Here is a 144,179-nt window from a genome sequence, read left to right on the forward strand (position 1 = left end):
AAGTTGTAGATGAAGTCACTGAGTGCATTATCTTATTGCCTGTACATGCAGTGGTCTGTTTGGCAGCAAAATTCTCTTCTTTATTACGTCCATGGTCAGAGGGCAGAATTTATTCCAGAAAGTGACCTTCAGATAATAATGTGGCTGCAGTGTCCAAAAGTTACTTCAACAAATAAGAAATGTCCAACACACCAAGCCGTGACTTTTATTTATAACTCCTAACACAAAAGAGACACATGAGTTTCTCCCACAGCAGCCCCATCATCTCCCTGTGTCGCCCCTCCTCACACAGGCGGCGAGGAGGAATGTCCTCCTCACACACAGAAGGAGGCAGGCTCCCAGCAGCAGCATCACCTCAGCAGCACTGCTATACAGAATAGTGTCAGGTCTGAGAGGATTATGTCATTCCACATAGAGCTGATTTTTTTCTAACTCCTTGAAAGTGCTTCCTTATGGGGATGATTGACAGCATGCAATGCAGGACAGGCTATATAAATGACTGAACGCTCCTCTCTAACCATTGTAGACAAGGCTCCCCATAAGACAAGCTAGCGCTCTTAGGAAACTTTAGATTTGCACTTTTTAAGAATTTTTTATGGTCTCTTTATTTCTATTTTCTTACGGATATTTGGATTGGACACAAAACAATAGGACTCTAAAGCACATTTCTTTCAATAGCAGGTAAGATATTTGCTTTATATATATATATTTTTTTTGCTTTTTGATCATCTTATATATTCTTTTCATTGAATACCACGTACTTAAAACTAGAAATGTATTTAGGGAATGAATGGGTGTGCTGTGCAGTTCAATTATACTACAGAGTAAATTCAATTATTGTGCAGATTTTGATATTTTAAGACTATACGTTAACTTTGAAGCTAACTGTTTGGGCTGCCATCCTCATATTAAGAGAGTTTTACATATGTAAACCAGCCACCAATAAGAACTAATCAACAATATATTTATATTATAACACTTATCAATTCCTTTGACTATTAGAGGAGTGATTTAGGAAGCATTTACTAGAATGATTAGTGCAGGATGTGTGCGTGTGACCTGCTACACACTGGGGCTAAATGGAGCTGGACAGTTACAGTACTTTGGTATTGGTCTGTTAAATCCTTAACTGGCCCTAAAGGGAGGAAGGGGGAAACTCCTGATACTCAGAGTAATGGTTAGCTATAGTGTTGTCACCACTTATAGAAAACAAAGATAATATAATATAATGTGGTTGTGTGAATGTTGCATATATATATATATATATATATATATATGTGTGTGTGTGTGTATATATATATGTATATATATATATATATATATATATATATATATATATATACTTGGTATTCTCCGTAACCAGCTGACTACAGGAGGTTTACCTGTAATATATATATATATAAAAAGGGATTTCACTATTCCTGATTAGTTAGTTATCAAAATTATGGAAAGGAATAGTACTATGTTTTTTATTTATAGAAAATATTGCTTGCAGAGTTGCAGCTGCCAGTATATGTATTATCACTTTACATTGCTCACTAAAATTTGCCATTCAAGCCTTATGACTCTATTGCTCTACTAACAGATATCTGATTGTGGTGAGTAGATAATTTTAAGTGCCAGGTTATTGTACTATAGTAATCCCCAGCTCACTTTGGTTTAAAGGCTACCTGAATAGAATGTGAGTTAACATTGTTATAAGATTTTATATCTGAAACTGTTACATTTCTTCGTTTAGCAAATAATTTTTTTCTGCTTGGTTGCTATTTTTGATATTCATCACGCTTTCATTATAGAAATATAACACTTATATGTTGTTTGAACACAAATTTGAATATGTTATAATTTAGATGATAATAAAATATTAGCTATCTATCTGAAGTGCACTTCCTCATGTATGTGCTTCTTTTAATAGTCTGTATGACATGAATAAATGTGCACTATTGTGCTAGACTTTGCTACAGCCAGTGTTGTCTTTCTGCTTAAACAGTTTTGGCTTACTGTAAAGAATTTCTGGTGACTAATGAGTAGTTTTAGGTAAAGAATTAGTAATGAATGGCATCCCTTACTGAGCGGTACATTCAGCCAGTCGTCATTCAAGTACTTTGTATTTTATTGAAATAGTGGTATCCCCATCAAGTTGATTTTACAACCTATATTTCTAATACACCTTTAGATTACATGCTCTGTAATTATAAAAACTCATCAGAAATATAAGATTTTCAATGAAAACTTTTTATGTGAGTGATAATAGATAGTCTAAATATTCTTATGGAATAAACCAGCTGAGTGTTGGGTGAGCCCCACATTGTAGAAAAAAATAGTTTACTCTGTGTTACCTATTTCCCCATACTCCCATGGGCTTCAGGAGAGCAAGTATTTTCCTGTTCCAAGAGCAACAAACAATAGAGAGCCATATAATTTATTAAGGATGGTCTCATTGCTGTCGTAGTGATTAGTAGTGGTCTATTAACCAAATAATATTTCTATAATCATGATTTGATCTACTTACACTTAAATAAAACTTGTGGTTTATATACATCAATGGATTACCTCTGCAGGCCTCTGCAAAGGCAGAGAATGATATTTTAGATCTGAAGTTGGCGCTGACTTGGCTGATGTGCTGTGTTAAGTGGTTTCCTTTGTTATAATTTAACACGTGTACTATATGCTCATGTGCCAAACTGTTTGTATCAAGATGTAATCTGTTTGGCTGAAACAAGTGTGTACTCATATTACAGAAACATACTCTAATTTATTTGTAATACTCATTACCTAAAGGAATTCAAAAGAACAGGACTTGGAAGCCACATTCCAGAGGATCAAACTAAATGAAGTTGTCTCTGTGATTAAATACCCACTAATTTTATGTCTTTGTTTTAATTCACCTGTATGTCATTTGTTTATCTTTTTGCACATGTGTGATGTAGCTGCACATCTATGACATGTCAACTAGCCACAAAAATGCAAACTGTTTGTCAGCATAATACTAAAACAATTCAATTAGGGGAATTAAGTATGCCATGTTATTTGTTTGATAAAATGATCAAAGACAGAACATTGGTCATGCACTAATGCATTAGGAATGTCCAATGATTATGAATTAGTTTATATACATTATATGTAATTATGTACATTATATGTAATTATGTACATTTCTATAGTTATGATAATTTGTGCTAGAAAAGAAGAGGAGTAGTAGTTTAATATCAAGGTGTCACTGACCTATTCTTAAGGGAAGCAGTCAGGGAGCCGACGGTCGAAATGCCGACCCCCGACTTCCCGACAGACAAATCCCGGCAAGGTACTAATGACTGGCGTCCGACGAAGGTGAAGGTAAGCTGGGCGCGGACAGCCGCGGGAGGAGCCGCAGGGGGAGGGGGGGGTTAGGTTTTAGGGTTCCTGGGGGGGACTTATGGTTAAAGCTAGGGGAAGGGGGGCTAGGGTTAGGCACCCAGGGGGGGAGGTTAGGCACCCCCACGGGAGACTTAGGTTTAGGCTGCGGGGATGGGGGGTTAGGTTTAGGCACTTAGAGGGGGATTAGGGTTAGGCACAGGGGGGGAGGTTAAGGTTAGGCACCCCTAAAGGAGGGTTAGGGTTAAGGGGGAGAATAGGGTTAGTTATACTTACCTTTTTAGCTGTCGGGATCTTCACCCCGGCTGGCGGTATTACATACTACACCCATTCTTAACACATAAAGAGACTCACAGGGCACAATAATGAAATAATCACTGGGCGGTGCCAGTGTCATACTGGCATTTAAATGCTAGCTGTGTCTAATCAGCAATAATTGAATACCTGCAAGAATTAACCAATTGTGCCTTTTGGGTCTGGATCACAGCAGGAAAATGCTGATCAGTAATTGGTGGAGAGTGGAAACAGGAACTCACAAAAGTGCACTGGATGGCTCAGTTGGCATATTTTGCTAAGGTGATTTATAAATTATGGATATAACAAGAGTGATACAGGGAATATGTCATAACAAGACGACAGTCAGACAGACCAGAGTCAATTGTCTGGAGCCGGTGGTAATACATCTGCACGTCAAGCCAAAATGGGTATTCACTCAGGCAAGGTCAATTGCAGGAGTCAAACGAAAACAGAAAAAGGACACTAACACAACAAATCAGACCAGGCTGAAACAAGAACAACATAAAAATGTGAATGGAACTATTGCCCAAAACACTACCGGAGAACAGAGTTCCCATTCTCTGTTTACTCTTGGGCCTATAGCAGCTGCCTTTCACCTCAGGACTTCCCTTGAGTACTCAGATGACCCCAAGACTTAATGTAGCACAAAGAACATTTGGACCACAGTAGGGAAATTGTGGTTGACAGAACCAGGGCAGAGAAACAATGAAATTAAGTGATATAATCAGAAGAATATAGAAACAAAATAAACAACTGAACAAGGAAAACACATACAAAATGTAAGGTACAAGCCAAAAGGTTTAGTCAAGAAAAGAAACTGAGGCAAGGAAGCAGAAACTTTGCAAGGATAAGAAAACACTGCTGTACACAGGGACATGGCACCAACTGCACCATCAGTGTTTTAAAACACCGAGGTGGGATCCGAGTCTGGCTCGGGTTTTCACACCTGACTCGGATCAGAAAACGAGACAAAATGCTTCATCCTCCCGCTGTCGGATGCTTGTGGGTTTTGGGTTATATAAAGGTCCCCGCGATCGGCGCCATTTTCACTCTGGCTGTGGAGAGAGAAGCTAGCAGACGTGTAGTCAGTCACTGTTAGTCACTCAGTGTGTGTGTCCAGTCGGGGTCTTGGCCTAAATACTGCTGCTGTGTTGTCCATAAAGGGGCTTAGGCTGCAGTATATAAAGGGGGGCTTCCTTCAGTGGGTGCTGCAGTTGCTTTGTCACTTGTCCTGTCAATTAACTGTGGCTGCTGCTGTGTTTTTTCCTATCCATCAGGCTAGGGTTGCAGTCCATAAATGGGTGCGGTGTTGTCCAGGGGGGGGGGGGTGCTCTGTCAATTAGGGGTGCTCTTCCCCAGTGTAAAAAAAAATAAAAGTACTTTTTGTTCTTTTTTATTTTTGTGTGTATGCGTTAGCAACTTAGCTGCACTATTATTGTTCGATGAGAATGCCGCAGTTTATTGTCCACGTATTTGTGACTCTGCAGGTGGTCTGTCCGCACTCGGCAGAGGTGCTTTGTTGTGCATAAAAAAGGGGTGCTGTCTGTGTTGTTCATCAAGGGGCTGCTGCTTCATTCTGGGGTTCTCTTCCCCAGTGTAAATAAAATAAAAATGCTTTTTTTGTGTGTGTGTGTGTGTGCATTAGCAACTTAGCTGCGCTATTATTGATTGGTGATCCTGCCGTCCATACCGCAGTTTATTGTCCATGTATTGTGACACTATGAGTCATAGCGCAGTGTGTTATTCTTATTCATAAATAATCTTGTGACACTAAGTGGCAGCACAGTGTGTTATTCTTTTCTTATTCATAAAAACATCTTGTGACACTATAAGTCGTAGCACAGTGTGTTATTCTTATTCATGAAAAATATTATGACACTGTAAGTGGTAGCAAAGTGTTTTACTCATAAAAAAACTTGTGACACTGTAAGTGGTAGTGTAGTCTAATTTTCAACTTTTCCCTTCTTTCCTCAATCATGAATAAATGATTAGTCTACACGCTGACCACAACAAAGTTCTGAATAATATGCGTTATATATAAAACATAATGACATCACTGTAAGTGGTTGCGCAGTATGTTATTCTTATTCATAAATAATCTTGTGACACTAAGTGGTAGCACAGTGTGTTATACTTTTCTTATTCATAAAATATCTTGTGACACTGTAGGTCATTGATACCGCAATGTAATATTTAAAATTGGTACAAACTGATGTGTGTGCTGTACCTCACTTAATTCGGATTTGTTGATATGGAGAACGATCAGTTGAGAGGAGAGCAGGAACCACATACTAGTGCTGGAGCTGCTGCCAGTGCCACTAGTCATGACGAGACTAATCCAGCTACATCATCTACTAAAGCTGATGCCCAAGGGCATACAGGGCTTAAGTCAGGGCATCTAAAATCAAGAACCAAACTTTTACAGTGGTAAAGAAAAGCATTAAAGGGAAAGTTAGCTGCAGAAAGATATAAAATTGTCAATATGCCTTTCACCGCATGAAGTGGCAAGGAAAGGCTAAGGCCTTGGTCTTTATTTATGACTGGTGATTCTGCCTCTTATGATGATGTAAGCACAAGTGAACATGATGACATAGAAATCGATAATGCTTCTGTGGAAGTGCACCAGGATGAGGAGGATATTTGTGTAGCTGACACTAATAAGGATGTTTTTGATGAGGATGTTGTTTGTGTAAATCAGGCACCAGTGGAAGTAACAGTTATTGCCATGTCATGCCTGGGCACAAGACAAAAAAAACACTTCTTATGTGTGGAATTATTTCTACTCAAATTCGGACAATTGTCAAGTCATCTGTACCCTTTTTAAAGCCAGAGTAAGTAGAGGTAGGAACCTTAAACATTTAGGAATCTCCTCCCTGTTACATCATCTGCAGCGCATCCATCCAAAAAGTTTTTGTGTTTTGTGTTGACTCATCTGCATCACCAGTGGGTATTTAGGATAGTTTAGTTTTTTCTCGGCAGATGCACTCACTGGGGAAACTTAAAGAGAAGCCATCACTGCATCACGTGCCACTTCAGCTAACACTTTTCTTACAAACAGCTCTTTGCATCTCTTCAGATCTGTGTCCTTTGGGAAGAACACAACATATGACTTAAACCTTATACTGTATCTTTAATCTTGCATTTGCTCTGTTCAGCTTGTCCACATATCTGTGGTTTAGTGGACAGTGGCTACAATGGCATTTTGGATGGCACTAATTAAGTTTTCTTTAATGCACCTGTACAGGTTGGGAATTGCTTTTCTAGTGAAGTGGAATCTTGATGGGATTTGGTAGTGGGCACACAGGACCTCAATTTACTGTCTAAAACCCACTGAATTATTGGCGGATATTGGATACACATTTAATACCAGCATATATGTTATGGCGTCAGTGATCTGCTACGCAACTGGGTGACTGCTGTCATACTTGCTCCCCATTGCAAAGGATTGTTTAACAGTCAATTGTTTTTTTAAGCACTACAAGTAGTCTTCCTGGTCCCCTTCAGGGATAAAAATCCACTCCCAGCAGCAGCAGGCAGTGTGCTGAAGGATTCTTCTGGGGCAAGGACTGATGTGAATGAGTAAAATATTTTTTGTAAATGCCTCCCCTCCTCTCTCATAAATTTGCTTTGGAATAACAAAATTCAATTAAATTTACTACTAATTAAATCTTCCTTTCCCTGCATTCAACTACATACATACTCCAACTCCTTCAGGCCTCTTGAATAATAAAAACATTTGTTTCCTGTTGTGCCATGTTGGAAGTTGAACTGCCACTGCTGCTGCAATTTTTTACAGGCAGTTGCCAAATGCCAAAAATCTCCAGAAATGTTCATGGCCACAGACAGCATCTCCTGCATGCCCCTTTAATTTAAAAAAAAAATCAAAAAATTGAATTAAATTTACTACCAATCAACCCTTCCTGTCCCTGCCTTCAACTACATACATACTCCGGCCTCTTGATTAATGAAACCATATGTTTCCTTATGTGCCATTTTGGAAGTTGAACTGCCACGTGTTTGTGCCAACCACTGCTGCTGCTTAGCTTAGTCAGCCCACTAGCTTGGTGCAAATTTTGGGCCTAAACCAGATGAAAACAATATTGTGAGCTGTGAGGTGGTCAAAATTGACTGAAAACAAGTGGAAATTAATGTAATTGAACAAAAAAATAACAAATTATATGATTTTAGCTGTTTTTATAAATTTTTTAAAAAAAGATCCAAAAACAAAACACGCAAGGGGTGATTTTGGCAAAACCAAATCCAGATCCAAAACACAAGGAGATACAGATCCAAAACCAAAACACGGGGGTCAGCGCACATCCCTTATACTGTGTATATATTGTGATAGAAGTACTGGAGAAGTCTGGGATGGCATTTATGTGTGTCCCAGATTCCTATCATATGTGTTTTGAAACCCCCAGGAAAAGTCTGTTATGCCAAACAGACCAGAAGTGTCGGCTTTTGGTAAAAGCCGGATAATGGGTCCTGGGGGTGTGGATGTGAGAAGAGAGGGAGGGCTCCATCCACAGGCAAATCCAGGTGTTGGGCCTTTCAGTCTGAGAGCAGGCTGATTAGTAGTTGCACCTGGAAGTGGCTCATATAAGCTGTGTTAGGTTTTGGTTCAGTGTCTCACATACCCTGGGGAGAACAGACACTGAGGTTTGTTCAGAGACTCTGTGATATTTGAATGTGCTGTGTTTGTGGTAAGGCAGTAGGCCCTGCCACTTGTAGAGAGGGAGTAACCTGTCTAGTTAGTGCCTAGACGGGCTAGGCTTTATGTTTATGTTTTGGTTTATGTTTATCCATTTGGCACAATAAAAACTGGTTCCGACCAGCTTGCATGAGATCCCAGACTGGCGTACTGTTTCCTGGCTGCTGTGTGTGTGGGGAGGTGTCCATCTGCCCCAGGAGAGGGACCCCCTATCCCGGTCATATTACAACTGGTGGAGAATGCGGGCAACACACACGGAAAATTGCAGCAAGAAGAAAAGTTTTGCATTGGAAATTTAAAGAGACAGACACCAATTTGTCATTTGGATGTCAACCTGTGTTTTATGGAATCCATGAAGGTGGCATTGGTCGATGCTTAGAGAAGCCAGATTCCACTTCCAGCCTACACCTAAAGACAACATGGAGGACATTGTTAAGGCCTTGCTACGGCAGCCAAGCAGGAAGCTAAAAAATTCAGCAAGAAGCTACCAGAACTCAGCAAGAATCCATCAGGGCTCATCAGGAATCCACCAATGTGCAACTATGCAACTATTGGCCTTGGAGACAGCTCAAAGGCAACAACAAGTCGCCATAGAGGAAACCCACCAGGCCTTAAGAGACGTGGTACAACAGCTAGTAGTCCAGTCTGATGATGCTTCCACTGGTCTTCCAACCAACACTCACTTCATGCAGGCCAGGCACTTTCTGCAAAAGATGACCCAGAGTGATGATGTGGAAGCGTATCTTATGGCCTAAAAAACAGAAAATTGGACTAAAGAGCAGTGGGCAAGTCTTCTGGCACCCTTCCTGTCTGGAGAACCTCAAAAAGTATACTATGACTTGTACCTGGCTGATGCGAAAGACTATAATAAATTGAAACAGGAAATCTTAACTCAATTGGGAGACAACGTATTTGTTCATGCCCAACGAGTCCACCGCTGGGAGTTACAAACAGAAAAGCCTCCACGCTCTCAAATGCATGGCCTCGTCCATCTTACCACAAAATGGCTGCAGCCAGAGACTCTAACAGGACCACAGATCGTGGAAAGGGTTGTTATGAATTGATATCTGCGATCTCTACCTGCAACTCTGCGCAAGTGAGTGAGCCATGCAGACCCTAAAACAGCAGACCAATTGTTTGAACTGGTGGAGACGTATGTGGCGGCTGAGGAACTGTTGAGTGTGCCCCACCGAGCCCCATTTCCACAATGGCAATCTCCCGTGATCACTGGTAAGACTGTTCTAGGGAAAAAGGGTGCTTGGCAGTGGAATGTACTTAAGACTGTGGGTTTGGAACCTGGAGATTAGGCCAGCCAGGCCAGGAAGGTTCCTACCCAATAATAGACTTGATAATAGTTCAATGTTTCTGATGTGGTGGTTTGCGCAAATTGCTGCTAATTGTTCACTTACCTCTGAACCTATGCATTGTGATACTGCTTATGTCAATTGCAGAGTGTCTTTCTTTGCACAGCCAGCCTGTACTGCTGACCGACAGGCTGAGACAGATATGCAAATGTGTATAGTTACTGTAGAAGGCAACTGAGTAGAGGCTCTGTTAGATTCTGGTAGCCTGGTTACACTTATGAAATCTGAACTGGTGAACTCCTTGAAGCGTAAGGGAAAACTGTTGGTGTGACCTGCAAACATGGGGATACTCGCTATTATGTTACTGCAGAGGTGAACATAGAAATACAATGTGGTTCTGCGATAGTCTCTGTGGGTTTGGTGCATGGTTTGATGTATGATGCAATATTGGGGAGAGACTTTGCTCACTTCTGGAAGTCCGTTGTCATATCCTCACATGGTAGTATGCCAGGATTTTTTGTATCAGGTGTCTAAGAAAGGGGAAGATATTGTGGAACAATTAATAGTTCCCAAGGTATACAGAAGAACAGTGTTAGATCTTGCTCATGGTAATATAACTGCAGGTCACCTAGGGGTAGAAAAAAACCACTGAGCGAATTTTACAGTAGTTTTTCTGGACCAGGGTCCATAAAGAGGTTTCTGACTATTGTGCATCCTGCCCTGAATGTCAGTATCATGCTCCAAGACCACATTTTAAAAGTCCACTTGTCCCATTACCCATTATTGAGGTTCCATTTGAAAGAATAGCTATGGATTTGGTTGGACTGTTAATGAAGTCTGCCCGGGGCCATAAATATATTTTGGTGATAATGGATTACGCTACCAGTTACCCAGAAGCGATACCATTGCAAAATATGTCAACAAAGACCATTGTTAGAGAATTAGTCCATGTCTTTAGCAGGTTGGGAATACCTAAGGAAATCCTGACTGACCAAGGTACCCCATTTATGTCAAAAAATCATGAAAGAGTTATTCCGCCTGTTTAAAATTGATCAGTTAAGAACTTCTGTGTATCACCCCCCAGACCGATGGGTTAGTGGAGAGGTTTAACAAAACTTTGAAACACATGCTAAGAAAAGTAGTGGACAAAGATGGTAGAGATTGGGATTACTTATTGCCTTTTTTGTTGTTGGTCATAAGAGAGGTTCCCCAATCCTCCACCGGGTTTTCACCTTTCGATTTGTTGTACGGGAGACACCCAAGAGGCTTACTAGACATTGCCAGAGACATGGGAGGGGCAGTCCAGTCCGTATAAAACTGTTATTGAGCATGTTTCCCAAATGCAGGCAGGAATTGCTGCTGTGGTGCCGATAGTGAGAGAGCACTTGGAACATGCCCAACAGGCACAGCAGAGGGTGTACAAATGCAATGCTCAGTTATGCATCTTTGCTCCAGGGGACAGAGTGTTGGTGTTGGTTCCCACAGTAGAAAATAAACTTTTGGCTAAGTGGCAAGGACCATTTGAAATTCTAGAAAAAGTGGGGGAGGTTAATTATAAAGTTTACCAGCCGGGGAAAAGAAAGCCAGAACAGATATACCATGTAAATCTTATAAAACCTTGGAAGGATAGAGCAGCACTGTCAGCCATCCCAGCCCCTCCAGTAAACCCAGGGCCTTTGGTACCCGAGGTGACAGAAGCTAAAACCCTGTCGGCAGTTCAACAGCAGGAAGTTAAGGAATTTCTTATCAGAAATAGGGTTTTGTTTTCGGATATACCGGGCAAAACCACAGTCATTAAACATGACATAATCACTGACCCAGGGGTTAAGATTAACCTAAAGCCCTATAGGTTACCAGAAGCCCAAAGAGAATCAGTTTCTAAAAAAATTAAAAATGTTGGAATTGGGTGTAATTGAAGAATCGAATAGTGAGTGGTCAAGTCCCATTGTGCCGGGAGTGTGCGTTTCTGCAATGATTTCTGAAAATTGAACAGTGTGTCAAAGTTCAATGCCTACCCAATGCCTAGGGTGGATGAACTAATTGAAAGACTAGGAACAGCCAGGTATTTAACCACTCTAGACTTAACCAAAGGGTATTGGCAAGTGCCGTTATCTGAGAATGCCAAAGAAAATACAGCTTTTTCTGCACCAGAAGGGTTGTTCCAATACAAGATGTTGCCCTTTGGGTTACAAGGGGCACCGGCTACCTTTCAAGGGATGATGGATAGAATTCTAAGGCCCTATAGACAGTAAGCTGCTGCTTATCTAGATGATGTAGTCATTCATAGTCCTGATTGTCAGTCTCACTTGCCCAGAGTACAAGCAATTTTGGACTCCATCTAAAAGGCAGGATTGACAGCCAACACAAAAAAATGTTGCCTAGGGATGGAAGAAGTAAAGTATCTTGGATACATCATTGGCAGAGGCTTGATAAAGCCACAGCTTAATAAGATTGAGGCAATACAAAACTGGCCACAACCCCTGAATAAGAAGCAGTTGAGAGCCTTCTTAGGGATTACTGGGTATTATAGGAGATTTATACCCAAATATGCCACCATTGCAGTCCCTCTGACTTACCTTACCAAAGGCAAACAGAAAGTCATGGTTAAATGGAATCCTGAAGTAGAGAAGGCTTTTCAGGAGTTAAAAATAGCATTGTGTACCCAACCAGTTCTGATGACCCTTGATTTTGACAGCGAGTTTGTTGTGCAAACTGATGCATCAGATGTAGGCATAGGAGCGATCCTGTCCCAGAGCAAAGAAGGTGCAGAACACCCTATTTTTTACTTAAGCAGGAAATTGAATGTACATGAGAGAAACTATGCTACGGTCGAGAAAGAAGCGTTGGCCATAAAGTGGGCATTAGAAACTCTCAGGTACTACTTGATGGGAAGGAAATTCAGATTGATCACTGACCATGCCCCTTTGAAATGGATGTCAGAGAACAAAGAGAGCAATGGGAGAATTACAAGGTGGTTCTTGGCATTGCAAAACTTTAAGTTTACAGTCGAACACAGGCCAGGAACCCAGCTGGCCAATGCAGACGCTTTGTCGCGTGTTCATTGTTTGGGGGTTGCAGTTGTTCCGCCCCACAGGTCGAAACAAATGGGGGGGATATGTGATAGAAGCACTGGAGAAGTCTGGGATGGCATTTATGTGTGTCCCAGATTCCTATCATATGTGTTTTAAAACCCTCAGGAAAAGTCTGTTATGGCAAACAGACCAGAAGTGTCAGCATTTGGTAAAAGCCAGATAATAGGTCCTTGGGGGTGTGGATGTGAGAAGAGAGGGAGGGCTTCATCCACAGGCCATTCCAGGTGTTGGGCCTATCAGTCTGAGAGCAGGCTGATAAGCAGTAGTTTTAATTCTTTAACCCTCACTTTAAATCTCACACTAGTGTGATGACATGGGGAGGTTCTGCTGGGTTGGCCTGTATTTTTTCCATAGGAGTGTTAGGGACCTGTCTGATAGAGGTCACCTGGACACGGTGGGCAGGCCCATAATCATGGCCATTATTATGCTAAGAACCTCTTGGATGCAATTTAGCAGTATTATTATTAGGTTCAGCATAGTTAGAGTGTGCACTTGCATCTGTCTTTTTTTTGCTTGCAGCACTACAAGTCTCAGCAAGTAGCACCTCACATTGTGATTAGGGTGTGCAATCTAGGGCCCCTTCCCCTATGTATTCTGATTAGTAGTTGCACCTGGAAGTGGCTCACATAAGCTGTGTTAGGTTTTGGTTCAGTGTCTCACATACCCTGGGGAGAACAGACACTGAGGTTTGTTCAGAGACACTGTGATATTTGAATGTGCTGTGTTTGTGGTAAGGCAGTAGGCCCTGCCACTTGTAGAGAGGGAGTAACCTGTCTAGTTAGTGCCCAGATTGGCTAGGTTTAATGTTTATGTTTTGATTTATATTTATCCATTTGGCACAATAAAAACTGGTTCCGACCAGCTCACACGAGACCCCAGACTGGCGTACTGTTTCCTGGCTGCTGTCTGAGTGGGGAGGTGTCCATCATCCCCAGGAGAGGGACCCCCTAACCTGGTCATATCACTATATATATATATATATATATATATATATATTGTGATAGTAGCACTGGAAAAGTGGTAGATGACATATATGTGTGTCCCAGATTCTTGACATATGTCTTTTAAAACCCACAGGAAATGTCTGTGCTTGTTGTTGGAGTTTGGGGCTTTTAGTAAAAGCTGGATAAAGGGTCCTGGCGGTGTGGATTTGAGAAGAGAAGTGAAGGATCCATCCACAGGGCCATTTCAGGTGTTTGAGCAAGCAGGCAGGCTTGTTCAGAGACACTGTGTTACACTTATTGTAAGTACTGTGCATATGCCTATGTTTGTGGTGAGGGCACTAGGCCCTCCCATTTTGGAGAGAGGGAATATGCTGTTTAGTTAGTGCCCAGATGGGCTAGGATTTATTTATATTATTTCTGTTTTTATACTGCACAATGAAAAATAGCTACAGCTAGCTTGCACGACAACCTAGACTGGTGTGCTGATTCCTGGCTGCTGTGTGTTTGGAGGTGTTCATCTACCCCAGGAGAGGGACCTCCTACCCTGATCCTATTCCAATATATAAATGTATATATATATATATATATATATATATACTGTAGAAATGAAAAAACAGCGGCACTTTGTGAATTTAATATAACAAACAGACTATATTTAAAGTTAAAAAAAAGCAGGGCGTTGTTGCCTTGAAAACGTCACCTTTTTTTACTCTAAATAAAGTCTGTTATATTAAATCCTGGAGTGCCACTGTGTTTTCATTTCTAAGCAACATACCTGTGGAGGGATCCCGGGTCCTGTATTTTGGTTTGGAGGAGTGCCGGGCTATACTATTACTGTATGTATATTTGTATGTATGTATGTCTATATATATATATATATATATATATATATGTCTGCTTGTTATTCGGCACCCCGGATGATTTGGGCGAACCAGGGTTCCCTCCTAAGTATTCATATATATAGGGATCTTGTAGCATGACACGGCAGCCATGCCAAATTAAGGAAATAAGGCGGCACTCCTGGGTTTGTTATAAAAAAGCATGTATTCAAATGATCAAAAGCATTGTTATCAGCAGTCGATGTTTCGAGGTCCTAAGACCTGTTCATCAGGACTATACCATGATTACCATGTTATAGTCCTGATGAAAAGGTTTTAGGACATTGAAATGTCCTTTCTTTGGCATGGCCGCTGTGTCATGCTATAGAACTATATATATATTTATTTATATATATATATATATATATATACACTGTATACAATCCTGGAGATTGGAGAAGGGTAGACACAGAATGAGGAGACAATACACACTCCAAGGGAATGTGGAGAGAGAGAGACCACATTACCTGCTCCAATAGCTTGAAGATTATCGCATCGGCACTGTAGTGCAAAGGTGCTCAGTTCTAAACCTTGCAATAATTTAAGTGAAAACCAGAGAGTAAATTAAATACAGTAGAGGTTCAAATATGTAAACTAATTAGGGTTGAGGGAAGCTCGGCTAATCGGCCATGTCTTAAACTATGTTTGTGTGTACAGTATGTTATTCAGTAATTTTACTATACAATTTTGTTTTTATGGGCTTGTGTACCATCAGATACATTATTTCATCAGTGGATCAAACAGAAAATAAAGAAAAAAAACATTGAACAAATAAAATATTTTAGTATAAGTAAAAATTATTTTTTGGTTTCCATAGATCATGTTTCAATAACTAAAGTATCTCATAATTGGAGTTGGATAATCAGAGTTCTATTGTTTACAGTAGCATTATCTTTCATTTCAGCCAACCAGAGAGCAAATTAAATATACCATTATCTTTAATTGTAGACAATTTCTTATGTTAACTCCAGTTTACTGTAACTCAACCAGATGTCTGATCAATTGATCAATTAGGTCACCCATGTAGACAGCAAAATTTGAGGGATCAGGTCACTCAGGTTACCTAGGAGTGTAAGTGGATCATGAAGCTTGGAAATTTGAGTAATCAGCAAACGACCCCATACATACTAGACTTTCTGCCGGTATATATGGACATACGGTCTGTTTGGTCCCAGTAAATGTTGGTCAGGATAACCAGCCTTTTGGGTCCAAGCAGTCAATTTGTTCTAAAACTACCAAATTTGCAATTCAAAACTCCATTAACAACAGTAATTTCTTTATCTTTAAAATACCAGTAATTACTAATGATACATTTATAAAAAGCATTTTTAAGCAGTGCCATGAATGGAATGATCCTTGTGGTTTCCCAATCAGCGATTTCATATGAGCCATTGGTGGCTGCTTAGATAGGCTTCCTTTCAAAACTACTATCTACTTCATATTTGTATCATATTTCTGTATATTTTGGCATAAGTTTATGGGTAATAGTGTTACTTTACTGCTTGTATCACTCTTCACTTTATGCTTTGCATGTCAAACAGGTATACAATCGGGAAGCCTGCTGCCTTAATACCAGTAGCCGGCTTCCCGACTGTCATATCCCGGCAGGGTGAAATGCTGGGTGTCTAGATGTCCTGATCGAAGGGATGCCAGACACCACGAGCGGACAGCCGCAGGGGGGAGGGTTATGTTTAGGGCACCCGGGGGGATTTAGGGTTAGGCACCCCCCGGGAGGGTTAGGGTTAGGCTAGGGGGAGGGAGGGTTAGGGTTAGGCACCCCCGGGGGGCACTTAGGGTTAGGCACCCCCCCGGGGGACTTAGGTTTAGGCAGCGGGGAAGGGGGGGTTAGGAAAATAATGGGGGGATTAGGGTTAGGCACTTGGGGGGGAGGTTAGGGTTAGGTACCCCTAAGAAGGGTTAGGGCTAGGGGGTTATTTTAAGTTAGTCAATACTTACCTATCGACGATCGGGATTTCCAGCGCTGTCGGGCTTCCGCTGCCGGGAACTCTGCTTTGGTCGGCCAGGCGCTGCCGGGAATCGAACCGCGGTATTTCATACCGATTCCGTCAAACATGGTGGTTGTACTTCCTAATGTGTTTAAATATGATTGTGCCTGATTTTTTATGTAACAGAATGAAATTATCCATACAGGAGTATGGGAGCTATACCAAAAGGATTTGTTTAATAGTTTATTGTGTAAAAGTACATTTAAAATGTTTATTGTACAGATGTCCCTGTTATATGGCAAGGTCCACTAGTATTTTAGCATTATTTGGTACAGTACACTGATACAGTACACTGATAAATCACATGAATCTGGCTCCTACTGTGTTTTTTATATGGTCTGCCATAGAAAGTTGTTGCACTATTGTAAATTGCAGAATTTAAGAATGTAAAATGTATTGTAAAAGAAAAGTGATGTTATGCATATACATATATTGTATGTTATGCAAAAATGTCAGTATCACTATGAAATTTTAGATCATTAGGTGCACTGTAGTATTGATTCATGCTCATCTCAAATATGCCGACCAACGTTAGTTGCTTGTAGATATCCCTGTCTTTACGTATCCATCAATATGGGAGTGAGTTCTGGTAGGCCTAACCAATTTTGTTTGGAAATTTATTCAATTATGGTTTTACCCGTTTAAGTGAAGTTGTAGTTTTAGAATAAGAGAGAGTTGCTGAATGGACTGGAAGAACATGCACTGCACCAATCTACCCTATGAAGGGAGTATTTTATTATAACCTTGTGTAAAAAGTCAAGGATATTCCACCATGCCTTACAAATTAGGACAGCATGACATGGGCTCACCCAGACTGCTTCCTTAGTTCAACATTGTGCCACAAAGTAGTAAGATTTTCAGGGTGGAAAATTGACAGTACTCTGTGTAATGGGAATTTTGGTATGTGCTTTGTTTTGTGATTGCTCTTTACCATACTAAAGCCCCCATTTGCTAACGAGTTTTATCACCAAAACGAGTAATACATTTCACTGTGTATGATAAATGGTGCTCCAGCCAATCAGCTCCCAACTGTCAATTTTCTAACAGCTGATAGTTGAGAGCTGATTGGCACGAGCACCATTTATCATACACAGTGAAATTTATCACTTGTTTTGGTGATAAAACTCATTAGTAAATGAGGCCCTAAGTTAGTGATCTTTTAATGAAGACATGACTTTAATAAAGGGAGTTGTGCATGTTCAACACAGAAAGGACAATATCATCCTGGCACTTCTATACAAAAGATGTGTCACACACTGCACCATGACTTGTCCGGTCCGGCGGTGCATGTTTGCATGTTAGGCCGTCTGACCTGTCTTTCCTCCGCTGCACCTGACCACATGACCTGTCTTTGTTTTGCGGCCTCCAGTAGATGCTGGGTCTGGCATTTCCCTTGTGGCTCCCACTAATTCCATGGGTGCTGCCATATTGCCTATAATGTCACACTACCAATGGCCAATCCACTTCTACAGCTCCTGACCACATTACATGACTTGTCCTATCACAATGCTCAGCAGCAATTTAAACCACCAGAGGTTGACAACACATTGCCAGATCTTCTCTCCAAATTGAGCAGTTGACTTTGGCTCCAGGTTCCTGCTACCTCATGTAGCAGTGTCAGCTCAGCAGTGTCTTTTCACCTCACTGTTCCTGTAGCACCTTAGCAGTGCTTCTCTCCTTGCTGCTCCTGCAGCACCTCAGCAGTGCCTCTCACTACACTGCTCCTGCAGCCCCTCACTGCCCCTGCAGCATCTCAGCAGTGCCTCTCATTTCACTACTCCTGCAGAACCTCAACAGTGTCTTTCACCTCACCGCAACATCTGTTCACTGCTCTTCTATGCAGAGAACGGACCATACTTTGCAATTATTTGTTTGGAGTTGGTTTGAGTGTGTTTCCACTTCCCTCACACACCCTTTTTGATGGTACCTGATTATTTGGAAACCCCCCTTTCAAAATCCTGCATTTGCCACTGGAATTGATGGTAGGGATTCAAAAGAAAAAAGATGCTGGGTCTCTCAGAACATTCTCTGACCACCAGCGCTGTCCTGTGCTGCCAATCAGTTTCATGCAGTGGAAGGGAATGAGACTATACACAGGTGGGCACTGAAGGACTGTGACTATGGAGAAAGCAGTATTCATGAAGCATGCCCGCGAAAGATGCCAGCAGTAGGTGGACGGACAGGAAGTGATTGAGGGCATACAGGATGATGCTGCCATAGGCAGGAAGAGGACACAAGCAGGATATGGGTCAGGTATAGGAGACGGACACAGTTTCTGTTTGCACACATGAATAAGTACATTACTCAGTGTGAGTAGTGAGTGAGCGGGCACAGTGTAATGTCTGTACACACAATGGGACAAGAAGAGACATGAAATGCACATGGCTGTGTAATATCAGCGGAGAGGAGGCAGAGCTAGGGCATAATATATGTACAATGTCACAGGGGGAGACTTGTGTGTGTTGTTAGTGGGCGTAGAGTAAGGAAGTATATTTCAGTGGAGGTAGAGTCGGAATAATGTAATGCATGTTGTTGCATGTGGGCAGCTCAGCAGGCGATTACCTGCTTTGTGAAGTGAAGGGCAGAGCCATGATGGAGCGATTTAGTGCAAATCATGTCATCGATTGGTCAGACCTTCCACTTCACACGTGAAGTTGGCGGTCTCTGGGAGACTTGTTCATTCTTCTGGATGGCCGGGAGTGCCACCTGAAATTCAGGAGCCTCCCGGCTGTTCCGGAAGGGTAGGCAAGTATGCCACTGACATTACAAACACGTATAGGGCTACATTTTGAGTTTTTAGAAGTGAGTTTTAGAAGAGATGTCGCCCATAGCAACCAATCAGATTCTACTTAACCTTTAACTAGCACCTTCTAGAAGATAATAGCTAGAATCTGATTGGTTGCTATGTGCAACAACTCTTCTAAAACTCACTTCTAAAAACTCTCACTTTAGTAAATTTACCCCCTAATGTCAGTGGTCATAGAACAAAGAAGAATATATATATGTGTGTGTAATGTCAGTGCTCATAGAGCCAGGGTAGTACATCATACTTGCCCACTTTTGAAAAAGTAGCCCAAAAGCTGTTAACAAGATCTATTTGTTGATGAAAACACACTGATACTTTTCAGAAACTGCATGTAGCCATAGGGATCATTGGACCTTATTCAGACACGCTCGCAAGCGCTGAGCGCTCATAAGCGGGTCGATGTCTAGGCCGTGTGCATGCGCAGCGGCCGCACTGCGCATGCGCAAGCCCCGGAGCGAGAAAGAAATTCTCTCGCTCCGGGGCTCGCTACCAACGGGGCAGCTGTCGATGTTGATCGACAGCTCGCCCCGTTTAGTAGGCGGGGAGGGGGGGTGGTTTCACAAACGGAGGCATTCCTTAAGGAACGCATGCCGTTTTGTGGGCGGCCGCACTGACATCTGCAGTGAAGCTCCCTGGGGCTTGCAGATGCCGAGACCCAACCTTAGGGTCTCGTTGTAAGCCCCAATGGTCGCGATGGTCTTGACCATCGTGACCATCAACCTGGTCGGTCGCTAAAGCTGTGGGTGGTAACTCACAGCTTAGCTAGTGACCAGGAGGCCGCACTTCAAAACACAAGCGGCAGAGCGACCACTCGCATTTTGCGAGCGCCTCTGAATGAGGTCCATTGTGCCTTTCAAACAATGCAGAGAAATGATACTAATGATCCCACTTGAATGTATATATCTGTTTTTTTTTTATATAACAGCCTCACAATGGGGGTAAGGCACAATCAGGGAAATTGCTAATATTTCAGGGAGTCTCCCTGACAATGAGGGATAGTTGGCAACAGTGACGGTTCTAGGTGCGGGCTAACAGGGCCGTCGCCCGGAGCGCCGACACCTAGAGGGAGCCACTGAGTCCCCCCCCCCCCCGAAAAAAAAACCTAGAAGGAAAAAAAAATAAAAAAAAAATACGCCGGTCCCAACCCCCCGCCCAGCCGCCGCCAGGAGGCTGCAGTTGCTGGGCGCCCGCTGATATTTGTTATCAGCAGGCACCCGGCTCCCTCCCTTCAGCGGCAGCCGAAAGCCGGAGCTCACTCCTGAGCTCCGGCTTCCGGCAGAGAGAGTACTATGGGAGGGGCATCATGATGCGCGGCCCGTACTTACCTGATTCGGGCACGCATTCTCCTGGATTCTGGCGTCGGGATTATGATAGGCGTCGGTATTTCAACAATTTATTTTGATAAAATAAAAGGAAGCTACAAGTGAGAATGATAATAAACACAAAATTGACAAACCTGAACAGCGCACCCTGCCCTGCGGTGAGCTGTGCCATGGCACAGGTCCCACCACCCTAGTTACGGTCCTGTGCCCCGCCATCAGACTCGTAGGATGCAATCTCCAATGTGAGGGGGAGTGAGTTTGGGAGAAGCTATCCGACTTTCACTGCTACTCTGCATAGCAGCCGAATAGCTTGTGAATAGATGCCATAGTGTGTGGTCCTGGGCACTCCCCCAGTGATGAAACAGGGAAGTGATACAAGGTCATGCCCCTTCAGCAAAGCCACACCCCGAATACAAGCTTCAGAATGTTGGGAGGTATGATAATCCCCCTCTCAGCACCCATTAACCTCTCCCCACCCAACATCAATTAATCCATTCACTTGCAGCATCCATTAACCCCCCCTCAGCACCCATTAGTCCATTCACCCTCAGCAACCATAAACTTCCTTACCCTGCATCAATTAATACTTAACCCTCCTTTCATCACCCATTGACCACCCCTACCCAGTTCCTATTAATCCATTCACTCAAAAGCCATTAACCTCATCACAGCATCAATTATTGTCCACCCACCCACCACCTATTAATCCATTCACTCCAGCATCCATTAACCTCCTGCCTACCAGCACCTATTAATCCATTCACGCTCAGCAGCCATTAATCTCCCCCACAGTACCCATTAATGTCCACTCACCCACCACCTTAATACATTCACTCCAGCACCCATTAACCTCCCAGCGATAAAAAATATGTTCTATTACAGCAGTAATCAATTATACTGCAACTGCAAATTACTTATAAAATGTCTCCGGGCAGCTCCCTGGTGATAGTGGCTGGGAATGGTAAGAGGAGTTTTACCACTGCACCAGCCATATAATATCCAACAAAATAATAACATGGGATGTCCTGGGAACATCATGTATTACTGAATGTTAAATATGTGTTAACCAAAATGTATTAAATTAATTTAATGTTCTAGTAAGTCATGTACTATTTATGATGTTACAGTACATTTCGTATCATAAATTCATTAAAATATAATTGAGCTTGGCACACTTACTGTATAAATACTTGCCCCTTAGTGAGCTGTTAGTAATTGCATGTGTGGTCCTGTATATGATTAGCTGTAGAGAGGCAAAGCTAGTCATAAAAAACAATATGTAGTTATACTGTATACCCTTCTGGAAATATATAATTTTGCGTACTGGTTTTAGAGCCTCTTCTATTCTCTTGATAATAAGCTTATAAGGTCGGTTCTGTAGCCACAGGGTAATAATGCAAACAGACATATGTGTCAACACCTTTGCAACCACTAATTTAAAGATTTCAAGATGCAGCAGTCATGGCCTATATACACGTATACTCTCTGCAAAGTTATCGGGGCCAAACATCAGCAATCGGTAAAGAAATGATTCAATGATTCTGCATTTTTTCCCATGATTTCACGATTCTCCAATCCATCAATATGCACCCAAACATTACAGATAGTTTTTATTTTCAGTGATTTACACATCATTTTCAGCAAATAATCTTTTTTGCCAATCGTGAAAGGATCATCATTTTACTGGTAATGGTCGGGAATTCGGCAAACTGGTAACAGTCGGCAAATCGGCTGATCGTTACCATACACTAGCAATCTATAGCCCCCATTAGTTGCTGAAATCCAATATGTTGGACATCCTGATTTACCGATTCACTGATTCCGATCATTATAGGTTTGATTTAATAAACCCCATACATTGCAGATATTTTTACACAATCAGTTCCTGGCAAAACAGGGAATTACCCCAACTTATTGCTGATGTATGGGCGCCATAAGACTACTTGGTTGGTTCCAGCTCAAGTACCATGGCATCTAAAATAAAGGGTCAGGTAAAGGTTGAGAAAGTGAATAGTACCGTGTTTCCCCGATAATAAGACACTGTCTCGTTTTTTTTTTGGTTCCAAAAAACACCATAGGGCTTATTTTCGGGGTAGGTCTTATTTTAACTAACATTGACAGCAGTGCCCCTTATGCAGGCCCCCCTGTAGCAGTGCCCCTTATGCAGGCCCCCCATGTAGCAGTGCTCCTTATGCAGGCCCCCCCCTGTAGCAGTGCCCCTTATGCAGCCTCCCTTGTGTAGCAGTGCCCCTTATGCAGGCCCCCCCCTGTAGCAGTGTCCTTTATGCAGGCCCCCTTATTGCAGTGCAAGTACGGTACTTACCTGAGTCGCCGCCGTCCGGGATGTCCCTCTCACTTGCGCGCTGACTAGATCTAATATGATCCAGCGGGCGCGGCCGCACAGGATCCTAAGCGCGCGGGTGACGTCATGACGTCACCCGCGCACTGCATGACTGGGAACGCTGGTCTCTGCAGCGTTCCCAGCTCAAAAAGAGAATAAGGTAGGTCTTATTTTCGGGGTAGGGCTTATTTTAGACCGGGCTACAAAAGTAAGGGTAGGGCTTATTTTCAGGGTAGGTCTTATTATCGGGGAAACACGGTATATGGTATTGATCTTCTAGAGCTAGACAGTTCCTTTTAAGGTTTAAATCTAAACATATCACTAAAACTATTCCACTAGTGATGCAGTGTCACCCAAGTGTGATAACTAAATTATAATCAATATCAAACATTAGGTTCAGCTCCGCGCATTGGCTTATTAAAACTACAACAACCTAAATCAAACGGTGGAATTAATTTCCCAAATGTACAGTGGTACTCTCAAGTGGCTCTTCTGCGTTACCTTAAAGATTGGCTGCACGACAAAGAAGTTTACGCTAATACTTCTTTGAAGAGAGAATTTCTAGAGGGGGGTGATTTGATATCATTTACACACCTCCATGATCAGGAGGTCCCAACCCATCTGAGAGAGAACCCGTTGCATTGGCCCCCAGGAAGCTGTGGCATCATTTGCGACATAAACATAATTTAAATGCACATAAATCCCTTTATCTTCCCTTTATGTATAATCCCGATATCCAGGAGGGCATGGCTAGACATCCCTTTAACATATGGAGGGTGGGGGGGGGTGATTAACATTGGGTGTTTAGTGGATATGTTGGCAACAGAGAAATTTCCTGTAATTCACAGGGCCCCAAACATGGATCTCCCAGCTTCCCAATGTGCAAATGGTGGATTTATTAAAAGCTCATCACAGGTCATGTTTTAAGTGTGGCCAGTCTCAGACTGATTTATTTCATTGTTTATGGTCATGTCTGCTAATTCGCAGATTCCGGTTGCAAGTACTAAAGTACTCTAAAGACCACTTGGTTAATCACATGACTATGACCCCTGAATGGGCCTTGTTTGGCATTCTTCCAAGTGGAAATAGGATTACAAGAGGTGGTAGTCGTCTATTATTAGCGGTCAGCGCTGCCGCTCGTAAGTCTATTCTGCAGGTGTGGATACACCCAGAGGCTCCTACCCTACCCCTCTTCAAAACAAAATTATTTTATTTGTTTCGTATGGCCTGGGTAGAAGTGGTGCAAGAAAAAGAGATTAAAACTGAAACATTTTTTGAGATGTGGGAAGTTTTATTGCAACTCTTTCTACGAGTATTCAAAACCAAATTCGAGACTCCATACGGTATACATCCTAGTATCTTTTGCGAGATATTGAGGGTGTTCCACCGACTTCTAACCTGAGGTGAGCGTGGGGGGGGAGGGAGGAGCGAGCAAATGTTCTTTTCTTTTCTTTTAATTTGCTTACATTTTTATTAATACGTGTTGTTGTTTATTTTGTTAAGTTGAGAAATCAACAATTTATTATGTATGTACTTTAATATTTCAGCAAACCTATTTGTTGTAAAATGTATTTTCAAAATGATGGCATATTGTTTCATTGTCCCCATTATCGACTCTAGTATTAAGCCTTATGCAATAACTGTTTCACTGGGTCCAACTGTTTCTGATCTCATACATGTAATTTTGCATTGCAAGTTATGTTCATGATTTTTGTGCATTGCTTCAATAAAAATATATATATAAAAAAAAAAACATTAAGTTCAGCTGAAAACTATTTTCAAATACCTGAATTTTAAACTATTCCAATGGCAAGTTATCAGTTTTAGTAAATCAATTCAGCTTGGAAATAAACATTGTAGTGCACCTCATCCTATGCATGCTGCTACTCCTTTACCAGGCAGTGGAATGTGAATTTGGTGGTGTACTGTAATGCTGGGTACACACTGAACAGATATATCTGCAGATCACTATCTGCAGATGATGGTTGTTCGTTCACATTGAACAACCATCATCTGTGTTCAGTGTGTAAGAGAAGGCGTGTCCCGCTGGCCGGGGAGCGGGTTGGGGGCGTTTCTCGCCCCCCTCCACGCGGGTGCCACTGTATGTGTATGTGTCTCTTTGCGACAGAGACGGGGTTGTAGGCCCTTCCATACACATTGAACTCCATAGCCCAAGGGGTGGAATAAAAAGGCACTTCTACTTCAAGAAAGGGCTTCACACCAATGTGCACTTTTTATTATGAGCTTTTTGCACAAGAAGATTACAGTAAGTGCAAACAATTTATATGCTACACAATTTTCCTATTTGCCTTGTGTATCTTTTAATTGAAAGAATCTGGTCTGATTTAATTAATTAAAGAAGGAAAAAAATAGCATTCAGTAATTAATTCAATACAAATGACTGTTATCGCTTTCAATGTGATGCTTTCTGCACCCGCTGCAATAGCTCAGTTTTTACAATTTTCTAACTGTATGTTATTGACTATTTACTTGCCTGTTTAGTTATTGACAGTATTACATAAAGCCTTCCTTCAAGTTTTATGTGTATGTAAATATCACAAACATATTACAGATCATGTGACCGCTGTCTCCCAACAGGATATGAAGCCCTGGAAAAGATAAAAGCATATGCTTCTAAAGCTGACCAGTAGTACTGTATGGTCTCACACTCAATCAAAACACAATTTTATTGAGTCAGATGGAACCATGACCTTGAGTGTAAGGTCATCATTTAACCTGGAAGTGTATGACCATAAACATTAGGCTTGGCCATCAGTGGACTGCCCATAGATGGTCACCCAATTGCACAAAACCATCAATGGTTTGCACCCCTAGATGGCCACCGCTGCCGAGGGGCAGGGCAAGTTGCGGGCCAATCAGCACCGGGGCGGGGCTTAGTGGACTGCCAGGGCACGGGAGTAAGCCCCATGATGTCCAGACCCAGAAAAAAAACATTGGTTCCCAGTCTGCCATCTATGGCAGAGAATCATTGGATCTCTGCCATCGATGGCAAAATCATCGGCCACTGGTAATTAACTATTGATGGTTCTTAACTATCATTATGGTCGATGGCCATCCCTAATACATATATAATATTGCAAAATTGCTTACTGATAGATGCTATGAGGGGCTCCTATAAAACCAGATTACTGTGTGGGGAGATATCAGCTCACCTTCATCCTGGCCACATAGACTGATAATCAATATTTCACTATGTATAGATAAAAGGAATGTACATAATTAACAAATATGTCACTTTAGATACATTATCATTAAGTTATTAAAATAATGGTAATTGTTATAGTGTCATTGTTTTGGGATGGAGTAGATTTTAATGTACTTTAGCTTAGAATTGAGCTAGATGAGCCAGGGACTCCTTTAAAACTATTTAATTCAGCCCATTTTCTCTTAAGTTGTGTCTGTGCATGTCCAACTTAAGGCCCCCATACATCAGCGATGTATTGGGCCAATTCGCTGATCCCCAGACGCCAGGGTCGGAGCATCGGTGGAATCCAACATGATGGATTTCACTGATTTGCTGATCACAAACAATATATGATTGTGATCAGCAAATCAGGGATTTTTAACATGAAGAATTTCACTGATTCCCTGATGGATTGGCATTTCCGACCGTCAGCGGTTCCAATTTCGCGGGAATTGTTGAATCGGCTGGTAGATGTATGGGGCCCATTAGATATAGGGGCTAATTCTGAGTTGAGTGCAAAGTAAAAATGCAGGTACTGTAACTTTCTATCTGGAACAAACTCTATTGCACTGCAAGGGGTGAAAATACATTTATTATTTTTCCATGCAGGATGAATACTAACTGTTTTTGCATGTAGCCCACAAATGCTGTACAGCTTTATGTATACACTGCTATTTAAATGGGCTACACATTAGGCGATATATTGGACGATTTGTCATTTTGAGGCAAATTGGAACGACATATTGTTCACATCGCATAGTGTGCATGTTCTATCACGTGTACACGTGTGTCGTTCAACGCATCTTCACACTGATGTGCTGCACATTGTGCAGTGTGTATGCTCAACTGGAAAGGCCACATAGAATAGTAAATCTGGGCTATACTACGCTGTCTTCTTTATTTATTTTTATTTTTTTCAAACTCATATGAGGACCAATCCGAGGATTATAAAAGCAAAATAACAAACACGCCCTCAACATAAACGGATAAGTATTTTTTATTTATTCCTCCCACCCTATTAAGCCAATGAGCAGCGCCAATTCTCCTCAACTTCTTATATATATATATATATATATATATATCTGTATACTAGTTTCAGAATACCTCGGGATAGATCGTCACAAGGTGTTGGAGGCAGCCTGTTGAAGTGAAGCGCCAACCCGAATTCCCTCATTCTCCTCTTTTGCACACAGAATATAGGCGTGCTGCATTTCATTTTAATCAGCAGAAGCAGCGTGTGTCTTATTTGCATCGCTTTGCTAATAAAATGTGTATGAAGGTAAAAAGTTGCACGAAAAAGACACTCAGCGCTACTAAGTTGCATGGCGCTCACATGTTATGTTTAGCGCGACTTATAGCGTATAGAGGTAAGATGTATGTGGACACATCTGTATGAAGGTAGATATTGTAGTTTGACTAATTGGAGTGTGCAGTGCTCAGCTGCTTTCTCTCACCCATACAAACTGTTTGGACTTTGTATTTAACAACAAGCAGTGTCTGTGATTTACAGCTTGTTGTGAACATTCAAATGTGCCAAGTAATCCTGGCGTCCAGCTGTGCCAGCGAGTGGTAATGTCCCGGCAGGTATCGGCATCCGGGACCAGGGCCGTAACTAAGGTAGTGCGACTAGTGCCATGACACAGGGCACCGCAGGGCAGGGGGCGCTGTTTGGGCCTGTCATATTTCCTGTTTATTATCATTCTCACTTGTAGCTTCCTCTTCTTTTATCCCCAGCACCTCCTGACTGCCCCAGGAGTGTTCCTATCTCTTCCCTGGCCCTTCCCCATGATGCCATGGCCCTTTTTCAGGGGCACTATCTTATGTCCCTATTTAAAAAATGAAAGGTGGTGGGGGTGTGGGGGCGCCAATGCTCTCTCTAGCACAGGCCACCAAAAAGTCTAGTTATGGCTCTGTCCGGGACATTGCCCACAATGCAGTGCTGCAGCTCCGTCTCCTGCCCACGCTCTCCACTCCCACCCTCCTGCTTTCTGACACATCTCTCAGACTCTCCACCCCTTCTCCCCTACTCTCCGCCCCCTTCCTCCTGCTCTCTGTGCTGAAGTCCTCACAATCATTCTGTGCATTCGTCAGCTGCTGGGACCTCCCATGGATCCTCTACATTTGTCAGCGGCCGGGAAAGAGAAAACAACCACTGCCTGGTAAAATAACACTACCGCTCGCAGCACGGTAGTGTTAAATACAAGCAGCAGTTAGGTAAATAGCGCTGTGAGTGGCAGCGCTATATTGCGCCCATTTTTCTAAGGGCCTATTTAACAATGAGACATAACCCCTTAACACTCGCTAAAGGGTAATTGTCCTCCTGTCAATATTTAACAAACATCTGTAAACTATGATTACTGCTGTTTGTCACTGTATCGTTTAAGCCATCTATAAATGACAAGAGCGATACGGTCCCTGTACAGCCTTTTCGGTTTCAGTGAAGCCTACCAGGCCTTGCTGTGTCCCTGCCATGTGAAAGTGTCATGCACATGAGCAGGCAGGCTGCCACTGAGTAGGGGGTTGTCACTGGTCTTTGCCGATGAGTTAATTAATGTTGAATACCAGTGGCACAATCATTTGTATCACTGCGATACTAAAAGAAATGTGTCGTTGGTAATAAAATTTGTTGTTAAATGGGGCCCTAACTCTTGTACAATTCTGATAACACCAATATTTCCTGAGATAATTAATCTGAGTGGAATGCTGACCTCTGTATGTCCATATAACAATGAATTAATGCATTATTTACAACAATTCAAAATGTCTAACTTGTGTTCTTTCTCCTGTAGGAGTTATGCTGCAAAGACAACTGGTCTGGTTGCCTTTCTTTCTTTCTTTCTGCGCTTCCCTGCATGCTCAAGGTAAGCACTTAATATTATTGGTGTATATGAATGATTCATTTCCATTAAATCTATATAGTAGCACTGTAAATGTACTTAGCATAAACTGAAAAAGTTACAAATCATTTTTAGCACCCACAACAGAAGTGAAGCAAAACAAGTGTACCTGTATGCAGAAGACCTGGATGCCAGGTCGTTGTAGGTTTGATATTCAGTACATTTCTGCTGCCATAATCCAGTACATTTATATTACCATAATTCACATTTAAACTACTGGCCGAAAATGAAAGTTAAAAACAGATAAGATTTTCATTACGCTGATGTGCCGTGTAGATTATATCCTGCTCTGCAGGATGCCAGTGCTCAGAATGCCGGCAACGGAAAACCGACACCAGTCAGAATCCCGACACCGCCATCCCGGCCACTGGCATCATGTCAGTAAGTAGGGGTTAAGGGGAGGGTTAGGGTTGAGCACTAGGGGGGAGGGTTTGGGTTAGGCACTAAGGGGGGAGGGTTAGGTTTAGGCACCAGGGGGGGGAAGTTAGGTTTAGGCACTAGGAGGTAAGGTTTAGGGTGTGAGGAGGGAGAGTTAGGTTTAGGGGAAGGGTTAAGAAACTTACCAACAGCTGTCAGCATCTTTACCCTTTCGGAATGGGATTCTGACCGCCGGTATACCAAGCGCCGGCATCGCGTACCCAACCTGATGTGTCCAGCATCATAATAAAAGGAACATTACACATTGTAAACATGGAACCTTTTTATGCACTACTACCATATATAAGATTTTACTAAGGCACCACTCTTCCAAGCCAAAACCCAGGACTTCTCCATTCCTCTTATATTCACTACTGAAAACTACCGTGGCTGTTTGAGTGTTTGGACCAATCCCAAATTGTAATATCTTGATTGCAGTTTGGGATTAGTTTTTCAAATTACAGTTTCCTCAGCTGCCTTTCCAAGATGGTTAACTAAATTAGTTTTCTAGTTTTGTAATACAGGTCACTCTCAATGTATTATCCTGCAAACAGCCCAAACTATGTAGAATACAGCAAAATGGCTAATATCTACAATATTCAAGGTGGGTAGTGCTTCTCTTAGATGATATGTAAAAATATAACATATTACTAACAAGATATAGGTATACAAACTGTTTCAATTACTAGAGGTCTGTATAGACATATACCGTATATACTCGAGTATAAGTCGACCCGAATATAAGCCGAGGCACCTAATTTTACCACAAAAAACTGGGAAAACGTATTGACTCGAGTATAAACCTAGAGTGGGAAATGCAGCAGCTACTGGTAAATTTCAAAAATAAAAATAGATACCAATAAAATTACATTAATTGAGGCATCAGTAGGTTAAATATTTTTGAATATTTATTTCAAAGAATAAACAGTAAACTAGCTCTGTAAGTGGAAAAGAGAGTCAACAAAACCAATGTGGCATCAACAACAACTTTAAAAGTACAAAAACCTTTGCTCAATCAGCAACCAAGCTAAAACACAAGAGTTAAAATCCTTCGAAACTGGATTCCTCCTCATCATCTGTATGTCCAAACATGTATGTCGCTCGCTCTGAATCAGGGCCGTCCCTCATCCTTTTTGGAGCCTCCTGGCCGCCCCTCCTGGCTGCTCGCATAGCTGTGGGTGACCACCCACAGCTATAGCGAGCAGCCAAAATGATGGTTGCGATGGTCAAGACCATCGCAACCATCGGGCTTGCAATGAGACCCTTGTGGTAGGGTCTCGCTGCCGCAAGCCCTGGAGTGCTTTTGGCTCTATCAGAGCCAAAAGCACTCCCACTGACATCACTAGTGATGTCAGTGGGGCCGGCCCCAGACGATAGGCGTTCCCATGGGAACGCCTCCGTCTGGGCAGCCACGCCCCCGGCACGCCCACCAAAGGGGGCGTGCTGTCAATCACCATCGACAGCACGCCCCCTTTGGTGCGAGACCCATAACGATGGCTTGGCCGTCGTTATTCGGGACTCGCGCATGCACACAACGGAGCCGCCTCTGTTGCGCGCATGCGCACTTGGGCAACATCAACCCGCTTGCGAGTGCTCAGCGCTCGCGAGCGGGTCTGAATTAGGCCCACTGTCTGGTTTGGGGTATCTGTAAAATCAGAAGCCTCTTTTATTTTATTTACATGCATCGGACCTCCTGCCGGGAAAATTAAACCCTTCCATCTACATATCATCCTCGCAAGTATCATTCACCAGCAATCAGTATTGTATACCTTTAACATTCCTTGATACAATAAAATTTTTTGATCAATTAGTATCACTTTGGGAACATTGAAGTTGGAAATTCATCCTACTCAGTAACATTGCCATAGTGTACTGCGGACTGCTACGTGTTTAATAGTGCAGCTAATTACTGACTTTTATCTTTAATTACGTCACAGGAACCAAGTGTTCTGATATTTATTGCGGATTGCTACATGTCAAATAGTGTGGCTAATTAGTGACTTTTATCCTAAATAACTTTATTGCTCTGATATAACCAAAACGTTCAATGCGTTTTATATATATGTCTATACAGACCTCTAGTAAATGAAACAGTTTGTATACCTATATCTTGTTAGTAATACTTTTTAGGCCTTATTGACTGCTCTTTTTTAGTCTTTGGCTGAGAACATCATTATGCCTTTATAGGAACAAAATGTATTAAATGATTTAATAAATTATTTTACTGAATTCTACACGGTGCTTCACTATTCTTTCCTTCTATTTGCTGTTTATTTGTGGGATGCAGAGCACACTGTGATAGCTGCCGAATTGAATTTAGGGTATTAATAGGTAGGACATTAGCGCACCTTTCCCCTATACCTTTTATATAAAAATATATATGGTTGACTAAAGGTAGGAATAGTCAGTTTTCCTAGATGCAGATTATAGCAACCACAGCACATATATTCATTGTTATTAACATAATTAGTAAAATAACTAATTTGACAATTCTTTGTAACTTTAGATGAAGAGAAGGAAGATGAGACCACTTTTGATCTATTTAAATGCAGTAACATAAACAAGAAGACATTTGGAGTCAAAGTGTTTCGTGGACATGACTCCGGCTCTCCAGCATATCGATTCCTACGTTTTACTCACATACCACCTGTACAATCTGAAAAGATGAGACACATTATTGATCTAATGCAGCTAAATGAAGGTTTTATCCTCACTGCCACCATAAAACAAGACAAACAAAACCGTGGAACAATTTTTGCCATAGAAGGTCCTGGCATTTCCAACAGATTATTTGAGCTAGTTTCAAATGGACGAGCCAATACACTGGACCTAATTTACTGGGTAGATGGGTCTCAGAATGTGATATCCTTGGAGGACGTTGAACTGGCAGACTCTCACTGGAAAAATATTACAGTTCAACTTACGGGTGAAAACTTCAACCTCTATGTTGGTTGTGACCTTATCGACAGCTTCCGTCTGGAGGAAACCTTCTATGAGCATCTGAAAGCTGATAACAATAAGATGTATTTGGCTAAGGGCTCCATACAAGAAAACCACTTTAGGGTAAGCAAAACCATTATTCTCATAGAAGTAGTATGACATTGTGTTGTGTTCTGTAAGAATGTACTTTAATTTGGAGAGTTCTCTATCCTAGTAAATGCAAGGATGTATATTTATTCTCACATTTATTGAAATTTTTCCTTAGTACAGTAAGTGGACCGTTAGTACTGGGGAAATGTGCATGCTATGGGCCTGATGTAAAGCTAAACATAAAAATGTGACTTGCGCATATAGCATACCCAATGTTGTCTCTATATACAGAAGTTTGCTGTATTTTGTGTTACATGTATATATATATATATATGTATATATATATACACGTATATAAATATAAATATATATATATATATATATATACATGCATACACTTACTTAAAGATTTATGTCAATCAGAACTGGACACATCTATAAAGTGAGTGATTGAGTTGCGTTTCTTTGCCACCACTGTACAGATATTAAACGTTTACTCCCCACATTACTACTAAGCGCATACTGTATGTGTCATAAGTTAGCTTTTATTTATCTAGTGCAAGTTAAACAATGGTTGCAAACTTTTTGCGCAGAGGGTTACTACACATGCACAATTATGTAGCACTGTTATTTTTAAGAACTTTACATATATATTGTATATAATGTCATTTGCTTCAGACTCAGTTGCTTTGATACATGAAGCCATTGTTTAATGCAAGCTCTCTGAGTTAATCTGTTTTTAATTACATCTGTAGGGACTGCTTCAAAATGTTCGCTTAATATTTGACACTTCACTTGAAGATGTTTTGAGGAACAAAGGTTGTCAGCTAAGCCACAGAGGTACAGCTATTTATGTGCATGCCAGGTGTCTTCCTTTATACAATACTAGTAATTTACCTGTCTCCTGATCCTAAATTCTGACTGTTCTATGAACTTAACATTAACCATGTTACAAGGTTCACCTTGAAATTGACAAGCATAATACATTATTATGAAATCAACTTCTTTTGCTTGGATCACCAAATATATCATATAAACAGTTCTATATATAGCATTTAGGGAGGCAGGGGTGAAGCTAGCCTTTCTGTCACCTGGGACAAAGACTCATTACAGCCTCCCCCAACACTCTCCCCCCTTCAATATTCCAGTGGATAGTAGTCACCCTTTACCTCTATGATGTACATATTCTACAGACAGCATTAGTGATCTCCATATACTACACACAGCATAGTGACATACATATACTGCACACAGAATTAGTGACCACCATTTGCTACAGACAGCATTAGTGACTGCCACATACTACACACAGCATTAGTGACCGCCATATCCAACACACAGCATAGTGACCATCATATATATTACAGACAGCATTAGTGACTGCCATATAATACAAACATTAGTGACCACCATTTAATACAGACAGCATTAGTGACCACCATATAATACAGACTGCATTAAACTCATAATTACATCCCTCAGTCTAAATAAAGCCCTTAATCCTAATTAACCTTATTGAATCTTGAACCCCTTTAACTCCTTTATTCTTAGTATTACTTACCATAAACTATACCAAACAACTCCTCACCCCATACCTTAACTTACTGTTGGAGATCTCTTTAATTGAATCTGCTCCTCTCTTGTTGCTTCCAAACAGCACAGCAGTACACAGGAAGCAGCTCCTCTCAAGCAGGTACCACTGAGGCTGCTGCTGTCAGTGAGGAGTTGGGGTCATACACAGACAGACAGGGGAGACAGGGGTGTGCAGTCTATTTCTGCAGAGCATGGCCCCTGGGAGGTGATAACTGTGTGCTGTCCCTGTTCCCTCCCTGCCACTACAAGTCTGCATCCTCTGTGAGCACCACCCTTCTTCTGTCATCTGGTGTGCATGCCCTGCCTTCCTCACCTAGCTGCACCCATGTAGGGAGGTATTATTACAATGTTATGTTACTAGATATTGTATTTTTGTGTCAGTGATAGGAATATTCATAAGGAATGTGGTTGAACATGTTGGCACGATTGCAGCATATAATGCCTCTACACAGTCTTGTTCTGCCATCATCCTTAGACTTCAAACTCCCACCCCTCAAGAAGGTCCTTCTAACATGGAGAACTGAACCTATCAGTGTTTGGTCAAAGCTGAGAAACAATTAAAACTGTCCTGGATGGTTTTGGTTATAGATTTTATATAGTAAATATCAGTGTTTTTTTTCTATGAATAAAAGGTGCTGGTACTATGACAAATACGGCAGCAGTACTGCTAATAGTCATGTAGCCAGGACAGTGCCTTCCTGGTCTATAAAGTAGCTGGAATGAACGAGTTTGGTAATGCCAGTTCTAGCAATGACAGAAGAACTTCTTGTTTCCAGTACCAATTAGTATTAGTACCACCACAAAGAAAGCCCTGCAAAATAATTCTCATCATAAAAATACATTAGGCGTCACCATATTCATCATCCAGCAGTCTATTAATTACATTGATGAAGAAGTACTAAATAGGCTGTTGCATTGCTATTTGTTTTCTTCTTCAGAGAGCAAGTAAAGCAGGAAATGGTTGAATACTCTAGATAATAGCATATCGTTTCTTTAACATGTTTCCTTACTCTTTTCCATGCTTTCAAACATGGTCAGATTTTTTTCCTATTGAAGATAAAGTTATACAAAACCCAGCATGCAAGTGACGTGAACTAGTTACCAATAGTGTGCAGGATTAAAACTTGCATATTATATATACCAAACTTAATTTGGACTGATTGTTTGCTGTGTGGTCTACTGGTTTACTGTATGTGAAAAGCGATTTATAGAAGTCCAGTTACTGGAGAAAACATTACTCAATAAAAACCCTTTATTATTCTAAAGGAGCATTTCCAAATACATAGCATTCCAGTGCTCAGCAGGGGTAGGTGGTGGATGTAATGCTAATTTACAGAACTTCACAACGTTCCCTGAAGGGATAGACATTTTTCATAGGACCTTGTTTGTAGGTCAAGGAGCAACTTGTTTCTGCTGCTTTCATTGTCTGATAACCACATAATGTGAAGACTGTGATTTTAAGAGGCCCATAATCAGTTTCAAAATCATTAGGTAATTGACAGATTAGAGGCAAAGAGATACTAATGGTTTTGTCTCCACAAGCTAGAGATTTATATTGACTGTAACTTCATCCATCCTTTGAAGGCAGGTAATTACTATTAAAACAACAGGACTGTTGTATTTCACTAGCACGATAAATGGAACATAACCAAAATCACAGACATTTAGTTCGATGCTGTTTGGGGTGCCACTTTTTATAGGAAAATCTGGCGACCTTCTGCGGAAATGAGTCTAGAGTTTTTTTGTATTGTAACCATGATAAATTCTACTATTAAATAGCTCACTACAGTAGTAGAGCCTAGTGCTCTGACAATCTTGTGGACCTTTGTGCACCTAGTGCAGATTTCAGCGCAATGTACAATAAGAATGTGGGTGTAAATTGCATTTAAAAAATGAAAATTTGCTAAATATACACAGCCACGTGCTGCCATTGTGCATATTACTTAAAATTCCTATTTTACGTAAATTAGACAAATTAATATACATAACTTGATCAAGATACGCTAATAGTGTAAGATGTCAACGTCACTGTTTAGATAGCAGTGCTTTGTTACTTTTTAGTAATTCGTGTTGGGATCAGTTAAGTTTTTTTTATTTTGCCAAGTTGAGAATGCCTACAAGGACTGAAGAGTAACCCACCAGATCCCAAGACTACCTGGATAAAGAGGATTATGTGGCGGTGTTTTTAGTTTTAAAAAAAACATATTGAAAAAATATTTTTTTGTTGTTTTTATTTGTGAAATCTAATTTGTCCTTGGAGCCCTAACGATCCTAGTATTCCTCAATATGAAAGAGCATCCTGGCAGCCATGGCTATGCTAATACTGCAAAGTGCCAGCATGCTCAATCATACACATCTGGGCTGGGTATGCTGGGACCTGTGCCATGTCTTTGCCATGACAATGAGCTTAATCCCAAAAATATTTCCCCTGCATTTCAGCCCCGCTACAAAAGGACCAGCTGACATCATGTCAGTGATCTTTCATTAACACAGGTGAGAGTGTTGACGAGAACAAGGCTGGAGAACAGTTTGTCATGGTGATTGAGTTAGAATAACAGACTGGAAGCATTAAAAGGAGGGTGGAGCTTGAAATCATTGTTCTTCCTCTGTTAACCATGGTTTCCTGCAAGGAAACACGTGCAGTCATCATTGCTTTGCACAAAAAGGGCTTCATAGGCAAGGATATTGCTGCTAGTAAGATTGCACCTAAATCAACCATTTATCGGATCTTCAAGAACTTCAAGGTGATAGGTTCAATAGTTGTGAAGAAGGCTTCTGGGTGCCCAAGAACATCCAGCAAGTGCCAGGACTGTCTCCTAAAGTTGATTCAGCTGCGAGATCGGGGCACCACCAGTACAGAGCTTGCTCAGGAATGGCAGCAGGCAGGTGTGGGTGCATCTTCATGCACAGTGAGGCGAAGACTTTTGGAGGATGGACTGGTGTCAAGAAGGGCAGCAAAGAAGCCATTTCTCTCCAGGAAAAATTTAGGGACAGACTGATATTCTGCAAAAGGTACAGGGATTGGACTGCTGAGGACTGAGGTAAAGTTATTTTCTCTGATTAATCCCTTTCAGATTGTTTGGGGCATCTGGAAAAATGCTTGTCTGGAGAAGGAAAGGTGAGCGCTACCATCAGTCCTGTGTCATGCCAACAGTAAAGCATCCTGAGATCATTCATGTGTGGGATTGCTTCTCAGCCAAGGGAGTGGGCTCACTCACAATTTTTCCTAAGAATGGTACCAAAACATCCTCCAAGAGCAACTTCTCCCAATCATCCAAGCACAGTTTGGTGATGAACAATGCCTTTTGCAGCATGATGGAGCACCTTGCCATAAGGCAAAAGTGATAACTAAGTGGCTCGACATTCGAAACAGGAAACTCCCCAGACCTTAATCCCATTGAGAACTTGTGGTCAATCCTCTAGAGGCGGGTGGACAAACAAAAACCAACAAATTCTGACAAACTCCAAGCATTGATTAGGCAAGAATGGGTGGCCATCGGTCAGTATGTGGCCCAGAAGTTGATTGACAGCATGCCAGGGCGAATTGCAGAGGTCTTGAATAAGAAGGGTCAACACTGCATATATTGACTCTTTGCATAAACTTAATGAAATTGTCAATAAAAGCCATTGACACTTAGGAAATGCTTATAATTTTACTTCAGTATACCATAGTAACATCTGACAAAAAGGTCTAAAAACACTGAAGCAGCAGACTTTGTGAAAAACAATACTTGTGTCATTCTCAAAACTTTTGGCCATGTGCACTGTTTTTCTTGGTGTGTGTGTGGGGGGGAGGGAGGAAGGGGGGGCACACCTATTTTTTTTGTTATTATTATTTCTTGTTACAGGTACAACAAGGTAATCACCATCAGCAGGAATCTTGCACCAGAAGGGATGTAGCAGTAAAAGATATGCTTCCTAAAGCGGGGTACACACTTGTCTAATTCTCACCCAATCCAACTTCAGACCAACTGGTTTGTCAGACATTGGTAAAGTGTGTAAGCTCACAGTACCACTGGTTTCATACAATCTTGGTCTTTTGAACTGCTGAAGAATCTGGAGACTAGATCGCCAATCATCAGACCAATTTAGAAGTGTGTACGCTGCTAAGAGTGGTTTGTCCAATTATTCTCCCAATTCATCCCAGTGAGTGGCAGCCGGTCTGCCAAAGACTGGAGGAGTGTGAATGGTGATTCAATCCATTCAGCAGATTGTTTCAGCAGATGCAGATTGAATGTCTGCTGAATATTGGACAAGTTTGTATGCATAGATTGTATGTAGAATCTGCGACCAGGTCTGCAGAAGGATTGCATAAACAGTCTGATCTGGGGTCTGTTCTCCTGAGCATTGGACAAGTGTGTACCCAGCTTTAGATACACATGTGTGGTTTATTTTCCTCTACCTAGTAATAGTACTATAGGTGGATGAACATGCCCTTATTGCAGTCGGGCTACGCCAGCCCACCTTTTCTCTCTCTCGTTATGGGTGCAGACTGAGATGTACTCTTTTTTTTCTGCGCATGCAGTGGTGTAACCAGGGGTGGATTATTTTTGGAGAGGTAGTCTATCCTGGAGCTTCCATTTTCCATTTTCCATTCTCAGAATGTTGACATGTTCACAATGTTGACATCTGAAATATCATTATCAGAATGCCAACAGTTAGGTTTAGGCGCTGCTGGGAGTGTTAAGGTTAGTCACTAGGAAGAGGTTATGGTTAGGCTGCGAGGACCAGGTGGCTTTTAGGGTTTGGGACTAGGGTAAGGGGTAGGATTTAGGGATAGGGGGAAAATTCTCACCGGAATGCCACTGAGTCACACATCTGTGCTGGAACCGCTGGTCGATGTCAACATGCTGCATAAAGATGTTTCAACCATGCCGACATTATTATGTCGACCTTATGCATAGCGGCATCAGAACTGTCGAACTAACATTCCACACCCCAAGAGATATCTGTCCATCTTAGGTCCCTCTGTATCTGACCTGTGCCTGCCAGAGTTTTACACTGAAAGGATGGAAGATATGGATGAAGAGTTTAAGAGACTTCAGCATTCTTGGAAGCAGGGGACTGGATGGGAGCAGCAGCACACCTGGCTGGGGGTAAGTAATTTATGGTCAACTATACTTGATGATTGCTTGAAGATCTGAAAGTTAGCAGATCATCCAACTGATCATCCAGTTATCAGATCCTAATTTCCTTTCTGTACCATTGTATTCTCCTCAGTGTTACTTTATATTATGGGATCTGTTTATGAAGCGGCAATGGGCCTAATCCTAAGGTTCTGTCATCACCAAGTGCTTAACCCCAGGAAAATCATTTCTCCTATGGTACCCTATTTTACTCTGTTCCTATATATCTCTATAGTTAATTCAACAATTTATAAAAATATTAGCAATAGGAAGAGAAAAAAAAGTAATCTATAATGGAGAACACTCTATTATCAATCTATGATCTATATTAACATATAACTTTTATTCAAATATTTTTTTTAATTATTGTTATTTGAATAAAAGTTATGTTTTAATGTAGATCATTGCTTGCTAAGCGTGTGTCCTGTTACATAATTATTTTACTCCTCTTCCTATAGCAAATTACTACTATTCTAAGGAGCACGTCGTATACAGATTCAGAAACTCAGTCGCACACAGATATACAAGTGTCACGTATTTAATTAATCAGTACAGTCTCCTGGAGTGTCCTCGTCACATCTCATTGTGATCAAGATGCAAAATAGACACTCGATGCTAGTAGAGTTGCACAGGACCTGGTACCTCACTCGCACTAGGCATCTTGCATCATGTGGCATATTGAGGCTAGATGTGTGAAAACACATCTGTAGGATGCATTCTAAACATTAATATAGTAAACTGGGCTATATGGGCAGCACAGATGGTGTAGTAGATTGCATGCTGCCTCACAGCACTTATGCAATCGTCTCAACTTTCCTCTAACTGGATTCGTAACATTGTGCGCCAAAGGAGCGATGTTGTCCAGTGTGTGCATGGGTTTCCTCCAGGTGTTCCCAAAAATATTAGCTGTAATGTGTATGTATTTCCATGTGATAGGGAACATATATTATCTGGGTTTCACTGGGACTGGATGTTAATGAGTGTAATATTCTTTGTAAAGCACTGTGAAATATGTGTGTGCTATTTAAATAAAAATTCAAGATGTCTTGTGCAATTTACTATTAAGTTAAGAGAGGGTAACACTGCAAAAATATAAAATGGGCTAATGATAGATTGGGTTTTAGGTGGGAGTTGAATGGAATAAGACTGAAAGACTCCCTTCAACATTTTACTGTGGGACTAAATAGTTCTATTAAGAAACACCCATGACATTAATACAAATTATTAATCATACATGGTATTTATTCTATGTATTTATATTAGTTATAGATACTTCTATTTATTTATTATTTAATTGCTTATTTAGTAAAAATTAAAACAAAATGGTGACATGAAGAGGAAAGACATTATTTGTTCTAAACTGAGTAATCGATTGCAAAGCTTATTCACTCACATAATGTGGGTCTTGGAAGTGAAAGGATTAGAACTCCTGTTCTAGATAGTTAAACTATAAATCTATTTTTCATGCTGGATAACTTTTTGCATTTGCAGTCATTTATATCTCAAGGGTTCCATTAGGTAAGGTAAAAGGACAAATCCATATGTTATGGCAGACACTGTAGGGGTCTATAATCTGTTTTTAATATTACAGCATATGCGTAAATGATTATTTGTACACATGTACACAATTACATGTGCTCTGTAGGGATAGTGTGTTCCTAAGAAACAGTTGAGCAGAGGCTTGGATAATACCATATAATATATTTTTAAAAAGTGAGTTCTTAGAAAAACATTGAATATTTTCTACAAACATTATATGGAATAAGTGCAAAAAAGAACCATTGTGTTCAGTAGATCTCATTCCCACTCAATAGTTTCCGCCTTTATTTTTGTCCAACGTGTTATCCTTATGTACTGTATGGAGGGCTACAATTTTTGTCATCCCTGGTGGAAAGCTGGAAAGCACAATATAGCACGGTAATTTGTAAATAACAATTTTAGTTAGAGATAGGAGAATCCTTCCCAAAGAGCAGACCAAGGGGGGAATTCAATTAGCCAATGTAATTTACCGCAGGCTCATTGAAGCAGTGAGGTTATTCCATTAGAGCCAAAGGCAGCCCACAGGCTGCAGTTAGCAAAGATTTTTTTTAGCCTGGTGCTGTTAAATAGCCTGTTTGAGGGTGCCACAACCATGTTAAGCCATAGATCCGGGAACTTATCCCAAATTCTATGGGTTAACGCGCGGTAACACTGTAATTTACCAGGCACGAAAAAGGAGCTCTAGCTGGAATACCCAACAGGTATTGCAAAGGTTTTATGTGATACTTCCACTCTTACCAAATTTGGATGATTCTTTTGGTTCTTCTTGACATAGCAGAGAGGTAATGAGGATCATACAGGTATAGTACTAGCTCAAATACAGAAAGATACGGTGTATCCTTAATTATATTTTTCTTTATTCAAATTCAACAGAACTCAGAAAGAAAAGGATATATTCAAGATCAATCACTTTCTTTTCAATAACAATGGTTTCTAATGATACACACTTTGCACAGAATAAATGTTTATTAAACAGGAATGTTTCTTTGCTTGTACTGTAAGGTTAAAGGTTAGTAACAATATACAAGCTCAACAAGATATCAATCTCCAACAAAATACTGTTACTATGTTAAGCATCAGCAACACATAAATTATAATACAGTTTTAAATTATATGAATATAACCTGGACAGGCCTCTTTTTGTTGGTGCACATTTGAAGAAACCAATGTTATCCTAAAGTGTGAGTAGAGTTACTGTGTCTATAATAAGCTACTATGACATAATATTGTGCCTGTGACAACTTGGAGTAATCATACTGTAATTTGGACGGTGAAGGCCCGGACCTGGAAATTTACTTGTTCTCTTGAAGATGATGTAGCATTAATTGAAGGGTTTATTTATTCTCTGTAACTGCTGGAGTACTAGCACTTTTTTTTACATATATGATGCTCTCTCCCTCTCATGCAGTTCAATTACCTCTTAATTAACTATAGTTGATAGGCTGTTTTAGGTCTTGTTTTTCCTGAAGAAGCTATTTATTGAGGGAAAAGTATCTGCTGGTTTACCGAGTCCTTTCCTGAAGTTGAAGCTAACTTGCATGCTGTTTAACCTATCACCAGTTACGTGTGCTGGCTGTCAGATGGAGTGTAGTGAGGAGGTGTCAGGCCATGTTTGCTGAATATGACACTAAATTCCTCACCAGCTAGTCGCTCTCCTGGGCAGATCCTACCTGTGTGCCTGTCACCCACTGCCTGTGAGGTAGGGACAAGAGTCCACCTTTCCATCAGCTTCAAGGGAAGACATCTGCTACACTACGCCTCCGGACTGCCTGCTCTCACCGGGTATTATGGAATGGACGCAGGTCCCCACTCTTAGCGCGCTCCCTAAGGACTCACTAACTGTCCTTTACCTCAGGAGATGCCCTCTGTAACTGTAATAAGTGTCCCCCTCAGCCTCCTGCAGTTCCTTCCAGCAGCTTCCAAGTCATGTGACCTGCTGCTGACTCACGTCATATTACCTGCACCAGTACATATATTTCGTTTTTATAGGGGTTTTAAATACATTAGTGATACCCACCACAGGCTTAAACACAATGTTTTGATGGGGTATCACATAGCTGAATAGCTCCAGGGCTTAAAGCCAGCGGCTACAACCCTTGTTTACCCATGGTAAATTATTGCTGATAATTGAATCCCCCCTAACTAATGTACAGAAAATCATGGAAGCAGGGCCATTCCTAGGGTGGTGTGACATGTGCCATGGCACAGGGGAGCTATTCGGGCCTGTGAATTCAGTGATCTAGACTGCCGGCTCCATGCTTGTGCACGGCTGTTCTGATGGACCAGTCCTGCTGCAAGTGCAGCTTTACCAGCGCATCTAGAGCTGGTGAGTTATACTGCATAATTATTAAGTATTAACACTGCAACCATTGGATTCACACTGTATTTGGCAGTGACACCTGGATAACAGTGGTACAATGAGATTGGGTACTCCTACATCATCATACAGGACAAATCAGATTTGTCATGCTCTTTCCCTATGAGGCCTTGCCCCTTTTTCAGCCGCTTGTCTTATGTACCTATTTGAAAAATGGAGGGGGGGGGTGTGTGTGAATATGCTTTAACTAGCCCAGGACACCAAAAGGTCTGGTTACGCTCTGCTTGGCAGCATACCTAAATTACTCTATAAAAGGTTTTCTTGTGAATGTTCCTGTGTACCGTGTAACAATTGCTCAGTCTTGCCAGTGGTATTGTAACCAAAAAGTTCTGACAGTGTTCTTCCAAAAATGTGAAAATTCATCAAAAGTGTGTAAACACATTAGCTTGACATGAAAAAAAAAACATTGCAACAGATAAGAAAAAAACAAACACATTGGCCCCCACAGGACTTAAAAAATCAAACACATAGGCTTCACATGAAAAAAAATAGACACACATACAGGCAGCAATACATAGAAAGACATACACACACACATACAGGCAGAGTTACATACAGAAACATGCACACACATACAGACAGTGTTACGTATAGACATACACACATACAGACAAGGTTATATAGAGATACACGCAGAAGGGTTGCAAATAGAGACATATATACACATACAGACAGGGTTACATATGAAGACATAAACACACATATGGAGGCAAGTTTACATATGAGTCATACACACATACATACAGGGTTAAATATAGACACACATACAAGACAAGGTTAGATATAGAGAGATACAGAAGGGTTACATATAGAGACACATACAGACAGGGTTAGATATAGAGAGACACAGAAGGGTTACATATAAAGATATACATACACATACAGGCAAGATTACATATAGACACATACACAGGCAAGGTTACATATAGACATACTATTTCTACCCATAACTACCACCAAAATGTTGCCACAGCTGCTCTCTACAGTACCTCTGGAATTTTCTACCTCTCCCTGTCAGACTTTCCACCTCTCTGTAATACTTCTTCCTCAAAGTCTTCCGTCTCTCATTCTAACACTCTGTCCCATGCTCACTATCTACCCCATCTATGTCACCCTTGTCTGTCTCCCCCTACCCTAGAATGTAAGCTCTCACTAGCAGGGCCCTTGTCCCCATGTACTTTTCCTTCCCTTATTATTACCTTCAGCACATACCCCTTTACTTCTGCCACCGTACTTACAGTATTTGAGGGTTTAGACAGCTGTTGCAGAAATGTTTATATTCCATGTACTTGTCCTGCATTGTCTTGTACTGTAAGTTACTGTTATCTTGTTATGCAGAATTGTTTTTGTACTTTGTAAGGCACTGTGGAACCCCTGTGGCACCATAGAAATAAAGGATAATAATGATAATAATACTACACACACATACAGAAGGGTTACACATAGAGATAATATACACACATACAGGCAGAGTTACATATAGAGACACACAGAAGGGTTACATATAGAGCTAGGGTTACATATAGAGCTATTCAAACACACACTTAGAATGTGTTCCCTTGTAGTCTCATCCCCTCTCACCTTGTGGAGCTTCAAGCAGTTGCCTCATTCTCCATGCTGTCTGAACTGAACAGTTAATAAGCCTGTGTAGCCCCACCCCCTGCTCGGATCAGAGGAGCATATGTGCTGGGCTCCTCCAATCAGGGCTCAACTAGCGCTTCTCTGAACCTCAGGCGTTTCATTAATGAGAAGCAGCAGGAAAGATCTGCAGTGAGTATGCCCTGTCATTGCCCATTGCCGGATGCGGCAGGTGGCGCCCTCCTCAGTGTGGCCCTCTACGTGGTCACGTACCCAGAGTAATTGTCTGGTCAGGCCTGATAAGTGAGTTTAATGTAGCTTAGATAATACAAAAGTGTGTAACACCACATACTGTATCTTACTTTGATGAGGTTGGATATCTTATCCGAAATTCAGAAATCCAAAATGATCTAAAATGTAAAATTATTAAGAGCACAGACTGACCTTTGCTTTCTGATGGTTTAATGTACACATTTTTTTTATCTTGCACAAAATTATTAAATAATTGTATAAAATTTCCTTCAGACTATGGGCCTGATTCAGCAAGGATCGCAGTAGCAAAGACGCACGCAATTGGTCGATTAATTCACATAGCGCATGTGTATGCATCGCAGTGCGCGTGTGCAAAATAGCAATTTGTGATGGGAACTGCATTTACAGAGACTACGCAGACCCAGAGTACATTAACTGACAGGAGGTGCCGTTTGTAGATGGTGATGGGGGGTGGTCAGACGAACGCAGACGTGCATAAATTAGCCACTGCAATACCATACGCAGCCTGAGGCCTCATAGTGTGTACAGAAATTAGCAATTCCTTAGTGAGGTCTGACCTGCCTTAACTGTGCGTGTGGGTCCAATGTTACTCGATGTTATCGATTATTTCATTATATTGCCCAAGTATATGGAGATGTGTTTTTCACAGCTGATATTAGCAACTGATTTGCGTGTGTTCTAGCATAATAGCAATCCTTGCTGAATCAGGCCCTATGTGTATAAGGTTTATTTGAAACTTAAATGAATGTCGTGTATGTACACAAATTTTGTTACATGCACAAAAAAAAAAATGGTATATTACCCTCAGGCTATGTGTATAAGGTGTAATGGAACATAAATGCATTTCGTGTTTAGACTTGGGTCCCATCCCCAAGATATCTAATTATAGTATGAAATATTCCAAAATATGGAAAAGTCAAAAATACATTTCAGATATGGGAGACTCAACTTGTAATTACATAGTTACTCTCTCAAAATGTCAAGGAGATGCCCAGATGGTTGGAAGGCCTTCTTGGTTCCCCTCTGGGAGTACATAATTGTACAATATGTAAGTCACTTTTCTGACCCAATTCAGATTTGCTATATATACAGATGTGTCCTGCTACTTCTTTGCTGCATACACGAGCAGATCTGCGCACTGTGTTCGCACCCGTGCCGCCATAGGAATGCATGGTGTGATTGCAGTGTGCGCCATAGCGTAGCGTATGCTGCTGCGGGTAATCGAATGGCGTGATGCGTGCACACATTTGTAGCGCAATCGACAAAGATGTAGCAGGACACATCTGTAGATCTTACGTAGGCTCCATCATCACATTATCTCCCACCACGCTTGACTACTTTCAACCAGCCACATAACAGGGCACCAGTGCATCTTGTGACGCACCCGCCCCCATTATAAAGTACGCCACTGGGGGTGGGTGGATGTTGACACCATCACCTGGTAACTAGGATGCTGCTCGGAGTGCCCTAAGGAAGCTCCGATGGCAGTACAGATCCCACAGCACTGTGGAAGATGTCATGACCTCTCTCCCAATACAGTACGGGAGAAGGAGCAGGGTGTCGGTTGCAGCGGTGGGTGAACATGACCGATTCTGCCCTCCTTACGGCCCTGCATTCAACCATGCAAAAAGCTTTCTCTGATTGGTCATATGCTTGCTACACTGTTTTACATCCTTTCAGCTGTTCTCCGTCGCCTCTACACAGAATGCACTAGATAGTCCCGTCTGCACTGAAGTCCTGTGCTCCTTTTCCTCTGTCCTGTGCTGCCACTGAACACAAACTGCATAAGGACATGGCATGCTGTATTCTTTTGCCACATTGCCTGGTCTTTCATGGGGAGTTGTTAGAAATATGTCTGCTTTTGCTTGGTTGGTGCCGAATTATTGGTCGAGAATGAAAATGCCACTTGGCCTGTCTCTTCATCAGCCTGCTCAAGGGGGAATTCAGCATTGTTCATATTATTTTGGCAAGCCTACCCGTAACTCATCATGGCATGCTCCTGCTAGCTTCAGCGAGTTGCCCTATCCTGTCATCTGTCCTACCCAGTCTGTGGTGTTGTTTCAATGGTTGGTACTTATACTAATAAGCTGACATATCTTTTGGAGAGGTCTTCGAATATACAGTATGTCCATAGATTTTCAAATATTAATCTGTTTTATACCAGAAACTTTGTATATGGTATAATTAATCTATTTTAAATATTTTTCTATAAATATATGTTAATGATGTGTATATTAAAGATTTAGCATTTTCTACATAAACCGCATTAAACAAAAAGACTTTTGTCTCAAAATGCACATGTAAGGTGTCAGAGGGTTTAGCAGGGTCAGACCCTGTCACATTACATTTCTTTCCTTGCTGTAGTATTGACCTTTTAATGAGAAACAGGTGATTCTTTTCTTGCAAGCAAATATATACAATGTTATTGCTATTTGTTAGGACAGTTAGCGTGGTAATTGCATTTCCGTATAAAACTCAGAGCAAATTTCCATCTTCCTAGGTGATAATGCAATCAGTGAGAGAACGGAAATGATCCATCTCTCCCCCATCTCGGAATATGTTGGGAAAAAGGAAGATAGGCAGGTGGACTTTTGTGACCGGTCTTGTGAAGAGTTAGGGAAGATGTTCACAGAGTTGTCCAGCATTCGCCATGTTGTCAACAATCTGCTTGATAATCTCCAAAAAGTGGTAAGTTTCATTTATCAACAGGTTATTTGATACAGACAATTACTCAGTATAACAAGTAACAACTGATTATGCCTGAACAATACCAATTAATTTTAAAAAACATAGAACCTCATTTAGTTAGGAACAAATACAGCATAGGGGTGTGATTTTGTAGCTGGATAAATCATGTTAAGATGCAAATGGCGCAAAAATAATTTTCCTTATTTTGCTAGCATATAAGGAAAACTCTGCCTACAATTCCATGTACAGTAGCACGGAAATATTGGTCAACTTTATTTTTACACTGCACTGTAGAGTTTCGCTAGAACACATCCAGCTCCCAAATGTAAATCGGTCCACTGGGGTTGAGCCGCCATAGCAAACTTTATGTTGAGCTCTGCAATGCCGCTCTATAATCCAGGGCACCTACTTTGCTTTCTAAAGAGCAGAGCACAGCCTCTTCTAAGTATGTGCAGTCAGGCACATGTGCCAACTGCACATGCACCAGCTGAAGAGAGGCCTCGGGGGTGAAGAGGACTTGCATGGGTCAGTGATTTGTAGTTGCTGCTTCCCCCTCACCACCTGGTGGCAAAACCTTTGGCACCATCGCATCTGTACGTACGTTTTAGATTTACACCCTTGCAGCGTAACATGGCTTTGCCAAGATACAATATTGCACCTTCAAAATGGATTTGCTCCTAACCCCAAATTAGGACAATAATATAAGGTAGAAGACCAATAAAAGTTTGAACTATGGACCAAACTTTATAGAGACCTATAATATACATGAATACACTATCTCCTGCATTGCAAGCAGGTATCATAATATCAGTGGGAGGGAGAAGTATTATACTCATGAAAAATCTATGAAACATGATGCTGGTGACAAATCGTTAAAGAAAATAAATTATATCCAGTACTTGACTAGGTCATAGAGATTTTCAAAGCATAATTGTTAACACCTAAAATGACAACAGTGGCAACAGTGGTGGTAATGACGGTGACTGGTATAAAACTCTACTCAGAGTGACAGAGCATCTAACAAGCATCTACTGTAACAAAAGGCCCCCATACATCAGAGATTGATTGCAGCAATCGTGCAACTTGCAATCGATTGTGTATAAAAATCTTTCCCTTTTTCAATCCATTGCAGATTGCAGAATTGCCACAATCGATTGAAAAAGGGAAATATTTTTATACACAATCGATTGCAAATTACACGATTGCTGCATTCAATCTCTGATGTATGGGGGCCTAAACACTGACTGTGCATTTACATTCTTATGAAAACTAGTACTAATGAAAAAAGATGCATTTCCCATTCCAAAGCCAAAAACTCATTCTGTCATTATCAGGAACAGTTAAGAAATGAAAAGAAAAATCTGATTGGTAGCTATGGGCAAAACTATATTTTTCCTTTACTTTAATCTTTTTAAATCCCCCACAGTTATCACTGGGTACCTCCTACAATGGACAGTAATGCTAACCATTACACCGTCTGTGCTGCTATCACTAGGTACCTCTACAATGGCCAGTAATGCCAGACAGCTGGTGGTTTTTTTTGATGAACTGTGTGAACCGAAATATTGTATGAGTGGGATGAGAAGCGACAGAAAATCTTCATGTAATAACTGCTTACATGGTATCTTCTTTCTCTGGCAGTGTGCTGGGGTTGCAATGGTATAAACTACTGATGCTGAGGGGTGATTCCGCTTCCTGGCAGTGCCTCCACCCATGCACTTTTCTTTCCAGGGGGTTCATCTGGGGTCATCTCAGGGAAGGTGTGATGAACCTGGTTCCTCCTCTTACCCAATAAATTAACAAACAAGGACACTTGTTAGCAAAAACAAATTAAATATATGGATTGTGAATTTTATTAAAAAATAATAAAACTAAATTTCTGAACAATATAAAAATGTAAATTAAATATCAAAATAACATCAATACTGTTTACAATCATTGTATTAGCACTTAACACCTACTTCATGGAAATGTTAAACCCCCTTCTAAGTAGATTGATGAAATCACCCAACACTCTCTCCAACAATTACACTACCTCTCCTTTCATAAACATATTAAAATATTTGTTCATAGTAATAACTTCTCTCTACCCTTACTAATGCTCTAGAAATATACAATACTTGTGGTCCTCGTAAATTAACAAACCCAATCTCCCTTAACCTTGAATACCCTAGCTACCCTCCTACACCCTATGACCTCAAACATTGCCTTACCTCAGACTCATTTAACCTCTTCCCCACATGGTTACTCACGTTCACTCACTTATAATGACATTAACTAGTAAGTAATTATATATCGACCAGTAGTTCATCAATAAAGAGTTCTGAACTAAAGTGTGGCCACTCCTTCTTTGGTGCACTGTGTTTTCTCTATTTGTTGGGTCTGGACCTCTCAGGCTGAAAGTAATATTACCTTTACAGCAGATGATTTACTAGACCTCTGCTTATAAGCTATGTTAGAGGCTGCAATATCTCACTCTCACTGCATCTTTAAAAACACAGTATTAGTGTTGGCACTATGTCTGTGCTAGCAATGTGTCTTAATAGCAAGGTTATTACGGAGCAGTGATTAGAGCACCCTGCTTTCTGAATGGTGTAGGGACATTAGCTTCCAGTCCTTGGGAAGATTTCTGACAAGGCTCCTGACAATGGCAGCAATTTAGTATTGCCCATCAGTCCCAGTAATTCTCTGACTAACATGACTAGTAAGTGCTCCACAGCAATGTCTCAGACTAAGGCCTGTAGTCAATTAGCCGCTATAATTTCGCCGTCTACATCACGTGTTTTTGGCAAATTGACTTTTCGTGCGCCCCCCCGCTTTTTGCCCTATTCAATTCCAAACCCTGCGAAACTATAACAGGCGGAAAGTGCTGTCAAAACAGAGAAACCAGCCTGACACCCCCAAAAGATGCACTAACATTGGGGATCACTATAGATGCCCCCGATTAGCCCTAATGAAGGTATTTGGGGTACTGAAGTTGTGACAATTGGTTCCATTTAGCGCATTAACACAAGTGGTGAAGAATAGCATTAAGCAATATTTTTTTGAGAAAATAACTACTCCCAGCAAATTTGGGGTACTTGAAAATGGGTGCTTGCATATTTTTAAGTTAGTAAAGTGAAGTTTTAACACACGGAAAAAATCCACCTGACGCAAGCTCCTGCAAACAAAAAAACACCTGCCCCATACTTGGGGACCCCCAGAAGTGTATTTCGTTAGTTTTTAAGTTTGTCCCCCAACTTTGATCTTTTTCACCCCCAAATTGAAAGTACTTTTTTGGGGTGTTCTAAATTTATTTATTTTTTACACAGTTTATCTTTGGGGGATGGTCCCAAGGGTGCAGGGGGGTTTCCCAAAGTTTGCACCCCAAAACCGCAATTCTGCATTTTTTTCTGCCTGCTATTCATAGGCGAAACTTTTCCGGCGATTACATTGCATTGAACGCGAAAAGTCTTTGGAATTGAATACAGCGGAAACTTTCCGCCTGGCGAAATGACATAATCCGGGATACTTTTCCGTGGACTTTTCGCCTCTAATTGAATACGGGCCTAACTCTTCCACTAATGTCCGTATTCTAATCTGTTATTACGTGCCTCACTGTTCCCTCTTTTAGTGATCTCTCTGGAACTGTCTGCATCTCATGCTGGCTTTTCTTTGTGCTAACATTGTGTGCAACATCATATACACACCAGGGGGGTTTATTTACGAAGTGTCGGGTTGTAAAACCTGACACTTCTGTTTGTGTTTATGCCCGATATTTAAAAGGTTAGTGCTTTTACTAGCAAGACACAGCTAGTAAAAGCACTGCCCTTTTAAATATTGGGCATAAACACGAACAAAAGTTTTGGCTTTTACAACCTGACACTTCCTAAATAAACCCCTGCTCTCTTGCACTGCCACTATGGCTTCATTTTAACCTCTCACTGCCTTTGGGGCCGGGGTTGCACTATTTTAAAAGTATCTTACTTTTATAAACAGTAACAGTGCACTAAACATGGGCTGCACACACATAGGTAGGGCACTTACATAGATGACATTCTGTGGGAGCAGCATTAAACCTCCCATCGCCTGAGGATTGACCCGCGTGCGAATCAGTGACGATAACACATACGCAATTGAAATAAACACACAGAGACTTGTATTTGGCAGAATGGTTAGCTATTTATTTAAAAACAGATAATGAATTAGTTACTAAATTAATTAAATTAATTTAAATATGGTGACAAAGAAAGAACGGCTAACAACAACCCAAGCCTAACACTATAAACACTCTAACCACAGCACAATATGCTCAAGCCTTCTACCTTGACTACCCACCCGGTAAGGTGATGATGCTGCCCCCGGCAGGGTGGTCCAGCAGACTTTAAGAGTCAACGAAGGTGAGCAAAACAATGAGTAAACAAATATTCACAGTGCTAATAGGTAACCTGTCGTTCTTTCCCGCCTAAAATAGCCAACGAAACAATCACCAAACTCAAATCAAAAGAGGACATAAAATAAAATTTAGGGAGGGAGGGTAGGAAGACAGGAACAAAAGAGGCTGACTCCACCTCCAACCAACTCTAATATCCCTGCTAAAAACCTACCACCCTAAAAACCCATTGGCCCTACTTGTCACATGATTCCCCACGCCGTTCCGCCCCCAGCCTAGGAGGTTTAACCCTTTCCACTCCTATACAGTCATTTTGTTTATCAGCTGCATGGTAACAAAGTGTTTAGCATTGCTACCTCAAAGGATTAAGATCATTTGTTTGATTCTGTCCATGACCTAATATTTGTGTGGAGTTTGTATGTTCTCCCAATGTTTGCATGGACATGTTCAAGGTGCTCAAGTTTACACTACTCTCCAAAAACATACTGGTAGGTTAATTTGTTTTGGAAAAATTGGAACCTTGGTACCATATACAGTATATAGGGCCTGATCACTATTCTCTGTACATTGCTGTGTAAAATTGTAAGCACTATATAATTAAATAATAATACTGTATATAGTGTAGGGGTGAGCGGGTTCGGATTTCTGAAATCCGAACCCCCCCGAGCCCCCCCGATCCGAGTCCGATCCGAGTCAGGCTCGACTTTTCCCGCCTGACTCGGATCTGAAATCGAGGCAAAACGTCATCATCCCGCCTTCCGAGTCTCGCGGGTTTTGGATCCTATATAAGGTACCCGCGTCGGCGCCATTTTCTCACTCGGCTGTGGACAGTGAAGAGGGAGGGTGGGAGTTAGGGCTGTGTAGTGTAGTGTAGTGTAGTGCTGCTGTTGTCCACTACTTCAAAGTCCATAGGGGCTGGCTGTGTTGTGCTGCTGTTGTTAATAGGGGCTGTGTCCACTACTTCAAAGTCCATAGGGGCTGGCTGGACTGTGTTGTGCAGTCAGTTCTCCATAGGGGCTGTGTCCACTCCAAAGTCCTGTGCAGTGTCCCAGTCCTAAAGGAGTGCTGTAGTGTTGTCCAGGGGGTGCTCTGTCCATCAGGGGTGCTCCCCCCAAGTGCTAAAAAAATAATATATTTTCTGTGTTTGTGAATTGTGTGCGCAGTAGCCGCACGTGCATCAACAAAGTAGTGCCAAGCGTGCGCCTGTGTCATAAGTAAAGGGCCGGCTGGCTTGACCGTTAAAGGGTGCTGTAACCCCCGAAAGTACACTCCAGTCCAAACCAAAAAAAAATTATTTTCTGTGTTTGTGAATTGTGTGCGCAGTAGCCGCACGTGCATCAACAAAGTAGTGCCAAGCGTGCGCCTGTGTCATAAGTAAAGGGCCGGCTGGCTTGACTGTTAAGGGTGCTGTAACCCCCGAAAGTACACTCCAGTCCAAACCAAAAAAAAAATTATTTTCTGTGTTTGTGAATTGTGTGCGCAGTAGCCGCACGTGCATCAACAAAGTAGTGCCAAGCGTGCGCCTGTGTCATAAGTAAAGGGCCGGCTGGCTTGACCGTTAAGGGTGCTGTAACCCCCGAAAGTACACTCCAGTCCAAACCAAAAAAAAAATTATTTTCTGTGTTTGTGAATTGTGTGCGCAGTAGCCGCACGTGCATCAACAAAGTAGTGCCAAGCGTGCGCCTGTGTCATAAGTAAAGGGCCGGCTGGCTTGACCGTTAAGGGTGCTGTAACCCCCGAAAGTACACTCCAGTCCAAACCAAAAAAAAAATTATTTTCTGTGTTTGTGAATTGTGTGCGCAGTAGCCGCACGTGCATCAACAAAGTAGTGCCAAGCGTGCGCCTGTGTCATAAATAAAGGGCCGGCTGGCTGGACCGTTAAAGGGTGCTGTAACCCCCGAAAGTACACTCCAGTCCAAACCAAAAAAAAATTATTTTCTGTGTTTGTGAATTGTGTGCGCAGTAGCCGCACGTGCATCAACAAAGTAGTGCCAAGCGTGCGCCTGTGTCATAAGTAAAGGGCCGGCTGGCTTGACCGTTAAGGGTGCTGTAACCCCCGAAAGTACACTCCAGTCCAAACCAAAAAAAAAATTATTTTCTGTGTTTGTGAATTGTGTGCGCAGTAGCCGCACGTGCATCAACAAAGTAGTGCCAAGCGTGCGCCTGTGTCATAAGTAAAGGGCCGGCTGGCTTGACCATTAAAGGGTGCTGTAACCCCCAAAGTACACTCCAGTCCAAACCAAAAAAAAAATTATTTTCTGTGTTTGTGAATTGTGTGCGCAGTAGCCGCACGTGCATCAACAAAGTAGTGCCAAGCGTGCGCCTGTGTCATAAGTAAAGGGCCGGCTGGCTTGACCGTTAAAGGGTGCTGTAACCCCCGAAAGTACACTCCAGTCCAAACCAAAAAAAAATTATTTTCTGTGTTTGTGAATTGTGTGCGCAGTAGCCGCACGTGCATCAACAAAGTAGTGCCAAGCGTGCGCCTGTGTCATAAGTAAAGGGCCGGCTGGCTTGACCGTTAAAGGGTGCTGTAACCCCCGAAAGTACACTCCAGTCCAAACCAAAAAAAAATTATTTTCTGTGTTTGTGAATTGTGTGCGCAGTAGCCGCACGTGCATCAACAAAGTAGTGCCAAGCGTGCGCCTGTGTCATAAGTAAAGGGCCGGCTGGCTTGACCGTTAAAGGGTGCTGTAACCCCCGAAAGTACACTCCAGTCCAAACCAAAAAAAAATTATTTTCTGTGTTTGTGAATTGTGTGCGCAGTAGCCGCACGTGCATCAACAAAGTAGTGCTAAGCGTGCGCCTGTGTCATAAGTAAAGGGCCGGCTGGCTTGACCGTTAAAGGGTGCTGTAACCCACAAAGTACACTCCAGTCCAAACCAAAAAAAAAATTATTTTCTGTGTTTAGCCGCACGTATATATCAAATCGATATAACATAAATGGAGGACCAAACTTTCTCCGATAAAAATAAAATAGAGAAAGATCAAGAACCACTTCCTCCTAGTGCTGAAGCTGCTGCCACTAGTCATGACATAGACGATAACATGCCATCAACGTCGTCTGCCAAGGCCGATGCCCAATGTCATAGTAGAGGGCACATACAATCCCAAATGGCAAAGTTCAGGAAAATGACCTTGAAAAAGACATTTAAATCAGCTGAAGAGAAACGTAAACTTGCCAATATGCCATTTACGACACGGAGTGGCAAGGAACGGCTAAGGTCGATCCCTAGTATGTTCATGACTAGTGGTTCAGCTTCACATGACGATGGAAGCCCTCCTCCCACTAAAAAAATCAAAAGAGTTAAGCTGGCAAAAGCACAGCGAAGAACTGTGCTTTCTAAGAAGATATCACAAATCCCCAAGGAGAGTCCAAGTGTGGTGGTGGTTGCGATGCCTGACCTTCCCAGCACTGGACGGGAAGAGGTGGCTCTTTCCACCATTTGCACGCCCCCTGCAAGTGCTGAAAGGAGCACCCACAGTCCACTTGCTGATATGCAAATTGAAGATGTCACTGTTGAAGTACAACAGGATGAGGATACTGGTGTAGCTGGCGCTGAGGAGGAAGTTGGCGAGGAGGATTCTGATGGTGATGTGGTTTGTTTAAATCAGGCTCCGGGGGAGACAGTTGTTGTCCGTGGGATGAAAAAGCCCATCACGGTCATGCCTGGGCAGAAGACCAAACATTCCACCTCTTTGGTCTGGCAATATTTCTATCCAAATCCGGACAACAACTGTCTTGCCATATGTACCATATGTAAAGGTGAAATAAGTAGGGGTAGGGACGTCAACCACCTAGGAACATCCTCCCTTATACGGCACCTGCAGCGCGTTCATAAAAAGTTACTGTCAAGTTCAGAAACTTTGGCTAAGACCGTAAGCAGTCCAGGGACACCTAAATCCCGTTGTCCTGTTGTATCCAAGCGCCTGCAAACCACACCATCAACTCCCTCCTCGTCAATTTCCTCCTTAGTCAGGATCGGAAGTAGTCCTGCAGGCCATGTCACTGGCATGACTGACTCTCCTATCCGGGATTCCTCTGGAGGATCCTGCATTGCTACGCCTACTGCTGCCGCTGCTGCTGTTGCTGCTGCTGGGAGTCGTTCATCATCCCAGAGAGGAAGTAGGAACACCACTACTTTTACTAAACAATTGACCCTCCAACAGTCCTTAGCGAGGAGGATGAAGTACGACAGCAGTCATCCTGAAGCAAAACGTATAACTGAGGCCTTGACTGCTATGTTGGTGTTAGACGTGCGTCCGGTATCCGCCATTAGTGCAGTGGGATTTAGACAATTGATGGAGGTAGTGTGTCCCCGGTTCCAAATCCCGTCTAGATTCCACTTCACTAGGCAGGCAATACCGAGACTGTACAGAAACGTCAGAAAAAGTGTCCTCAGTGTCCTGAAAAATGCCGTTGTACACAATGTCCACTTAACCACGGACATGTGGACAAGTGGAACAGGGCAGACTAAGGACTATATGACTGTGACAGCCCACTGGGTAGATGTATCACCTTACGCAGCAACAGCAGCAGCGTCACCAGTAGCAGCATCTCAGAAACGCCAGCTCGTTACAAGGCAGGCTACGCTGTGTATCACCGGTTTCAGTAAGAGGCACACCGCCGACAACCTCTTAGAGAAACTGAGGGAAATCATCGCCCAGTGGCTTACCCCACTTAGACTCTCCTGGGGATTTGTGATATCTGACAACGCCACCAATATTGTGCGGGCATTACATCTGGGCAAATTCCAGCACGTCCCATGTTTTGCTCACACAATAAACTTGGTGGTGCAGAATTTTCTGAAAAGCGACAGGGGCGTGCAGGAGACGCTTTGGGTGGCCCGAAAAATTTCTGGCCACTTTTGCCATTCAGCGACTGCGTGCCGAAGACTGGAGCGCCAGCAAACACTCTTGAACCTGCCCCGCCATCACCTGAAGCAAGAGGTTGTGACGCGGTGGAACTCAACCCTCTATATGCTTCAGAGGATGGAGGAGCAGCAAAAGGCCATACAAGCCTATACATCCACCTATGACATAGGCAAAGGAGGGGGCATGCACCTGACTCAAGCGCAGTGGAGAATGATTTCCGTGTTGTGCAAGGTTCTTCAGCCCTTCGAACTTGCCACACGTGAAGTCAGTTCAGACACTGCCAGCTTGAGTCAGGTCATTCCCCTCATCAGGCTTTTGCAGAAGCAGCTGGAGAAAGTGAAGGAGGAGCTAAGACGGAGCGATTCCGCTCGGCATGTGGGACTTGTGGATGAAGCCCTTCATTCGCTTTGCCAGGATTCCAGGGTGGTCAATCTGTTGAAATCAGACCACTACATTTTGGCCACCGTGCTCGATCCTAGGTTTAAAGCCTATGTGGTGTCTCTCTTTCCGGCCGACACAAGCCTGCAGAGGTGCAAAGACCTGCTGGTGAACACACTGTCAGCTGAAGCGGAACGTGACACGTCAACGGCTCCTTCTTCATTTTCTCCCGCAACTGGGGCTGCCAGGAAAAAACTTAGGTATCCTAAGCAACCCGCTGGCGGTGATGCAGGGCAGGCAGGACCAAGTTTGGACATCTGGTCCGGACTGAAGGACCTGGCAACAATTTCTGACATGTCTACTGTCACTGCATATGATACTGTCACCATTGACAGAATGGTGGAGGATTACATCGGTGACAGCATCCAAGTAGGCATGTCAGACAGTCCATACCTGTACTGGCAGGAAAAAGAGGCAATTTGGAGGCCCCTGTACAAACTGGCTCTATTTTATCTGAGTTGCCCCCCCTCCAGTGTGTACTCCGAAAGAGTGTTTAGTGCAGCCGGGAACCTTGTCAGCGAAAGGCGTAGGAGGTTGCTTCCACAGAATGTGGAGAAGATGATGTTCATCAAAATGAATTATCAGCTCTTCCAGGGAGACCAGCCTCCAGAACATACAGAGGGACCTGTGGTGGTGGATTCAAGTGGGGACGAGTTAATACTTTGTGAGGATGAGGATGTACACACTGAAGAGGGTGAGGAATCGGTGGATGAGGAGGATGAGGATGACATCTTGCCTCCGTAGAGCCAGTTTGTGCAGGGACACATTAATTGCCAGCTTGTTTTGTGGGGGCCCAAACGAACCAATCATTTCAGCCACAGTTGTGTGGCAGACCCTGGCGCTGAAATGATTGATTTGTTAAAGTGTGCATGTCCTGTTTATACAACATAAGGGTGGGTGGGAGGGCCCAAGGACAATTCCATCTTGCACCTCTTTTTTTCTTTGCATTATGTACAGTTTGGGGCCTAGTTTTTCTAACTGCCATCCTGTCTGCCACTGCAGTGTCACTCCTAGATGGGTCACGTGTTTGTGCCGCCCACTCGTGTCGCTTAGCATAGTCATCCAGCTACCTCGGTGCAACCTTTTGGACATAAAAACACTATTGTGAGGTGTGAGGTGTTCAGAATAGACTGGAAATGAGTGGAAATTAAGGTTATTGAGGTTAATAATAGCATAGGAGCAGAAAAACCTACAAATTCTGTGATTTTAGCTGTTTTTATGCTTTTTTTCAAAAAAATACAGATCCAAAACACAAAACCCAGAACCCAAAACACGGAAGGGTGGTTTTGGCAAAACCAATCCAGATCCAAAACACGAAGAAAGATCCAGATCCAAAACCAAAACACAAAACACGAAAAGTGGCCGGTGCACACCCCTAATATAGTGACTTACAAAATAGTGATAAGTTTATTGAATTCTGACAAAATTTACACGTGTGTGTGTGATTGTATGTTAGAGACTTTACACTTAGCTTTTCTAAAGTAGTGGCACTATATAAATAAACGATCATGAAATGTTGGTATGTATTGCTAACTATTCTTGTCAACTATCCCAAAGTTAGGTGGTTAGATATATGGTTTCTGGTTATCAAATATGGTTCATACTTCTGATATAATTATGTTGTTCTTAGATGATACCCTACCCTCTAACATGACTCGTTCCACCCGGTACAAATTGTTCTGCTCCTGGACTTCCCACCTAATTTATGATTGCAGACACCTGTGTTGACCTAGGTAATTCATGAGAAGGGTGTTTCACCACAGGTGGCTGCAATCATATGTTAGGTGGGAGGTCCAAGAGCAGAGCAATTTGCACTGGGTGGAACGGGTCATGTTGGAGGGTCTTTGATACCTCCAGGCCACTGCCTTTTCCTTTATCGTGTGTTTATCTGGACTTTGGTTACATAACATATTATTGGCATGGTAAATTTAATCATGGTAATGGGAACAACATTTTTATTCTATTTGTGTGGTATTTTTTTCTTCATTGTTGTCAAATAATATATATATTACAATTGCTTATTTCATTGTTGCAGTTGAATGATATCACATAGTACACAATTGTAGTCATATTACTGTATTTAGGGCATGTTTACAGTAATAACATTTATTTAATAAAATAATAATAATTTCAGTCTGAAGAAAACCAGGAGTTGTGGGAACTGATTGGTACAAACAGAACCATAAGAAACCAGTCAATGTGCTGGCAGGATGGCCGTGTTTTTGCTGATAATGAGAACTGGATCGTAGACAGTTGTACAAAATGCTCATGTCAGGTAACAATACTACACAATAAGATTATTAGCTCTTATATAAGATATTTAAAGGAAAGTGGTCCTAAAAATATAATTAAATTGGATATTCCGTGTACATGAACAGAGTACAAAGCATTTTTCATACTGTATGTCATGCATGTCATTCACTGTATAATCATACTTCATACTTACACGTCAATCACTACATAATTATAAGTCAGACACAATTATAATGCATCAATCACTGCAAACACAAATGTCATGTATAAGTTGCTGCATAGTAATATGGCATACACTGTAATCTCCTGTTACATCTGTGACAGTGATCCAAAGTCACTGGGCCATTATAAAACCTAATTTCTTTATACTATTAGCTGGTTTTTTTTTGTGTCTTCTGTATCAGTGGAAACTCTGAGACCTGTTTCAACCAGTATCTTTTTTTTTTTCACAGAATTACAAAACCGTTTGCCAACAGATCACATGCCCGACTGTGAACTGTGACAGCCCAACATTCATTGACGGAGAGTGTTGCCCTGTCTGTTTCTGTAAGCATCCTGTTTGTCCTCTTATATTATTTAGGGATTCTTTCCTTATTAGTCTGTTTTATGTTTGGCATAACGATGCAGTTTCGAACAGAAAAATCTCTGACAACACAATAGGTGTTTCAAATTATACGAAACAAAAACATTTTACAAACAATATTTACATCATGCGTTTAACTGTTGTTGGGTGTTTTTTTTTTTTTTTACTAATATATCTTCCTTTACTTTACATTTGATCATTAACTGATATTTTTATGATGGAAATAGTATTTTCCTCACTGTAAGATTCCCTCTGGCTGTTACGCCATATTTAGCTGTAATATGATTAACTTTTTTACTCTTGATTTAGGGGTCTAGTTATCAAGCAGTGAAAAGAGTAGAGAAGTGAACCAATGGAAAAGTTGCCCATAGCAACCAATCAGCTTTCAAGTAGCATTTATCAAGTACAGTCTATAAAATAATAGGTGAGAGCTTCACTGGTTCACTTCTCCACACTTTTCACTGCTTGGTAAATAGACCCCCTAGTTTGCAATAAATTGTGTGATTTATGAGTTGTTGATTTTACTAGCAAAAGATAGTGAGGCTGGCTGGTCTCCGTGGTCTGAGTGGACTCAATGCTCTGTAACCTGTGGCTCTGGAACTCAACAACGTGGAAGATCATGTGATGCTACCAGTAGCACGTGTGCTGGCTCATCAATCCAAACTAGAGCGTGCAATATTGGGAAATGTGACAACCGCAGTAAGTGTTTAAAGAGTCTCTCCAAAAGGTGGAGCTTGAGTATCACATAACAATATATATATAAAATTACCTTTTTCCCTTGAATGTTGATCTTCGAATTTTGTATTTTTGTGTATGTAAGTACTTCAGGATGGTGGTTGGAGTCATTGGTCCCCATGGTCGGCATGTTCTGTGACGTGTGGAACTGGCAACATCACCCGTATTCGTCTGTGCAACTCTCCCAAGCCACAGCTAGGAGGGAAAAACTGCACGGGAAGTGGACGTGAAACAAAACAGTGTGAAGGAGTGCCATGCCCAAGTATGTGTATCTGACCAATATTTCTAATGATATATTTATGATGAGAGACTGACATACAGCTACACAGTGCTGCCCTTAAATAATGATAAACTTAATTATTAATGCCTGTTTAAAATGACACTTAGGCCCTACTTAAAATAACTAATTGATTATTATTATTTGCAAACACTTTTACTGTATTTACTTTTACTAAAAGGAATGTAAACATATTGGTTTACCTGCAGCATAATGAATCTGAAATGAACATTGTATCAACAAAGAACAAAATTCAACAGTTGTCCTATTGTGTTGAATAGAGACAGACAAATAGACACATATTTTTAATTCCAGTTGATACAGCTGAAATCTCCCACTCACAAGTATATATGCTAGAATCAACTTGAATATGTGCCAGTAGAGTTCATAAAAAAAAAACACATTTGCAATTGAGGGATAAAATTTGAAATTTGTATTAATGTACATTGTAAGGGAATTTATAGTAAATACAAATTTCAGAACTGTTATTTCTTAAATTTCAGTTAATGGTAAATGGGGTCCTTGGTCACCATGGTCTAGTTGCAGTGTCACCTGTGCTGGAGGTCTACGAGATAGGTCCCGTCTTTGTAATAACCCCAAGCCTCAATATGGAGGGAAGAAATGTGCTGGAGATACCAAAGAACAAGAGATGTGTAATAAGCAAGATTGTCCTATCGGTAAGTTACTTAAACTTACAAATGTGTGCCATTGTTTTAATATTATATAAGCTTCAGCACTGAGCTATAAAATTAACTAGACAGTAAAAAAAATCCTGTCTCACCTCTGCTCGCCTGGTAGAGAGCCAGAGCGGTTGGTATACAAGTCGCATGGCAGTTCTCTACTAATTAGCAGCTTCAGTCTGCTGGGCAGAATTCTGGCTGTCTACCACTGCCTCCCCGATGTATTCCAGAGTATGAAACCAGTGAGAACTCTTGTATAAAGAATGGGGCCAGATATGGAATGACAGACCTCCTCCCAGTGAGTAATTAGCATATCGGGTGCACATTTTAATCTATCCCAGGTGAGGTTAGAGGGAAAATGTATTTTGTTTCATTAGATTTCCTTTACTATAAACAGTTGCTCTTAAATGCCAGGTTATTACTTATTAGTGGTTTCTTTCTCGTGTGCATGTGTTTTGTTTTAAGCATGGAAGTGATTGCCATAAACAAAATTAGTTTTCTTAAGTACAAATTTGTCTATTTTGTGAGCAGAGCTGTAATGTCCTGTATGTAATATGTAATACTACACACTGTGCTGTTCTACTTCTAAAAACAAAAGAACTATATGGAGCCCATAGTGTTTATATATTAGGTACATTTTGAGGAAGATTGAAACTTGCCTGCTGGGTAAAAGGCTATTGGCCTGATTCAGAGATGGTTGCTAATGAAGCCGTGGTCGCAGCCACTCTCGCAATAGCGGTTGCAGGAATATGCAAATGCTAACCCCAACTTCACTGATATGCTCCACGGTGCGTTGGAGTGTACGAGGGTGAGACGCCCACTTTCAGACTCCGTGGTCTGTGCATTTGCGATGGAGATTGAAAACACAGCGATGTCAATGTCACCATCGATATTTGCGGTAGCCTAGTTTATACTCTAGCTACTCTTCTCAAATCCATCTAAATTTGGCATCTGAAGCATTGTATTCCCAGATATGCCTGTGACACTCCCCTAACACGCCCATGAAGCGGCCCCTTTTTGCGCTCACTTTAGGTTACCTACCAGTCTCCATCCTGAAACGCCCAGGAACCGCAAACCCCTTCTTAGGTGATAGTGACTCCCTATTCGATTGCGAACAGCATAGGACACTTGTGTGTGTGCAGTAAGGGATTACTGAACTTTTTGCGCGCGTGCAGCAGCAAAACATCGTTCAACTGCGGGAACATCGGAATAGTGTTCATCTCTGAATCAGGCCCTATATCAGGATTACCCTTGCTTACCGTAATGGTTCCTTTCTGCAAGACTATAACAGGCATCTTATTTCCTGCTCAAGACAAAACTTGCTTTTCAGTAATTTCTTCCACAGGAATTAAAGCAGCGATTTTATTGAAGTAAAAACCCAGAGTCTTTTAATTTAAAAACGCTGCTGTAAATTTTGCAGCAAAGATCGCAGAAAAACAGAGATTATGACAAAGTACAGTTCATTACAATTCCCCATGTGTTTTACCAACAGCAGGCTCCATTTGCAAACCAGCTATGGTAATATGAATAACAGACCAGAGCCAAGTTTGGGACATACCTTTTAACGTCATTCAAATTTTGTAATTAATTTTTTGAAACCTCTGTATGTTTGTGAAAGCCAGGATCTGGAACAGCTGCTTTTATAAATTCCAATCCCAGACACAACATGCTTGTACAGAAGATGTGCAGTGCTTCTCAAAGAATGTGCAGCTTGGTGCATACCAGATATTAACGTTTTAGGCTTCAATGAAATTTCCTGAATATTCTCTGATTTGATTTTCAGAGTCTGAGGGTGAAGGCTAAACATTTGGATTACTGGGAATGTCATATGTAGTAACAGTAAAACTAATTCTCTGAAAGCTGATAAGGAAGTGAGGATAAAATACAGCTCAAGGGCACAAACTTTATATTTCCTAACTCAATGTAATGTAATATAACGCTTACATACATCATAGTCACTGAAGTACTGTAAGACATACTGACTGCATTTGCTATAATGCACGAGACTACATTTATAATGACGGCACAATGGTTGTAACTAAGGATTTTGAAATGTAGATAAATCACAAAATGTCTGGGAAAACCAAGTTACTTAGCTTTATAGGGCGTCAGTGTGAGAGAATGTTATTTTATAGCCTACAGCAGGGCTAAGCGACTTTTTATGCTTCTGATGTTATTACTACTTCACTGGTTTTGTGAAGCTATGTTTTTTTAAGGGGATGTAGTTATGATCCTGGTGGTCGGAATGCCGGCGCTTAGAATGCTGGTGCCAGAATCCCAACACCAGTCAGGATCCCGGCACCAGCAACCTAACCACTGACATCCCGACGGTATGTATTGGGGTTAGGGAGAGAGTTAGGGTTAGGCAGGGAAGGCTCCAGGACCGTGTGCAGGACCAGGATTCCCATAGGCCACGCCCCCTAAATTACGTTATTTGGGAGCGTGTCCCCTTATGGTACACCTCCAGTTAACATCAGGCTGAGGGAAGCTCAGCACTACGTCAGTGAATGGCATGCGCAGGGTGACCATTCCTCTTCCCCGAGGCCGGCACCGTCGCCCGGCTGCGGCGGTGGAAGTGCCCACCAGCGGGAAACTTTGCCTTGCAGGTGGGACAGCAGGGCAGTGCCTGAAAAACAAGACTGTCCCGCTGAAAAATGGGAATGGTCGGGAGGGGTGCGCCCTCTATGGGGTGGAGCCCCTATTCGACCGCACTCTTCGAACATGTCTCGAGCCGGCCCTGGGGTTAGGGTTAGGCACATGGGGGAGGGTTAGAGTTAGGCTGTGGGAGGGGGAGAGTTAGGTCTAGTCTGCAGGGAGGGAGGGTTAGGTTTAGGGATAGGAGAATTTCTTTCCTGTCACTATCAATGAAAACTTTGTGGATAGACAGTATTATAACAGAGAAGTGTGAAAATATGATATAGTCAAAAACTTTTTACTAAGAATTAAATACAATCGTAATGAAAAGATTTATTCATCGGATGTTATGTGTTTCTTACTTTTACTGAATTTTTCTTTTATAAACATTCATTGTTACAGACGGTTGTTTATCTAATCCTTGCTTTCCTGGAGCGGAATGCAACAGCTACCCTGATGGATCCTGGTCATGTGGAGCTTGCCCTGTTGGCTATTTTGGCAATGGAACATTTTGTGAGGATCTTGACGAGGTACAATGTAATGAGAATATGAAATGAAGGTAGTGTCACTTTATTGAATACTTTATTAAAATTATTCTTTCTTTACTGATAGTGTGCGCTGGTTCCTGATGCTTGCTTCACATTGGGTGGCATCCACCGATGTGTGAATTCAGATCCAGGCTTCCATTGTCTGCCATGCCCACCTCGCTACAAGGGCAGTCAACCATTTGGTGTTGGGTTAGAAGTTGCAAAGAAAGACAAGCAGGTAAGTGATGCCAAAATGTAATACATATTAGGGACAGGGGTCATAAGTTAGTCTGTCTACAGGGGACTTAGGGGCTGATTCAGAGATGGACACTATTCACACAGCCGCAGGGTCTTTGTACGCAGCAGATATGCAAAATTATGCAGAAGCCTCAGGAGTCTTCTTATGTAAAAAGACGCCCACTGCCGGCTTCTCTGATTTGATGTTACGTCCTAAGATGCAGCCACCAGAGCAACTGAGTAACCATCGGACATCTGAGTAACCCTCAGGTCACTTAGGATGTCTGGTGAGATCACGCTGCCGGAGACAGTGAAGCTGCATCCTGAGATACAGCCACTGGCTTTGACAGTACCAGATAACAGGGCAGACTAGCCCCCGTTTTTTGTAATGCACCCTGTTGCCACAACAAATGCAAGCATCATGTCAGTCATGCTTCAGCTATTGGGGCACTGCAAGCGACATTACAGACCCAGATCTGCACAAGCACAGTGCGGCTCCTGCACATATGCAGATCTTCAATCATCGGAGAAGTGCGTTAACACCAAATTAATGTACATCTCTGAATAAGCCTCTTAGGGGTCTATATATCAAGCAGTAAAAAGCGTGGAGAAGTAAACCAGTGGAGAAGTTGCCCATAGCAAACAATCAGCTACCAACCTATTATTTTATAGACTGTACTTGATAAATGCTACTTCAAAGCTGATTGATTGCTATGGGCAACTTCTCCACTGGTTCACTTCTCCACACTTTTCACTGCTTGATAAATAGACCCCTAAGTCGTTAATGTAAAATGTGTGATCTGTCTTCTAGTTTCCCATGAGGGATAGTAGTATGGGCAGACAGTAGCAAGACTGTCATTACTAGGTCAAATTGCTTTGTTTGGGGTAGCTGACACACAGTCATTAATCTCCACACCATGTTCTGAAACTCCTTCGAGGAATCCTAATCTATAGCATCTGTCAAAACAATATCACATTGTACATATTTACTGTGAAGAGTGACAGGTCTATAGTGGAATGCAGAAGGCAGAGAGACCTTTCTACCAGAGAGGACTGGAATGTGAACAATTTAGGCAATTATGTTTAGAAAGTGTTTTTAACATAGAAGGTACATTTGTGAAGCCCAAGGTAGAAATAATATTCTGTATTGGATAGAAACATTGCTAATATAATTGTAATCTTCACTTGATTGTTGACACTTGTTGATAATAATAATAATAATAATAATAATAATAATAATAATAATAATAACTCTATTTACAGGAATGTGAACCAGTAAATCCCTGCAAAGACAAAACTCACAACTGCCACAAGTACGCAGAATGCATTTACATTGGCCACTTCAGCGAGCCCTCCTTCAAGTGTGAATGTCGAACAGGTTATGCAGGTGATGGCATTATTTGCGGGGAAGACTCTGACTTGGATGGATGGCCCAATAATAACCTGGTGTGTGCCGCTAATGCTACTTATCACTGCAGCAAGGTAAGAACAGTGTATAATTATTAAAGTATCTACAGATGTGACATCACGAAGTTGACTCCTAATGCCCATTGTCTTCATTTATTTTGTGTGTTACAGTATATTGAAATTCCCTACAGTACTTTTTCTGCTACCAGAGAATTGTAATATACATGTCAGCTGAATGAAAGTATGCAGCACATGCTTTGTTTAATGAATCAGCAGCTTCTGTGGTTGGAAGTAACTGTCTATCACAGGCAGAAACAACACTTGTGGATGAAGAGCAGAGAACTGCAAGGGATTGATAGTCACCTCTGCTCAAGCAACAGAAGCTGCTGATAATAAATAGTTACAAAATGGTCTGTGCCCTTCCAACCTCAATCAGGTACCAGTGCTAGACAGTCTGGGTTGGTTTCCACTATAACAGGGAGACCATGAGAATTTTGTCATTTTAGGCTGGTCAGGGCAACACTATCAGTCTTGTTTTTAAAAGAAGCACAGGCCTTCTGACCCCCTGGTCTATGGAAGCCATGGTAGAGGCAACTTTGCAACCTTAGTGGTCCCAGTATAATGAGCAGGGGCCTGAAATGTTTGTAATTTTAACAGAGTGTAATTGTAGACACTTAAGCAGTCAAGTATGTTTTAATATTACAATAAATTCATGTAACTGGAACCCTAGTGATCCCAGTTTGATGAACAGGGGCGGGAAATATTAGTAACTTTAACGGAGTGTAATTCCTTTTAAGGTGCATTTTACTAGATTTTAAGCACTTTTTGTTATCATTTGTTATCTCCTACAAACATATGTGTAGAGTGTAGTGGCAAAGTACAGATTTTTTGCAGGAGATGAGTGTGCTAATCTTATGGGAGTCAGTGACAGAGCAAGCTACTCGCCTAGCATACTACCCAACTGTCCCTCCCAATTTGTCCCGGTTCTAGAACAGTAGGGAGGTGTGCCCTACTGATGAGTGCTGCTTTCATGTTACAGGTACTAATGGTAGGTGCACTGATGCATGGTTTATGGGAGGGAAAAGAGTTGGGGGAGGTTCAACACTTCATAAGTGCTTGTCAAGCCTCCCAGAGAGACAAGAAGGTGCCCTGTAGCATGCTCACGATCACTTCACATGCACATTGTACGAAATGTTGGAAGATATGCAATAACATAGTATTCATAGTATGTGAGACTCCTGTCAAACTGATGCAGGGACATTGTAGAGTCAAAAACATACATACTGTCAATATGACGGTCATACATACAACCTGTTTCTTTTACATATTAATGAATAAAAAGTACAAAATGAGAAGAATACATTATTGGTAATTTACCTGGGTGTTTGTCATAATTCCAGACAGGTTGACAGAATTAGCAAAACATGTACAAATTAATATTCTTTACTACATTACATACTGTAACTAGATCAGCTTTTCCATCAGAAAAATAAATTCAAATACAGTATACAGTATATGTTATAATGTTGTTTCCCCATATCTTATCAGAGTTGCTCCTTTCTTTGCAGGATAACTGCCCACTCCTGCCTAACTCTGGACAAGAGGACTTTGACAAGGATGGCATGGGTGATGCTTGTGACAAAGACGATGATAATGATGGAGTAGATGATGAAAAGGTAAGGGCAAAGCTAAACACATAAATCCATCGTTCTTGCATCTGAATGTTATAAAATATAGACATGCATATAAATTACATCTATTTTTATCTAGGTGGCAAATTAGTTGAGTAGTGGGATGCTTCAATGTAATACAAAAGGACAAATGTCTGTTTATGCAAAAGGTTCACAAACATTTACATTGTATACAGTATATACTTGGGGGAAAATCTATTTTGGTTTTGGTTTTGGCATAACCACTCTCAAATGTTTTGGTTTTTATTTTCTTTAAAAATTGATAAAAACAGGTAAAATCATGTAATTAGGACCTGTTGTTTTTGCTCCTACAGTATTATGAACATCAATATCAGTCATTTCATTTCATTTCCAGTCATTTCCAGTTAATTTGACCACCTCACAGCTCACAATATTGTTTTGACAGTTTAAAAGAATGCAGCACATCTATGAAACATAGTGGTACAGCAATGGCAGAAAGTATGGCAGTTAAATAAACTATATAATGCTACATAATATTTTCATTAATCAAGAACTAAAAGCCTATAAGTAAAAGCCTATTAAAAAATATATAATATATTGCTAACACACTTCTCCAACCAGCAAATCATAAATCACAGGCATAACATCAATACAGACAATTCAAGCCAGAGTAACATCAGAGTAACATCAGAGTAACAGGCTAGTACAATAAACTGATAAGTAATAATTATTAATTAAAGCAACAGAGCTATGCAACAAGCACATGGCAGTTTAAAACAGTATAGCACATCTACGAAACATAGTGGCACAGCAGTGGCAGACAGGATGGCAGTTTAATCAACTATATTACCCTATAGAATGTTTTCATTAATCTAACTAATAACCTAATTAAAAGTCTAATAGAAAAAATAATATATTACCAACACACTTCTCCAAAACCATTGATTTAGATGCTGCACGCAGAGGCCAAATAGTAAAAAAATAAATAAAAGTGTGAGGTCCCCACAAATCAGTAACCATTCCTGGACCAAATCAGAGCCTGATATTGGGAAATATCAGCACTTTTAATCAAGACCTCTCTGATTTCCACTTATTATTGCAGATAAACCTTACGGAGAAAATTCTATTTTTTGCTTAAAAAAAAGTTATAATGTGATTTGACAAGTACATCTTAGAAAGATATCTGTTAAAGGCATAAGACTATTCTTTTCTTTTCCTGGAAATTCAGACAGATCCAGTTGCCTTCCGTCTGCTGAGACTTGGGTTTACACCAGACACTTTTGGCCCACGGCACATGTCTATTTATTATAAGTAGTAAATCTTCTGTCATGTGCATTGCTCTTGTTTTTCTTCATTTTGTTCTGTGTATTTCACAATCAGTTTGCCAAAAATGTAATCAGTTCACACTGCGTACCATGGTGCCGGAGATGCAGTGATAAATATTTTAGTTGGAGCAAACAGAATAAGAGTGAGCAAACAATGAGGCATGATGAGGCAGCTGGGAAGCTAAATTTAGCTAAGGATGCTCATTTTATTTCTGAGTTACTAACTTTTCCATGGTTCTTTTTGTGTTTAATAGAATACACTACACTTGTGTAAGGGAGGAGGGGTGCAATTTTAATGTCACCTCAGGAAGCACTACAACTATGCACAACCCGGTGAATAACACATTTACTACGAATGTATTGCTTCTATGTATAATGCTACTTTTTTATTATAGTTATACATTTATTCTAATTTTATATACTATAGCACACAGTTGTACACAGTACAGTCCACTTAACAGTTTTTGGGATTTATTTACTAAGCTGTGTTAGGAGATAAAGTGAAAAGTGATAAGGTACCAGCCAATCAACTCCCAACTGCCATTTTTCAAACACCACCTTTGACATGGCAGTTAGGAGCTGATTGGCTGGTACCTTATCACCGTTCACTTTATCTCCTAACACAGCTTAGTAAATAGACCCCTTAGTACAGTTCATGTACAGTTTTCTTGCACTTTCATGCTCAGTCATTGTTTTGAAATTTGGGACAGGGGGATAAAAGTGTATACACTAGTGACTGACACTGGGATGCAAACAGAGGTCTCCAGCAAGATATATTGTCTTCACTGTAACAAAGCATTTTCTTTTTTTCTGCTAATTATATTCTGACATATGCAGGATAAGCATTAGTGGATGAAACAAACACAGTAAAAGAATGTCATGGCACTCAATTAAAGCATTACGGTGGAGGTAATGGTGGAGGATACAACTTAAAGTAGCAGCTCCTTCCTGCTGCAGTACACAATGGGTTTTTGTGACACCTGGGGTCACGGACCATGTGCTGAACCCGGATTGGTAGAGCCCAGCACATGCTCTGCTGACCCGACCAAGGGGGCAGGGCTACACCAGATTGTCTTGTGGCTAGGGATGGACATCAGAATACCAGCATAGAATGGTTGCCGGGTTTCCAACACCAAATCCTGCGATGCGATTGCAACAATTGAATAGTATAACCGTTCACATCACTGTGCGCATGGCAACTATTCTCCTGCTGCACTTGTACAGCTCATGTGTACTTCCCCTTCCACAGCCAACCATCGGATGGGCAATCGATGCTAACCATTGGCTTCAGATGTCCATCCCTAGTTGTGGCTGCAGCAGTCAGGGTGAGCAAGGAGCTGCTGCCATCCTAGGGGTGATTATTAGAAGCCCACCATCAAACGATGGCAATGGTAACTAATGATTGCATCGATAACTAATGATCGCATCAAAATAATTTGATAGAAAAAAAACATTCATACGATTAGCACTTGAACAAAGAACCCCTGTTTGAGCATACGCAATATCACCCCTCGATCATTCCCGATGTTAAACAGCTGAATTCAGCTGTATTTTAACATCGCATGGCAATCCCTTCCACACCATTCGATAGCGACTACCCCCTGAAAAGCCGCAATTGAATGGTGAAAACACTACCATCGAAAAGGAAAACATTGATGGTAGTTAAACATTGGAAGCCGATATCCATCCCCATGCCATCCCCAGAGAAGGGTAGGAGGGATTGGGAAACACATTGCTGTGTGTCCCAGTCTGTCTGGCTGTGTGACCCCCCCCCCCCCTCCTTACCACCATGTAGTGTATATGTGACCCTTCCTGTACAGTATGTGTAACCCCTCCAGGGTATGTCTCAATATGTACAGTATATGTGTATATCTATATGTGACCCTCCATGTATATGTGTACAGTATGTCTATATGTGACCCTCCATGTACAGTATATGTGTATATCTATATGTGACCCTCCATGTATATGTGTACAGTATGTCTATATGTGACCCTCCATGTACAGTATATGTGTATATCTATATGTGACCCTCCATGTATATGTGCACAGTATGTCTATATGTGACCTTCCATTTACAGTATATGTGTATATCTATATGTAGCCCTTCATGTATATGTGTACAGTATGTCTATATGTGACCTTCCATGTATATGTCTATATGTGACCTTGCAGTTATGTCTCTATCTCTATGTGACCCTCCATATATATGTGTGTCTCTATATGAGACACATCCTGTGTATGTCTCTCTATGTGATCCCCCTGTATATGCATGTGTATCTCTGTATGTAACCTCCCTCCTTATATATGTGTCTCTATATGCCCAGGCAAATACATGGCTCCGATCCCAGTTTTTCAACATGAGTGTCACCAAGGTCCCAGCTTGGAGAACCCCTTTCACACTACACCACAGACCCTTGTTTTTCCCTGTTTGACCCTTTCTATCCACAAACCGTGTCTGCCCTGGCATGAAGTCATTTAAAGGGGATGCTTTTTTGGCTCACTAAAAAGAGGTCATGCAAACTGGGTGGTGACTTGTGTGCCGACGTGTTACACATGTTTAGCCCAGAGTTCATTGCTTTCAGCGTTTGTTTGCTCTTTTCCATAGCAAGTGAGAGTTTAATGCAGCTGCTCACATTATGCTACATTACACAGGGGACCTCATTCAGAGTGGGTCATAAGCGGCCGCTCGGTCGTACCCAGCGATGTTCGCAAAATAGCGCATGCGTACATTTCGCAATGCGTGTGCGCAAACTAGCTGTTGCGATCGGAAATTTTTATGTCCTACAACTTGGCCAGGTCGTTAGTTTGAGTGACAGGATGAGGCATTTGTGGGTGGTAACAGGGGAAGGTGCTTGTGAACGGGGGAGTGGAGATCCGAACGCAGGCGTGCCTGACTATGCAAATGGCGTTTTATGGGAGTGCATAATTAACTAAGTAGTGTCATGGCACATGTGACATGGGAGGTTTTGACGCTGACTTGATCGTAGTGCTTAAGAGAGGGTATGGTCAACCTTAAGCTCTACGACCAGCTCCTATGATTCCCGATGGTCTCAATTAATCCTTATATGCCCGGAGATGACGTGTATTGCGAATGAGAAGGGGGCGTGTTTTAGTCTTACGGCCGCATCCTCCCCTCGCTCGTCCAGCTAACGATCCCATCTTAACGACGCAACGTACGAGCTCTTCATTTGCATATCCGGCCCCTTTTCCCTTACGACCGAGCAGCCACAACGACCGACTCTGAATGAGGTCCAGTGTCACTTCAGGAGGGGAATGGAACAATTTATGGTAGAGAGGGATACTAAGCACCAACCTTTGACATCTGCTGCTGATGAGGTTTTCTGTAACAGCCCAAAGCAACCCCAAGCAGCCAATCAGCTCCTTCTCTGCACGACCCGGGTCTAAAAACCCAGGTCTCGCCATTCAGACAAAAGCCGGGCCGTTGACCCAGGTTGCAAGTCCCGGGAATAACCCTGGTCGATTGCAGGGTCGCTGTCCCGGGTCTATTCGTTTCAGACATAAGCAGGACCTGTGTCAATTGGGCGTGCCCCAGCAAATTCCCTGGTTTTTGGCTGTGTCTGAAAGGGCTATTACAAAATGCATCTTATATGTTAAAACAACAATAAATGGTGCGGTTAAGGAAATGCCTACTAACTTTGATTCTTACTTATAGCTCCGCAATTTAATTTTATCATATGAATTTCATACCTTAGTCTGAGCTTTTTATTATAATAAACTGAATATATTTTTATACCCACAATGGTTTCTGTATTAGATTTACTTTTATTACACAAGGGCATGGGGCCACCAACACTAGGAAGTAGAGCATTGCACAGAGCGTCCTTAGGACACAGGGTGCGTGCCCCGAGCTTTGCAGCAACGCCACTGGCTGCAGAGTGCCACTCCAGGCACTGCTCACTCGCCCCTAGTTACGGCTCTGGTTATACTTCAATACTAGTCTATAAAATTTTAAGTTGCTACAACATTATTGAGTTAAAATTCAGTACAAAAACGTTTTCTAGTTTTGAAGTTATTTTATTCTAGCTTCTTTTTCTATGTCAGCATTCTGTCATGATAGAGCCTCATAGACATTATAATTGAGGATCTGAAATCGCAAGCTGAGCCTTATTGAATCAAGATATTCAAATACATTTGTTGAAACACCCTTTCAAAAGGCAGTTTTGGAAAAACAAAATAAAACTGCCCAAAATATATTTCATAGACATGTATACTAATTTTAAATGTCAAAAATATCAACAAGAATTGCTCACGCAACTAGAAATTGATCTGCTGCATTCAACATTTTTGGGATATTTACGTTAAACATACACTTTGCCTACAGGCTCCAACATATACCTCCTCCTTTCCTGTTCTCCTGTAAAATCATAAGAGTGTCCACTATCGTTTTATTACTATGCCTGAGGTGCTGTACAGTACAGAGATGTAAGCACATCCATACTCTGTTATGCAAAGATCCTTTAACTCAAGATTCCACATAAAAAGCAGAATAGTATTTTAGAAAGCAAATACTATATGAAAAATATCAGACACTAAAATGATGTCCATAAAAGTTTATAACAAGTATTTTACCTGTTTACATCACACTGTAAAATAAAGAATTTTTTTTTTCATAAAATTGCCTTTAGGCTTAATACATACTGCAGTCATGTAGTTGTATCACTTTGTATGTTTTTATACATGGTTCTCATACAGTGTTACAATATCTGTTTCCATGTTTTTCTTTAGTTCCACTTGAATTGAAAAAAATGTATTTACAGGTAGAGAACTTCAGCATCAGATCAGAACTGTCTGGCTTTTACTGTTACTTTTATATGTTCCCAGGTCTGCATGGCTATTTATGAAGTCTGGGTAATCATCTTGTGGCATTAGAAAGTTTACAGGTCCACTTAGGGAGATATCCCAAACTTTCAGTATACTGTATGTCACACACTGCTTGTAGGAACACATACGAAGGTTGTACAGTGAAAAGAGTGGAAAAGTGGACTAGTGGAGATGTTAGCCGTAACAACCAATCATCTTTGAGGACACATTTGTCAAGTACATTCTATATGATAGGCAGATACTGATTGGTTGCTATGGGCTACTCTCCACTGGTCCTCATATCCAATCTTTTCACTGCTTGATAAATCAACTCCTTGGTTGTACAGTTGGCATCATGTTTAGAGTAATTTTAGTGGTTAAGTATTTTTAACTATTTAAATTCAATAGATTAATATTCAGAGAAATGTAGGTTAGAAAAGAGAAGGAAAAGTAAGGTTGAAGTTAAAGAACAGAGTCCAGGAGATTACATCACATGTGTAATATAATATTATGTAGCATTAACATACAATACTATTATATTTTCTCAGGATGATGGGTTTGGGACGTGCAGTCAGGGTAGGCTGATCTTCTCCTTTCGTATTCCCTCCCCTATCATACTCCCTGTCATGCTCCAGAGATTTGATATAAAAACTGTGTTTTATACAGCCGTTTACCTCATCGCATGTCACTGGGTTTAATACAATTTGATTTTTGTTTTGCAGGATAATTGCCCTCTGCTTTATAACCCACGCCAATTTGACTATGACAAGGATGAAGTAGGAGACCGATGTGACAACTGCCCCTATGTACACAATCCTGCTCAGATTGACACTGATAATAATGGAGAAGGAGATGCTTGTTCTGTGGATATTGATGGTGACGGTATGTACTAAAGTTTTTTTATTATTTAAATGATATGTGAAGATACATTGTGCATGTTTTACAACACATACATTCCTGTTTTATTTACATTTCATAGATAATACTGAGGTTTTTTTACACGTCAGTAAATTTATATCTGACTTTTTTATATACGGATTTTTTCAATAAACACAGTAGATAAACAAATTAAGGCAAGCTTAAGCATTTAGGTGCCCGAGTTGCCAGGTGAAATTGCACCCTTCTATTTCCTTACACACATAAGATTAGATTTACGAAGCAGCGAATTTGCATGGTCGGTTTATTGGCAGGTTTGGCCTGCAAAATTAAAGTGGCAATAATATTAAGTGCAAAGCACATTGCATTTTAAGCTTAATATTATTGTAGTCTTAAATTTCCAGGTCAAACTGGCTGAGAAACAGCTTGTGAATCTAGGGCCCGATTCAGACCCTCTCGCTAGATGCGTTCGCATGCAGCCGTCTGCTGCCAAAATATGCAAATCCGTCAATTGCACGGCAAGACATTAGCACGCCCACTATGTCTTGTGTGTGATAGCAGTGTGTATATAGACTCCCACCAGCCTGTCATAAGACGCCCCCTTTCCCTTCGTAATACACATCATCTCCAGGAAGTGTATGCAACAATCGGTATTATCGAGTAACATCGGACCCATTAGCACCACTTGTGGCTGACTATACCCTACCGCAAGCACTCCAAGTGCTTCAGTGTGTAATTCAGCCATGTCACGTGTATTATGGTGCTGCGTATTAATTAGGGATGTGCAGGCTCGGATAGGTTTGAATTTTTCCGCCAAGCTCGGATTTTCCCGCCAAGAAACGTCATCTTTCATGGACAAACATCATCATTCCTGGACAAAAGTCCATGAAAGATGATATTTGTCCATGAAAGATGACGTTTCTTGGCGGGAAAATCCGAACTTGGCGGAAAAATTCAAACCTATCCGAGCCTGCACATCCCTAATTAATACGCAGCACCATAATACACGTGACATGGCTGAATTACACACTGAAGCACTTGGAGTGCTTGCGGTAGGGTATAGTGAGACCCGATTTTTGCCATGAAAATCCGAACTTGGCGGGAAAATTCAAACCTATCCGAGCCTCCACATCCCTAGTTTTAATTATGAACACCTCTAAAATGGCGTTAAGATGCACAGACACGCCTGCGTTCCCCCCACCACTCCCCGTTTCCACCGACCAACCCGTCACCACTAGGGATGAGCGGGTTCGGTTCCCTGAGAACCGAACCCACCCGAACTTCGGGGATCCGGGGCGATCCGAGCCCAAGCTCGGATCTCCCTGTCTGCCCCGGATCCCTCTCCCGAGGCAAAACCTCGAGATCTGCTGTCGGATCTCGAGGTTTTGCCTCGAGCGGCCATTTAAAAAAAAATGCCTTTGCCTTTAATGGGCAAAGTGCTGATTGGCTGACAGAGCCGTCTGTCACGGCTCTCAGCCAATCAGCATTATGGTGCTCATTTGCATGTAGCACGGACTCGTGAGATCCGTGCTACATGCATCTGTGTGATTGACAGTGACACAGAGCACAGATGGGTCAGTGAGACCCGTCTGTGCTGCTGTGTATTTCAATGACACAGATGCACGCACGGACCAGGAGATCCGTGCTACTTGCATCTGTGTCATTGACACAGAGCACTAACGGGTCCGTGAGACCCGTCTGTGCTGCTGTGGTAAATAAAAAAAAAAAAACCTGTGTAAAAAGAGAAAAAAATGGCGTCCTCCCCCCCAAAAAAAGAGCAACCAGCCCCGGGCATTAGTGACCCAGTGCTGGGTGTGCTTAAATACAGGGGACAAACGACATAGGGGTCCCCTGTACTTAAACACAACCAGCACCGGGCTAGTCAGAACCAGAGCTGGTTGCCAAAATACGGGGGACAAACGACGTAGGGGTCCCCCGTATTCTGCGCAACCAGCTCTGGGCTCTGATCCGGTCCTGGTTCTGGAAATACAGGGGAAAAAAATGAGTAGGGTTCCCCTGTATGTTCCAGAACCAGCACTGGACTTTTTCTAGCGGGGGGCTGATGCCACAGCCAGGGGAGCCCTTTCACCGGGCCCCCCAGCCGCAGCATCAGCCCTGACCGCTAGTCAGCCCAGGCCGGGGATCCCTGGAGAGCTGGGGACCCCCCCAATAAAGGGGTCACCCTCTCCAGGGCACCCCAGGCCCAGGCTGATAGCCCGGGGCTATCCCCGGCACCCCTGGTAGCGGTGGGTGGCGGGTTGATTGTGTGGTGTGGTGTAAATAAAGAATATCAAACATTGTCTTTACAAGTAGAACTGCAAGTCCCAGCAAGCCTGCCCCGCATGCTGGTACTTGGAGAACCACAAGTACCAGCATGCAGGGCATTAAGGGCCCACTAGTACCTGTAGTTCACCTGTAAAAAAATGTTTAAAAAAAACACAGGACACACACACCGTGACAGTATAAGTTTATTAAACATACATACACACACACACACACACATGTACACATACTCACCTATGTAACCCTGTAGCATCGGTCCACTTGTCCGGTAAAGTATCCATAGGGGACCTGTGAAAAAAAACATACTCACCATCTCCTATGCGAGGTTCTGTCCTCTTCGTTCCAAAGTAGGCATCCCCGGACTTTGCAAAAAAAAAAAAACGAAAACGCGATCCACGAACTTAGTACCGTTCTATAGAACGGTACTTCCCGAATGAGAGCTTAGCGGCGGGGTATCACCATGGAAACCCCGCTGCTAAGCGTTCATTGGCTGAGAGAGGCCATCTCCCGTCTCTCTCAGCCAATGAACGGCTCCCTCCATTGTAGTCAATGCTGGGAGCCGCAAGGTTATTAAAGTTTACCCTGCGGTTCCCACCATTGACTACAATGGAGGGAGCCGTTCATTGGCTGAGAGACGGGAGATGACCTCTCTCAGCCAATGAACGCTTAGCAGCGGGGTTTCCATGGTGATACCCCGCCGCTAAGCTCTCATTCGGGAAGTACCGTTCTATAGAACGGTACTAAGTTCGTGGATCGCGTTTTCGTTTTTTTTTTTTGCCAAGTCCGGGGATGCCTACTTTGGAACGAAGAGGACAGAACCTCGCATAGGAGATGGTGAGTATGTTTTTTTTCACAGGTCCCCTAGGGATACTTTACCGGACAAGTGGACCGATGCTACAGGTTACATAGGTGAGTATGTGTACATGTGTGTGTGTGTATGTATGTTTAATAAACTTATACTGTCACGGTGTGTGTGTCCTGTGTTTTTTTAAACATTTTTTTTACAGGTGAACTACAGGTACTAGTGGGCCCTTAATGCCCTGCATGCTGGTACTTGTGGTTCTCCAAGTACCAGCATGCGGGGCAGGCTAGCTGGGACTTGCAGTTCTACTTGTAAAGACAATGTTTGATATTCTTTATTTACACCACACCACACAATCAACCCGCCACCCACCGCCACCAGGGGTGGCGGGGATAGCCCCGGGCTATCAGCCTGGGCCTGGGGTGCCCTGGAGAGGGTGACCCCTTTATTGGGGGGGTCCCCAGCTCTCCAGGGATCCCCGGCCTGGGCTGACTAGCGGTCAGGGTTGATGCTGCGGCTGGGGGGCCCGGTGAAAGGGCTCCCCTGGCTGTGGCATCAGCCCCCCGCTAGAAAAAGTCCAGTGCTGGTTCTGGAACATACAGGGGAACCCTACTCATTTTTTGTCCCCTATATTTCCAGAACCAGGACCGGATCAGAGCCCAGAGCTGGTTGCGCAGAATACAGGGGACCCCTACGTCGTTTGTCCCCCGTATTTTGGCAACCAGCGCTGGTTCTGACTAGCCCGGTGCTGGTTGTGCTTAAGTACAGGGGACCCCTACGTCGTTTGTCCCCTGTATTTAAGCACACCCAGCACTGGGTTACTAATGCCCGGGGCTGGTTGCTCTTTTTTGGGGGGGTGCACGCCATTTTTTTCTTTTTTTACACAGGTTTTTTTTTTTTTTTTTACCACAGCAGCACAGACGGGTCTCACGGACCTGTCATTGCTCTGTGCCAATCACACAGATGCATGTAGCACGGATCTCCCGGGTTCGTGCTACATGCAAATGGGCACCATAACGCTGATTGGCTTCCTGTCTGCCACTGCAGTGCCACTCCTAGATGGGCCACGTGTTTGTGCCGCCCCCTTGTGTCGCTTAGCATAGTCATCCAGCTTCCTCGGTACAACCTTTTGGCCTAAAAACAATATTGTGAGGTGTGAGGTGTTCAGAATAGAGTGGAAATGAGTGGAAATTAATGTTATTGGGGTTATTAATAGCGTAGGAACAAAAAAAGGCCCATTTATGTGATTTTAGCGGGTTTTTTTTATTTTTTAAGAAAAAATCCAGATCCAAAACACAAAACCCAGAACCCAAAACACGGAAGGGTGGTTTTGGCAAAACCAATCCAGATCCAAAACACGAAGAAAGATCCAGATCCAAAACCAAAACACAAAACACGAAAAGTGTCCGGTGCACACCCCTAGTCACCACCCACAAACGGCTCGTCCGGTCATTCATTCTAGCGAGGCGGCTATGTGCTGCATGCGAATGCTTCCCGATCGCATGGACTAGTTCACTCACGCGCACTGCGTCTTATACGCATTGGCACATTGCCAACACTGGCAGGCTACGTGTGAACGCAGCCTAGCGAGGGGGTCTGAATCAAGCCCCTAGTTCCCAGTGGCTAATTATGAGTTGTATTCAAAAGATTACTTTTTACATATACACAAATATGTATCAGCACACATACATTTGCATGTGTATAGTTTGTGTAAGATGCATTTCATGATATATGTCAATTCAAAATTATGCTCCGAACAAAGTTGCTAGATGCATCATTTTTAGAGTTGCATAATGTATGCTTTAAAAGTTATATAATAGCCCAAATCCATATGTATATCAGTTGCCTAGCTATAGTGCATAGTTTTTAACTTTTAACATCTCATTTCTCCTGTTGTCCTTCACTGCAAGCATATGAACTCCCACGATCTATGGGCTCGATTCAGACCCGCTCCTAGATGCGTATGCAAATTCGACTAAGTGACAGCAAGGCAGGCGATCGCACGGCAGGGCATAAGCACGCCCACTATGTCTTGGTGTGCGATCGCTCTGTGTATGCAGATGCCCACCAGCCTGTCTTAAGGCGCCCACTTGCGCACGTCATCTCCAGGATGTGTATGCAACCATCAGTACCATTGGAAGCGAACGCAGCGCTTGTGGTTGACCATACCCTACCGCAAGCACTGCGAGCACTTCAGTGTAAAATTCAGCCAAGTGACATGTACTATGACGCTTCACCCCCCCATTTTCATAGACCAACCCCTGTCACCACCCACAAATGGCTTCTCCTGTCACTCACTCAGCTGGGCAGTCTATGCGCTGGTTCGTGCACACGCACTGCGATGTGTACGCATGCGCACAATGAAAACATCGGCAGTCTGCGTGTGAACGCTTCTTAGCGAGTGGGTCTGAAATTAATCAGGTCCTATGTCTCAAATCACAAGGGAATACTAGTTTCAGCTACGTGTAGCAGAAAATTCCATCAAAGGAAAAATGGAAGTGTATATATCAACCAATCAGATTGTAGCTATTATTTTCTAGAATGGGGAAATTATAGTTAGAATCTGATTGGTTGCTATTCTGATACTGTAATAGACATTGGAAGCAAGTTTTTTTTCAATGAAGTTCTGAGATTTTGCTAACACACAAAATAATTAGTTCCATCCCATATTTTTGCTAATATAATTTGTTGCACACATTGTTGTGTACCGTAATCAATGGAAAACTACATTAACACTTGATGTTACAGGAAGTGTTCATTTTCATCCCTGGGCAATGTCAAATCCCAAAGGACCTGCTGGTCTAGTATTCTAGAACAGAAACTAATGTATAATCAAACTCTTTGTTCAATATCTACCCATAGTACTGACATTTCCCCATGTGGTGAATATTTACAATATGTAAAAGCTGTAATAAAAATGACTTCTGCTTGCCAGAAATAGGAAGATAATTCATAGATTACTTAAAAAAAACATTATATCCGTGAGTATCATATAACAGAATTTTGCTGACTTAAATAATATTATCTATACTTTTTTTTCAGACATCTTAAATGAGTTGGATAACTGTCCATATGTGTACAATACTGACCAAGCGGATACAGATAAAGATGGAGTGGGCGATCAGTGCGATAACTGTCCTTTGATGCATAACCCTGACCAGGTATGTAATAAGTACATAAGCTGCCAAATATTAAAAGAAGGGCTTTTATTCCTCAGATTGTTTGTGGTATTAAAATTGTGATACTAGCAATGTTGCTCTAAGGCTAATTAATATAGTATGACAATCTGCTGGCTCCAGAGCAAAGTATGGAAATTTAGTTTTATTCCAGACATTAGCTGTGGAATGTAGAATTACTCAGAACTGTACCTCCAGGCTGAATAGCTGAAAATAGTGAAAGTCAATGGCATTCATTCATACCCAGAGGCCTTTGTTTAAGCACGACAGTTCAATGTGAAATTCAGAGCCCCACATTTCTCTTTCTGAATGCCTGACATACAAACTCAGTCTAGTGAAAAACACAAATAGCCATTGTGCTTTGGAAATCTGTTTTTGGTAAGTGAAAATGCAGTTGGGGTGCAATAGATGAAAAATTAGAATTTGTTCCGTGGTGGTGTGCCACGTAATTTGTGTCACGTATACAACTATATATAAGCAGCATAAAGAGAGCACACCAAAAAATGTCTATTGTGAATGCTATAACTTTTGTGCAAAACATCCCTCATGCAAGGTAGTACTCTTGACTTGCACTACAAGGAGGAATCTACAAAATGTTATTATTAAGATGGGTAATTTCAGCAAAGTGTTATGTTAGTACAGTATAAGTGACTAATGTACAGTAAAAATTCAAAAAGTGGAATTTTTTAAAATGTTATGAAGGTTATGGCACATTTATCAGATAATAGTAATATGCAAAATGGATTTTAGTGTAGTTTAGTTATTTCTGAGTATTTTCAAGATGAGATGGTGTTGGTGGTTCAGGCTCAAGTTTGGTTATTGAACAATGGCCCTGATTCAGAGCCGGACGCTCTGACAGAGCGCTCTCTATGAATCAGGGCCGTCCCTCCTTTTTGGAGCGGCCTCCTGGCCGCTCGCATAGCTGTGGGTGACCACCCACAGCTATAGCGAGCGGCCAAAATGATGGTCGCGATGGTCAAGACCATCGCATCCATAGGGCTTGTGACGAGACCCTTGCGGTAGGGTCTCGTCTGCCGCAAGCCCTGGAGTGCTTTTGGCTCTATCAGAGCCAAAAGCACTCCCACTGACATCACTAGTGATGTCAGTGGGGCCGGCCCCACATGGTAGGCGTTCCCATGGGAACACCTCCGTCTGGGCAGCCATGCCCCCGGCACGCCCACCAAAGGGGGCGTGCTGTCAATCACCATGGACAGCACGTCCCCTTTGGTGCGAGACCCATAACGATGGCTTGGCCGTCGTTATTCGGGTCTCGCGCATGCGCATGATGGAGCCGCCTACGTCGTGCGCATGCGCACTTGGGCAACATCGACCCGCTTGCGGGCGCTCGGCGCTCGCGAGCGGGTCTGAATTAGGCCCACTGTCTGGTTTGGGGTATCTGTAAAATCAGAAGCCTCTTTTAATTTATTTATTTATTTATTACCAGTTTTTATATAGCGCACACATATTCTGCAGCGCTTTAATCACACACTGCTGTTAAACTATTAAGCTGGGTATACACCAGAAAAATTTATCTGCAGATCAACTGATCAGCAGATATATCAGCAGATAATGGTTGTTCATACACACTTAGCAACCAACACTGCCATCTGGCCGGGGGACCCCCTGGCCAGGGGACGTGTCGCTACCCCTTCCCTGGCGGCCTCTGCAGCATGACCGCCTGTACACACAGCACGATGAGCAGATATACAGTATCTGCAATTGGCTGTGCTGCACAGCCGACGCAATATGTCTGTGGCAAGTATGACGTACGCATTAGGCAGTGCCGGATTAAGGCTTGTGGGGGGCCCAGGACAACTAAGTTGTGGGGGCCCCATCAAAAAATTGACACAGCCTCACGCTTTAACTACTATGCCCCTTACATTGTCTCTGGTCTCTCCACTGACCGGCAAGGTCACAGCATACTACATCATGTCTGCAACACTGCTGGGAACCGAGTGCCAGCAGCGTAGCTAGTATGATCTAGTACACTGTCAGGGGAAAATGCAGGATTTTGAGTGGGGAGTCAGCGAGAGAGAAGGAGGGAGAGAGGGGGAGAGATGAGGAGGGAGCCAGAAAGAGAGGGTAGAGAGAGGGAGGGAGTGAGACATAGGCCCCCATTTATTAATGATTGCAATTGCAATGCAATCAGGGCATGATATTACTACCCATGCATTGAAATATGCAATCATAAAACTCTCCCTGGCAGCTCAGCACACGATCTCCACACGATCTGCACACAATTTGGTGTCCAATCTTCAAACAATCTCTCCTGCAGTCAGACTTTCACAGTGCATCGCCTCCTAGATTGTCAGATCTGCCCTACTGCACGGCAGATCTGAAGATGCGATTTGCGACCAGCGGGGACGCGCATCGCATCGTGATCGTGAGTGGGGACTCACGATTTACTCACGATTTGGCCATATTTTACACGAACTGTCATTCCAATGTGTTGGAATCAGCCAGATCTGGTAAAATATCGCTATGTGTGTGGCCAGTATTAATAAATAAATGCACTATACCTGTATGTACTCTCAGCATGGAATTAGCTGGCCATGCAATCACATTGAGTCATTTTATGAGAATAATCTGAAACTGTGCCTCACATTTTAAATATAAAAAGTCTATGGTTCCCTAGAGCTACAAATACTAATATTATAATATTTTTCATAATTTAAAAAAAATACACACATCAACACTTGTAAACCTGTATAAATGTTTTCTCTGCAATTCTCCAAGTGGCTGTGACATTTCACACCATTTCATTGCTATGTACACAACTGAGATTCTCTCCTCTGTTATGGCTGTTTGCATTCAGACTGATGTGGATAATGACCTTGTCGGAGACCAGTGTGATAGCAATGAAGACATTGATGAAGACGGCTACCAGAACAATTTGGACAACTGTCCTTACATACCTAATGCAAACCAAGCTGATCATGATAATGATGGGAGAGGGGATGCCTGTGATTCAGATGATGACAATGACGGTGTGCCTGATGATAGAGACAACTGTCGACTCACCTATAATCCTGACCAAAAGGACTCAAATGGTAAGATGTTACAGTACATCCTATTCTGTTTATATAATCTACACCTAGCATGTTTAGAAGAAAATACTGTAAGGTGTTCCATCAATAAAGTTCTAACTAAAACTCACAATTGAATGTGTCATAATTTATGTTCCTTCTATTCTTAGCATTTAAGGGAACTATACTCTTTACATTTCCATTTATAATCTGCAGATTATTATTGACTAATTTTTTAACAGTCAATACATATTTCCAGATCTATCACCTTAGAGAGAACAGTAGTCATACTGCACGTAGTTGTATTCAAATACGTCATGTAACTTTGACTGTTAGGTATATACACTGTCTATCGTGCATCATGCATCTGTCAAGTCTGTCCTGCTATTCGCCACCTCACAGTGGCAAATAGTAACTCCATCAAATTCCGAAAATTCATAATTTTCGGAATTTGATGAATACCATAATTTCCATATCTCCATACTAATGTATGGGGAGTGTGGAAATTAATGCAGGGGAGCTTAGCAAGGATATATCAGTGATATCTCCTGTGGTAAGTGGCTTCATGAATACTAAAATAACGTTATTTAAGGAAAATGTCCTTAAAAACTTTATTTTAGTGTTGATGAATAGGCCCCTGTGTGTAGTTGTCTGGTCTAAAGAAGCCTTCATTTTTCATCTTAACCTCAAGAATATAATCAAATTGCTTCCAGTTTTGCATAGGACACTCATATGTATGACTTTTCCCATCACAGTTCTAATTTTAACCTACAAATCTAGAATACTAGGCCGTTTATTCACTTACATTATAAAATAATTAAATTAATTAAAGGGGTCACAGTGTTTTTGCAGTCCCTGACTCCCAAAAGGAAGCATATAATGGCTTTTTTGGACAAATCATATCACATGCATACTCCATATTTTTGGTAAAAAAATGTCATAGCTCTAAGCGCAGGTAGATCTTTTTAAAACATACTTGCTTGATTCAAACTGAAAAAATAGACTTAAATATACAGTACGTTGATGCGTTTGCTCTAAGTAAAACTGTTTTCCTCATGCCCAACTACGACATACATGAAACTTACTGTTCCTAGAAGGTAATGCACTTTACATGTCTCCCAACTGTTCCAATTTTGGCAGGTCAATTTTGATATTATGTGACCTAATGGCCATCCTGTGACTGGTACAATTATCCAGATTTGTGTGGAGTTGGAGGCAGTGGTGGCTCCAGAGGAGGGGCTGCAGCGCAGTCCAAAATTCAAATAGGGGAGCCACACCAACTGTCATTTCAAATGCTGCCAAGCATAGATGGCTGGGACTCATTGGCAGTTGGTGTGGCTCCCCTATTTGAATTTTGGACTGCACTGCAGCCCCACCCTGGAGCCACCACTGGTTGGAGGTATGTCACTGCTGCACACCATGGATGGTTTTGCTTCTACAGTTTTTTGTGAAAAATATGCCTGCCGGGAGTGTGGCAATGTTGGGAGGTATTCATTTATTTCTGTATTTTGAACATGTCTCAGTTTCCCAGACAAAGTAATGTTTAAGCATGTCTTACCTTTTCTCATATTTCCAAACCTTTGTTAACTCTTTTACTGTCAAGGCTCTGTGTAACATTTGCACCTCAAAAGGCCCACACATTTTTTGTTTTTCTCGATAGGATGGGTTTTTATGTTAGTTTATATTTTTTAGATTTTTTGTAGCTTGTATTAAGATGCAATATCATAGATTTGTTGCATACCTGTAAACACATACATTACCACTAGAGGTGCTGCAGAAGAAAGTCTTACTAGACTGAGTTTTTTCACTCTAGTGTTGACATTGTAGAGTTGACATTGTGAATGTCGACATGGTAACTGTCTACAGTGTTACCGGATACTATGAAGGTGAAATGTGTGTACACTACAGTACCTGCAATGTGCTATAGTCTATGTATATAGCGCTATATTGTGCAGCTCCTTACAAACAGTACATAATGGGAGTAATGTGTAATGGAAAGACAATAGGATATGTATAAAGGGATAGAAAAGAGCTTTGTGTACTGTACCTACATCCTGTTCTATGTGAGTTCTCACACCAATAGAAAACCCTGTAAAAACTATGAATGATATTACAAGCATTTTGTGCAGTGAACATGGGTGCTGGGTGCCTGAATCATTGTAGATATTATATTGTAATGAATATCTTGATGAATATGAAATAAGAGAGAATATTGATTTGAGGGTTATATATTTCTTGTTAGATGAAAAGGTGCATTTTAATTCTTAGAGCCGTATTCAATTTTAGCCGAGCCTCGATACTTTTTCGCGGCCCGGACTTTTCGCCTGCTTCGCCGGTTTTGCAGGCGCAAAAGTACCGCGCATGTGCCCGCTTATTCCAGTATTCAAGTTGAAAGTACGCAAAAACGGGACCCAGCGAAACTTTAACAGGCGAAAAGTACTGTCAGAAATGGGGAATTCAGCCTGACACCCCCCAAAAGATGCTCTGACATGGGGGTTAGGTATGGTACCCCCCTATTTGGCTTGCTGAAGGTATTTGGTGTTATTAAACGGGCTCAATAGCTGCTAAATAGCGTTTTTCTATACGTGGTGCAGAATAGTATTGTGGAGTATTTTTTCCAGAAAATAACTTATCCCTGCAAATTTGGGGTACTTGAAAATGGGGGTCAGCATATTTAAAAGTTGCAGTTGAAACAATCGTGAAAAACCCACCTGCCGCAAGCACCTGCAATCAAAAAAACACTTGGGGCATACTTGGGGACCCCCCCCAGAGTCAAGTTCGCTACTTTTTAACTTTGTACCCCTTTTTTTTTTTTGCCCCCTTTTTCAAAGACATTTTTTGGGGTGTCCTTAAGTATTTTTTACATTTTTTTTTTACACAGTTTACCTTTGGGGGACTGTCTGAAGGCTGCAGGGGGGTTCCCGCAACATTGCACCCCAAAACCCTAATTCTGCACTTTTTTCCGCCTGCTATTCATAGGCAAAACTTTTTCGCCTGGTACATTGCATTGACTTTTCGCCTAGGTGGAAAGTCTTTCAAATTGAAAACAGGGTAATAGCAAAACAGGCGAAAATGACGTCATCTGCGAAAAAGTATCGCGGATCCAGACTTTTCGCCTCAAATTGAATACAGGCCTTAGTCTATCTTACATAAGTACTGCATAGGAAGGGGGATGTATCTGTAATGGGTGCAATGTGTGTGGGGGCACCCAACGCACACCCTGCACCCTTCCCTTTTTATACTTACCCCTCCAAAGTCCCACGTCGCTGGAGTAGCGCTACACAAAATGCCTGGAAACTGCCCAATCGGCCCATTTTTTCTGGTGTTTTGCGCATGCGCAGTAGGGAAATCGCGCTGCAGACTAGTGCCCAAAGTCTACTGCTGTCAGTTCGCTTAATACGCCTCTGGTGTTATGCAATTTGTCCTAACCAGGAGAAATGTCATATATGTGGATTAGCTGCCCAGTTTTAAGAACGTTCTTGGAAGACGTTCTTATAGTACATCTGACTTTTTATATTTGGATGACCTTTCTTTTAAAGAACAATCATTCATATTATATAATGTATGCAACTAAATGCATAATACCCCAAAATGTCAAAAACTCTTATTTGCAGATATATGAACAGTAAATCTATATGAACATAGAAGAATATTAGAATATCCTTTTTTGAAATTCAGACAAATGAGGTACAGCCAATTAGTGAGCTAATATGTTGGGGCCTGCTTCAGATCCGCACACAATCCTGATGGTTATGCAGATTGAGCGATCAGAGGATTCACTGTCAAAGTGAGTGACAGGTTGTCAGCATTTGGGGGAGGTAACGAGGGTGGTTAGAAAAACACAGGTTTATGGACGTCCATAAATCAGCAGCTGCGTTCTTGCTTGCAGCGGGAGAGCCCTCTGCGTGTCTGGAGACCTGCTATGTCTGCAACACCTTAGACTTACTCAGAAGGCTAATGGCTGCCGAATCCGTGAGAGATCGCAGCTGTGATAACATTTGTATCCAGGTCTGAATCAGGTACTTGTGCCGACGAAAGGTGATGTTGTCTGTAGCAGCTAATCAGATAACTTACTAACCTTTGTTAGAAAATTTACAGAATCCAATCAGTTGCTATATAAATCGCCACCATTTTCCTTTGCAGTAGTTTTAATAAATATCCTTTATTGCATTATCTGTTACACAGCAGCTTATTAGAGATGGGAGGTGCCACAGCCAACCTCTCATACTTTTCTTTGGTTGCAAACTATACACACTGAGCACATATGACAAGCTCACCAAACAGGCTTGCCGCTGGCAATCAACTGCACAAGCCAGGGTGCTGTTGGCCAGGATTGTCTTGGCTTAGCACCTAGATATTGCTAAAAACTGCATATATAAAACCATAATAATCAGTCAGGCATTTGCTTATATTGACTTAGTGGAGCACAAACTTTTTTGAGCGGAAACTCCAAGGGGTATATTTACTAAAGTGCAGGTATTTAGAAATGGAGATTCTAGCTATTATATTCTAGAAGGTGCTAAATAAATGTTAAGAGGGCAACATCTCAATTTCTAAATACCTGCACTTTAGTAAATATACCCCTTGGGCCCAACACAAAATAGTTGGTTACCAATAGAATGCATTACATATGTAACAATCAGGGAACCCATATACAGATTCCGGGGCCCCACTTGTTGCTCTTCTTTACCAAAATTTCACTTTTGTAAAATCTTAGTAAATAAATAACAATCATTAAACAGTGTCAAAATAAATTATTTATTTTCTATTATAACAATACATTATTAGTTTAACCACTTGCCTGGCATGGTCGTATTTTTCCAACCACATTATCTGATCTGGTTGCAATATTTTGACCAGTCCGATAAATAGGGAGGGCGGCTGCAGGAAGAGAATCTTTCCGAAGCTGCTGCTCTCAGGGGAACCTTCCGGTCCCTCTGCTTGCCTGCACTCTCCCCCAGTGTCTGCTGTGCTGCCAGTCACTGCTGATCCGCTGGGAAAATAGTAAAATTAACCCCCGCAAGCCCTCTAAAATGTACCTAGTGCCCGAAGCCACTGTGAAAATGGAAGTTGCGATGGTCGCGATGTTCCAATGGTGGTGATCCAGTGTTTGAAAACTCAATTTTTTACAAATATTTTAAAAAATATATCTTTTTTAATGAAATAATTTTAGAAAAGTTGAAATACATGTTCTTCACCTAATTCCCTCATAAAAAACAACAATAATTTCTGAGCGGTTTTTAGAAAAAAAATTGTCTGTTAAACGGTTAAAATTGTATTCATATTTTTTAACACTTGTAACTTGCATTTATTGAAATATAATTTTTAATTATTGGTGTTAATAATGTCATGGAACGTATTAAAATATCAGTGCATGATACATTTTTATGGCATCTCAGGATGATACCACAGTGGAGAGATTACCGTATGAATGCAGGAAAAACAATCAGACATTTACATTCATTTTCTAAGCTGTACTAGAAAAGTGAGCATTAAAATCTGATTTGGGGGGTAAAAACATCTGTGCATCACATTTCATAAATGGCCCTTGGTTGCCCATAAAAAAAAGATACTATGACATTCAAATATGTTGATTGCATGTCTGTTTAAACCATTGGTTTGTGTAGGGACACTCAGCTGTCTAACACCTGAAAATCATTTATGTGTGAATTAGTTTTGTGTTTTTATTGACAATGGTTGTCAGGATTTTTTCCCCCTGTAACTGCTAACGCATATTAGAGCTGATTCTGAGTCTCACCCTGCTGCATCTTTTGCCATAGTTGCATTTGCGACTTTATGCTTATGCTAGTATAAGCCCTTCCATTGGTGTACTTCCATGTGCCTGGAAAACGTAACTGCAGTTTAATTGATTGTAAATGCCGAGATGTAGGTTCAATTCCTGTTGTCCGGATGCCAGCGTTTAAAATGCTGGCACCGGAATCTCAACACCAGTCAGAATCCCGACACCAGCATCCCGAAAGTACGTATTTGGGTTAGGGGGAGAGTTAGGGCTATTCACTAGGGGGAGGGTTAGGCTCTAGGGGGAGATTTAGGGCTAGGTTGTGGGGAGGAAGGGTCAAGGTTAGGCTGCGGGGGGGTAGGGTTAGGGTTAAGCTGAAGGGGAGTGGAAGATTAGGTTTAGACTGCGGATAGTGAGGGTTAGGGGTGGGGTTAGTATACTTACCCACTGGTGTTGGTATTCTAAACCTGTCAGGATGCCGATGTCGGGATTCTGACCGCCGGGATCCTGAGGGCTGGCATCCCGTACCCAACCCTCACTGACGACAGAATAAAATGTGCTTTGGACAGTTATTACACCAATGTATGCCAGTGGCGTCCGAAGAAAAAAATCCTGGATAAAGTAGCACATATTATAGGCTAACGCCATCTTCAGGTGTTGTTAGCTACAGAGGCAAAGCTCAGGAATGCGTTGCATATCTGAGTTTGGTAGATCCGACTTCATAGCAGCCCCTATAGAAATCTATGGGGGGGCTGTATTGTGGTCAGAGATGGAGGAACCGTTGAAGATATCAGAGATATCTACTATGACCCCTCCAATATTTGCCCACCCCCCCCAAAAAAAAAAAAAAAAAAAAAAAACACCTGCAAATTTTGTTTACAAATTATGCCCCTAACTTTGGGCTGATTCGGAGATGGACACAATGCCGATGTTTACACAGTTGAGCGAATGTCGCCTATCTGCGCATGTGTCTGAGTCACACTGTGCATGCATCAAGTTTCGTTATAGATATTGCTTGCAGTGTGGATTTATATGCAAAGCGATTGACAGGCAGAGACTGTTTGTGGGCGGAAAGCCGGCAACGAGGGGTGGCAACTCAAAGGCAGGCGTGTCGCAACCTGGTTTTCAGGGCGTGTCTCAGCCTAATACTGCTATCTCATATTCAGTAAAAATGGCTCCGGCATCTCAGTTCCGTGGTCATTCTGTACAACCATAGAGTTACTCAGAAGGGCAATTATAGTCTGATCTGCGACCAATGCTGCTTCTTTGTACGCAGTCGCTTGGATTTGTGAAGCCACCAGAGGTGACACCGGTTCTGGTGACACCTGATGCGCGCTCCTTCACGCAGCGGAGCCGAGCGCGCCCAAAAAGTGGGTCTGGCCTAACATAAAGGGGGCATGGCCTTGCGGGAAATCCCACTTGTATCACTCTGGATGCATCTCCAACATCCAACATCTCCAACATCCCTGGAGATGCTGGGCTGCCCGCTGAGACTAGTGCCTGCACGGTCAGCTTCTCCTCTGTGACAGGAGCCGGGTGCTACAGGAGAATGACACACTGCAGCACCCGGCTCCTGTCACTGAGGAGGAGCTGCCATTTTGGTGTCACCCCATCTGAGGGTGACATCAGGGTGCAGCCCGCACCCCCCAAACCCCTATAGCGACCCCACTGCAACTCAATACATCTCTTTGTGGCTGCAACATTTGCACATTTTCACATAGCTGCTGCATACAAATTCGCAGCTGCTGTGGCATTAGCGTGCATATCTGGACCAGACACTTTGTACACAATTTGCACTGATGTCCGTCGGTGTTATATTGGTATCGGGAACTGATGATATTCCAAGATGGTGTTGAAATAAGCGTAGTGGCTCATTACAAATCAACAATGCAGATGATACAATACAAGTCATCAGATTACACATTTGCCTTTCATAATAGCTACCAGATTAGATACTGCCTTGTACACTGTCCGTCAGAATTGACTCTTCATTTTACAACTGCTCCTATAATGGGCTATTTATTGTAGGTATTAAATAACAGAGGGAACTCTATATAGTAGCCATCAGAATGAGGAATGAGCAGACAGGGGACCATTTTATCAGGTTGTAGGAGACTTTACGATTCTTTATATAATCATGCAAATACTGTCTTCCTGTGACCTACAACAATCTGTTTGGCGTCAAGTAAACCCATCAAACCCACTGATTAGTCTTGAAAACCGCAGATCTACAAATCATAGGTTGCCTGCTTTAATGTAAACTTTAACAATTGGCTATTTAGCTTTTGTGAATGCTAAGAGTAAAAGCTTTTTGTAACTGCTAGAACAGCCAGGATATATTTATGACCAATCCACTAATCAGCACTTTTGTCTCAATATGATTACTAGGAGGATCTCTTGCTAAATATTTCAGTTTTTGGTTTCTCTGTCTTTTAGCATGTATTACAACTTTCCTCTGAGAGATACTCATTTTTCACCTGCAATCACATATAGCCTTAAGCTTACTTTCTGATTTACTGTATCTTGATCCTGATAGGGAAGCCACAATAGTATGCGCTTGATATTAAATATCCATCATGGAATGTTGCTGCAGGCAACCGTGTCATGGATAAAAGACCCAAGCCGGTCATTGCTAAATTACATACCTTGCAGCATGCCAGAATATAATGAACCAGGGAGATCAGCCTTTTTATCCGTTATCCCTGCCAAGATTACTCACAGCAAGACACAAAGATTAAAAGTACTTTCTTGTGATAGACTGAACCACAGACTTTTATGTGAAGTTAAATGAACTGGGATTAATATTTTATTTCTACTTTAAACTGGAATGTTTTCAACTGCATATTGACAGTGGTTGGATGAGGTAGAAGAAAACATTCACCCTTTCCATTTTGTATGCAGTGACTTTATCAAATTATTCTGTGTTATGTACTGTAATAATTAAGGGTAAGCGTTCTCCAAAATATTTTTCTTACAGGTGATGGGCGAGGTGACGCCTGCAAAGATGATTTTGATAATGACAGCATTCCCGATATCTATGATGTTTGCCCAGAGAATAGTGGGATTAGTGAAACTGACTTTAGGAAGTTCCAGATGGTTCCCTTGGATCCAAAGGGGACAGCACAAATTGATCCCAATTGGGTTATTCGCCATCAGGGCAAAGAACTGGTGCAGACTGCCAATTCTGATCCCGGTATAGCTGTAGGTAAGTACATTTAATATTGGGCGTGTCCCAATTTATAGCAGTGCTTGTTTAAAAACATTCCAAGTGGTGTTTCCACTTACTTTCTGCTCCAGAAAAGCATATTGTCCTTTTTTCAAGTATTTATAAAAATACATTGTAGTGTACAGATGTGTCCATCCACATACTATACCCCCATTTTCAAATAAGTCGCAAAGTATGCGGCGATCCCTTACGCAAGAAAAATGGCTCCGGTGTCTCAGTTCTTGCGTCCATTCTGGATGATCACAGCTTTACTCAGGACTGTTAACATCAAAGCATCTGTGACTGTTGTATGCAGATGCTTGGATTTGCAAGGACTCCTGTGGTCATCTTAATATATATCCCGGGACCTGCAACGTTTGCATATTTTCGCACAGGAGCTGCGTACAAGATCTAAATTGCGATGACATTAGCGTACAACTCTGAATAAGTCTCTAAGTACTGTGTTTAGGATTAGTGTATTTTTATCGTAAAGGAATTGGTATATACCGTAGTAGCAGATTAAGCATAAACGATACGGGCACAAGTCATTCATATACAGTACCAATCCTAAGTACAGTATTTAGTATACCATTAGCTACTTAGTAAACAGTGCTCTATTAAGGGGGTATTTCTCAAAGCCGGGAGAGTGATAACATTGAAAATAAAAACATAACAGCCAATCAGCTCCTAGCTATCATTTTATAAACACAGCCTGCAAAATGTGAATTGGAAGCTGATTGGTTAGTACTTTATCTCGCACAATTTTATCACTCTCCCAGCTTTGATAAATACCCCCTTTAGTGAGTTAAGTCGCAAAATTTTGGAAAAAGTTCTCAAGCACGGGAATAGCTACCCATGGCAGGGCGTCTAAGTCCTGCCAGGTGTCTCACGCCATATGGCAAAAAAAAGATAGGTGTACAGTATGAGGACGTATTTGTAACATTCAACTTAATGCATCTTGTCCTACATTCTTCAACTGAAAATACGGGACAGGATACATTAAGTTTAATGTTAAATTAATACAGTAGCAATGATGTGATCACACAAATATGGATGTAAATGACAGATATCAGCAGTGGCGGCTCCAGAGGTGGGGCTGGAGCGCAGTCTAAAATTCAAACAGCTATACCAACTGCCAACCAAAACACTGCCAAACTTCACTGGCCAGGATTCACTGGCAGTTGGTGTGAGTCCTCTATTTGAATTTTGAACTGTGCTGCAGCCCCCTCCCCCTCCCCCTCTGGAGCTGCCACTGGACATCAGTATGTTGTTTTGCATAGACTTATACAGTTATTGCTTTCTTTACATAGTTTAATTTGTGTGAATGACAATCATGCTTGCTGTCCCAGAATGTCCAGGAGAGTCCTGAATTTTGAGTGGCTCTCCCAGACTCCTGAAAGAGTGAGCCAAGCACCCACATGCCGCTCAGAGGCATTAAATTACATAATTGTGGCCCCGCACCCCGGTAAAATTCTGTATATTTCTGGTTAGAACAGAGTAGGCAGAGCCTCGATACTGTATCTCCCCCAAACCTCAGATATTGTTGTCCTCCCCGGGACTCTCCTAGAGGGGGCTTTTTAAAAGTCAGCTAGCATGATATAATTAAATATTGCTTTAATTTTCCCATAGGCTTTGATGAATTCAGTGCAGTGGATTTCAGTGGAACATTCTATGTGAACACAGACCGTGATGACGATTATGCTGGCTTTGTGTTTGGCTATCAGTCCAGCAGCCGGTTCTACGTGCTCATGTGGAAGCAAGTCACACAGACATATTGGGAGGATAAGCCGTCTAGGGCATATGGTTACTCTGGGGTGTCTTTGAAAGTTGTCAATTCCACAACAGGCACTGGGGAACATTTGAGAAATGCTCTGTGGCATACTGGAAATACACCAGGAGAGGTATAGCTGAATTTACTGTCTAGAAAAAGTTACACAGAATTAAACTATTTAGTATATTTGTAATTTGTATTACTTTACATTTACTGAAAGTGAATTTAATATTTCTAGGTAAGGACATTGTGGCACGATCCCAAGAATGTTGGTTGGAAAGACTATACTGCTTACAGGTGGCATCTGACTCACAGACCAAAGTCTGGTTTTATTAGGTAAACCATTATTCGCATATGACATATTACAGTATATACAAAGGGGTTTATTTACTGATTGTGCAGTAACTTCTAGACACCGTTCAGCAATGAGCCTAAAGCTGGGTACACACTGACAGATATATTGGCCGATCAATTGATCGGCCAATATATCTGGTGCCCGTCAGCCAGTGTGTACTAGTGATATATCTGTGAATTACGTCGTTCATAGACATATCGCATCGGCTGTGCTGCACAGCCGATGGACAGATATATCTGCCCATCAGCAAGTGTGTATGGGCAATTAGCCGATCGCCCATACACATGCAGCGGCAGCCACGGGGAGGGGGGCCTGAAAGATGATGTTCGTTCAGTGTATATATAGTTATGAACGACCATCATCTACAGATATATCTGTACAGCTTTAGTCTATGGATAGATAATTAAAATATGTGCCTTATTGTCTACTAGAGGTTACTGTACGTTGCATTTTTAGACTTGTTACTAAATAGCCCCCAATATAAAGTGTATTTTCATTAGGTTAAGGGCAGTGTTAATTCTTCCTAAGATTTGCTCATTAATTACACTCCAATATTCAACATATACAAATATAATCAATTATGTAAATACAGGGGTCTATTTATTATTGTTGGATAGAGGGTAGTGATAACTATCATGATATGTAACGCTGAATATCGCAGTAATGTATAATGAAGTATAAGTTACTTTTTCACCATGCCAGCTAGACCCCGGGCAATAAACCCTTCTTGTTGTAAGGAGGAAGTGCTATGTGCATGCTCAAAGCACTTTTACCGGCGTTGGATCTAGCGGGTTCCGGATGAAAGGTCAACAGTAAAAAGGTTGACAAAATATGTCGACACCAGATGGTCGACAGTCAATAGGTCAACATGTACAAAAGGTGGACAGATACAAAATGTTTTTTTTTTAAGGGTTATGCTGGCCATACACGGTGCGATGCACCGTGTAGTGCGACTGCCGATCCGTCAGCAGACGGATCATGCTGTCACTGCCGACATTCGTGCGGTCCCCGCAGACCGCACGATATGCCGGCTCCCCCCTCCACCATTTGAATGGGATCGTACACGCATCCCAGGTCAGATAGTTTTGCAGGAAGACCTGGGGATGCAATGTACGACCCCGCGGGAGCACGCAGCACGATATCAGGTACAATATCATACCCATACACGGCACGATATAGCACCTATATCGTGCCGATCCGTCGGATCGGTACAAATATCATGCCGTGTATGGCCAGCTTTAGGGTTAGGCACTTACTGGAGGGTTAGGGTTAGGCACTAGGAGGGACGGTTAGGGTTAGGCATTTACCTCGACGGATAGGGTTAGGCACTAGGAGAGATGGTTAGGAACCCTGCGCGTTAAGCCACAGAGGGTGGATTTTTCCTCTCAGACTCAGGAGCTGCGAGTAAAAGACTCCTGCATTTAATATACAGGTAAACCCATAAATTCCAGCACTTTGTGCAGAGCCTTTGGGTTAGCGTGTGTTAACCCAGGCTTTACCACGCAGGGAAAATGCTGAATAATTGAATAGCTCCAGATGTGAAACCCGGAGCACGGCAAATCCCCCCCACTGTGTACACTGTACAGTACATAAACATTACTTGTCTCAAATGAAGGCGTTTTACTTTTAGATCTTTCAAACATGAAGGAAACAAGGAAAAAGCCAGAAAAATATATGAGTATTAACTTTAAAAAAAAGTAAAGTGCTCAGGAATATTGAGATGCATCAAAATTGTGGTTGTCAGGGTATTAAAAAAGTGCTTTGAAGGTGGCAGGTCAGCGTGCAGTCAGATAGAATGAAAAAAGAGAATTACAGATAATGGCTATAAATGTATTTATTTGTGTAATAATAAAACAACAAAAGTGGCTCACAGTGGGACATTTTCTTTAATATTCCCCTAATGCTCTCCCCCCCCCCCCAATACTATGGGCAAATAGCATAATATCGGATCAATTCACGATTTCTCTGCTGCTGGGACAGCTGCTCGGAAAAGCATCTGTCCCTGCAAGCACTAACGCTGACAGCTATATCTCTAATTAGTAGTGGCGTAACTTTACACTGCCAGGACTGAGCTGGCAGTGTTTGTGTGGTACACAGACGGAAAGATCCCATCAGGTTCCAATTCACAGTCCGTACCTCCTTCCCATAAGAAGGAATGGGGCTCTGGGAACCAACGCCATGACCTGTGTGATGAATACCTCTAGTACTTTGACTTGTTGCATCCAATACCTTTAGGCTATATTCACCGGGGTCCGCAGGAGGAGTCAATATGATGAAACATAAGGTTTTTTTTTTCGTATTATCGTGTTCATTTTGATGTACATTCACTATATGTATATATAATATATATATATATATATATATATATATAGCAAAGTACCACCCACTTTCAGAGAATTCGCCTCACACACATCTAAAACTGAAACTGTAGAACACTACACACCCAAAACTAAGTCTATTTCACCCATTTATCACCTTAACATCTATAAATCTGCTTCTTCATTTATGTTCCACTTAAAGCATTTTCCTCCAACATTGTACGTTGTCTGTTAGCATGCCGTGCATTCCGTAATATAATTACTAAAGTGGAGGCACAAGTAGTAAGTGTTTAGATTATATTTTATGGGGAAGAGCATGGAATAGCTATGGTAACTACTGTAGTAGTTTATTCAGTAGTTTATTGCTTCTAAATGACATACTTTGGCTTTTGGCCCAAATACAATTTAATCTTCAAATTAAAAGACAAAATAAAACATGGTCTGACTTGAAAGCATTTGGAAGGCGGCCAATATAAGTTTTGAAAAAAACAGAGACTATGCTTTGATTATCAATTATGCTTAATCTGGTCCATATCCCCCATATCTAAACTATATTGTTTGCACCGTAGAGTTGTGGTATTTGAAGGAAAACAGATCATGGCAGACTCTGGGCAACTCTATGACAAGACTTATGCAGGTGGACGGCTGGGACTTTTTGTCTTCTCCCAAGAAATGGTCTTTTTCTCTGATCTCAAGTATGAATGTAAAGGTTAGTATTCTGTTTTTGAAATCATACTAGAATTTAGTATTTCTGATCTTCCTGATTTTCCCACTGCACAGACAATTCTACTGAATGCTTCCAGAAGGAGCCATTATGTTTACAGAACAGGTTACCATATGCAAAAACCAGGTGCAGTGACATAAAAATCATGTTTGACTGACAATACCCCAACATGTATAATCAGGGGCGCAAAAAGGGACTGAATTCTACTTACCTGGGCCCCGGTCAGCGAATGCCCCCACTACTCTGCCTACTACCGCTGTGGCCATATCTGTATAGCAGCACAGCCTCAGCGATACATCGGGCAGTGAGAGAGAAGAGACTGCTGCTACAGCAGTATCCTCTTACTGCCCAATGTGCCACAGCACTGTGCTACTATACAGGTGTGGCCACAGCATTAGTGGGCAGAGGAGAGGAGTGTCCCCCTGGAGCCACCCTCCCTATCCCCTGGAGTCGACCCACTGCGCTGAGCGCACTGTGTATAATGTTACAACATATTTAATCCTTCAACTATTTTTATTCTGTTAGACATTTATTAAAGAAATAGCACCAATGACATTCTGTCTACCAATTTCTAGAATGCAACAGAGAGATGATAAATAGAATTGTATTGGTTGCAATAGGTATCGCTACCACTTTTCATTTTAGAAGCCTCAGTAAATTTACCCTTAAAAGTGTAAAGAAATTAAGTTAGGCCCTTGGTAGGGAAAGCTTGAGATTCCAGCTGCTGTCTATACACACTGAACTTACACTGAACGGTGTCTTTTACAATGTGTAAATGGGAAGTCAGTTAAATATGTGCAAGGCCAGTAGCCTGATAAAAAGATAGATCTCAGCCCAGTGCAGACCCAACATCTGAGCCTGATGCCCCTACCCTGCACTGATTGTCAATAATGTATAATTAAAATAGTAGAAGTGGAAAATTAACCTCAATTAATCATCTACAAGTCAGCTGTACTACAGTTTCATCCATAGGCAAAATATTTGTAAGTTAAATTCCCAGACCTGTGTAGGCCACCCATGTTGTGGATCAGATAAAGTGGCTTAATAAGATGTTACACTGTAAAATATAATAAGATAATTATCAGACTACAAGGATTACAACTTTCATTTCTTCCTCTTAAAGCTTAATAAGGCTAGTAGAAATCAGATATTATTTAAAAATAACATATTGGAATGTATTTTAAACCTTAAAGGACAAAATTGTGTAGTACAGTATTTAAGTTTACTAAGAGTAAGCAAAAACCAAACTACACAATTTTACAAGCATCATGCTATAGGAACAGAGCTGGCTAGCACTTGGCTTTGGTCTCTGATCTTACTGGAATTATGGAAACAAGGCCAATCTACAGGATAAGCATTTCATTAATAATTCCATATGTTTGTACAAAGCATTATGTCATCTTTCTATGTACATCCAAGCAATGAGTTCCCTCATAAAGTAACTGTACTACATCTCTGCGGAATTTAGATATTCAACATCTGTTTTCTATCACTATGAATATGATTTTAAAAACACTAGTGTATAATTTATCCTATGATTCCTGGGGGTTTATTTACTAAGGGTCGATTTTAATCGATTTTGATCAATTTAAAATTGTTAAAAATCGATCAACATCAATGTTGTGTTTATGGGAGTAAATTACACATTTACTTATACTTACAATACCAAACCAAAAATTGTCTGTTAGTAAATGTGTGATTTAGAAAAAGAAACACAACATCGATGTTGACCGATTTTTATCTATTTTAAATCAGTTAAAATCGACCTTTAGTAAATATACCCCCTAATATTCCTTCTACTTTGATGTCGTAGGTGTAATTATAAATTTACTATTTGGATGTTATGTTTAGGTAAAATATGCAGATACACATTCCAAATATGGTTTTTCCTTCTCTGACATTGAGTGGCTATTTTTGATTTGTTTGACAAAATTTATATGGGCACACATATATTTAGAATAATATAAATAAATATAATAATATATTATAGGTGCACATATAATTATAATAAAATATGTTAGGATAGCACCTTCTCTAGAGGAGCAGTGTTTTATTCCTTTCCATGGGCGGAAGTGAGATCAGGGAATTCCATGCTGAAGGCTGACTTATTAAATGAATCCTGCAACCAAATGCCAAAATCTAAATTAAATTAAATATTAAACATCAACAGGTGGACACTCCAAATTTTCAGAGGTCTTCCTAAACTAGCAGATGGCTTTAAAAGTATTGTTCATGTACAAAACGAACTGTTCACTCCCATAAAAATGTAGTGGTTAAATATCTGATGCTTCTTTCTATAGAATGTTTAGACACCTTTTCTATGTGTAAGCATATTCTTCCGAGCACATGACCAATATTATTAAACCTTCCAAAGGTATAAATGTGACACATGCAATAAAAAAACAACAGCCCCAGTCCCAATGTACCCTTACTAGTGGCTATTAATTTTTTAAGACTCCAAAGAGTAATTTAATAATTATTTTAAAATAAATTTATTGATGGTAGTTCTAAAGTAATTAAAGAAGATTGAATTGCAATGCTGGAGCCTTTAAATCATATTTTTCTCTTGACATCACTGGGGTTTCCAACACACAACATGAAAATCTACTGGGACTGGGTGTATGCAATAGTAAATTACATCTATCAGTTGAACCCCTTTATAAATAGAAATGTAATATATTCAAATACTGTAGATACACCCTATGAGAAAGTGTAAAAGTGACCCTCAAGTGCTAAGGGTCCTTTAATGGAGAAGCCTGATACCATGACCATGCTAAGTTGAGGGAACTCAATCAAGGGAAATAGAGGAATACTTGAACTGCCAAAAACATACATTTTGAAAAAAAACAAAAATTCTTCCCAGATGCGACAATAACTTCTAAGTAGCAAGTACAAAACTACAAATCATTAACAATACCAATTTTTATTACAGATTTTTAAGATCTAGTTGACGTTATATGAGTACAGTACTGTACATCCTGTGCGACAAAGACACCTCAACTCAACCTAGTACTTCCAACCGTCATTAACATTACCTGGTGTCCTAAGGGAAGGTAATACCAAACAAAACTTCTAAGAACTGAATAGAAGATGAGCAAATTGAAAAATTGAAACACGTCAGAAGAGTGGAGCAAAAATGACTTATTTTACATTCTTTAGGTTTATAAATCAACAGTATAGAGATCAGTGATTTTGTGGAACATTTTCTAATGAAATAATGAATAACATGTTGTTATAATGAAGATGTAATTTATGTCCTCTACTATGTTTTCACTAACTCACTATTTTTTTTATATGCCGGATTTATCGTATTTGAAAGGCAGTCTACATAGCAGGTTTAATAAAATGCTCATCCTCTTCAATTAACTAAGCAGTGCTTTTCAAAAAAACCACGTCATCGAAGCTTTTGGTCGCTGGATTTAATCGGGTAATAATATTAAATGTTGGTTTTGTTTTTAATGTTATTGCTCCTATAAATCCAGTGACCAAAACTGTTGAATATGCAATGGATTTTAAAAGATCTGCTTAGTAAATTTAATTCCTTGTAGTTGATCATTCAGGATTGTGTATTTGTAAAATTTACCAACTCTTTGTTATGTTTGTTTAAAAAAAAAGAAAAGAAACAGAAAAAGTTATATTTTCTAAGGTTCATTGCTGATATGTATTTTAGTAAATGAAAAACATTGTACCTATACCAAATCAGACAACCTGGAATTGTGTACTAATATACCTATGCTATAGCAGCTTGTACAGCAAACAAATAATTGTTAAGCCAAGGATTGGTTTTGATAAAATAATAACCATAAAATCTAGCAAACCGAAGTGTACAAAACTAGCTGTTGTATTATTAAAGATTCATTTGTAAACATATTTAGGTTAATATACTTATATAGGTAAATTAAATTATGTCCTAGCTAATTATTCACTTTCACAACTTTTCAATTGCAAAGCAGTTTATTGATTACACCAGTAAGTACAACAAGGTGAACGTCACAGAAACGCTACATACATATTTCATGTATGTTTTTTGCAAATATTAGACAAATATTCAGAGGCCATGTTTTCACTATAACATTAAAGTAACATAATTTACACAAACATAATTAGTCATTGGCTGCAGTGCAGATGAACCATTTGATGAACTTAGGCTGTTGCCTTGGGTCCCAGTGATTAGGAGACACCTAAAACACTTTATGAGTAATGTAATGTTGCTCCTGCATAATTTTTATTGCTGCCAGTCTTACACAGAGTACCAGCTGATGACAAGAACGAGAAGCAGCCAACAGTTTCTTACATAAGAAGCTACCAGCTACTACTCCTCAATGTCAGTGTTAAGCTGTGAATGTGGCACTTGACTTTGATGTCACTAACAATCATCATAACGAGAGGTGTGTGAGCTCAACTTCTCAGTGTCACGGCGCCCCCTTGTCATGGCTTAACATGCTCAGGGGCGGGGTCTGCCCAGGGAACTGCCCATTTATGGCCCCGCGCCACAATACCAGTTTGAAGAGCAGAAGATACTGTCCCCTCCTCCCACTGCTAAGGTTACAAACAGCGAGTGTGGGTGGCATGCCCACAGAGGTGGCAATGCGTTACTTTTGTAGGAGTACAGCGGCACTGCCTATATCTTGTGTCAAGTCTGAATAATTGCATTTGATGCTACATTTGTCTAGGTCTAGAGTATTTATGAAATCTTTTTGCCATGACGATGGGTATAGCATAAAACTAATAAGTAAATTAACTCTTTTTTTGCTATTTTATTAATTTGATTACCAAGGAGCATAAAGGTTAGTGTTGCGCTGGCAACAGTTTCTTTCTCTCGTAGCTTTTAACTACTTATATAAAGTGTTAAATGGGAACAAATACCTGTATCACAACTATCTCTACCTACAAATGAATTTCATCTGTCATTAATGCAGATGCAGCCATAATGCTTTCTGCCCTTTCTTATTTTACGGTATATCTGTTTCAAGCTAGAAATAAGCCAGAGCCGACCCTAGCCAAATTAGTGCCCTAGGCATGATTTTGGGTGGTGCCCCCCTCCCCGTGGGATCCTGAAAAGGGGTGTGGCCAGCACAGCACAGCACGGTATCAGCACCCACCCTCACCCACCACCACTATCCACGCAGAGCACCCCTCTCCCAGCAGTGAGCACCACAGCACCCCAGCCCTCTCCCAGTTCCAAACTTACTTTACTTGAGCGCAGCCTGCAGAGCTGTCCAACTTAAGGTACAGCAAGACGTGGGCGGCGGACCCGCTTTTCCCATCTCTGGCTGGCAGGCCGCAGCTGTGTGTGATGATTGCAGGAGGCGGCACCCAGAGCTGTGAGGTGTGACTCACTACTCCGAGCTCCACAAAGGCCCATGGTGGAGCAGCCCTCCATCGTCCATTTACTTACAGTCGTGAATGAGCCTCTGCCCATGCGCAGAAGCTCATTCTGCTTGTGTGATGCCCCAGAGCTGGCCCGGCTCTAACCACAAGCCACCATCCAGGTGCTACACCCCTGCAAACAGCTGCCGGCTGTTCCACTGCTGCCCACTCACTGTTTGCTGCTGCCAGGCCCAATCAGATCTGTCAGCTGAGCTCTGATTGTGGACGCTACGCAGCTGCAGTAGCAGCTGTCAGAGTCTCTGCCAAGCCGGCAGCAGGTGCCTCGGCTGTGCCTGCACCAAACCTCCACCGGCCCTAGGCAGGTTTGGATGCCCCTAGGCATTCCAAATGCCCTTGGCATTTGTTTAGATTGTCTTTGCTTAGGGCCGGCTCTGAAATAAGTGAAAACACAACAGACCTGGAAGAGTCTTTGTTTCCATGTATATTATAGAACTACGCCCACTGTGGCATGATTCATAAACCAAAATTACACCGTAGAATCACTTCATAAACATGTCATCTTACCATATTTAACTACTTACAGGGAGAAAGGATGAATATTACCAACATACGTCAGAAAAACAATGGCACTTTATATTTTTTTAGCAACTGCCTGGGAAGGAAAATAGATAACCATAATAAAGTTATTTTCTTCAAAGATAAAAGGCAAAGCTATATATATTGTAGTATTAGATGACCTTCCTCAGGGACAATCACAACCAATTTGATGGTTACTATATATGTTCTTGTGCTGTAAGAATCTAAAGAAGCAATAAGCGGTATCCGTAGCTACACAATATGAGTCTTATAAAGAAAATATTCTCTATTATTGACAAAGGTGAGAAGTTCAGAACTACTGTTTGCACATCTAATTGTGGCTTCACATCACTCAAGAGAACATCTGTAATATTAAAGCAGTTGATCACAACCAGACATTGCCTGCGAGAAAGAGTGTTCTAACCTAACCTTACATAAATGTTACTACAAATAACATTCAAAAATATACACATATGTACAAACAGCCACTGAAGGACACTAACACCACCGTCAATATAGCAGATATCAGAGAACAAAAGCTCGCACTCTACTACATAGCAAATGTAAATATAATGTTAAAATCTCAATTTCCTAGAAGACGGTGGATTGTACATATATAGAACATATGTGAATGTTACTTTTTCTTATTGTATAGGTGTGTGTTGAGGTTTAGAGTCAGATTTAATTAGCCGCAAAGTATGTCACGCAAGTTTACCGCAGGACCTGTAAAACCCACATCCTTGAGGCTTTGCTATTCAATTAGAAATCGGTATTAAGTTAAAGCAGATTTCACTGGGATTTATAGGGGCCTATTTATCAAAAAATATTTGTGGGATTTCCCCGAAAACACATGTTTTCATGGGATACCCGCAAATATTAAGGATCCCCATCCATTTCCGACAACAGCCGCGGTCCCCATAGTTTTTTATGGGGGCTGCAAAGCTGTCATATTTACCAAGCATTCCAGAGTTTAGCCCCAATAGTATAACACCATTGCCATATGGCGTTACCTTATAATAGACTATGGGCTACTTGTTTGCAAAGGTCGCCGCACATGCGTGCTCCCGATATAGAAAGGACTGTCTCAAGGACAGGCTTTTTTTGGATAACATCAATAAGAAATTCTAATTATCACGTCTGAAACCCAATAGTAAATATGCCCCATAGTGGCTTTTAGTTTGCACCTCCAGACTTGGTGATTACTGTGACAAAGTCCTTATTTTAATATAGAAATGCCAGGACATAGTACCCCTCCCACTTATTAATAAGGTATTTAGAGGTGTTTAAATAATAAAATATGTAATTGGGTGCTGTAAGTTTTTTTTTTTTAACCCATACAGCAGTGGTTACCAAAAAGTTTTGAATCACAATGCTCTAGAGTATCAGCATTTTTAATGACACCAAAAAATTTCTTATTGAAAATTCAGCAAAGATGATTAAATTAGGTATATTGTGCTTATCTATTTATGTGGTGGTGGACAGGGTTGCACTTCTGTATGTCCACATATCTTATTATAGGTAAAACCAGTGCTGATGGCTGGTAATCACATTGACTTATTCCATATGGTTCTGGACCACCAATCCGAGGCACCCCTGCAAATGTCCCACGACACCCCGGTGTGCCACGGCACCCAGTTTGAGAACCAGTGCCATACAGTATTTCACAAATTTGTATGTAAACACTTAAAAATCACACAGAGACATTTGAATGTACATCAAAATAAGCACTATTTGTCTAAGCACTTCTATTTGCTGAAATACAATTGCTGGTTGTCTATTTTCATTCATTAATAAAAAGTTGCCACTTATTAGGGGTTCAGGTTGGTTTCCTCACTCTTTCATGTATTTCACATAGTTCCACTCCGCAGAGTAAATGGAAGACATCAGTGTTTTGCCTACGAATGTTCAGATTTTTGGGGCTAAATTATCCAACTATATATATGGAAATGAATGTGTGACGTCACAGTATGGCTAATTTAATCTGGCCCTTAGTCTATGTTTAAACAACTTTCATTCAAGTCCAGCATTTTAGGTGGAAATAATAGGCAAGGTATGGGGATCTGGTTTACACCTTGCCATGCTGCAAACTCATAGATAAAGGGTTCCAAATTACAATTCCATTGCTACTTTAAAGAAAGGTATTAACGTTCACTTATACCCCTTTTACACCAGAGCTGTTATTGCAGGGTTAACCCGGGTTGCTTCTAGGTGTAAAAGGGGCCAGGGTTGGATTCCTTGGTCGAGTGACCCGGCAATCCATCCCAGGTATCTTGCAGGGCTTAATACAGGAACGACTCGTGAAACCCTGCAGTGTAAACGGGTAACCCGGGTCATCCGATCTGGGTCCCGTTTACAACATGGGGACTTCCTGGTTGCTCAGCGCTTAGAGATGATGTCATCTCGAAATGCCGGGAGAAGTGTTCCACTGCACCCATGTGCAGTGTGAACGCCGCCGACGGGAGTAACCCGGAACGGTGCCGTAGTGGCAAAGGGGTGTGTCCAGGGTCTGACCCGTTTTGGAACTGTGTTCCAAATCTTGGGTCAGACCCTGGACTTAGGTGTAAAAGCAGTATTACAACTGCTGTAGTGGATGGATATATATATATATATATTTTTTTTTATATACATATACACACACATCTCTAACTAACCACTGCCTGCTAAATTATGCCATGCACAACTTTGTAAAGGAAATAGGTATGTTAAATTCTGTTAAAAATAAGTGATTTCACAGCACATGCTAAATTAATAGTGACTGTTTCATTCATCCAAGTAATTTTTGTAGTTACATAATACCAATGTACATAGGAGTTTTTATGCAATGATAGTGAAATAACTCAATTTATTCTAGACAGAGACAAGGTATCAAGCAATATAATCATTTTTATTGAAGATATGCAAAGTGTTTTTAATTCAAAACATTTACAAAGATTATTTGATGAACAAATACTGTAGGATGTAATAATGGAATTGTGTTATATCTGTCACTAGTTAAATTAATAATTTCAACCCACAGTTTTTCTTTTTAATTGCTTTTTTTAATGCCATGAACTTTGCATTCTGAATTTATTGCACATTTATATAATTATTATGGATCCATGTGTTGTATTTTATTGTCATGTCTGCAACTTCTTCTATCAACAAACTCCATTAATTCATTAAATGTATGCATTGTAATTGATGTGGAGTCTATTTGGGGTTTGTTCCACAAAGTACTGAGTGGAACAAAAGATGTTAATATTAGTCGGCTGTGCTATTTTTCTCCTTGTAAATTATTTATGTTTTTTTTTTCTTTACTTATTTTTAGCTTTGTTTAAGGTTTTATTTTATATTTTTTTTAAGAAAGTAAATTTGTTTTGACAAAGAATGTAAATAATAATTTATTTGTTTATGTGGACAAAGCTTACAAAATACTTAATTTAGCCAGAAACAATCTTTCTTTTTTATATCTTTTTCAAATATTCATAATAGGAAATAAACTACAAACAGAGGTTTTAACAAAATATTTCTCTAGTAGTAAAATTATTTCTTTTGGGTGCAATTTGTTAATTTTTCATTACAGCTGCGTCTTCTTACTGTAGATATTATTTACCCTAATTCAATTATATAATACATACACATCAACTACTGTATATTTGCGTAATAAATTTCTGTTCCATAATAAGTATTTCTTGAAGAATATGAAGGAACCACTGAGTTGCACATTCTGTCCCACTCCACTGTGCACATTACATAAATATTTGTTCACACCTGGATCTGCAGACCTCTTATATTTAAATCCTGCCCACCTAGGCAGCATTGCGATTGTCACTCTAAGAAGTATAACATTGATTTTATTATGAACATTTTTAGATCAGAAGGAGGTTAATATTATTTTTGTAATATATTCAGTGTGGTTTATTTTTTACGTTTACTCATAACGAATGTACCCTTGTGCAACTTAACTTCATGTATAAGTCTGCTTCTATTGCTTTAAATAGCACATTCAGAAAATGGACCTTCTTCTCTGGTGGGGGGATAGGGTGCGCGATTCGCTAGGAAGGAAGACAGGCTGTGTCCGGACCTCCAGGCAACCAGTGAGAGCTATAAAGAAGAGTGATAAATGTTTGCGATCCACACTACACCCAGCAGCTGATAACCTGCGTGATCTTCACCAATCACAAACAGATATGCACATAATAATAAAAGTGGTTAAAAGCTCTTTGGTTAAGGTGCAGGTGCAATATGTCCAAATAAATAAAACGATGTTTAAAACAATATTATGTTTCAATAGTCACTTTTTGTAGTTCAATTATTGCATAGGTTCCAATCAGGGACCTTTTCATGAAAGGCACAGTTTAACAGCATATAGGGGTATTTATGCTCCCCCTATTAAGCAGTACCTCTCCCAAGTTCAGGATCTGAATGGCAGCACCCAGGAACAACACCACCGCATTTCAACCAGTATGTGGTCTTTATCAAGGTACTACTTAATAGGGGGAGCATAAATACCCCTATATGCTGTTAAACTGTGCCTTTCATGAAAAGGTCCCTGATGGTACGCGACCATTTTTATTGATATTTTGTTTTTAATAAATGTTAAATGGTTTTACACTATATATCTTCCCCACTCTTGTCTTTTATGGCTTATTGACACTGAGGGGTAAAGGTGTAAGAACCAAGTGAAGAGACCAGGTTATTTTAACTCCACAGAAGAATCAATATTGGAACCTATGCAATAATTGAGCTACAAAAAGTGACTATTGAAACATAATATTGTTTTAAACATCATTTTATTTATTTGGACATATTGCACCTGTACCTTAACCAAAGCGCTTTTAACCACTTTTTATTATTAACCAGTGAGAGCTGTGTGGGGAGGAAGGGGTCGAGGCCTCCTTTAACCCTCACTGTATCTGTGCTAGATGGACATTTAAGTCCATTATATAATAAATGTCAACATTCCTTTGTGTATCTACTGAGTTAATTTTCACTACAGTGATCAATGGTGTATATTGGGTGCAGGGCAGGCGATGCCCACATCCGTGTCAAGGAAGCCACATGCCGCCCACCCTGTTACCAGAGCAGGGTTTGACATAACCACCTAGCTGTAAGACACAGGGGTGCTGTGAATGTAGGGACAGGAACCAATTACCCAGTCCCAGGCATGCCAGGGGGCTGGGCATGTGCAAATGCACGTTCTTCTTTACTTTTTTTTATAGTTATTCATTTCCATGACCTGTTGAGGGGGTCTGGTCATTGTGCCCAGTGCTGATGACTGGGCCATAGATGGCTGACAGTCAGCAATTCAGTCACTGGTGTGGAGCTGTTGGTGATGAAGATGCCAGTATTTCCTAAATAGAATGAATGAAAGTCCGCACAGACCTTAAATAACCATCATCCTTCCCCAATTATACAAAATTATATCTAATTGTACTGTACAGAGGAGGTGCACCCGGAAATATACATAGACGTTAATTAACAAGGAAGAAACAAGTATTCCCAATAAGAGGCACTCATGGATTGATATTTAAATATCTTTGAATCAAAAAAGTGGCCCCCACTAATTTCAAAACATAACTTTTATTACATCTTTACAATCAAAACAGCTAGATATTATTTATAGATTTTTAATTTTATTTCAAATAGTGTAGAATGTGGTTTAAAACCAGTGTTTTCACACATATATAATAAATATTTAATTCTAAAGTATATCACATCTAATAATTGCTTTACAGCATTAGAATCGTGTTTAGTAGAGTCAGAATATCCAAATTGTTATTCCTTATTTATAATAAACATATTCTGAATTGTCTATATGCCTCATTCATTGGTGCTGAATAAATATAGCCTAAGTTTTTATTTATTAAATGTTCTATTTTGTGAACAATTTATCTATGTACTTGCTGGTCACACATATATATACTATTTAGTGTTAGTGATTACCAATAATATATCCACACTGAATAATTAACACCAAGAAATAGCAAATATTAAATATTCCTTAGTGGATTAAATCCACAATATCCTTTCTTGATGTAAATTGATCAATCCTTTCTCTATCAAGAGACTCAGGGGGTCATGCAGACCCGTTCGCGAGCGCAGGACGCTCGCAAGCATGTCGGTTGCCCCAATGCGAATGCACACGATGGAGGGAGCTCCGTCGTGCGCATGCGCGAGACCCGGATAGCGACGGGCTCTCCGTCGCTCCGGGTCTCGCACCAAAGGGGGCGTGCTGTCGATGTTGATTGACAGCACGCCCCCTTTGGTGGGCGTGCCGGGGGCATGGCTGCCAGACGGAGGCGTTCCCATGGGAACGCCTACCGTCTGAAGTCGGCCCCACTGACATCACTAGTGATGTCAGTGGGAGTGATTTTGGCTCTGATAGAGCCAAAATCACTCCAGGGCTTGCGGCAGCGAGACCCTACCGCAGGGTCTCCGTCGCAAGCCCAATGGTCGCGATGGTCTTGACCATCGCGACCATCATCATGGACGCTCGCATAAGCTGTGGGTTGTAACCAACAGCTATGCGAGCGTCCATAAGGCCGCTCCATTTTCATGTAGGAGGGCCCTGATTCAGAGCGAGCGCTCTGGTCAGAGCGTCCGGCTCTGAATCAGGCCCTCAGCACAATTGTCTTTTTAATTAATAGTATGTCTTGTATTCAGCTGCAGATTGGTACAATTGAATCTAAATGTGCTCTCACATCTGTTACAATTAATTATGTATAACACATTTATAGGTTAAATCCATACCACTGCTGGACTGCAGTTAATAATGGTAACAGGAACAGCTTCTAACAAGTTTATCACTATGGGCTCTATTTATCAACATTATTTTTACTAAAATAATGTGAAAAAGGGTGTTTTCACACCCTTTTCACATTATTTTAGTATCACCTATAGTTATTACAAGGCTATAGGAGTAGAATTCGTAAAATTCTACTCCAACCCCTAAGTATCACTTATTTTTAGTAAAGCAGATCGCATTTCCCATAATTGTAATGGGAAATGTGATCTGACCATAGTTACTAAACATAAATGTGAAGAAAATATCGGGGGAAGCCCTGTGATAATAACGCCACCTGGAGGTGGCGTTATTCAGGGTCTCCCCCGGTTACCGGACTCCTGCCCTGCTCTAACGGGGAGAGCAGAGCCAGGAGTCGGTCCCTGTAATCAGCTGTGTGGTCTAACAGACCGCAAGCTGATTACTGTAAAAAAAAAGAAAAAAAAATTTGTAAAAAAAAAATGTCTTACCTGACTCCAGGGTGATCGGGCCTACGGTGATGTCTCCCCTCCGGTCAGCTGGTCTCCCACAGTGCACTGCTGCCCGGTCATCAGGTGATCGGGCCCCAGTGCAGTATGGGAGATACACTCGAACTGCAATGCGAATACACTCGATAATATCACACTACGATCTGCATTACCAATGCGGATTGTAGTAAATAGAGCCCTAAGAGCGGGATATGTAGCAGGATCACACCTTATATCATTCTCTTTTCTCCATAAATATGGCTCTAGTATAATAGCAAGTCCTGCTCTCTACCACCACTACTCGTTAGCAGAGGCAATCATATATTATATCACGTAAGCAATGTTTAGTGGAAAACACATACTGTATTTGAAAGCACACAGGGCACGATATACACCCCGTGTCCTGCGGCGTCCTGATGAGCATTTCGCTAATGAAACTTAGTCATAGGTTCAACCCGACTGTCGGGTTGTATGATACTTTATCCTAGTTCTAGGCCAATCCGCTCTCAGGATTATGATTGACACATTTCTAAGCCAATGAGCTTGTCCTGTCAGATTACTCACTGGTTGTCTCGCTTCCACTAGAAAGACTATGAGAACGGGAACATATGGAAATGTAATACCTAATACAGCCAAAGTTAGCAACTGTATATGGCAGTAAATTATGATTTTAATATTTAGATGAGATTATCAGATTATTGGTTATGAAGTATAAATATTGGGAATACCATTCGTGAGTGAGAGATCGCAAATTCATATTTAAATATTAATATTCTGTTATTCTGTGATATAGTGATCTACTATTAATGTTAAATAAATATACCAAACCTTTTATAAGTGTTTTAAAATTATATATAGATAAATATACAATTTTTAGACATGCCACTAATCACCATCTAATGTTATATATCAAGATTTTATTAATCAATCCCTATAGTCTCTTATTATAATCTAAATATATATTAACCCATAGTACTATATCTTTATCCTAAAAATATATATAAGTGTAAATATTTCATTGTATTATGATAATAATACTCCAACTAATAATTAGCCTGATATTTAATATTCTTATCCTATGAAAAAATAGCATATATTTCTGCCTATAAGTAATATTTAGCAGGTAATAAATATGTACAAAGCACTGCTGTGGTGAAAGGAGCATTGCACTGTAATAATATTTACCCCAGTGGTGGCTATCGCTCCAGGGATTCGGTACTCCTTTCACTCACAGTTTTGCATCAAAATGGTTTGTTGCTTGTTGTCCTTTGTGTTATATTCCTCTAGTTGTAGCATGTTATATTTCTCTTTGTGGGGAGATGTATAAACCTTTTAAAAAGATTTCAGTGACTGTGGAAGTTCAACTTCCAACATGGCACATCTAGGAAATAAGAGTGGCTCTGCAGTGGCAGACAAGATAGCAGTTTAATAAACTATAAAAATGTTTATTGTCTACTCAAAAAGACAGTCAGCAATGCCCCAATCAGTGCATAATGCAAAGAAAAGAGGTACAAGATGGAATTATCCTTGGGCCCTCCCACCGACCCTTCTGTTTTATATATTAAACAGGGCATGCACAGTTTAACAAACCAATCACTTTAGCGACAGGGACTGCCACTTGTGGCTGAAGTGATTGGTTTGTTTGAGCCCACACAAAACAAGCTACTAATGGGTTTAAGCATGGGCAGAACTATAGGATATAATGGAGGCGCCTGCAGTCCTACGTATATATATATATATATATATATATGTATAAAGTCCAGTATTAGTCCACACTCACGTCTGAAAATCCAATTGCTGGGGTAGCCACCCAAATGGGATCACCTGTATCCCTGCATACAAAAAATGAACAAAGGGGGTGCACTCACCAGTCTTCTAAAATGAGTTTTTATTTCATCTTTTTAAAAAAATTTTACAGCATCATAGTAAAGCTCCGACGTTTCGGTCCTAGCCATGGACCTTTGTCAAGGTACAATTCCAAGTAGTACTTTGCATCAATATATACCTGAGTACAATTAAGAGACTCCTCATCACAATCATGTGAGTGCAAACAATACAAACATATAGAGACATGAAGACATCATTTGTAATTGTGCAATAATGCCAATCAAAGAATAACTAAAAAATGAAAAGTAATGAAAAAAAACATGTTAACAGACATATATAAAAACAAACCTTACAGGTATAATCGAGCTGTATCCCCCGCTAGCGTGCATGTCAACTCCCCAAACTTCCTGCCAAGTGGAACGCAAGTCGGTACCATTTCCTGTCAAATGGCACGCATGCTAATACAGCAGTCATGACAACCGCTGATAAGGCTTCCTGCACTTCATCCGTCGATGCTAGCGCCCGGAGCAATCAAATCACAAAGTAATATACAAGAACACTAGGGACCCGGTGACGCAGACAAACAAGTATACGTCACCATATAACCCATTAATTTAAATGAAGATGTAACTAACAGAGTTTTCATATATTGACTCATCAAGCTAATATCAATCAGGCAGTCGACATGCACGTCCATCAAAAAGACGCAGCCTGTAAGCAAACCAATGATAAACACCTCCTCATAGATAATATAATGATAGGACAATGTCTATCCATCTGGATTGAATTACATATGCCTAAATTATAATGTATACAAAAACATGGTTTGTCAACATGTGTGTCGACATTTTTTAAAATTTTTTTTAATTATAAACATAACCAAATTTAGACACATTAAATAATTAAAAATAAATAACAAATAAACAAACTCCATAGGAAACCCACATTGCCACAACACTCGAAAAAACAAAAAATAAAAAATCAAAAAAAATTGTATCATTACAAAATCTGATGATGCACCCCCACTTGAGATCCAAAATACTTTAATCCAAAAACATCCCAAAGTGTATAGCTTCATTAAGGCCGCGAGGGTGGACCGTATCCAATTTATGTATCCACATCGCTTCTCTCTGGAGCAAGAGTTTGGCCCAATCGCCTCCTCTCTTGGGTGGAGGCACCCAATCGATAATTATGCATCTCAATGTTGCTAAAGCATGCTGTGTTTCAAGGAAATGTCTTGCTACAGGTTTATCAGAAGAACCATTAACAAGCGCGGCTCTAATAGAGGATCGATGGTTAGCCATCCTCTCACGAAGTGGACGTATCGTCTTGCCAACATAGACCAGAGAGCACGGGCACACCAATAAGTAAACCACATGGTCAAAGGTACAGGTGACTCGATGTCGAATGTAGATCTTGGTACCTGTGTGTGGGTGATGAAAAAATTGCCCCACCATCATACTCCTGCATGTAATACAATTTACGCATCAAAAGCATCCTGGCTTCACTTGGTTCATCCAAGTTTGAACAGCCACAGCCTTTGTTCTATCAGGACGCATTAGTCTGTCCTTTAAATTCTGGCCATGCTTGAAGCTCATCAATGGTCGTTTAGGTATACAATTTTTTAAAACAGGATCTGTAGCAATAATATCCAAGTGCTTAACCACTGCATTACGGACAATCGAACCAGCAGAGTCAAATGCTGTAGTAATTACAAAAGGATCCTCAATTTTAGATCGCTTTTTCGCATTATAACCTTCACAAAAAATCTTTTTGGCCTTTTGTAAACATATATTCAAATTTTTCAAGTTATATCCTCTTTCAAGGAAACATTGTCGCATCTCACCGATCTGGACATCTGCCATCTCAGGATCAGAATTGTTCTGAAAAACTCGTAAGAATTGTGAAATTGGCAAATTTCTCTTAAGAGCAACTGGATGATGACTTTTGTAGTTTAAAAGCGTATTACGGTCGGTGGGTTTCCTATAGAGTTTGTAGCCATAGCCAGCATCAGTGACAAAAATAGTAATGTCCAAAAAATTAATTTTGACACTATCATAAGTCATGGTAAATCGTATTGGCGAATCTAGGTGATTAAGACATTCCAACATTTTCAATAAAGAATCCTCAGAATCCTTCCAGATCAAAATAATATCATCGATAAATCGACGGTAAAAACCGATACTATCTCCAAACGGCAGAATCAGGTAATTTTTTTCGTACAAATCCATATAGATGTTTGCATAGGCTGGCGCGATATTACTGCCCATCGCCATCCCCGCCGTCTGGAGATAGTATCGGTCACCGTACCGAAAATAATTACATGTTAATGTCATCTCCAATAACTCCATTAGAAACTCAATGGGTGGAGATCCCACATGTGTATTCAAGAGAGCCATCCTAACTGCCATCATTCCCTCCGTGTGGGGAATCACAGTATACAACGACAATACATCGAGACTGGCCAAAAAACCATTATGTATTAAAGGTAAAGATCTCAATTTAGTAATCAGATCTTGTGTATCCCTAAGGTAGCTGTCAGTCCTAATGACACATTTCTGGAGAAAGCTGTCAAGATACTGGGCAATTGGAGAAAACAAAGAATTGAGTGCCGAAATTATCGAACGTCCAGGCGGATGATCAAGGGATTTATGGATCTTGGGCAGTAAATACAAAATCAGACATATCGGATATTCCGTTGTCAAAAAGCCAAAAATAGCTTCATTAATCCAACCATTCTTTAACGCACCATCCAAGACCAAATCCAATCTGTTTTTAAAACCCACTATCGGGTCACCAGTTAACAATCGATAAGTACCAGTATCTGACAACTGTCTCCTTACTTCAGCGTCATAATCAGTAGTGTTAAGCACAACCACTGCCCCGCCTTTATCCGCTGTTCTAATCGTAATTTGCTAATTTTTACTGAGATCGCGTAAAGCGATTCTTTCAGCTAAAGGCAGATTGTGTCTCACTCTTTGTTGTACTCTGAGAGATTCTTGTATACTTTGATCCAATAACCTAGAAAACGTTTTAATGCTAGGGTTTTGCGATGGTGGATCGAACGTGCTCTTCCTTTTAAATACATTACATTGTGTACTAGTATTCTCATTAAATCTCTCCTTCAATCTTAGTTTCCGGTTCATTTTATATTTGTCAATACTCCACCTAAAATCGTTATGATAGGTTGTGGGGACAAACGATAAACCCTTCGATAGAAGGATCATCTCATCTATATTCAATTTATAAGAAGACAAATTTATGACCGAATTTTTTGCATTTTCGTGGGTTTTCTCCCTCCCTTTGAATTTGCCCCGCCTCGGGTGGGGCCCTCTGCGTTTAAAGCAATGTCAAACTGGGAGCGAGTATTAACCCGTGGTAAGGGTGGTTTAGTGTTGGTTTGCGTGTCAGAGGAGTCCCTATCAGAGGAAGTATAGCTATCAAGTTGAAAATGGGGATTTCTAGATCTTATATTTCTAAATCTATAGGTCTGGTTATCAGTACCTGTCAACCATCGATAGACACGATGTTCCTGATAGTCCCTTCTAACTTTTTCAAGTTTAACCCACTTGAAGGCTATCAAATCTTTCTGATATTTATCTAGTTGTACTTTTAATTTATCAATCCACTGCTCTGAGATATCACCCTGCAAAGTCGTCACTATATTAGGTTTAATGCTTGCAATTTCACCTCTGACTTTTTTAAAATCTACTCCAACCTCTTCAATCACCAACAAAAGCAAATCAAAGGAGCACTTATTAAGTACTGTACACCGTTTACTACAAAATATGGGGTTATTTCTTCCAATCGTGGGAATATTCTTTATTCTAAAACCACGAGGGATCTGCTTTTTTCAAAAGTAATCAGATAAAAATTGCCCATAGATCTATTTCTCTTTTCTCTAAGTGTAAAAGTTTGTGGAAAAGGTCAAGAGAACTCTCAGCAGGCAATTTACTGAAATCATTAACCCCAAATAGCACACGTTCAGCATCCTCATCTGTCAGAACCAATTGATCATGTTCAGCACTAAATAACAATTCGGCAGAAACCAAATTTTCCATGTGTTTAGCAAAACTACAGTCACCACTATGGCTGGCTATGGCAAAAAAATTTTAGCAACAAAAAAATAAATAAATATAGAAAAAGAAAATCAAACATGAAAAAATCCTTTTTTTTTTTTTTTTAAAAACACACGAAAGTTCTTTAGATGCATATACTCCTTGTTGAAACAACTTTGATTTATAAATCACAAGTCTTGAAAATATCCAAAATGTAACAAACACTACGGGTGCAGGACAAGTCCAGTATTAGTCCACACTCACGTCTGAAAATCCAATTGCTGGGGTAGCCACCCAAATGGGATCACCTGTATCCCTGCATACAAAAAAATGAACAAACGGGGTGCACTCATCTTTGTTTTCTCCAATTGCCCAGTATCTTGACAGCTTTCTCCAGAAATGTGTCATTAGGACTGACAGCTACCTTAGGGATACACAAGATCTGATTACTAAATTGAGGTCTTTACCTTTAATACATAATGGTTTTTTGGCCAGTCTCGATGTATCGTTGTTGTATACTGTGATTCCCCACACGGAGGGAATGATGGCAGTTAGGATGGCTCTCTTGAATACACATGTGGGATCTCCACCCATTGAGTTTCTAATGGAGTTATTGGAGATGACATTAACATGTAATTATTTTCGGTACGGTGACCGATACTATCTCCAGACGGCGGGGACGGCGATGGGCAGTAATATCGCGCCAGCCTATGCAAACATCTATATGGATTTGTACGAAAAAAATTACCTGATTCTGCCATTTGGAGATAGTATCGGTTTTTACCGTCGATTTATCGATGATATTATTTTGATCTGGAAGGATTCTGAGGATTCTTTATTGAAAATGTTGGAATGTCTTAATCACCTAGATTCGCCAATACGATTTACCATGACTTATGATAGTGTCAAAATTAATTTTTTGGACATTACTATTTTTGTCACTGATGCTGGCTATGGCTACAAACTCTATAGGAAACCCACCGACCGTAATACGCTTTTAAACTACAAAAGTCATCATCCAGTTGCTCTTAAGAGAAATTTGCCAATTTCACAATTCTTACGAGTTTTTCGGAACAATTCTGATCCTGAGATGGCAGATGTCCAGATCGGTGAGATGCGACAACGTTTCCTTGAAAGAGGATATAACTTGAAAAATTTGAATATATGTTTACAAAAGGCAAAAAAAATTTTTTGTGAAGGTTATAATGCGAAAAAGCGATCTAAAATTGAGGATCCTTTTGTAATTACTACAGCATTTGACTCTGCTGGTTCAATTGTCCGTCATGCAGTGGTTAAGCACTGGGATATTATTGCTACAGATCCTGTTTTAAAAAATTGTATACCTAAACGACCATTGATGAGCTTCAAGCGTGGCCAGAATTTAAAGGACAGACTAATGCGTCCTGATAGAACAAAGGCTGTGGCTGTTCAAACTTGGATGAACCAAGTGAAGCCAGGATGCTTTCGATGCGTAAATTGTATTACATGCAGGAGTATGATGGTGGGTCAATTTTTTCATCACCCACACACAGGTACCAAGATCTACATTCGACAACGAGTCACCTGTACCTCCGACCATGTGGTTTACTTATTGGTGTGCCCGTGCTCTCTGGTCTATGTTGGCAAGACGATACGTCCACTTCGTGAGAGGATGGCTAACCATCGATCCTCTATTAGAGCCGCGCTTGTTAATGGTTCTTCTGATAAACCTGTAGCAAGACATTTCCTTGAAACACAGCATGCTTTAGCAACATTGAGATGCATGATTATCGATTGGGTGCCTCCACCCAAGAGAGGAGGCGATTGGGCCAAACTCTTGCTCCAGAGAGAAGCGATGTGGATACATAAATTGGATACGGTCCACCCTCACGGCCTTAATGAAGCTATACACCTTGGGATGTTTTTGGATTAAAGTATTTTGGATCTCAAGTGGGGGTGCATCATCAGATTTTGTAATGATACAATTTTTTTTGATTTTTTATTTTTTGTTTTTTCGAGTGTTGTGGCAATGTGGGTTTCCTATGGAGTTTGTTTATTTGTTATTTATTTTTAATTATTTAATGTGTCTAAATTTGGTTATGTTTATAATTAAAAAAATTTTTAAAAAATGTCGACACACATGTTGACAAACCATGTTTTTGTATACATTATAATTTAGGCATATGTAATTCAATCCAGATGGATAGACATTGTCCTATCATTATATTATCTATGAGGAGGTGTTTATCATTGGTTTGCTTACAGGCTACGTCTTTTTGATGGACGTGCATGTCGACTGCCCGATTGATATTAGCTTGATGAGTCAATATATGAAAACTCTGTTAGTTACATCTTCATTTAAATTAATGGGTTATATGGTGACGTATACTTGTTTGTCTGCGTCACCGGGTCCCTAGTGTTCTTGTATATTACTTTGTGATTTGATTGCTCCGGGCGCTAGCATCGACGGATGAAGTGCAGGAAGCCTTAACAGCGGTTGTCATGACTGCTGTATTAGCTTGCGTGCCACTTGACAGGAAATGGTACCGACTTGCATTCCACTTGGCAGGAAGTTTGGGGAATTGACACGCACGCTAGCGGGGGATACAGCTCGATTATACCTGTAAGGTTTGTTTTTATATATGTGTCTGTTAACATGTTTTTTTTCATTACTTTTCATTTTTTAGTTAGTCTTTGATTGGCATTATTGCACAATTACAAATGATGTCTTCATGTCTCTATATGTTTGTATTGTTTGTACTCACATGATTGTGATGGAGGAGTCTCTTAATTGTACTCAGGTATATATTGATGCAAAGTACTACTTGGAATTGTACCTTGACAAAGGTCCATGGCTAGGACCGAAACGTCTGAGCTTTACTATGATGCTGTAAAAATTTTTTAAAAAGATGAAATAAAAACTAATTTTAGAAGACTGGTGAGTGCACCCCCTTTGTTCATTTTTTATATATATGTATATATATATGTATATATATATATATATGTATATACATATATATATGTGTATATATATATGTATATATATGTATGTATATACATGTGTGTGTGTATATATATAAATATATATATATGTCTATATGTGTATATATATATATATATATACTGAGTATATATATATATATATATATATAAAATGTTCGATCGATATATATATATATATATATCGATCGATGGATATCGCAGAGCCTCTAATTAGGGATGGCAACTGACCATCTATGGTTTGCAACCCATCGATAGTCTGACTGAAAACAAGTGGTTTGCCATTGCTGGTGGCCATCAATGTTGCACCATCGATGGCAGCCCTCAATCGATGTTTAGGAAACATCAGCAGTTGTGGTGTACACAGATCTCCTCGACCAATCGCAAAACAATTGATGGCTTCTAATGATGGTTGAACCATCGATGGTACAGCCGTCAATGGCCATCACTACAGTATAATATAAAAATTGCTATTTTTATGGTATGCTGTGTTTTAAAAAAATATTTTTTTCAAATAAAATAGTGATGGATAAGTTTAAAATTATGTTCGTGACCTAATTCAATCATAAAAGAATCCGACAATTTTGGAGCGGTTTTTGGAATAAGAATTCGTCAGTTAAGTGGTTAACAAATGCTATAGATGGCTTACAATTATTTTGGGTAAAAAATATTCCACACATAAGAGATGGATTTGTTGGTCCTATGCCCAGGCATGACAATAGCCTTCTTATTATTATGGCCAAGAGCTGATTCTACTGGTGCCTGAATTACACAAACAATATACTCATCCTCAACATCCTCATTAGCGCCAGCATCAGCTACACAAATATCCCCCTCATCCTCTTGCACTTACTTGGTGGCATCCTCAATTTCTATGTCATCAGCCATTTTTTATTGCTGCTCATTACCACATTTAAAGAGGGAGCAGAAATGGTGGAAGGTGGCTCCCCTAGGAGTACAGTATCAAAAAGGTCAGGCTCGCATATAGCATTCATGGACACATTTAAACTCTCCTAAGGGATTTGTGACATTTCTGTTTCTGATTGCACAATTTAGTCTTCTGCCTTAGTGGTTTTCATTTTTTTACACCTCTTCTAGGGGTATATTTACTAAAGTGAGAGATTCTAGAAGTGGAGTTTTTGCCCTTAGCAACCAATCAGATTATAGCTATTATCTTCTAAAAGGTGCTAGTTAAATGTTAAGTAGAATTGGTTCTATGGGCAACATCTCCATTTCTAAAAACTCTCACCTTAGTAAATATACCCCCTAGACTCTGAGTGAAAAGGCCTTGCAATGTCATGAGAGGCAGAAGAAGATGCCTCGCTGACACTTGTAGAACCACCACTCATAAATAAAGGCCAAGGCCTCAGTCTTTCCTTGCCACTGAATGGCATGTTGGCAATTTCATGTTTTTCTGCACCAAACTTTACCTTTACCACTGTATACTTTTTTATTTTAGATGTCCTGATTTAGACCATATATGCTCTTGAGCATCGGCTTTAGTAGATGATGTTGAAGGACTAATGTCATCATCATGACTAATGGCAGCAGCTGCAGCGACAGTATTTGGTTGCTCTTCTCTATCCATTTCTCAATTCGCAGATCACTGTGTGGAGTCACAGGGCTTATATATGCAAGTGGAAAGAGCTCAATAGGGTAAAGCACACCAAACAGTAAAAACAATAGCATTTAACTTAATATTTTTTATTTTTTTATTTATTGAACTCTGGGCCTGATTCAGAGCCGCTCGGAAGCGGCCGCTCATTCGCTCCAAGCGATGTTCGCACAACTGCGCATGCATATGGGTTGTAATACGCATGCGCAAACCAGTCATTGCGGTCGGAAATTGTGTGCTCGCAAAATAGCGAATGCCTGCTAATTTGGGTGACAGAATGAGGTGTTTGTGGGTGGTAACAGGGGAAGGTGCTTGAAAACGGGGAGTGGAGATCCGAACGCAGGCGGGCCAAAAGGTCAATACGGGCGTTTTCAGGGTGTGCATAATTAACAAAGCAGCGTCATCGACCACGTCACTTGGTTATTTCTTAGCCAAACTGGTCGCATGATTGCGGTAGGAGAATCCAACCACAAGCACTGCGAGCAGTTCAGATGCCTTTCGATGTACTCGATTAATCAAATAAATAGTGGAGATGATGTAGGATGCGAGCGGCCAGGGGGCGTCTTTAAAAAATAGCGAGCGCATGTTTCGTTCGCTCGCTCAGACATAGAGGCGTCAACAGACCGCAAAGAGCGAACACTCAATTTAAATAGCCCGCCCCTTTTTCTGAACGACCGTTCGCAAATAGCGTCCGGCTCTGAATCAGGCCCTCTGTTCAAACTGCGTGGAGTCACAGGGCTTTGAACAAAGCACACTAGGTTAAAGCCCACCAAACAGTACAAACAGTAGATCTATATATTTTTTAAATTTTTGTTTTTTGAACTTGCAGCTTGGTTCAAACTGCATCGAGTCATAGGGCTTTGAACAAAGGAACTCATTCAGACCCGCTCGCTAAGATGCAAACGCTCGCTGCTGCCAATGGTATGCAATGTGTATGCATTGTGCGCCTGTGCATACCTGAGCAAAAGTTCTCAATGCGTTCGCTTGCTGCGCATAGAAAGCCCAGCAGAGTGAGTGACAGGGTAAGCCATTTGTAGGTGGTAACAGGGGCTGGCCATTAAAACAGGGGAGTGGAGGTGCAAACGCAGGCTGCCTGTGCATCACAATGGCATTTTAGAGGTTTGCATAATTAAAAGACAGCATCATAGTACCCGTCACCTGGCTTGTTTTTGCACTGAAGTGCTCGCAGTGCTTCAGGAAGGGTATGGTCATCAAAAAGTGCTGCGATTGCATCGGATGTTACCCAATGTACCGATGGTTGCATACACTTCCTGGACATGACGTACACAAGTGGGCGTCTTAAGACAGGCTGGTGGGTGTCTGCATACACTATGTGATCGCTCTCTAAGAAATACTGGGCGTGCTAATGCATTGCTGTGCGATTGCACTGCCTATGCAATTTGCATACACATCGTGCAAGCGATCGCATCTAGCGAGCGGCTCTGAATCAGCTCCAAAGCGCACCAAAAAGTACAAACAATAGATCTATGTATATATTTTTCTTTTTTTTCTTTTTAGAACTTGCTGCTCGGTTCAAACTGCGTGGAGTCACAGGGCTTATATATGTAATTGAACAAAGCGCACTAGAGTAAAGAGCACCAAACAGTGCAAACAATAGATCCTTTTTTTTAACTTGCAGTTCAGTTCAAACTGCATGGAATCACAGGGCTTATATATGCTTGTGAACAAAGGGCCTTTTTCAGGTTGGATCGCATGGCTGCGTTCACATGCAGATGGTCGATGTTTGTGCTCTCCGCATGCATATGCATCAGGAAGTGATTGCATTGAGCATGTTGTCCAATCTGATAGTGATTGATATGAAGTGACCATTTGGGAGTGGAGAGGCGGGGTGGTTGACGGAACGCAGGCATGCCTGTGGGTTTGAACGCCGTTACAGGGGTGTGCATAATTAATTCCCTACGATTGTATACGCTGGCAGAAGTCTAGTTGGCGACAGGAACTTTAGCAGTTTGTGAGGTAGGGTCAGGTCAACCACAACTGTGTGAATGGTTCCAATGTTACTCGATGTCACCGATGTTTTAGCTGACTTGCAGATGCATGTCATGGGAATGGGCGGCTTTATACAGTGATGGGCATCTTGGTGTAGTGCTGCGGTTGCAGTGCGATTGCAATCATTAGAATATTTTTGCAGGTAGCGGGTGCGTGGTAATGCAGCAGTGCGATCCAACCTGAATAAGGCCTAAAGTGCACTAGAGTAAAGTGCACCAAACAGTACAAACAATAAAAGAATATCTTTATTTTTCACTTTGTAGCTCAACTCTCACGTGGCAATTCAAAGGGGTTTTATTTTATTATGTATATGAATAATAACCAACAGGGGTACAGCGCATACAGGTTGTGTAAACTTAAAATAATCAACTTTTTAAACTTTAAGTTTTTTTACTTTTTTTCTGTTTTTTACTTTTTTTGCAACAGACAGTGGCAATACACAATGTAATGCTGCTTGTAAACAGCCACTTTAGATGGACACAGCACAGCCAATATACAGCAGAGTACAGCGGAGCATACAGCAGCCTGTCCCTAATCACACTGACCATACAGAGCACAGCCACTTGTGAGTCTGGAATTTGGACACAGCACAGCCAATTTGCAGCAGAGTACAGCGCAGTATACAGCTGCGTGCCCCTATACACAATGAAAATACAGAGCACAACTTGTGAGTCTGGAGTCTGGACACAGCACAGCCAATACAGCAGAGTACAGCACAGCATACAACAGAGTCCCGCCCATGACGCCTCATATAGAATCCAAAACCCTCGAGAATCTGATGCCGGGAGGATGATGTTTTGCCTCGAAGTGGAATTCGAGTCTGGCAGAAAGACCTGAGCAGCCACTTGTATTGACTCGGATATATATATATATATTTATGTGCAAACCGCTGAGTGCCAGAATATATATATTGTAAACAAAGAAAAGTAAATGTCCCAGCGCATCCAGTGCTTAGTGGTCAGTTTGCTGCAATGGCCTCCAGCATACCCAAACATCAGTCCCTGGCACTACAAGACTTTGGCCTACTAAAGTGTCCACTTGCCAGCATCAGTGCCCATCAGGGCCCAGCTCGTCACCCCGCCTCAGGAATGTGATACAGTCGCTGCTTTATGCCTACTTCTTCAGGTGTATTTATCTCATGCTCTATTAAGGCAGTATGCCCTGGCAGAGATGAAAACACATCCTGATTATTGCGAGCTAAGGCTTTTGCTTCTTTTTGCTGTTCTGCTGACAAGGGCCCTCATTCAGACCCACTCGTGAGCGGCTGTCCGCTCGCAAGTGGGTCGATGGTCTGCACTGTGCATGTGCACGACGGAGGGAGCTCCGTCGTGCGCATGCGCGAGATGCGACGAGCAAAGGACTTTCCTTCGCTCGTTGTGTCTCATCAAAGGGGGCGTGCTGTCGATGTTGACTGATAGCATGCCCCCTTTGGTGGGCGTGCCGGGGGCGTGCCTGCCAGACGGAGGCGTTCCCAAGGGAACGCCTACCATCTGAAGCCGGCCCCACTGACATCACTAGTGATGTCAGTGGGAGTGATTTTGGCTCTGATAGAGCCAAAATCACTCCTGGCCTTGCGGTTGAAAAACTCAACCGCAGGCTTTTGCTCGCAGTGGCGATGGTCGCGATGGTCAAGACCATCGCGACCATCATCCTGCATGATCGTATATGCTGTGGGTGGTGACCCACAGCTATACGAGCGTCCAGGAGGACGCTCCATATTAATGGAGGTGGGCCCTGATTCAGAGCGAGCGCTCTGGTCAGAGCATCTGGCTCTGAATCAGGGCCCAGGTGTCTGCCAGCAGGACTTCTGTAGGGCCAGGTGAAGTAGAGCGGCCCCCAGGAACCCGATGGGTGATGGTTTCGAGCACATCCATGGCAACATCTGTATTAGGTATAACATCTCTGCAAATATTTTTGTCTGGCTGTAACCAGGCAAAGGATTTTATTTTCGTCTGATTTTAATTGCGTAGAGATTCCCTCTCCAAGAGGACTGTCCGTGCATTTTTTTTTTACACTCTTCTCCCTTTTATGAGGTAGGGCCTTGGAGACTTTACATTGGCGTTGTCTCTGTGGTACCTGAGCTACGAGCTCGACAAATCTTGGTAAGTTTCGTCCCAATAAGATAGGATAGGGGAGCATAGGACCAACTTCGGTGACTACCTCATAAGTATGCCCCTTCATGGTGAGGCCCACTCGCACCAGGGAGAAATTTTCTGTGGATCCATGAATGCAGAGTACTTCAATTAACCCTGGCACCTTTTCCACTGGCCTGGGCAGGACAGCCTCTGAGATCAGGGTTAGCTCACTCCCTGAGTCTATAATAGCATACCCAAACATCAGTCCCTGGCACTACAAGACTTTGACCTACTAAAGTGTCCACTTGCCAGCAACAGTGCCCATCAGGGCCCAGCTCATCACCCCGCCTCAGGAATGTTATACAGTCGCTGCTTTATGCCTACTCCTTCAGGTGTATTTATCTCATGCTCTATTAAGGCAGTGTGCCCTGGCAGAGATGAAAACACATCCTGATTATTGCGAGCTAAGGCTTTTGCTTCTTTTTGCTGTTCTGCTGACAAGGGCCCTCATTCAGACCCACTCGCGAGCGGCTGTCCACTTGCAAGTGGGTCGAAGGTCTGCACTGCGCATGAGCACGACGGAGCTGGGAGATCTCGGCCATTCAGTAACACAATTTTCCACATTAACAGGCGTCTGGAATCCAGGGGTACCATCATGCAAAATGTGGGTTATGTATCACCACTACTAGCAGCCCCACACTCTATAGGCTCTGTTTTTCTGGGACAGTCCCATCCTACATGACCTGGCTCTCTGCACTCATAGCAAATGACCCTGGCATCTCCAGTTGTGTTACCTTGAGGAGGGGTGATAGTCAGGGTCACAGGCCAATATGGTGCCATCTTAACGTGTCGCTCATTCCCTGGTTTCTTTTCTTGCACCTTTGTCATATTTCCTGCGGTCTCATACCGCTCCAATACTGTCAATAATTCCTCTAAATTCTTAGGATCAGGGTGTATCATCCAGCACTGCATATTCCGCCCTAGAGTTCTTATAAACTGGTCAACAATCACTGTCTCTACAATCTGAGCCGCAGTGCAGTCTTTGCCCCTGTCTGGTGAGTTCTGCCACCTGCTTCTGAATTGGGACCCTTGGCAATAGGGCCCATTTGTGGAAGAGCTGCACTTTCCCAGAAGGAGTGAGACCTGACCTGGCCAGAATGGAACTTTTGAATAAGTCATATTTCTCTGCATCAGCAGAGGACAAATCAGCATAGGCTTTCTAAGCCTCACCAGTAAAATAGGGGGTAAGCCTATTAGCCCAAGTATCCACTGGCCATTTTAAATACTGTGCCACCCTCTCAAATATTAGTAAATACTCCTCTGGGTCATCTGAGGAAGACATTTTATTTTGCTGACTTGCAGCAGCTGTTGTGCCCATAGATTGGGTCACTAACTGTAACATTTGTGCCTCTGGCTTTTGATGGGAGGCTAGCAAATTTACTATAGTATGAAAAACTTCCTCCATTATTACAGTGGGAGACATATGTAAGAACTTAAGTGGTTTTAAATAAGTGCAATGACAAGCCAGTTTACACAAATAAATATATCTTTAGCAATGCACATTCAACTAAGTTCAGCACAGCAGAGGCAAAACACTTTTTTTTAGCAAAGCAGGAGAAAAAAACAGGATTTTCCCTTTCAGCAATGCAGTGCTTAACCTCAGTATGAGATATCTAAAAACACAGTTCCAGAACTAGAATTTATGTTTCAATTCAAGAATATTTTCAAAGCTTAGTTACAAATAGTTATAAAGAATATAAGGTTAAAAGGTTGCACACAATTACTTACAAGTTCAGAAATAAAATAAAAGGGAAGAAACAAACCACACAGTTGACTTAAGTGGTTCTGGATGAGGCAGTCCCAATGTAAAACGCCGGATCATCTGTATCTCACGATAGCCTCTCAGAAATGAACAACAAACTATAGTTGAATCACATATTTATGCCTGTCTTTCCAGGCTGCTCTGGGTTACTCCCCTCCCATGGGATAGTTTAACCCTCCCATTGCTTAGGTGACTGTAACACAGGGTTTATTGGTCACTTCAGCAGGGGTTAGGTCACTGCTCACTCCCTCCTGTTTGATGCTCAGAAGTTAGGAGAGAGTTTCGACACCTTGCTGGTCAGTCTGCCTCTCATTGGTTTGTAAGCCTGACCACCTTTGGGGTTATAAACAGCTCCCGTCTTTGATCTCTGACACTACATAGTACACAGAGCTTTTAATGACAGCTTATCATGGACCTGGCTAGATGTCACACAAACATTTTTCTTTATGCCCTAAACATCCAGACAGTTTTATGGCTGGCCCAGGAAGACAGACCTTCCTATGACCTTATTTGCTCATCTTCAAAAGGGAATTAGTTCAGAGGAGTTTTGTCACCTATCCACATATAAAGGACAATACATATAAAGAAAAAAAAAGGGCACATTACATGTTTATACCAACAACATACCCTTACACATATAGCACCCAAGAACAAACATCGTCCAGGTCTCATTCTGTGGGACCTATATCAGGATAGAGAGCACACCCAGATACCATATTTTTTACAAATGTGGTTATCACTCTGTTGGGTTTCTGGCTCAGGGGATAGGGGTTTCAGAAGTGGAGGCTGAGACTCATCCTTCTTCTTTGCAGTGTCAGCTAAGGCATTATCATTATTATTACCTTCATGCCCTGTTCTAGCAGCTCCAGGGGGCTGGACAAGTCTCCGCCCTCAGGAATCATCTCAGCACAAGACAGCAATTGCCAACCTGCTGTTTCTGTTACTCCAGGAATCATCTGTGCCCCATCAGACACATATGGGAAACATGGCTTGTTCACCAAAGGGTTAGACATTATGTTTTGGGGACCAGACTCATCTGTCTCTATTTTAAGACTTGCAATCTCCATACTATCAAGAGTAGATTCTAGCACATGAGTTATTATATCAGGCCCCTCATTGCCCATGGTAACCAGTCTAATGAGCTCCGCTCTTGAGGGCAGGGACGCTACCTGCAGTGTGTCAGCAGCCACAAATGTTGGTACACCCATGGCTGCTAACAAACTCCTGTTTATTCCTCCAGTGATGACTGCCACAAAGGTGAAAGAAGGTTCAGTATCATCCCATACAGTGGGACATACAGCAACCTCTGTTTCATGCCCAATGCTATCCTGTCCCTGTGCTGTGTTGCAGAAAGACTCCTGTTCCATCTGAATAGCTAGGCTTTTCACGGAGGGCTCAAGAGGTGGGCAAAGATCTGCTTTTGTGTGTGTGAGTGAGCTAATGGACTAGCATCCATGGGTACCTGAGGAGAAGTAGCGTTTGCAGACATCATGGAAAAAGGACATTAATCTTGAACATTTCCCCAGATCTGTCCCTGGCAAAACATTAGCAGGCAAATGCCTCACCTCCCTAATGCTTTGCCTTGCTTCTAAGCCCAGATACTCTTGCACCAGGGGAAGAACAGTTTTACCTTCTAACCCAGTAGCAGGTGTGACAGTTCTCTCCCTAAACATATCACTATTAGGGGTTTCTTCATCATTCCACACTATATTGGGTTCTTTGCCTAAGTCCCCATAATTGTGAGAGTTACCTCTGGCACCTATCTGCCTCTCACCTCCACATATCTCTATTCCATTAAAATATGCACAATGGTCACAGGGCATTTCAGGTGCTTTACACAGAGTCATGTCATTGCAAGATTTAAAACCATCACATAATACCTCAGATGAATCACATAGTTCAATAGACTTAGAGATAGCAGGCATACACTGTAACATCAATTGTCCAAAGTCAGTCTTCTGCTCTGCTTAAAATGCTAAATTCTCTAATGTACTCTCAGTGGGGGGGGCTATTGTTCCTGTATATGTGAATTACTGTCAGTACAGTATCAGCATTAACTACATTAACCTGATCTAGTGCATTTTCATTGGGTTCCTGTATATTAACACAAGCATGTTCATCATTACATGGCATCATTGCCTCACTCTTACACATAGACAATAGTGATTTATTGGGATCACTTGCCACCTGGAGAGGAATGAGGTTAGTGGGAGAAACTGGCAACATTGCATTAGTTACATCAGGTTCATTCTCATAGGTAGTTCTAAAACGACCTAGGTCAGTCCCAGGTCGTTTGTGGGAATATTCTCCGACACTCCCACCTCTCTCACATTTGTGGGAATATTCTCCGACACTCCCACCTCTCTCACAGACAAAGTCTCCGTACAGTTGGCCTCCTCCAGTCGCTAGTTCTGTGCAGCCTGAGGTAATAGGCTGCTTGCACGAACAGCCCATCCCAGCAGGGCACACTGCACCTCGGGATGCAATATCTCGGTATCATATTCAACAGTGGCTGGTGCTTTTGGGGTTACCTTTTCCTCATGGAGCACCCCCCGGTAGGCTGGGCTGTTGCTTCCTCAGCTGGTGAAAGAAGTTGTCGCAGGCAATATCTGCATCCACCCAGCGACACTGATCTTGCCGGAATGGGGTATCGAGCCACCCCCAATAATCTGACTCTTCCTGAGCAAATTCAAAACACTCCTCAAGGTAGTCCAGAAGTTCCACGCAACTCATTTTATAAGCTGGATTCAGAATCACCTCGCAATACGAGCTGAAGGCATTGTACACATTGTCCTGTGCCCACATGAGCTGCTTGATCATCTCACTGTGGGTATTGTCACTGCAGGAGAGACCTTGCAGCTGACATTCTTTTGTTAGTTCCTCTGTACTCATGGTGGTAAATAGGTCCTCTGGGTCTAGGAACGTGCAACCCATTTGAACCTCTGGTGCTGCAATGGATTGGCTCTCTGCAGCCTCCTTAGCTGCCACACATCCAGCAGTATCCTGCCTGGAACAGAGGGGTCAGATCTCTGTCGAGTGTCTGTTGCAATGTCCAGGGCCATCAGATTGCCCAAACCACAGTTAGCGTTTGCTGGGCTTTCTCCATCAAATTACCACACAGGGAAATGCTCTGGATGGAGTCTGTTGGCAGTCGTATCTCCAGTCACAGACTGGTGCTTGAGTTTGCTTAATTCCAACTGGAGCCTGCGGTCAGCCTCCTTTTCCTCTAGGTCCAGAACTGCTTTACAGTCTGCAGCCTCCAAGTCCATGGAAGCCCTGAATTTAGCAGCTTCCCGGTCCATGGCTGCCTTACGCTCTGCAGCCTCCTTAGTATTTATTCCATATCCCTTGCCCGGTTGCTAACAGAGTCCACATCCACGTCTTACGTTACTTTATTACTTCCTGCAGTAAGTAACAATCCAGTACAGGGTACATCCCAGGCTACTGCAGTAGCCCCAGCCGATGCATTCTTTCCCTCAGCTTGGTGTTTTGCAGAACTCCTCTCTGCCTTAGAACTCTCTCTCTCTGCCAGGCACTCAGCTCTGGCCAGCTCCATGGACATATGGATAAGATGTATGTTTGAGGCAGCTTCCATGGGCCTGACATTGATAACAGAGTTCACATCAGAGTCCAACTTTCCGCTATTACTTCCTGCAGTAAGTAAAAATCCAGTACAGGGTACATCCCAGGCTAATGCAGTAGCCCCCACCGATGCACTCCTTTCCAATACTGACTCGCTGACATCCTGTTGCTCTGTATCATAGTCCACTAGACCCTGGATCAATCTCTTCTTAGAATGATCCACCCAGCCCAGACCTTTCTGCACACACCGCGCTACCAGCTCTTCCTTCTTGAGCTTTCTGTACTTTGCAGCCATCATTCCTCAAAATAAAAATAACAGGGTAGGGGAAACAGAAATTGCTTTCACAGTGTGACCTTTTACTAATATGAGCTTTGAGTTCTGGTAACTGGTGAACTTGGGTTCCTCTCTCCGAGTACTCCCTCCTTCACTTAAGTTTTAATAAAAATAAAACACTTATTATACCACCACTGCGAATCAATTGTCAGGGATCTCCGGCCGATCTCTCCAGATACGCCAATCTGAGAATCGTCGCCCGTTACTTTTACAAGTTATCTCAGCATGCCTGGTTAAATAAACCAAGTCACTGCCACCAGCAAAAGAAATTTGTAATACCAAAGCATAAGGTGAGCTTTTGCTCTCACATGCGTACACCCTCATCAATACTTTGAAAAATAGGTAACATGAGCCATATGAGGCCTTGGGTCATAAAAACACAGTTTCAGAACTAGAATTAATGTTTTCATTCAAAAACATCTTCAAAGCTTAGTTACACAAAGTTATAAAGAATATAATAAGGTTAAAAAGGTTGCACACAATTACTTACAAGTTCAGAAATAAAATAAAAGGGAAGAAACAAACCACACAGTTGACTTAAGTGGTTCTGGATGAGGCAGTCCCAATGTAAAATGCCGGATCATCTGTATCTCATGATAGCCTCTCAGAAATAACAACAAACTATAGTTGAATCACATATTTATGTCTGCCTTTCCAGGCTGCTCTGGGTTACTCCCCTCCCATGGGATAGTTTAACCCTCCCATTGCTTAGGTGACTGTAACACAGGGTTTATTGGTCACTTCAGCAGGGGTTAGGTCACTGCTCACTCCCTCCTGTTTGATGCTCAGAAGTTAGGAGAGAGATTCGACACCTTGCTGGTCAGTCTGTCTCTCGTTGGCCTGTAAGGCTGACCACCTGTGGGGTTATAACCAGCCCCTGTCTTTGATCTCTGACACTACATAGAACACAGAGCTATTAATGACAACTTATCACGGGCCTGGCTAGATGTCGCACAAACATTTTTCTTTATGTTCTAAACATCCAGACAGTTTTATGGCTGGCCCAGGAAGACAGACCTTCCTATGACCTTATTTGCTCATCTTCAAAAGTGAATTAGTTCAGAGGAGTTTTGTCACCTATCCACATACAAAGGACATTACATATAAAGTTAAAAAAAGAGCACATTACATGTTTATACCAATAACATATACTGCGCAGTTAAATCCACATTTTCACTACAGTATGCGATGGTACAGCTCGCATACACCAGTCAGGTATTGTGCACAAATTTCCCCCAAAAGTTGAGTTCATTATAGGGGTGGTGTTTCAAGCAGTGAACAGAGTGTAAAATTGAAGAGTGGAGAAGTTAACCATAGAAACCAACCAGCTTCTACCCATCATTTTATAGGATAAACTTAATAAATGCTACCTTGAAGCTATTTGGTTGCTATTAGCAACTTCTTCACTTGTCCATTCTTTTCACTGCTTGATACACTACCCCATAATATATTTTTTAATTTCAAAATAAATACATACTTGCCACCCTACTAAAATTCAATATGAAGCTTAACCCAAATTATTGTAAAACTGTCGAAATGTTAAGTCTCTCTTACAAAATCAGAGAATCTGTTGCCAAGTTGGGGTACTCTATTTAGTGCATTATGTAAATTAATGGAAAAACTCAGCTAAGCATCAGATGGTTCTATATAATCTTGTAGGCCAGGTTCCTAAATAATACACAGATCAGCCAGTTTATTAAAGCTGACACATTATGGATATATTAGAGAGCAGGCACTGCCTGAAACCCAGAGTGGGTGCTACTATTTTGTAGCAATAATTATTAGTGTGGGGCCCCCGGAGTGGCTCTGGCTGGGACTTTCTCAGGGCATCACCACTTAATTCACATAGATATTTTTTCATCACCTTTCCATTTGTTTATTATTTATGTAATATTAATTCTTTCTTATTATATTAACACTTATTGATTATCTTGACACATCTATACTTTACACTTCACTATCACCTTTCTTCCATTTTTCATGTCAAACAATTGGGGGTCAATCCAATTAGGTGTGAGTTTGTTTCATGAAACTTCGCAAGAATCCTCACTCCCGAGAAACACTCAATCCAATTAGTAATGCCAACTTTCGCTACTAGCGGAAAGGGTGTGTGAATTTTCTATAGCATGCTACTTTGGAGAAGGGCATGAAAAAGAGACCATCCTGGACCCCAAGAAAGTGACAATTTCTTTAGCAGAATCATACAGAAGGCTGTTGTTGGGCATAAGGAAAGTACCAGAGGTTTTTTCCAGGGAGACCAGCCTCCAGAACGTACAGAGGGACCTGTGGCGGTGGATTCCAGCGGGGACGAATTAATACTCTGTGAGGATGAGGTTGCACACAACACTGAAGAGGGTGAAGAATCGGTGGATGAGGAGGATGAGGATGACATCTTGCCTCCGTAGAGCCAGTTTGTGCAGGGACAGATTAATTGCCAGCTTGTTTTGTGGGGGCCCAACAAACCAATCATTTTAGCCACAGTTGTGTGGCAGACCCTGGCGCTGAAATGATTGATTTGTTAAAATGTGCATGTCCTGTGTCACAATCGTGGGATTTGGAAGATGTGTTCCCGGACTGGGCCTTGGACCTGTATTACTTGGCGCAGACGCTCGCTGGAGGAGGCTTGGCTTAATAAAGTTTCTCTGCACGAGAGGGTGCAGCGAACTGATAGGAGTTTGAGGAATGTAGGTAACTTGGAAGCTACGTGGAGCGGCTGGATAGCCGTGGATAGATGTTGGTAGCTGGGCGGCTACATGGAGCGGCTGGATAGCCGTGGGTAGATATTGGTAGCTGGGTGGCTACGTGGAGCAGCTGGATAGCCGTGGGTAGACGTTGGTAGTGGAGTGGCTACATGGAGTGGCTGGATAGCCGTGGGTAGGTGTTGGTAGCTGAGTGGCTACGGGGGGCGGCTGGATAGCCATGGATAGGCGTTGGTAGCTGAGTGGCTATGTGGAGCAGCTGGATAGCCGTGTGGAGACGTTGGTAGCTGAGTGGCTATGTGGAGTGGCTGGATAGCCGTGGGTAGGCATTGGTAGCTGAGTGGCAACGTGGAGCGGCTGGATAGCCGTGGGTAGATGTTGGTAGTGGAGTGGCTACGTGGAGCGGCTGGATAGCCATGGGTAGGCGTTGGTAGCGGAGTGGCTACGTGGAGCGGCTGGATAGCCATGGGTAGTTGTTGGTAGCTGAGTGGCTATGTGGAGTGGCTGGATAGCCGTGGGTAGATGTTGGTAGCGGAGTGGCTACATGGAGTGGCTGGATAGCCGTGGGTAGGCGTTGGTAGCTGAGTGGCTACGAGGAGCGGCTGGATAGCCATGGGTAGACGTTGGTAGCTGAGTGGCTATGTGGAGCGGCTGGATAGCCATGTGGAGACGTTGGTAGCTGAGTGGCTACATGGAGCGGCTGGATAGCCATGGGTAGGCGTTGGTAGCTGAGTGGCTACGTGGAGTGGCTGGATAGCCATGGGTAGACGTTGCTAGCGGAGTGGCTACATGGAGTGGCTGGATAGCCATGTGGAGATGTTGGTAGCTGAGAGGTGAATACTAGCAGGAAACACCTTTGGAGCGCTGTGGGAAGGATCACTTAGTAGAACTAAGAAAGTAGTTGCACTGGCAACTTGTGTCAGCATTGGGGAACCTTTTATAGTGGACCCTGGGTGCTGACAGGCTGAGAGAGAAGGAGAAGACTCCTCATTGGTGATAGTGGAGTCACATGGGCAATCCAAGATGGCCACGCCCATGGACCGGAGGACAGCACTTCTCAGAAGAAGTCAGCGGGGACCAGCAACCAGCAGGAGCCAGCGTGGGAGCAGCAGAGCAGCAGGACCCTCCATAGGACAGCGGAGACCGGCCAGAGAGAGAAGGAAGCAGCACACAGCGCGGGAGCCGGAAGACAGCGTGGGTCAGTGCCTGCAAAGGTAAGTGATGGGGTCTGATTCTGGGGTCTCCAGGGCGGCGTGTGACAGTACCCCCTTCTTCATGAGTGGCCACCGGACACTTCCTTGGTTTATGAGGAAATTTCACATGGAACGCTTTGACCAGACGGGGCGCATGGACATCGGAGGCATTTTTCCAGATTCGTTCTTCCGGACCTTAATTTTTCCAGTCGATGAGGTATTGAAGATGATTGTATCAACAATGGGAATCTAAGATTCTGTCAACTTTGAACTCCTCTCCTTGTTGTGTTTGAACACTAGAAGCTTTGGGAAGGACCTTCTGAAATTGGTTTAAGACCAGTGGTTTTAGAAGAGAAATATGGAAAGAACTTGGAATGCGAAGAAATGGAGGAAGTTTTAGCTTGTAGGCCATAGGATTCAAGACTTCGACGATTGGGAATGGACCAATGTACCGCGGGGCAAATTTCATTGAGGGAACTCGGAGTCTTAGGTTTCGGGTAGAGAGCCAGACCATATCCCCAGGCTGGAAATTGGGAACTGCTCATCTTTGGCGGTCAGCAAATCTCTTATACCGGGCTGAGGTTTTAGTAAGAGAGGAACGAACCTTCTCCCAGATGTTGGAGAACCGTTGAAGAGACATCTTGGCCGCGGGCATATCTAATGTTGGAAGAAGAGGGAAATCTGGCACTCGAGGATGGTGACCAAAAACTGTAAAAAAAGGAGTTGAGTTGGTGGACGTGTGATAATGATTATTGTGAGCAAATTCGGCCCAAGGAAGAAGTTCAATCCAGTCATCTTGGGAGGAGGAGACAAAGTGCGCAGGAATTGTTCCAGGTCTTGATTGACCCTTTCGGTCTGACCATTGGTCTGGGGGTGATAAGCGGTAGAAAATTTTAGTTTTATTTGAAGGGCTGAGCAGAGTGACCTCCAGAACTTCACTACAAACTGTACTCCCCTGTCGGAGATGATCTCTTGAGGAAGGCCGTGGAGCTTGAAGATCTCCTTTATAAAACTCTGGGCGAGTAGAGGTGCTGACGGAAGCCCAGTAAGAGGTACAAAATGAGCCATTTTAGAAAACCGATCCACGATAACCCAAATTGTGATGTGGCCCTGAGATGGAGGAAGATCAGAGATAAAATCCATAGAGAGGTGAGTCCATGGCTTAAATGGAATTGCAAGAGGCTGGAGTTGACCGTGTGGAACCCGCCGAGGTATTTTGTGTTGGGCACATTTAATGCATGACGAAACATAAGACCTGACATCCTTTTTCATCGAAGGCCACCAATAGGACCGCTGTATGAACTCAAGGGTTTTATCCATACCCAAGTGACCAGAGAACCGGGAAGCATGGGCCCAATGCAGTAACCTCTTGCGGAGTTCAGGAGCGATGAAATTCTTCCCAACCGGGGGTATAGAAGATAATTTGGTAGAGGTGAAGAAAGCTGGATTCAGGATTGGTTGGGGCTGTTCCATGGGTAGATCAGGGTCGCTCGTCATGGAACGGGAGAGTGCGTCGGCTTTGAGATTTTGTGAGCCGGGACGATAGGAGAGTTTGAAGTTAAATCTGGAGAAAAACATGGCCCACCAGGCTTGACGAGGGTTCAAGCAATTTGCAGATTTAAGATAAAGCAGGTTCTTGTGGTCTGTAAAAATGGTAATGGGGTAGTGAGCTCCTTCTATACGCTATCGCCATTCTTCGAGGGCTAGTTTCATGGTGAGTAACTCTTGATCTCCGATGGTGTAGTTCTTTTCTGCAGGCAAAAACTTCCGGGAAAAGAAACCACAGGGATGAAGTTTTTCATCTTCAAACTGCTGGGAGAGCACAGCACAGACACCTTCGGAGGATGCGTCCACCTCCAGGATAAATGGCCGGGTGGAATCCGGTTGCTTTAAGATGGGAGCGGAGATGAAGGCTTGCTTAAGTAGTTGAAATGCTGAGGTAGCTTCGACGGGCCATTTAGTTGGATCTGCTCCCTTACGGGTAAGGGCTGTAATAGGAGCTACCAGTGTTAAAAAACCTTTCACAAACTTGTGATAATAGTTGGCAAACCCTAGGAACCTTTGTATGGATTTTAAGGAAGAAGGGAGAGACCAATCAAGAATGGCTTGTAATTTTGAAGAATCCATTTGAAGGCCTGTTCCGGAGATAATGTACCCCTGGAATGGTACACTTGAGACTTCAAACAGACACTTCTCTGATTTGCAAAAAAGTTGATTGGACCGCAATCTCAGAAGGACTTCTTTCACCTGGTCTCGATGAGTTTGGAGGTCTTGAGAAAAAATCAAAATGTCGTCCAAGTAAACGACCACGGACTTGTACAAAAGATCACGGAAGATTTCGTTGATGAAAAACTGGAAGACGGCTGGAGCATTACAGAGGCCAGAGGGCATAACGAGATATTCGTAGTGCCCGTCCCTGGTGTTGAAGGCCGTTTTCCATTCATCGCCTGGACAGATACGAATTAAATTATAGGCCCCTCTTAGATCGAGTTTGGTAAAAACTGTGGCTCCCTTGACTCTATCGAATAACTCTGTTATGAGAGGAAGAGGATAGCAATTCTTAATAGTTATTTCATTAAGACCCCGGTAGTCTTTACACGGGCGCAGCCCATCGTCCTTTTTTTTTTATGAAGAAAAATCCAGCCCCGGCTGGAGATGTGGAAGGTCGAATGAAGCCTTTACTTAAGTTTTCCTTAATGTACTCCGACATGGCTTGAGTCTCGGGGAGAGATAGAGGGTAGGTTCGGCCTCTAGGAGGATTCTTCCCGGGAATCAGATCTATGGGACAGTCCCAATCTCGATGGGGAGGTAATAGATCTGCGCTCTGTTTGCTGAAGATGTCCAAAAACCCATCATAAGCTTTGGGCAGGTCTGTAGAATCCTGTATGATGGAAGATCGGACAGGTACTACCCGCTGAAGACAGCCTTTGAAACAATTGGAACCCCAAGAGGTTATTTGCATAGTGGTCCAATCAATTTGTGGTGAATGTCTCTGTAGCCAGGGTAGCCCGAGGACTAAAGAATGAGAGGCTTTGGGAATCACTAGGAAGGACAGTTGTTCGGTATGAAGCACCCCAATGGTAAGTCTAAGTGGTGCTGTACGATGGGTGATGGTTCCACTGGTAATGCGACTACCATCGATGGCGGTTAAAGTGATGACTCGAGGCAACGCTTCTATGGGGATTTGATATTTCTGGGCAAAGTCCGTAGTGACAAAGTTCTCTGCTGCTCCAGAATCCAGAAGAGCTAATACAGCTTTGGAACCTCGAGGAAGCTTTAACTGAGTCTGGATGGTGGAATCAGACTTCCTATGTGATTTGATGGCAACTCCTAACTTAACCTCTCTGTCATAAGTTAGGAGGAGGCGTTTCCCGGACGAATTGGACGGATGGGACAGGATCTAACTAAATGTTGAGAAGATCCGAAGTACATACAGAGGTTCTGTCTCTGCCTTATCTGTCGTTCCTCAGCCGATAGACGAGAGCGGTTGACCTGCATGGGTTCCTCGCCCATAGGAGGAGAGGGTAAATGGGAAGCTGGACGTGGCCTTCCGCAATCAAGTCTGCCTCTTTCCAAGGCACGCTCCCTATGACGAAGATCCACCTTGTTGCAAAGGGAAATTAAATCGTCCAAGTTGGTTGGGAGGTCATGGCAAGCTAAGTTGTCTTTGAGTCTTTCTGAAAGACCACTCCAGAAGGCAGTGATGAGAGCATCCTCGTTCCAATTGAGTTCTGAGGCCAGAGTTTGGAACTGGACTACATATTGACCGACGGTCCAGCTACCCTGACGGAGGCGTAGAATATCAGCTGATGCGGAAGTGGTTCTTCCCAGTTCATAAAAGATCTTGCGAAATGTGGAAATAAATTTGGAATAGTTGGAGAGCAGAGGAACCGACTTTTCCCAAAGGGGCGAGACTTAGTCGAGTGCTTGGCCAGAGAGCAGAGAGATAATATATGCCACCCTGGTTCTGGCTGTCAGAAAATTGGCGGATTGTAGATCGAACTGGATTTCGCATTGGTTTAAAAAACCCCTGCATAATTTGGGGTTGCCATCGAAATTGCTCGGAGGGGAAAGCTGAAGACGAGCAGGGGGTAGAAGCGGGGGAGCAGGTGACACCACAGGAGGAGAGGCGGCTTGGGAGCCAGCAGGAGAGGGATGAGCCAATAGGGACTGAATGTTGTCCAAGCATGACGACATATCTTGGATGAACTGGATCAACTGGGCCTGAGAGGTCTCCTGTCTTTCCAGATGAGATAGTACATCCTGCGAGGGATCTACCCCAGATCCTTGACCACTTGCTGAGTCCATCTGGCCAGTGCAAACTGTCACAATCGTGGGATTTGGAGGCTGTGTCCCCGGACTGGGCCTTGGACCTGTATTACTTGGCGCAGACGCTCGCTGGAGGAGGCTTGGCTTAATAAAGTTTCTCCGCATGAGAGGGTGCAGCGAACTGATAGGAGTTTGAGGAATGTAGAAGTAGCGTGGTAACTTGGAAGCTACGTGGAGCGGCTGGATAGCCGTGGATAGATGTTGGTAGCTGGGCGGCTACGTGGAGCGGCTGGATTGCCGTGGGTAGATGTTGGTAGCTGGGTGGCTACGTAGAGCAGCTGGATAGCCATGGGTAGACGTTGGTAGCGGAGTGGCTACGTGGAGCGGCTGGATAGCCGTGGGTAGGCATTGGTAGCTGAGTGGCTACATGGAGTGGCTGGATAGCCGTGGGTAGACGTTGGTAGCTGAGTGGCTACGTGGAGTGGATGGATATCCGTGTGGAGATGTTGGTAGCTGGGTGGCTACGTGGAGCGGCTGGATAGCCGTGGATAGGCATTGGTAGCTGAGTGGCTATGTGGAGCAGCAGGATAGCTGTGTGGAGACGTTGGTAGCTGAGTGGCTACATGGAGCGGCTGGATAGCCATGGGTAGGCGTTGGTAGCTGAGTGGCTACGTAGAGCGGCTGGATAGCCGTGGGTAGACGTTGGTAGCGGAGTGGCTACGTGGAGCGGCTGGATAGCCGTGGGTAGGCGTTGGTAGCTGAGTGGCTACATGGAGCGGCTGGATAGCCTTGGGTAGACGTTGGTAGCGGAGTGTCTACGTGGAGCGGCTGGATAGCCGTGGGGAGACATTGGTAGCTGAGTGGCTACGTGGAGCGGCTGGATAGCCGTGTGGAGACGTTGGTAGCTGAGTGGCTACGTGGAGCGGCTGGATAGCCGTGGGTAGGCGTTGGTAGCTGAGTGGCTACGTGGAGCGGCTGGATAGCCGTGGGTAGACGTTGCTAGTGGAGTGGCTACGTGGAACGGCTGGATAGCCGTGTGGAGACGTTGGTAGCTGAGAGGTGAATACTAGCAGGAAACACCTTCAGAGAGCAGTGGGAAGGCTCACTTAGTAGAACTAAGAAAGTAGTTGCACTGGCAACTTGTGTCAGCATTGGGGAACCTTTTATAGTGGATGCTGGGAGCTGACAGGCTGAGAGAGAAGGAGAAGACTCCTCATTGGTGGTAGTGGAGTCACATGGGCAATCCAAGATGGCCGCGCCCATGGACCGGAGGACAGCGCTTCTCAGAAGAAGTCAGCAGGGACCAGTGACCAGCAGGAGCCAGCGTGGGAGCAACAGATCAGCAGGACCCTCCATAGGACAGTGGAGACCGGCCAGAGAGAGAAGGAAGCAGCGCACAGCGCGGGAGCCGGAAGACAGCGTGTGTCAGCGCCCGCAAAGGTAAGCGACGGGGTCTGATTCTGGGGTCTCCAGGGTGGCGTGTGACATCCTGTTTATGCAACATAAAGGTGGGTGGGAGGGCCCAAGGACAATTCCATCTTGCACCTCTTTTTTTCTTTGCATTATGTACTGTTTGGGGCCTAGTTTTTCAAACTGCCATCCTGTCTGCCACTGCAGTGTCACTCCTAGATGGGCCACGTGTTTGTGCCGCCCACTCGTGTCGTTTAGCATAGTCATCCAGCTACCTTGGTGCAACCTTTTGGACTAAAAACAATATTGTGAGGTGTGAGGTGTTCAGAATAGACTGGAAATGAGTGGAAATTAATGTTATTGAGGTTAATAATAGCTTAGGAGCAGAAAAACCAACAAATTCTGTGATTTTAGCTGTTTTTATGCTTTTTTTTCAAAAAAATACAGATCCAAAACACAAAACCCAGAACCCAAAACACGGAAGCATGGTTTTGGCAAAACCAATCCAGATCCAAAACACGAAGAAAGATCCAGATCCAAAACCAAAACACGAAAACTGGCCGATGCACACCCCTACTATAAACACACATTATTACACCAACCCCAGCAGACAGTATTAAAACACCCCCCTCCCCCACAGAAAACAAAAAAAAGCAACTATACCTCTCCCCATTACATATTTATTCCATCCCCCACCCCCTCAAATATCATTTAAACATTTAATATCTCCACTGACACTTACCTGTCTGGAAGGATCTGTCTGGTCCCTGTGGAACTCCAGGTACAGGAAAAGACAAAATGGACTTGAGGGGGCGGAGCCTCGGGTGAGGGGGCGGGGTCTTGGGCACGACAGGAGGACGTGGATTAAAATAGCCAGATAGGGCAGGAGAGGTGGCGGGCCTCCTGGTCAGGGGGCAGGATAGGAACAAGTTTAAAATAGCCAGAGAGGGTAGAGGAGGGGGCGGGATCTTGCCCGGGACACTGGAGAGAGTGGATTCGGTAGTGACAGACAGGAGATAGCAGGGATGGAGACTCAGGGGTGTCTCAAGCAGGGAGGGACCGACACAGACTCGTCTTAGACAGGAAGCAGGTAGTGTAGTGTACCAGTGCACCCTGCACAGCCACTGCTGCGGAGCGGACTCGGAACAGTGCTCAGTGTGCAGCTACAAGCTGCATGGATGAGACAGGCAGCCGGGTAACAGGCAGAGAATGCTGCCCAGCCGCTCTGATGATTCTATTGTCGGAGCGACTGCAGAGCACTTTCTGCTTGTCACCCGGCCGTCAGTCCTGCATGTGCAGTGACACCGGCCCTCACTGAAGGAAAAGTGTACCGGTCCGGGGGGAAAATGGCACCCTGCCCCCCAGCCCAGCCCACCACTGCCTGCAACCCAGCATCAAGGGACCCCTTCTTTTTTATATGTTTTGATCAAATCATGACAAAATCCCCTTGGTTTTATTTGCTGCACACACATGGATTTGCAGTATATTATTGTTAGCGCCGATAGCAAAAGTTTTTAAATTCCTGAGTGAGGTCTGACCTGCCTTAACTGTGCATATGGGTCCGATGTTATTTGATGTTACTGATTATTTTGCTATGTTGCCAAAGTATAAGGAAAGTGGGCATCCTTATGTTAGGCTGTGATCGCAATGCGAATGCAAACATTTGCATATCACCGCTGATATTAATAACTGCGGTGAGTGATTATTAGCAGAATAGCGATCCTTGCTGAATCAGGCCCAGAGTTACATCATTTTACATAATATATAAAGTAATCCTCCACCAGGTCACCTTTAATCTACAATGTTCCAATTTAATGTTCGGCTCCAGTGCTATTAACAATTCGGTAATACTAAAAAAAAATGAATATCAAAATGTGAAATTTTATTTGCGATACCACCTCACATTATGTACATACAGCAGGTGACACTATTGCCCTCTCTTGCCGACTACAGTCCTGTTATTATGTTTGTCAAAGGCTGGGTTAGGATTGGGAATTTTGAAATAGCGACTTTCTCGAACCCGGACTTTCTAATTTCTGTATACAGCCCGTCCGTCGGCTTCCTGCGACCAGGACCCGACATGGGGGTATATTTACTAAAGTACGAGTTTTTAGAAGTGGAGTTTTTGCCAATAGCAACCAATCAGATTGTAGCTATTATCTTCTAGAAGGTGCTAGATAAATAATAAGTAGAACCTGATTGGATTCTATGGGCAACATCTCCACTTCTAAAAACCAGCACTTTAGTAAATATACCCAATGGAGTGTGAGCTGCTGCAGTTAGCGTGGTGGCTCATAAC

At 42.0% G+C, this 144,179-nt stretch overlaps 1 protein-coding gene across 1 annotated transcript; it reads left to right on the forward strand.

Annotated features, from left to right (window-relative positions):
* Nucleotides 1-543: 543 nt before the first annotated feature.
* Nucleotides 544-106,141, forward strand: THBS2 (thrombospondin 2). The gene is made up of 22 exons (XM_088474333.1): nucleotides 544-681; nucleotides 29,050-29,121; nucleotides 32,081-32,637; nucleotides 33,360-33,444; nucleotides 47,591-47,778; nucleotides 59,595-59,735; nucleotides 60,166-60,259; nucleotides 60,825-60,995; nucleotides 61,117-61,293; nucleotides 61,812-61,985; nucleotides 65,025-65,152; nucleotides 65,235-65,387; nucleotides 66,650-66,868; nucleotides 68,362-68,469; nucleotides 75,317-75,476; nucleotides 81,598-81,716; nucleotides 84,547-84,781; nucleotides 93,475-93,702; nucleotides 95,332-95,603; nucleotides 95,712-95,809; nucleotides 98,716-98,855; nucleotides 101,803-106,141. Exons 2-22 carry the CDS (start codon nucleotides 29,055-29,057, stop codon nucleotides 101,808-101,810), a joined length of 3,522 nt encoding a protein of 1,173 aa, XP_088330459.1. The 5' UTR covers nucleotides 544-681; nucleotides 29,050-29,054; the 3' UTR covers nucleotides 101,811-106,141.
* Nucleotides 106,142-144,179: the final 38,038 nt, after the last annotated feature.

Source organism: Taudactylus pleione, unplaced genomic scaffold (assembly GCF_031769625.1).
Source record: "Taudactylus pleione unplaced genomic scaffold, aTauple2 ptg000154l, whole genome shotgun sequence".
In the NCBI taxonomy this organism is placed as follows: Eukaryota; Metazoa; Chordata; class Amphibia; order Anura; family Myobatrachidae; genus Taudactylus; species Taudactylus pleione.

Excerpts from the sequence above, each read along its gene's own strand:
- THBS2 (XM_088474333.1), top strand. The coding sequence starts at position 29,055 with ATGCTGCAAAGACAACTGGTCTGGTTGCCTTTCTTTCTTTCTTTCTGC. Across the intron at positions 59,736-60,165 it reads GTACAAAATGCTCATGTCAG|AATTACAAAACCGTTTGCCA; the intron begins GTAACAATACTA and ends TTTTTTTCACAG. Across the intron at positions 75,477-81,597 it reads TGTGGATATTGATGGTGACG|ACATCTTAAATGAGTTGGAT; the intron begins GTATGTACTAAA and ends CTTTTTTTTCAG.